The sequence below is a fragment of the Mesoplodon bidens genome (genome assembly GCF_964165515.1).
Source record: "Mesoplodon bidens genome assembly, contig: HAP1_SCAFFOLD_97, whole genome shotgun sequence".
NCBI lineage: Eukaryota > Metazoa > Chordata > Mammalia > Artiodactyla > Ziphiidae > Mesoplodon > Mesoplodon bidens.
In genome coordinates, this window is record NW_027672422.1 from 1,011,309 (window position 1) to 1,155,487 (window position 144,179).

Genomic DNA, 144,179 nt, shown 5'->3' on the forward strand with positions numbered 1-144,179 from the left:
TCTTCTATCTCACGAAGAATGAGAATTTTAGCTAGAGAACTACGTGCTGACTACAATGGGCAGACAAACTCATCACAGAAATGTAACATCCTGTGCCAAGGTGCCTCGTCTAAAAAGGTGCAGGAGTGGAACTTCACCTAACAGAGCTCTGCTTCCCAGGGTCTTGCCCAGGACACTCCAGTTGGTTTAACAGGACTCTGACACAACACATTGACTCACTTCTCTCAGGCCACCTGGACTGTTAAAAATGTCTGTTTGCTACAACAATCTCTGAAAGGAACTGCCCTGCTCCCATCTTTTTTTTTTTTAAATATAAGGTTGGTTCCGTTGAAAATGATTAACATTTTAAGCAGGGGAAAGAAAAGCTGTCTACCAGATTAAATTTTAAAAGGATTCTGTTATTTGCTATACAAATATACATTCCAACTTTTACAGCATCCTCTTAAAATCCTCCAGTCTGACCTTTCCTACAGAAGAACAAGAGATCAACATTTTAAGTCTTCGACTTCGAGGACATTATTACTGATACACAAATGCCTTCTGAAAGCTTTTGCAACTGACAAAATGTACTGAAGATGACCAAGAGGCCCATGTGTTAGGATACATTTTCTGTTTTCCAACAGCACACAAACTCCTTTAAGGAAAAAAATAATAATCTTATCTGGACAGTCCTACTAGCTGGTCATCTGAAATGTGCAGTAATGCTTGTGGCTGACAGTCTAATTTGGCTCCACTATAAAAGCTTCCTCTTCTTCAAGCTACTGTCCTCCTCCTCCAGTCCCCTCTCGTCCCAGCCTGAGTTCCTCTTTGTGTGGTGGCTCAGAGAGCCACGCCTCTCCTGATCCCCCTTGGTGAAGGCCCTGGTCTCCCTCCTGTGGCTGAGTGCCTCCCCTTCCTGGGCACATCTTCTCTCACTCGTGGAAGTATTGGTACTAGCAGCTGGAGGATCACACTGCATATGAGGTCTGTGGTTGTTCACAGCAGCTCCCTTGGCGGGGGCCTGCTGCCTGATACTGGTCAGATCCTGGTGACTTCCGGGGGAGCCTGGCTCTCCAGAGGGTGGCGTTGCTCCAGGATACCGGGGGCTCGAGGGCTGCAGCTCACAGAGGCACTTCCCTTTGGCTTCACAGCCCAAGCCCATCCTCCTAAGCAGTCGTGGGTCCCGAAGCCAGTCCTGAAGGGGTGGCCTTTCAGGGTCCTTTGCAGTAACAGTGACAGTGGCTTCTTTGGACTCAGAGGGTGAGGGGTACAGGGAAGAAGCAAGAGACATCTTGGCAAATTCACTGTCTAGCTTGTTGCTGGGCACTCTGCCCTGGGGTCTGGACACCTCTGGAGTGATAGCAGGAGGGTGAGTCAGACTTCTCTGCAGTATGGGCCTGCGTTTCAGAATCTTCATTGCATCGTGTCTATAGTTTTTGTTGCAAGTCTTAATAATGGCACCACGCTTCTGCGCATCCTGAATCAGGTGGTTCCAATGCTGGTTTTCCTTGAAACAAAGAGAAGGAAGAAAATTACATCCCAAAGAAACACTCATATGCTTGGGAAGCAGAGGTTCCAGCTTTCACTTCTGAACAAATAGTAAGTATACTTTCGTGAACAGATTCTCAAGAATCCATTACTTTTCAGACAAGGCTGAAAGGAAAAATAAGGTCGAATACAAAACTATAAAGCCATGCTGCTAGAACAGAACACTGGGAACCACCTCTAAGAAAGTACTTCCATCATTTTACCACTGATACTCAGGCCACGTGGTGAATTAGCTGTCATGCAAATCTGTACCAACTGCCGGTAGCCTCATGTAGCTCTTTAATCTTCAATTAAATAAAATTAAAAATTCATTTCCTCAGTTGCACCAGCCACATTTCAAGTGCTCAGCAGACACATGTGACTAGGGTTAGTATCCTGGACAACACAGACACAGAAGGGCTCCGTCATCCCACCAAGTTCCCTTTGACACTGCTGACCCTAGAGTCTTGCCTGTCTCCGGCCAAGGCTAACATTCTGGAACAGGAAGGCTTGGTTTCAGAAAGCTCTAACTCTTGAGTGCATGCTGACTGTTCTAGAAAGAGGACCACAGCTTGCATCAAATTCCCAAAGGCTTCCAAAACTCCCAAGGGCTAAACCATCTTAATCTGCTGAGATAACTATTCCAAAGATGTCGTCTCACTGGTGTCTCTTTTCTAGAAGAGCTTAAATTATGAAAAGCACATCTAAACGGAAAAACAAAACAAAAACCCAACTCACGCATCTCTCCTCTCTTCCTTTTAGAGTTTCCTCAGCAATAAATTGCTTCTTTACAACCATCAGAACTTGGGCCTCTTTAGACAGAAGAAAGAGAGAGTATGAGGGAGGAAAAAAAGACAGAGACTGAAGGAAAGAGAAGGAAAGGATAGCTCCCCTCATGGGGGCTCCTGCACTATTCATGAAGGTGGGTAAGGGTATAGCAGTGAAGCTGCATACATAGTACTGACCTGCTGTGTGACCTTGGTCAAATCACTTGACCTCTCTGAGCCTGTTTCCTCACTGTAAGGTATGAATAGTATTTTATTTAAATGACTCTAAAATGTGCGTTGAAATAAAATAAAATAAATAAAATGCACTTTATTTTCACATTTTACCATTTCTGACTTTAGGGTGCCTCTAGGCCAGACAGCAGTTTCCATGTATGTAATCCTGGAGGAATTCATGGCTGGGCGACTACAACTGCTTGACTTTTACTCAACAAACCACTTCTACAAAGAATGAGTCCTGGCTCTTGCCTGAAAAATCTTTCCACAGACATCCTCTGATAAGACAAGAAAGTACCAGCACTACAACTTGGAGAATGGAGATCAGAAGTTGGAAAAAACCCCGGGACCACAGTGGGGCCCTCTCATGACACGCCTCTGACTGCACAGGGAATGGTTCGAGCGTCAGCAAGGGTACATGGGATGGTGAATGGGGACGACCAGAGTGTTAGTCTGAGAGTGAGATGCTTTCAGGGGTATCTTAGTCTACCTATTTTGCTGTTTTTCCTAGGTATGAACAAGAGTGGTATGACACTGGGTTGGCCAAAAAGTTCATTCAGATGCTACAGAAAAAAAAACAAATGAACCTTCTGGCCAACCCAAAAAAATCTGTCTAAAGTCTAAAAGAGTTCTTTCAGTCACTATAAGACAAAAATTCTAAGTGAAAATAAAGTGTCACAGTTCAATAGTGGAGCATAAAATAATGACGCACATTATATAACTATTGGCTTCTTGGATTTGATAAACTATGGTGGCAATGCAGACCTCACAGGGCCTTTTAAAGTAAGTCACGTAAATCAAGTGCACGGTACGGTGACCACATGCATCAGGAAGGTGCATGTAAACAGTACCAGGCTCAGATCTCCCTGACTCAGGAGAGCTCTTGAGAGTCCTACCCTGTGGCTGGAAAGCAGATGTAAAGCAGATGGCCTTGCTGCTATTTCTGCCAATTCTACTGCACCTAAACTTGCTGTTTAATCCAATCCCTAGATCACAAAAACAGTTCTGAGAAGGGGCTATTAGTCTTGATTTCTCAGAGGAAACCGAGTGCCTTAATCACTGATTCTATCTCCATAAGGGAAACTGGGCTGAAAAAAAAAAAAAAAAAAAAAAAAAAAACAGGCTCGGGAAGGGGGAAGCCCAAGGACAAATACGCAAGTTGGATTGCGAAGTCCAAATGATAAACTGGAAGTTTTTCTACTCTGTTCTGTTGGTCTCTTTTTGTCACACTGGCTTCCCAGAGTGAAGATAATAATGTCTATACTGCAGCTAGACGTCAGTGGTCTTCAAATCTGCGTGACGGTGACTCTGGGGCTCACAGAGACTTACTCGGGGGGTTGTGAGCACGTTTTCTGGGAATCAATGTCCAAACCTCAGCTTCCAAACCCCAGTTCCCTATGTCCTCCTGGGGCTTTTCTGCCCTTCCACTCCATCCTTCACAACCACAAGTCTCACCTGTCCCAAATCTGACCACAGGGCACACAGCTAGGGGAGGTAAACATGCCTGGGTGTCAAATAGAGGGGGTGGTAAACAGAGGGGTGCCCATGAAGGCTCCTGCAATCAGGGCATCTAAGAGACACAACTCTATAAACATTTTACTTTTCGGGTTTGAACATTATCAAAATTCAACTGTGTGAAAAGAGTAATTGTTAATATGTTACTCAACTGACAAGATATCATTTGTTAATACTCAGATCCTTATGGTCACAGGAAAAATATATTTTTTTAAAAAACTCTTCGAGGTAACTATACATTCATAGGAAGTTACCAAAACAGTCCAGAGGTTCCACACACCCTTCACACAGTTTCCCCAAATCGTTATGAAAACCAATTCTTTAAATTTTCAAATTTACATGTAAAGTTTTTGTGGCAGAAAAGCCTAATAGTCATATTAACAGAAAGCCTTTTAATTATGAAAATATATAAACTACCCCCACTGAATTTTATCCTAAACAGTATAAATGGCAATTCAATTTTAAAGAGCAGAAAGAATAGCACTGCTCTCTATTCCACTGGATATATTTAAGAGTGGCATAATGGATTTATTTTTAATAGCTTTCTTTTAAAATGTCAAATATTTACAATACATTAGAAACAAAGTCTTTATCAACACTTAACGATGAAACATTTTCAATATAAACTTAAAAGCGGAGGATACACAGCTTTTAAACATTCTTTCAAGGGGGTACACAAACAACAAAGGTTGAAGACCACAAATCTAGGTAAGAGCTGAATGAGAAAGACTGTATTTGGGCGCCCTCTGGTGGAACTAACCAAAACAGGGGAAAATCCTACTGAGTTGGCACCTCTCCTGAGATAAAACAATGACTCTGTTAAATACAGGAATTAGAGAAACTGAGTTATTACACCTAATGAGGCAGGCAAATACATGCTTTATCTAGCTGTGGTTCACCAAATTAAGCTGTACTATTACTATTTGTCGACTACACATGTAAACTAGCCCCTCCTTCTACAGGAGTATCTGTACGCATGGATGAGCTCTGATGCCACTCACCCCTCAAGGGAAACAGCAAGCAGTGCTGCTCTAAGTGCCAAGACAGAAATGAAGATCCAAGCACTTTCCTGCAAATTCCCCCTCTCTCTGGCATTAAGCTAGGCTAATAGCCACATTTACTGAGTGTTTACTAAGTGCTAACCAATCTTCTAGCACTTTACATATATGGGTTTACATGTCTTCTTAACAATTCTACGATGTAGATACAATTTTTTTAAAGCTCATCTTGAGAGTACACTACGGATACCTGGGTCTTGGGCTAAGAAAGGGTGAGCGGTTTAGGCATTATAAAAGCTCCCAGGAAGAAGCTGCTGGAGGACAAAACAACCAGTGGGAAGAGGCTCATTATTGTTTGTAGCCTCAAAATCATTTCCATTTTGATGAAAAATAAAAACAAAACCTCAACCCGGTATCAGTCATCATGAGCAAACTCTGGAGTTCCCCGGTCCTCTAGAATGTACCTACCATCAGGGTCCTCAAATGTCCCAGGATGAAGAGGCTGTACTTGGCTCGTGTGATGGTGACATTCAATCTCTGCAAACTTGCCAGAAACCTAAGCAATAGAAGGAAAAAAAAAGAGTTACTTCTTTCTTCAGAAAGACTCGGCATGTCAGTGTAGGTGAGACACAGGCATTTCAGACAGCTTTTCTTGGGCTCCTGCTTTAAGCTCGTGGTGCAGGACCCGACACAGAAGCAATTCCCATTAAGGACAGCAAACAAACAAGAGGCCCAGTGCTTTCCTTCAAAGTGATGCATCTGTCTGTCGATTTCCTATTTTGACTTGGATGAGATATTGGAAATTTTAATGGTATGATTTTTAAGCCTTCAAAGATCCTAAAAATATGATAGTAGATCAATTATGACACATACCATGGAGAGGAGCATGCCCCTGCAAAATATACTGGATTCAATAATCTGTTTCACTCTTATCAAGTGAAACAACAGATTCACACTGTGACATGGGTTAATACACAAGGTACCAAGAGAAGCAGACCTAACAGTGGATCAACTTCACAACTTAAAAAAGAAACCTTCATGATATTACTCAAGTTTTTATATAAGAAAATAGAGCAAATGATGGTATTCTCTAACAGTGATTAAAAAGATCTAACTCTGGATCATAAACAAGCAAAGAATCAATGATGACAGTTACCCACCCAATTGAGCCTTGCATGGCATTTGCTCTGACACATGTAACAATAATACAGTCTTTCTCACGACCCTGGAAGGCATCCACGGTATCTACTTCTGCTGGCCTATTTACGAAGAGAGAAACATATTTGCTGAAAAAAGATAATTATTAAATATACATATTTATACAGTAGTATTTCTTACTTTTGTAGTGCTATCTTTTATAACTGGAGTAGAATTCACATAACACAGAATTCACCATTTTAAAGCACACCATTTGCTGGTGTTGAGTCCATTCACTACAGTGTGCAGTCATCACAGCTATCTAATTTCATAGCATGTCCATCACCCAGGAGAGAAGCCCTGTGCCTATCAGCCATCAGTCTCTATCTCCCCCTCCCCAGGCCCTGGCAACCACTAATCTACTGTCTGTCTCTATGGACTTTTCTACATGGGAAATTTCATATAAATGGAATCATAAAATATGGGACCTTTTGTGTTGGGCTTCCTTCACCTAGCATAATGTTTTCAAGGTTCATCCGTGTCGTAGACTGGTAACAGTACTTCATTCCTTCCACGACTGACTATTCGCTTGTACAGATACACAATTTACTTCTTACCTAGGTACCATTTTGGGACATTTGGGTTGTTTCCACTTTTTGACTATCATGAATAATGCTGCTACGAACATTCATGTACAAGCTTTTGTGTGAACCCTTTCTCAATTCTTTCAGGTATGTACCTAGGAGTGGAATTGCTGGGTCACGTGGTAATTCTATGTTCAACTTTAGGAGGAACTGCCAAACTGTTTTCTGCAGTTTCTCATCAGCAATGTGTAAGTATTCTAATTTCTCCACATCCCTTCCAAAACTTATTGTTTTTTTTTTTTTTTTGTAATGACAGTCATCTTGGTGGGTGTGAAATGATATCTCCTCACTGTGGTTTTGATCTGCATTTCCCTCATGACAAATGATGTGGAGCAGCTTTTCATGTGCTTGTTGGATTTCTGTTTATCTTCTTTTGAGAAATGCTCTTCACATCCATTGCCCGCTTAAAAAGTTAGATTATCATTTTATTAAGTTGTATGAGTTCTTTATATATGCTGGATATGACTTGTCAGATAAATATTTTGCAAGTATTTTCTCCCACTCTGTGTGTTGTCTTTCACTCTTTTGATAGTGTGTCCTTTGAAACACGTAAGTTTTTAATTTTTATGAAGGCCGATTTACTTCTCCTTTGGTTACTGGTGCCTGGGTATCATATCTAAGAATCTGTTGCCTAATCTGAGGTCATATAAATTTACCTTTGTTTCCTTGTAAGTTTTATAGTTTTGTCTCTTAGACTCAGAGCACTCATTCATTTTGAGTTAATTACTCTATACAGTGTGAGACAGGGGTCTAAATTCATTCTTTTGTGGGTGGATATCCAGTTATTCCAGCACCATTTGTTGAAAAACTATTATTTCCCCAATGAGTAGGCTTGGCACCCTTGTTGAGTATCAACTGGCCATGAATGTATGGACTGATTTCTGGAATCTCACTTCTATTCTATTCGTCTATATATGTCTACCATTATGACAGTACCAGTGTTGATAGCTTTGTAGTAAATTTTGAAAGAGGGAAGTGTGAGCCCTCCAACACTGTTCTCTGTCAAGCTATTTAGGGTCTCTTGCACTTTCATGTGAATTTTAGAATAAGCTTGTCCATTTCTGTAAAAGAAGGTAACTGGAATTTTGACAGAGGTAACAATGAATCTGTAGATCAACCTGGGGAATGGTGCCATCTTAACAATATTAAGTCTTCCGATCCATGGACATGAAATGTCTTTACATTTATCTAGTACTTTAAATTCTTTCAACAACGTTTTGTCCTTCTGTGTATGAGCCCACACTTCTTTGGTTACATTTACTCCGAAGTATTTTGTTCTTTATGATGCTAGTGTAAATGGAATTTTAAGAAATTTTCCTTTTCAGACTTCTCTAGAGTGTAAAGAAATACAACTGATTTTTGTATACTGATCTTGTACCTTACAACTCTGCTGAACTTGTTTATAAGGACCAGTAGTTTGCATAGATTTTTTTAGGTTTTTCTAGATGTAAGAGTATGCCATTTGTTTTTTTTTGTTGTTGTTGTTAGTTTTTTTGTGTTTTTTTTTTTTGGTTTTTGGATTTTTTGTGGCCACACAGCATGCAGGATCTTAGTTCCCTGACCAGGGATCAAACTCATGCCCCCTGCGGTGGAAGCATGGTGTCTTAACCACTGGACCACCAGGCAAGTCCCAGATTATGCCATTTGTTAAGAGACACTTTTACTTCTTCTTTTCCAATATGGATGCCATTTATTTCCTTTTCTTGCTTGATTGCTCTGCATAGAACTTCTAATACAGTGCTGCACAGAAGTAGTGCAAGTAGAGAGAGTAGAGAGTGGCATCCTTCCTCATCATAGGGGGAAAGCTTTCAATCTTAGCATCAAGTATGATGTGTTAGCTGTGGGTTTTTCATAGATGCTCTTTATTAGGTTGAGGAAGTTCCCTTCTCTTCCTAGTTTGTTGAGTATCTTTATCATGAAAGGTTGCTGCATTCAGTCACATGTCTTTTCCACATTTATTCAGATGATCACCATCATGTGGGGTTTCCCCCTTTAATACAGTATATCACACTGACTGATTTTCATATGTTGAACCAACCTTGCATTCCTGAGATAAATTCCACTTGACTGTGGTAAATAATCCTTTTAATATGCTGTTGAGTTCAGCTGCCATTATTTTGTTGAGAACTTCTGCATCCATATTCATAAAGGATATTGGTCCATAGTTTTCTTTTCTGGTGATGTCTCCATGGCTTTGGTATCAGGGTAATAATGGCCCCATAAAATGAGTTAGAAAGTGTTCCCTTCTATTTTTTGGAAGCATTTGCATAGGACTGGTGCTAATTCTTAATGTTGGACAGAATTCACCTGTGAAGCCTGATCCTCTGTTTTTCTCTGTTGGAAAGTGATTACTAACTCACTCTTTTTACATTTAATAGGTCTATCCAAAGTTTCTGGCTTTTCCTAGAGTCAATTTTGGTACTTTGTGTGTTTCTAGGTGCGGAAACTTTTGAGTTAATGGATATCTAATATTTAATTTTTTTTTATTTTACTGTTGAGGCATAAAGGAGACAAAAACATGATCTTCACCCTATACATGAAGGCACTAAAAGGGTTAAATAATTTATTGTAAGTGAAAATGTGAATACATGATTCTCAGTAGAGTTAGAATTCAGATAACAAGTCATCCAACTAAAGGTAAAGGCCTGAAGAATTTCTCAGTCACTTCCATTGTCAAGTGTAACGGTGATGACATTTGAACTGGCAGGAGGCACTCCATCTGCAGGGGCTACACGTGTAACCACACTCCCTCCCAGCACAAGTCTATGGAGCCAGGGTCCTAGTCTCCTTGTTCTATACTACCAGGGTCTAAGACCACTCCCTAGAGTTAAGTTTCCTTTGCTTCTTTCCTTCTATCCCCTCTTTCTTCTTTTTAATTCAACAGAAAAACTCAAAATCTCTGTAAAAATAGAGATGCCTCACCCTTTTCTATCAAACTCTTTGTCCAAATCCTTCTGAATCATCGTCTTCTGAGCCTTGTAATGGGTTATTATGCCAATGTTTCGGAAAGTAACATCCCTTCTTCTGTCTTTCATAAGTTTAATTATTTCCATTACCAGTTTTATTTCTTGAACATTTACATATGAGCTAAATAAGATGAAAACAAAAAATACAACACATCAAAACTAATAGCAGTCCAATTGCTAAGTTAAGTTCCACTTTGTTTTCCACTACAGTAAAGGGTACATAGGTAGGTTTCATCTTTATTCAGTCAGCAGTGATTCAAAGAGGCTGTTATAATGACCATTAATATTGTACATATGAATAAATATAAAAATAACTGCCCAGTGAAACACAAAGTTGTAGGAGAGAAAAGTGGTTCGAGTTACGTGATGTTAAGGCACCAGTTTCTTCACTTATTAAAACAGGGATAGCCACAGTGAGAACGAAAGTATTCATAATAATAATGAAGATATGACTAATGAATAGCTAACATTAAGGATTGACTATCTTCCCAACACTGAGAAAAGTGCTTCAGATGTACTACCTTCCTGCATTCCCCACCACAGGTCATGCAGATCATGCACCACATGACCGAGAGGATGGCAGCCACACGGACTAAATGTGACCCGGCTCCCAGAGATGAACAAACACGGGGCCCTACAGCAGGATCACGTCCTCTGTCCTTGATGGCCTCATCCTGCACTCCCAACTCATCTCCTGAACTACAATGCGTTCCCTCATCACCATACCAAATGCAACATGTGTGCACACTGGGGGATGCCCTGCACGCGCAACTTTATTCCCGAGGCTACCTTATCTGTCTCACTTTAAAGCCTTAAATATTCACTATTCTAATTTCAAGACTTACTATACGGACAAGCCAGTCAGCTAGCTTTCTTTTCCATACCTGAAAGCTTTATTTGGTCACCTCTCAGGCCAACTCTCTTCCCGTGACCATCCATCTCCATAATACTTATGCGGTAAACTCTCAATCCCCTGCTCCATTCCAACAGACCCCACTACAACTTCCACAGTCCCTCTGGAATAGCAAACCCCCAGCCAACTGCTCCGTATTTCTAACTTCTTCACTGAGGGGCCCCTCCTTCCACCACTATTAACTAATATCTTATTCTCATGGAGGACACCACTTGCTTTGCAGCTCTCTCTTGACACAGAGGTGGAATTTCTATTTCTTCATACGTCATGATGCAGGGGTGGCATTTCTATCTGTGCTAACAAATGCAGCCTCCGGGCTCCTCCTCCTTTATTCTCTCACAAGAAGCCCCGGCTCCTCTGAGGTGCTTGCTAATTAGCAACCACTGCTCCTTTTGTGCTGTCATTCACAAACCACCTGATTCACAATCCAACATGCTGGAAGTATTGTCCACCCTCTGCCTCACACCTTGATTCAACTGTATCTGTACTTATCCGTCACAATACTTAACCCAACTGGAACCATTAATCACCACGGTGATGGCCTGGTTAATGTCTGTCTCGCCTGTTGGACCACAGCAGCCTTGCACTGGGGCCACGTCTGTTTTACTCACAGCTGGGATCTCAGCATGGATCTACTGAGGTGCTGACCGCATTTTAGGTAACATAACCCTCATTACCCAGTTAAGAAAAAAAAAATCAAGACTGAAATATATAAAGACATCAGTAATTTATGATTGAAAAGGTGAAGTTATCAACCCAGCTAAAAGAAAATGATTGTGCACTGGCACTAGGCAGAGAGATTTATATGGAAAGTATTTTGAATTTAAATATGAACAGAAACAATACAAAAATTCTGGGACCATCAGTGGGGACTGAAGAAAAAGGAGAACTTACTCATTATCCCGCTTTTCTGAACCATCTTCAACATCAAACACGAGGTAGGGTTGAAATGGCCAGTCAGATGAACACCGAATGGTCTCTGTCATTCTACAAAAGAGCAGCCACCATTTAGAATGCAAGTCAAATTACAAGAGAAAATGTTTTAGAATTATTATTACTATTTGTTCTTTCTGTGGAAGAGAGCAAGGGAAAGTTAAGAGGACAAGAAGGACCTTCTTTTTAAATAAAATTCAATACTTGTAAATAACATATTTTAGTGAGAGGTAGCAGGTGAATTTCATTTCTATTCTAGTACTAGGGAGAATGACCCATGTAAATTAAAATATAACAATCATGATTGGAAAGTTACTCATAATACAGTAAGTGAAAAAAGCATGCTACAGTATACTATGTAGAGCATGGTGTGCTTTTTTCCTCCAAAAAAGGAGAAAAAGTAAAAAAAAAAGATGTGCATAGTACAAGGACTGGAAGTAGATATAACAAAATGTTACCAGTGATTACTTCTGGGTAGTAACAATAGGGGTTGTGTTTATCCCTTTATTTTCATTTATCTGCATTTGCTACAATCAATAGGACTTTTGTAATTAAAATTATTAAACCTTTGTGTTTTTAATAACAAGACCTAAAAGCACAACAAAAGAGCTATTCTTCCTAAGCAGCCAAACCTACAAATAAAACAGGTGAACATGCAATGAACAGAGCTCACCTATTTGTTTTCAAGTTCCTGTTATAAATGTAATTAGAAGGGAAGAGACATATGTCTGGGTGCATCCTGTACTGAATGGTGAGCTGTAAGACAGGCAGCCTGCCAATCACGTTGTGCTCCACCTTCTCTTCCAGAAGGTTGTAGAAGCGGGCCATCATCGACTGGTCATAGCCATACTCCTGGGCCTTCTGAAAGGAGGAAAACAAAACAATAATCTGCAAGAATTCATGTGTACTTTTCCCACTATTAAAAAAAAAACAAAACAATCACTGACCTCTCAAATGTACAAGGTATTACCAACAACCAAAGATTCAGAGAGAGAAGATATTTCCGACTCCAGCCCTAGAAAAGCCATGTAGCTTGACTACAAAAGTTAAGGTATTTTCCCCTTATTTAGAAAACCCACATACTGCTTATGAACGAGATGTGATCTTGTGAATGACCACAACTGTCGCTATTTTGGTGCTAACAGGGGTCACCTGAAAGAATCAATGATAAAAGCAGCAAAGAACTGTAACACAGATTTTAACAATTATTTCTGGGCTATGCTATCACAACTAGAAATAATGAATGCCATTGTAAATAAGCCTCTGAAAGACCACTTTCTTCATCCATCCATCATATACCAAGCAGCTAAAATTTGGGGCGCTGTCAGTCTACAGTGAAGATCAAATGTCACAGAGCTTACATTCTAGTGGAGGACACAGGCAACTAAGTTGATTTCATAAATCCAAGAAAGGGTTACAAACCTGTGATCTGAAACACAGTGACTTAATTGACAAACGAAGAAAACTGTCTTAATGTTATCACGGTCGTGCCTTGGGATATACTTTTCAATGGTAGCATCATATCAAGATTCAAAAAGTATTACGTCTTAAATAATCTAGAAGCAAAAAAAAATGTGCTCTGGAAAACCCACTAGGATGATGCAATCTTTATGAGTGACGTTGACAATATGAGCGTTGAAGATGTATGTGCAAAGTTTTAATAAACCTGTTTCACAAACTATCAGAGTGGAGAAAACAGGCGTTACTTCTTATTTATATTAGTTATATATGTGATTATTTACATATGTGATATTAAATAGGTTTCTATAATTAAAGAGAATATTTTTAGTAGACATTTGGCAATTTCATCTATACCCCCCAAAGTTTATCTATTCATTAGCTAAAAAACCTCATTTATTTCACTCTGTGAAAAAAGAAAGAGGTTTATATGAGGTAACACATCTACTTCCAGAAAAAAAACCTGAGTCCATCCTACAAAATGATGGAGATTTTTATGTTTTGACATGAACATATATCCCTGATCTATTTACTGACTGGAAAAAAAGGTAATTTGGTACAGACTGATTCCTCCACCTTTAAACAAGGTCAAAACCTACATACAGGGCTTCCCTGGTGGCACAGTGGTTGACAGTCTGCCTGCCAATGCAGGACCCAAGGGTTCGAGCCCTGGTGTGGGAAGATCCCACATGCCACGGAGCAGCTGGCCCCATGAGCCACAATTACTGAGCCTGCGCGTCTGGAGCCTGTGCTCCGCAACAAGAGAGGCCGCGATAGTGAAAGGCCCGCGCACCGTGATGTGGAGTGGCCCACACTTGCCACAACTAGAGAAAGCCCTCACACAGAAACGAAGATCCAACACAGCCATAAATTAAAAAAAAAAACCTACATACATATACACAAATTTATACATTCCCTATAGCCATCTGACATTCTGAATCTAGTAACTTATTTACTGTCTGTTACCCACTAGAATGTCAGCTTCATGAGGGAGAGGATTTTTTTTCTCTTTTTGGTATGCGGACCTCTCACTGTTGTGGCCTCTCCCGCTGCGGAGCACAGGCTCCAGACACGCAGCCTCAGCAGTCATGGCTCAGCCGCTCCGTGGCTTGTGGGATCTTCCCGGACTGGGACACGAACCCGTGTCCCCTGCATCGGCAGGCGGACTCTCAACCACTGTGCCACCAGGGAAGCCAGAGGTCAGGGATTTTTGTCAATTTTCGTCACTGTCATGACGCCAGAACTTAAAAACAGTGCTTGAATTAGCCTGGAACTCAATGAACACAGACTGAAAAAAGTCAACACACACATGCCCACAAACTGTTCAAATACTCACTAAACTGTTCATAGTACTTATCCCTAGGGTTAGAAAGGCATGCTGAGAAAATTAACTTTGTAATTATTTTCTGAATCTTCTCAATAAGCCTCTATTATTTTTGCAACAATAAGAAAAGCCCAAATGAATTTTTCTCATTTCTGCTGTTTTTAATCAATCACCAAAGGAGACAGTGAAGTTGAGGCCTATCGACAACCCTTTTCACTAACCACGTGCTAAGGCCCTTCAGGAAGTTAAATCAGTAGGTTTCTGAAATACTGCAACTATTCAAGGAATGCAGGGCAGAGCTGGCTCCTCCTAGGTCTCCACAAGCAGAACCCCCCACAGCAGCTCTGTCCTATGGACAAGCTTTTCACTCAGGGACATGGGCGCTCCTAGGCTACTCCCTTGAACAGTCACGCACGAGTGTTCAGACGTCAAAGAACTGCACTATCATTTTGATGATTCCAAAGTCAAAAACAATACTAACCAAAAAAACCTGCTTTCTTTCCATAACGTAACAGAAATGCTGTGAAAATGGTCTGTTCTCTGGGACAGTTTATGCAGCCACTACTCTATATTTGTACAAATAATCTATGTATCAGTAAAATGCTCAAATTTCATTAAACTTCAAAACCGTCATCTAGACCTATGAAGATTACCCAAAACATCTGAATCCTGATTCTGCTGTGCATTTCTAGGAGCCATCTTTAGTGAGATTTAAGAAACGAAGTGAAGGGAACCACAACTTTGGTGCTCATCTTCCCACAAGCACAGCCCACAACCTCTTTCCTTTCACCACCTTCCCTTTCAGAGGATGTGAGGGACACTGGCATTTTCCTGTGCTATAGGATACAGAATCCTGAAATTGAAAACGTTACTGTAAGAATAATTTCTCTTTATACTGTTTTCCTCAAATTTGCACATATTGAAAGATAAATCAGGAGGTTGGATTCTATTCCCTGCTTTTAAAGTTTTTCATTTATTATTGTTTTGGTGTTTATGTTACTAAAATAAATCAGATACAGCCCTTAGAACAGCTGCACACTGCCTTTCCCAAAGGAACAGCCCACTGCACATGGGACATCCTCCTCCTAAACTTCTGGTCTGTGACACTCACACTGCTCCTGTCACACACACATAAGCACATTATGAACAAAGGAGCATTTCCGGAGACTTTCACTATGAAGGCTCTCAACAGTGGTTCTCTTTTCTCAGCCATTCCCTATTTATCCTTGCAAATAAGAGATGATGATCCAAGAAAGACCGCCCCACCGCCCAAAACAAACAAACAAAAAAACCAAACAAGCCCCTTCCACTTTAAAGCAACACGAATGTGAAAAAACATACCATAGAAATGACTGTGGGAGGGAGCTGCTTAGGATCTCCTACAAGGATGAGCTTGTTGCAACGATGTATGAGTGGAGTAAGAGTTTCAACTTCACAAGACTGTCCGGCCTTGGTAAGAGAGTACAGAATGGAGACATAATCAGAATTATCTCTATTATTTATTTATCCATATACAGTCTATCCAATTCACAAGTGTCCTAACCATTCAGAAACATACACTTTCTCCTTCTGCACCAAAGATCAAAAATAAGAACTTCCTTTGGTTAGAAAACAAAACAACAAAAACATTCTAAACGCCGAAGCGGGGGAAAAAAACCCACACACGTTTTGAAGTCAGCCACCACTCAGGTGCCACTACCACCTGGAAAGCAGCCCATAAGCAAGAAGGGCCATGTCATGTCCCCAGTTTGTCTTCTTTGTCCCTGCTGGGCACATGCCTGGGGGGACTGTGTGTCTGTGTGCCCCACCCCCTCTCTCTTCCTTGCTCCTCAGTAGGCCGCTTCAGTTGCAAGACTCAAGCTTCTTTTCAAATCAATGGCATTTCCTTCAATTATTTCATCACTTCCATCTTTTCTATTCCTTCGTTTTGGTGAATACTGGATCTTGGATCTCCTGGATGGGTTCTCTGTACCTCATTTTCCATCTCTTTTGTCTTCTGGCTCTACATTCTGGCAAACAGTAGGTACCCAATAAATGTTTGCTCAATGAATGAAGTAGAAATAAAGATGTTAGCTGAAAATACGGTGGCTCAGAGCTGTCCAGAGTTATATTAAAAATGCTTCAAAAGGTCACCAGAGGGCTTCCCTGGTGGCGCAGTGGTGGAGAGTCCGCCTGCCGATGCAGGGGACACGGGCTCGTGCCCGGTCCGGGAAGATCCCACATGCCGCGGAGCAGCTGGGCCCATGAGCCATGGCCGCTGAGCCTGTGCGTCCAGAGACTGTGCACCACAACGGGAGAGGCCACAACAGTGAGAGGGCCACGTACCGCAAAAAAAAAAATAAAAAAGGTAACCAGAGATATCCCAAGCAGGAGCTAGAATAATCCTTGGGAGGGATTTTATGAAGAACAATCCGGAATCTCTAAGACTACAGTCCCGATACTGAAAAAGCAATTTTCATCGTGGTGGGTCATTAGCAGCGTATTTCAACATAAGAGAATACATATGTAATGGCAGGTCAAAATCAGATGCAAAGACCACTTTGTCAACATCTCGGCAGCCACTCTTCATCTAAGACTTACTCCTTACTCCTAGCAAAGCTGTATGGCCGACTGCTTACTGACCTCATCAACAATGACACAACTAAAGGGGACATCCCCTTGCCCACGGAAAGCAGCCTCGAGCAGCAAACCACCACTCGTGCTCAGTGTGCAGCAGATGATGTGGGACTCTAAGATGATGATGTTCTGTGTCTTTTGTGGGCATCCTTGAACCTAAGAGAATAAAAGTTCATCAACATTCAGTTGTATATAAATTCTTAACTACACTTATTATGTGGCAGAATAATGTCTAGTAAATGTTAGGTAGGAACCTCAAGCCTAGAAAAGAGAAGAAACATTCAAGATAATCAGAAGCCACCAGAAAGAACACTTTGCAGTGGAGTCTAATCTCAGAACATGAGTTAATAATAAGCACATTAAGAAAAATTTATTCAGGTTTAATTTGGTCGAAGTGGATTACAATTCTTACAGCCTGACGTATGAGGGAAGGTATCAGAATAAGCAAAGATTAAGTAATTCTACTGAGTTGTGAAGCAATTATCTGAGTAAAACCAGGATCAGAAATAAGCCTGAACATACACTTTGCTGTTAGTTTTTAAGTATGTAATATTGTTCTTTTATAAGGGATAGTACCAACAAAAACGCCTGTGAAACTGACAAGCATTCTAGCTCCACAGTGGAATCCAACAACCTTGGTCCAGACTATAATGGAATAAACTGTGATGGAGACTAACAGTATGAATGACACCTCACAATGCATATCATTCAGTGTTCAAATTAATAAACTAGTACTCTCATCATAGATTCAGGTAGCCTATCTCCCCTCCTGAAAAAGCTGTCGTGAATCATCCCTGAACATGTGATAGATTCAACCATGGATGCCAAGGCATGTATGTGAAGAGAGGGTGGCAACTGTGGCCTTCTGGTGCTCACATGTTAACTGTCACATACCTCTCCTCTCAGCTATCTAATGAGTAAAACTGCCAAGGACAGTTAATTTAATGGCCCACAGAACAATGTGATCAGTGGCAAAAACCATAATACTGGTAAACATGGACTTCATCCTTAAATGTGGGAAGATTAATTTTGGGCTCAGCTTAAAGTTTTAATAAAAAGCTTTCCACATAACTTCTGATTTAAATAAACAAACTGCTAGTGGAAATACACATTAAGTTCAATTATATTTATTTAGCCACACAGAGAAGGTCAATAATACATTCAAGAGGAAAACTTCAGCTCAAAAATACAAATACCATTACCGGTTGAGTATTACCCTCTCTTTCCCTGACCACGAATTCATTTCATTAAGGGCTGCATGCTGGTGATGGGGTACACACCTGGCTCATTCTAGCTTTGACCAATATAAATGTTAGTTGATATTTTTATATCCAAAGAAAACTGGGAAAAGTTATACATGTTATAGAAGGATTTTTTGTGATCAGAAACAAGTAAAAGGAGTGTATGCTTTCAGCCAAAAACTGAGAAAAAAGGTGCTTATATTTCTTGGGCCACATCCCAGCCACTGTCACTCTACCTGAATTCAGATGTGTATTTTTTTTCCTGTATCTTCAAATAGTTATTTATTTATTTATTTATTTATTTATTTGGCTACGCTGGGTCTTAGTTGTGGCATGTGGGATCTTCCCGGCAGCGTGTGGGATCTTTTAGTTGCAGCATGAGGGATCTTTTAGTTGTAGCATGCGGGCTCTTAGTTGCAGCACATGGGATCTAGTTCCCTGACCAGGAATCACACCCACACCCCCTGCAATGGAAGCAGAGTCCTAACCACTGGACAGCCAGGGAATTCCCCCAAATTTTTAAATGTAATTGAGAAAAGACCACAGGTTGTCTGAACTATTTCATAATTTTAAAAAAGGAAAAGTAATACCAGTAAAGTGCTACCGGTGAACTACTTACCTCTTTAATTTTAGAAGAAAGCTCCTGCCTTTCTTGTGAAACTTTGGCCATTTTTTCATCTAATTCTTGCCTCTGGAAAAAATCAGAATGCCATCATTAAAATTAAATTAAGGGGTTTCCCTGGTGGTGCAGTGGTTGAGAGTCCGCCTGCCAATGCAGGGGACACGGGTTCGTGCCCCGGTCTGGGAAGATCCCACATGCCACGGAGCGGCTGGGCCCGTGAGCCATGGCCATTGAGCCTGTGCGTCCGGAGCCTGTGCTCCGCAATGGGAGAGGCCACAACAGTGAGAGGCCCACATACCGCAAAAAAAAAAAAAAAAAAAAAAAAAAAAAAAATTAAATTAAGCATTTTAAAATGCTTTCCAATGGACTGCCTCACATTTCAAAAGGGTGAGCCAGTACTTTACCAATGAAAAACTGATTCACCCAGTGTGTTTTCTCTATACCAGTCTTTCTGTATTGCTGTGTGTCAGAGTTTAGCTAAGCTACTCCATGGTACTGATGCCCTGGCATCCATTTTGTTTGGCCAAGCAGCCTGCAGAGACCCCAAACTAACACTAGGCCCCTTCACACACATGCACGCCCTAGATGGCAGCCCGTGGAGTCACCGGCCCACCAGCCATCATAAGCTCTTGTGATCAACAGTCTCCTCTGCCATCCAGTGCCTTCCCCTTATATGCCCTTTAGATAAGAGACCCTCTAAGCTACTTACCAAAACCCTGCTCTTTCAGTTAAAATTGGCCAATCCAGCCCTAGCCTGGGAACCCCAAAGTACTCCACGCATGGACTCTGATAATGACATGTGCGCCAGGGCCTGCCTCTCTCTGTCTGCACTCTCCCTTGACCTGCCTGTCATGCCCCACGAGACATGCCTTATACCTTCCTGAAGACCTGTGAAAATAAACTTCTCTATTTCGCTTTCTCTTGTGGTCTGTTTTTAAACATCAGCTCATTGTCCAGCAACCCGACAACCAGCACCCCATGCTTCAATCAGTAGGTGCTAATTTGATAAATTCTTTTATTTTTTGTGGCCACCCTGTGCAGCATGAGGGATGCTCATGAGGAACTAGGGTTCCCTGAGCAGGGATCGAACCTGAGCTCCCTTCAGTGTAAGTGCAGATTCTTAACCACTGGACCACCAGGGAAGTTCAATAAATTCTTAATAGTGTGTATGATTCAGTTCTGTTCAGAGTACTGCAGGTACTCTTTCTGCTTAAGCAGGCCAACCCTTGGGGCATCACTTACGTGTTATCTACTCTGCCTTCATGCTATTAACAGTGGCGTTCAGTGGCTAAAACAGACTGCACGTGGCCTGCAAAGTCTAAAATATTTACTATCTTGTTCTTTTAAAAAAAGTTTAACCCCTAATGTAAGGCATACCATCTCTGTGTACATTTTTGTACACAAATTATGCTATTCCACAATGAAAGAATGGCATCAAATACTCACCAACTAGTTTATCTATGAGCTTTTAAAAAACACTGATCAAGACATGTTTAGATACCTGTAGTTCCCTTCCACCTCGGCATAAAGCACGCTGGCGAGAAAGTTCATCTAGTTGATGATCTAGAAATTCCTTTCTTCTGTGAATCTCATGAATACGAGAAGGTAAGTCTTTTTCTTTAAAAAAAAGATAAAAAGCTGTTGATTCTAACAAATACATACATATGCATACAGATGAGAAGAAAAACTAGCTTTCAAAACTAGACTACTTCTAGGGTCTCCAAATTACCTTTAATGCCCATGCCATTTTCTACCATACAAAAAGAAACAGAAATCAATTTATATATACCTTTATTCAGTACTTACTCATTCTGTGGTTAACTTGGCTCTCCAAACTGAATTTTAGGACCTCAGTATTAATACACTTTTCTGGACCTAGACGTACTAAATTTATATCTCCACAGTTTCCTGTTGATAGAAGTCACACTTAGAGGTTAATAAGAATGCTGTCAATTTCTGTACATAATAATTATTTCTAAGCAAATATATTAACAATCAGAGAAGGGAGCTAACATGAACTATTAATCAACCAAATACCTGGAACTGCGCTAGAGGTTCCACACACATTCTTTTAGATTTGCTTCATAAGAATCCTATAAGGCAAGGATTTATTTCCACCTAATAAAAGCTACTGAGGTTGCACAAGCAGTACACTGCAGAGTTGAGATTCTATTACACTAATGCTTCTCAAACTATGTTCTATACATCACTCCATGGTAAAATGTATTTGGGAAATGGCGAGTGAAAATAAAACAAATTTCTTGACCATAGGATATTTCGAAGATGAAGACTTTTCTCTATTAATGCAGGTCTGAATTCCCCAAACAGAATCTTACAGGACCATCAAATGCTTTTCTGCAGAATACTGAGAACCACGGTTTTGAAACACTGTTCCACATCACAATGCCACTCCAGGATCTAAGGGACACAAGATGCTGGAAATTCTGGAATATGGTAATTCCAAAAACTGTCAGCATCATTTAACTGGTTTATTAACCACATTTTAATTTTAGGTTAGCACATTTCAGATATTATTTAATCTAAAAGTCTCCCACTGCTTCACTGAACTACTAAACTATAGCAATCATGCAGCGTTTATTAGCACTTATCCCAATCTGACACATCACATACTTGTTTGCTATCTCCTTCCACTGAAGCCAAGTCCCATAAGAACCAGGTTTTGTTTTGGTCACAGCCTAGAACCGCAGCTGGCATGTAAGTACAATAAACATACACTGAATGAATAAATGAACTCATTATACAGCTGTTTACACATATTTTTGTTCCTAGTTCAGCTCATTCTTCTAAAATTTGAAGCCATCTTCTCTGACCAACATTTACTTGAAGGTGTCAAAATTGCTAAGTTGTGTTTCTACCAGAAAGGTGGATGAGATTTATAGCCACTATAAGCATCTAAAAATGCTCCAGAAATTAAAACAGACATCCTTTAAATTGCAGGGTGAGCTCAGAAGGATGTAAGAGAAATTCCTAGGGGCCAAAAACAAAGAGAAAGGTGAAAATCAGAGGTATAAGCCCCTGAGCTGCTGTGGCTTCCCTGGAGGGAACAGGGTGAGGGCTGGTCACTCTCTAGATGCTTAGGTGTTTGTTTTTTCATTTACATACAATCAAATGCAGAGATTTAAAAATCCTTAGTTCTACAGAGTTTGACAAATATCTACATCAGCAAAACTACCATTCCAATCAACATATAGAAATTTTATAATGGGGGCTTGGATTTTAACGTCCACTAGAAAGCAAGAGGGCATGGAAGAGGTGGAAGGATGAAAACGACATGAATCTATCTTGGCCTGGGCTTAGCTGGGAAAAAAAAAACTCTCTTCTAGGACTTTCCAACTATAGGCCCATGCCACATGTGGACTTAGAGCCTAAACACATAATACAGAGAATGACAAAGGTGACCCAACCAAAATACAGTTGAGATTTTAAAAATGAGAATACAGTGAACAATGTTATACCAATATATTTGAAAACCTAAGGTGAAGTGGAGATTTTTCTTGAATAATATGAATTAGCAAAACTCACTCAAATGTAGAAAACTTGAATAAACCAACAATTAAAGACATTCAGCACACAGAAACTTACCCATCTGTCAAAAAACAGACAAAAAACAAACAAACAAGAAGCCCCCCAAAAAACAACACTAAAAACAAATTAACCTTCAAGTAACAGGTAATTCCCTGTCATTTATGAAACATCCCAAATAAATGTCTGTATAAATTCTTTTTTTTTTGTGTGTGTGGTTCACGGGCCTCTTACTGCTCTGGCCTCTCCCATTGTGGAGCACAGGCTCCAGACGCACAGGCTCAGCGGCCATGGCTTACGGGCCCAGCCTCTCTGTGGCACGTGGGATCCTCCCGGACCAGGGCACGAACACATGTCCTCTGCATTGGCAGGCAGACTCTCAACCACTACGGCACCAGGGAAGCCCTGTTTAACTTCATTTTTAAAGTCTGTATAACTTCAATACTAAAACCAAAGATATGACAAAGAAAAATTATAGGCTGCCGTCAGTTAAAAAAATCAATAGCAATCCAGCAATGTGGTAAAAAAATAATAGTACACAACCAAGCAGACCTTATTCTAGGAATCAAAGATATTTTCAAATTAGTAAAGCATTGTAGGGAATTCCCTGGCAGTCCAGTGGTTAGGACTCGGCACTTTCACTGCCATGGGCCTGGTTTCAAACCCTGGTCGGGGAACTCAGATCCCTTAAGCCTCAGGGTATGGAAAGAAAGAAGAAAAGAAAGAAAAGAAAAGGGGCTTCCCTGGTTGCGCAGTGGTTGAGAGTCTGCCTGCCGATGCAGGGGACAGAGGTTCGTGCCCCAGTCCGGGAAGATCCCATATGCCGTGGAGCGGCTAGGCCCGGGAGCCATGGCCACTGAGCCTGCACGTCCAGACCCTGTGCTCCACAACGGGAGAGGCCACTACAGTGAGAGGCCAGCATATCACACACAAAAAAAAAAAAAAAGGAAAGGAAAAGAAAGAAAAGAAAGAATGAAAGAAAGAAAGAAAAGAAAAGCAGAATTCCCTGGTTAGGACTCTGTGCTTGCACTGCCATATGGTGAGGGGGAGGGGCATATGAATGAAAAAAAACTGCATGCAGTAAAATTCAACACCCATTCATTAAAAAACTCTAATTAGGTGGGGACTTTTTTAACCTGATAAAAGCGTATATACCAAACCCCAGGAACAAACATCACACTTAATGGTGAGATGTCCAAGGTATTTCTGTAAAGGACACCCAGGACCACTGGACATAGTGAAAAGAAGCAAAAATGAAAGTACTGAATAAGAAGAAAAAAGCCATCTTTACTGACAAGAGATGTCATTTTCTCTCTAACAAAAATATTAAAAATACAACCTAGACCCTACACTTGTGCCACCTTCGTCCCAGCCTTCTCGTGTTGACAGCCCACACCTGAAAAAGGGCTTATTACCCTCCCTCAGGGAAAGGAAAGTGAAAACCACGCGGGAACTGTTCTCGGTTGTATAATTTGATACAACTACTTTGGAGCAGAACCGGGCACTATCTAGAATCAGCACAAATCCTTCAACCCAGCATTCTCATTTCTAGGTATATATACACTAGACCAGTGTTTTTATAAACTCTTTTGCCCGTGATCTATAGTATGAGGTACACTTCACATTGAAAGCCAGTACACTCATACCTCACCAATAAAACAGGTTTCACAAAACAATACTTTACCCCTCACTACCTACACTCTAATCTTTTCTGTTCTCTTCTGTTCTATCTTATCTTGTGTAAGTATGCTGGTTCTGATCTCCCTAAACTGATTTCACAATCCACTAACTGGTCACAAGCCACAGTGTGAAAGCACTGCCCTAGCAGCCTGTATGAATACTCAGGAGACGTGAGTAAGAACACAGTACTCCAGTGTACTCCCTTCAGCTGCGGTACAGTACAACACAATACAACTCAGTCACTGCAGTAAACGTTTTCATCCTGCACTGGGGAAACAGGCACAAGTACAGGAATTAAGTTTGAAATAACAAAAAAAAAAAAAGGGAAAGAACTTACATCTCTATCAATGGATAACGAATGAACTGTGCACTCATAGATGAGACACCCTACAGCAGTTAACATGAATGACCGTATCCATATACAGCGATACATAAAGTCATAGTTCTCACAAACATAATGGTGAGTAGAAAAGTTGCCGTTCACAATGCATTTTCAGTTTTAAAAGCAAATGACCTCTACATGTAGCTAATACATGTGCAATAAAAGGGGAAATGTGTGTGATCCCTGCGAAGACAGACGACACATCCTGGCTGCTCCTGCAGCTGGTGTGGCCACGGGACTAAGTTCTGGCCAAAAGGAAATAAGCAGAGGTGCTACTGGCAGCACCTCAGAACTTTCCTTAAAGCACAGCTAGTATATCTGTCCCTTTTTCCTTGCACTTGCTAGATGGGACTACTGGTGCTGGAGCAGCTGTTTCTGACCATGAGGTGCACTAAGGAGTGGGGGCGTCCCACGTAGTGCAGCAACAAGGTAGAAAGACCCTAGGTCTCTGAAGACTCGGAAGTAGAGTCATCACGTCAGTATCATCCCTCAGCTGCCCATCTCTGGGCTTCTGAGTACGAAGGAAATAAACTTCTATCATAGTTAAGCCACTGTAGTTGGAGTGTCTATTATTTGAAGCCTAATTGAATCTTAACTGATTTAGGTCACTGCCAGGTAACATCAAGGAAAATAAAATTTGCTTAGGGAAGACGAGATACATGTGCTTAGAAGAGCAGCCCGACCCAGAGCCATAACCATGCCACTCAGGATGGCTGGTGTGAGAGGAGGTGTTAAGGTTAAGTGCACAGAAATGACTTTACACATTCGCTCAAGCATTCCGAATCCTCGGTGGCAATGCTCTTCAATCTGTCAACTGTACTGAAAAGACTTGTCCCTGTGGTATACTTTACATCTCAACTCCTCAGCTTCTCCGCCTATAAAATGTAGATAGGTTATTTATTGCATGGCTCAGAGGATTACTCTGAGTACTGACACATAGTGAGCACTCGGTAACCGTAAGTGATGACTGCTCTAGCTTTTGTGTCACTAAACATCTACTAAGTCCCAACTGAGTGCCAGGCACTGTTCCAGGCACGGGGGTTACTACAATGAACACATTTTTAAAAGCCCTTGCCTTGGTGGACCTCGTTATATTCTAGCTAGACTGAACCATCCACGGTTCTCTGGCTTCTGGTCCTTTTTATGTACAGTAAGTTCCACCAGAGTCCTCTCCCCACTTCACTTCCTCATTGCTCTTCCAAGTTTCATCTTAGATATCATTTCCTCTAAAAGTCTTCCCTAACCCCTACACAACTGAATCAAGGGCTGCTCTAAGGTGTTTCAAACGGCACAGGGCCTGGCACAGAATAAATGCTCCAAAATATTCAGTAAACAAAGCAGTAAGTACACATGGGCCACAGCCTCAAGTAGAAAAAATGACCAGAACTGGCTTTCTCTTTGTCATTCAAAGTTACCACACTAAACACTGAAAACAAAAACAAATGAAAAGCCCACATAAGTATCATACCTAAAGGATTCTTCTTGTCTTTACACTTCTCATTGAATTCAAGCATAATTTTTTTCGTAAGTTCATCAACAGCTGTATTGGAAGGTGCACACACAAGGACACGGTTTTGTTTGATTTTGGCATTGGAGTTCTCATCTGAATGCCCCCTCCTCTGGTTCGACAATTTGCAACAAATAAACAAACAAACAAAAAAACAAACAATACTGATAAGCTCTATTGTGCAGTGTTATAGCTCTTCTCTACTGTCACATATATTTGAAAGTTCCCCTAATAACTAGTTAAAAGTAAATAAAAGCACCTACATCTTACACTGATGTTAAAAAATTACTCTGGCTGGGAACTCCCTGGCCAACGAGTGGTTAGGACGCAGTCCTCTTACTGCCAAGGGCCCAGGTTTGATCCTTGGTCGGGGAACTAAGATCCCACATGCCGCATGGTGTGCCCGAAAAAATAAATTACTCTGGCATAAAATCTAACTTCTCTGAGCCTTACCTTACTATCCACTTATTTTATTCAATGTTCAATCCAAAATGTAACCCAGGAATACATTCAAGATTGTCTCCTGGGATTAGCCGTGACCTATAATAAAGCCCGAAGACCACTATTCTAGCCCTTAGAATTAGTTTCACACAAGATAACATTTTCTGTTCCTTTTATTTCTTATAACCTTCTCTACCTCTGCTACCGCTTTATCTGATATAGTTCCACACAGTATCAAAAAGATACACAGAAGTGAAGGGAAAAACACACTTTAGTACTTATTTACACGGTAAAGTAAAACAACATACTCAATTAAGGGCACAGATGCCCTCGTGCACACTCTACCTCTGTCAGTAGGCGGTACAGGAGGCCCACAATGGTTTTTGATTTTCCTGTCCCGGGTGGTCCATGAATCAGACAGATCTTGGCAACTGCTGGGGAGTGTTTCACCATGGCATATGCAGTTTCTATCGCTTTCTTTTGGTCTTCATTGAAATCTTTTAGGTAGGCAATCTATACAAAAGACACTAGTGAGAACGAGCGGTTCTTCCTGGGATGGCACAGGAGAGCGAGAGAGTGGAAGACATCTGTTTGAACTGCTGCTGACCTTTGTCAGACAGAAGCTTTGGTGGTGATCAGGCAAAACCCCAAAATGACCCTTAATCTAAGAACCACTTTCGCTACTGGAAAGAGCTACTGATGAGTCTACAGGCCTCAGTCCACCTACAACCACAACAACTATATTTTTATTTGTGATTCTTATAAAGATGATCACAATAAACTGTTTTGTACTTTTCTTCTTTTTATTACGTGGTTCTTCCCATTTTAGTCAATCCTCTCTTTAGACAGTAAAAACATTCCAAGACTTCCTTTGCTAACACAAGTGATACAGTCAAAACAACAGGGATTTTGGGTCAGATCTGAGTCTACACCTCAGTTTCACTCAAAAGCTAGGTCTCTATACTCCTAACCTCTCTGGGCTTCAGGCTTTGACAATCATTAAATCTGGGATTCCTTAGAGGGTGAGAACTGACTGAGAAAATGCATATGAAAGTCCTAACACAAGACAGGGGTTCAAATAACATTCCTTTCCTTCCGCCTGTCTCTGTGTTAATTTCCTGGAACTTACACCCAACTCTTACAACAATGAGAAATATGTGTTCACACAAAAATCACAACTTCGTCGTCACACTGACAACAGTACCAGTCAATGCTCCACTGATCATTCAAATGCAAAAGTCATTCCATTAAACCTCCTCTTACTCCTGTATTTAATTACCTAACAAACAGTTAAGTAGGACGTTCACCTCACATTTTAATGCTGCTCTGCAAGCATGTTTTCAATTCCTTTTTGGACTCTACCTTTTTTCCTGAGGTAAGCTGACTAACTTAACACAAAGAACTACTTTGCAATATTAAAGAAAACTAAGCACTAAAAATGTCACTGGGCACACATGGTGACTATGTCTTTGTTGTAGATGACAGGGAATGTGTGACAGATAAAAATAACATGCTTTAACATCTTGACATGAAATGTTCTGACTTTCCCTGTTATCAAATGTCTGTCACTCACAATTCTCTCAGATGCTGTAGTTAGTAAATCTTTTGTACAGAAGTCCATGGGGTTTGGATTCAGAACGGCTCTGGCCAGTTGGTTCCGACCACTCAGCAAAGACATGGCTTTCAACTTCCTCTGTGTAGTCACCAGAGAGCTGATTACAAGACATTTCACGAATTCATTTAAATTGACTGGTAAATTATGTTGAGTCTGGATGGAAAGGGAACACTCAGATTTCCCATTACGCACTATTATCAAGAAGGAGAAAAAGCAATTTCAGTTGCCAGTGAATAACAGTGTCCAGTTAAAAAGGTTATTCAGAACAAGCTGTTTTGTAACATTTTTTTTTTTGTGGTATGCAGCCCTCTCTCAATGTTGTGGTCTCTCCCATTGCAGAGCACAGGCTCCGGACACGCAGGCTCAGCGGCCATGGCTCACGGGCCTAGCCGCTCTGTGGCACGTGGGGTCTTCTCAGACTGGGGCACGAACCCATGTCCCCTGCATCGGCAGGCGGACTCTCAACCGCTGCGCCACCAGGGAAGCCCTGTAACATGTTTTTTATACATCATTGAAATAATTTTCTCAGTAAGTATCTACTGACTGCCTCCTAAGAACCAGGCAACATTCCTGTCCTCTGGAGGCTTATTTTTTAGGAGAAGGGGGCAGATAAGCAAATAAACATGTCAGGTGATGGTAAGTGCTAGGAAGAAAGCCGAGAAGGGGGATGAGGAAGTGATGAGGGTTGTGAGGGAGTGTTGTTGTAGACAGGAGAGTCAGGGGAGGTTTTCCTGATATGATATTTGAGCAGAGCCATGGCATTAAGTGAGTGAGCCATGCCCGTAACCGGGGAAAGTGGGTTACAGGCAGAGAATCAGCAACTGCAAAGACAATGGGGCAGCGAGGTGCCTGGATTATTTTCACAACAGGGAGAAGGCCAGAATGGCTAGAAGGAAAAGCAGGGAGAAGCGAGCTAGAAGACCAAGACGGTAAATGCAGCTATACTTCAGAGGGCTCTGCAGTTAACCACTCTGAACATGACTCTGAGTCAGGTCAAGAGCACAGGACAGCTCCGCGCAGGTAAGTGACACACGCTAAGTCACACAGTAAAAGAATCACTTATCGCGAATGAAGAATAAACTGCAATGGAAAAAGCACAAGAAGACAACTTAAGAGGCTAAAATCTAGGTAAAAGTGAATGGTCACGTGGGCCAGGAGGCAGCAGGAGAGGTGGCACTTGGATGTAGGATATATGGCCAAGGAAGATCCGACAGGACTTCCTGATGCATTAGATGGAGCGTGCGAGGGAAAGCAGGACTCAAGGATGACTCTGAGGTTTTGGGCTGAGCAACTGGAAGAATGGGATGGAGGTCCCACATGCTGAGTTGGGAAAAAACGGAGCAACAGCAGATGTCAGGCAGTAAATCAAGTGCTTCCTTTTGGAGTAGGTTTGAAATGTCTAATAATCTCCAAATGGAGACGTCAGGTAGTTGGATGCATGAGGAGTTCCGGGAAGGAGACAGAAACAATTACTAAATCTTAGCAACAGAACTATGGCAAATGTAACCACTTGTAAGAGTTGAAAGCACAGATGAAGCTAGATATTCCTGGTGCTCAATGCATCTTGCACAAAGAACTGAGCTCTGACCACACAATAGTGGACATGGCACACCAGTTATGATGCGGCACGATGTTAAACTCTACGAGCTTTGTTGCTATTTTTAAGATATGATACAAAAAGGGGAAGGAATAATGATCACATATTATCTGCCCATAACAGAGACTAAGAGAGCAGCAATGTCAAAAAGGCAGCTTGGCATATATCAAGCATGTGGACTTCGTAGTCAAACAAAATTAGGTTTCAATTCTGGACCGAGTGTTTAATAGTAAGGATGCCTTTGGATACGTTACTTAACATCCCTGAACTCTGATTTCCCAATGAGCAGGGAACAAACCATTCTGCTTTGCAGGGCTCTGGGAAAAGATGATAAATGTGTACAGGAAGGACAGGGCACACTGGCTGGCACACAGTCAGTAGTCCTTAAATTCAAGCTAACATTATTTTTGTTATGCTACCTTAGGGAGAGAAGTCCCTACACCACAATGGATGGGAGTGATGAAACAGTAAACCCCTCCAGTTGCCTTACAATTAGTTCTGTGTTTGGTCTGCTCATCAATAATTAGCCCCCAAACCAAGGCTGGAATGTGATTTAACAAACAGATGGTTTGCAAACTGTCGGTTTTATAACAAACACACTGACAGATGAAGGAATTTACTAGAAGGAGAAGACATTAAAAAAGAAAGCTTTAAAATCCTAAGTCTAAAGCAATACGTGCTGGGCCTTTTCCAGCTGAGTCTAGAAAAACTAAAAGAGGACTCTGAATGGTAAGTAATCAACCTAGCAAATACAGTCTGGTAAACATAGAGCAAACATACATCTGGTAAATGGACAGCAAATAGAGGGCTGGTAAATGTATAGCAAATACATGGCTAGTAAAGCCTAATTTAGAGGGAGATGAAAAGATGAGCTGCTGACAGATTTCTCTTCCATGTCTCATTAGGTACTTACTGACTGAAGTGCGGCGGAACGTATGAACATAGCCACAGTAATGTTCACGGGGAACTTGCAGGCGATGTCTCTCTATATCCTTCTTCTCTCCATTTAGTCTTTCAGGAACCAAAAACACCAAATCATTTTCCTTTGGATGAAGCTGTTTAGCTAGTTCACATTCCTCAAGATAAACTATAACACAAGAAGAAGCCAGCATTTATTCTAACAGAATTAGTTTACATGAGATTAAAGGATATTAAACGCTTGTACTAAGTTCAAGCAAGTATACAGCACTAGCGGACTTTGTACATACTTCAAAATGATAGTCTAAGCTAGTCAGCATTGACAAATATTGATCACACAGCATTATAAAAGTCTTCTTAAAACCTGCTACAAAGCCAAAATAGATGAAGTCATAATATTCAAAAGTAGCTAATACATTTCTTTTCCTTGAAGTTTACCTTAGTTTTTAATCAAGGAATTTTCACTTTTGTGCCCTGCTTTCAAAATCCCGAGAGAAAATCTGGAAACAGATCCATGTACACGTAAGAATTTTGAGCCTACTAGTGGCATTTCAAACAAGGGGGAAAGGACAGTAGTAAAATAAATGGGGCTGGGAAAACAGAGCAAGCTCTAAAATTAAAAAAAGTTCAGTACCAACTGCCAAATCCAGCAGCAACATACTGAACCAAAGCACGAAGTACTAGGATTAAGTAGACTGAACTACTAAGTCTAAAAAGAATTTTAAAAATGCATCATGTAAGAAATGTCTATTTGAAGGCATCAGAGAGCAAATACAACAATGAAGAATCACTCTGTTGAGATCCAGAACAAGGTGGAGATCCGTAAGGGTCAGCCCAGTATTTTCCCTAGAAACATCTGAACTCCTCAGGGAGTGGCAGCCAGGAATTTGAGCAGTACCTGGGATAGCCTTGTACAAAAAAAGAGACAAAAACTGGAGTCCAGGGCCTGCATAGATAAAGTAGGCATCCTGGTAGCCCTCAAGCTTCAGGTAGGGACCATGAAGGACTACACCCAACAATGAAGGCAGCTTCAATTCACCTGAGTACTTCAGGAAAGCTCAATCCTTTAAGCCGGATTAAGATGATCCCACATTGCTAGTACTCCCAGAATCCTGGCAGAAGCAAAGAAAAATCCTCTCTGGAAGAGGACATCCTATCATCCTAGGCCCCTGATTATTTTTTAAATAGCTTTCCAAAGACAATGACCAACATATTAGAAATAAGCAAAGCACCAGGAGAGAATACATGAACTACTAGAATCAACAAACAAACAAAAAAGGGCTGCACAAGGCACTACACAGAGTACAGTCCTTGAATTGGTTCTAGGACTCCCGCAGGCACCAAAATCCTCAGATGCTCATGTCCCTTATGTAAAACGGCATAGTATTTGCATATAACCCACGCACATCCTCCAGTACACTTTAAATCATCTCTAGATTACTTATAATACCTAATACAATGCAAACGCTATGGACATAGTTGTAAATCCAACATAAGTGGTATGTAAATAGGTGCTGGTGCAGAGCAAACATGTTTTTCTGGAATTTTTTTCCCTGAATATTTTCAATCCACGCTTGAATCCGATGACGCAAATCCCGCAAATACAGAGGACCAACTGTATGTATAACACAGTTTAAAATATAGAGTTAAAATACGTAACAATAATAATATACAAAGCGGAACAGATAAACAGGGTTAAAGTTTTTTAAGATTTTGCCTTATCTATGGAGACACTTAAAGTATCGATGAAATCTGTAAACTTTGAATCATGTACGCTCTAAGTGTTCACCTAAACTACTAAATGGCAAAAGAGGTACAAGTTGACGTATAATTTCCAAACTAAAAGAAAAGAAAAAATGAATGGTTCAAAGGTCTCACATATATGTAAAGAGTACACTCTAGTTCTATCAGTTTTTTCTTTATATATTTTATTAGTTTTTCAAAATGGTCCTATCTTCTGTTCACTGAACTTGCTATCATTGTGAAATACTCGCTTTTAATCTCAAATAATGCTCTTCTGCCGTAAAGTCTATTTAGTCTGGTATTAACAGAGCAAAACAAGTTTCAATTAGTTGGGTTTGCATGAGTAGCTTTCTCCAATCTTCCTCTTCTAACCTTTCTGTATCCTTATGTTTACATGTATTACTTGAAAACAGCATATAACATGCCAATACTGATCTTGAAATAACTTTTTCTACCCAAAGATACTACGGCTACTTAGAAAATTGAAAGCTCACATACAGGATAAAACATATAGATGGTATCGGTTATATCAGGTAGCAAGAAAGCTCTCAAAGACTAGCCTGTCTAAAGGGCTCAGGAGCCAACTTGAAGAAACCAATTACAAAGACTTGAAACAAGTGTATTTAAGTCCATGTGTTCATAACGAAAAAACATTTTTTTAAAGTTCACTGGTCTACCCAGCACTTGCAGAGAATTAAGTCATTATTTTGAAAACTGGTCAGGAGTCAAGTATCAATACTTATTCTACCCTTCTTTATACTCAGTATACTACTGAGCAATCAAATAAAATGGAGCACTTTTTCTTTACAGAACTACAATAGCAAATAAATGAAGAAATGATCAAATAAAAATATCACCATTTTGTATCCTTTAGTAAAATAATTAATCTAGGCATTAAGGATCAACGGTTATAAGTATTACAAAAAGAGAAATTAGAGATCAAGCACCTCCTGATAAAGGAACACACCAACCTCAGCTATGAACTAGTTTTGCCAAAAATATTAGGTCAAATGAAACTGATCGAGCCTCTAGATCCAACTATCAATTTACAAAAAAGTACAAAGGACTGAAAAACATACTAAACACCACCAGGGGGATGCTATCAGCAAGACCCAGACACAGACCCTGTAATTCTACAGTGTCAACAACACAATTTCTTCAAAAAATAAATTACAAAGCGGGAGGGATCCATGAAGGAGACAATTGTAATTGAAGAAGACATATTAACAATGTCAGTGAGTGGACCTAACTTGGATCTTAATTCAAGCAGGCTGAAATAAATTGTTCTTTATGAGGAAACGGAAAAACTTGAACACTGTCTAGCTATCTAATATTAAGAAATCATGGTTCATACTTTAGCAACAAAATAATGAATTATCAGCAAAAATACTATGTATTTTTAGGTCCATCTCTATTAGAGATAGTCACTTAAATAATTATGACACCAAAAGAAAAAAAAATCTAACCAATGATGATCTGCAAAACCTCTCCCTAGAAAACTGTAAAACATTACTGAAAGTAAACCTAAATAACTGACAGTATGTATCGTATTCAAATCAGTATTAGAATGATGTCAATTCTTAACAAATGTCCACATCATTTTTTTCTCTAAAACTTACATGGTAATGCAAAGGGACAAGAATAGCCAACGTACTCTTAAGGCCAAACAAGGTAAGCAGACTTGCTCATTAATGTTTATAATAAAGCTTAATTAAGTAAAATTAAGCAATGTGATATGGGCAGAAAGGTAGGCAAATGATCCAACAAAGAAGAAAGGAGTCCAGAAAAAGGCGAGTGCATTAAATGGACATTAGATTTGTAACAAATATGACACTGCAGACCATGGAGAAAGGATAATCTTTTCAATAAACACTACTGGGGTAATTACATCTCCATTAGGGAAAAAAAATGAAACATGGCCCCTACATCTTACTCGTGTACAAAATCCATTCCAGGTCGGCAAAACAGCGAAGCCTCTAGAAAAGGGATTGGCAAACTTTCTGTAAAGAGCCAGATTTTTCTTTGCAGGTTACACATGGTGTCTGTTGCATATTCATCATCATCTTTTCTTCAAAAGCTTAAAAAAATGTAAGAACCTTACACTTGGGCAGTATAAAAACAGGATACAGGGTAGATCTGCAAGCTGTGGTTTGCTGACACCTGTTCTAGATGTTAAGATAATATATTTATGACCTGCAGCAGGGAAAGGTTTCTTAAACCTTTGGCACAGACCATTAACCATAAAAAATACACAGATGCATTTGTTATGTTAAAAAATAAAGTCTAAACAAGAATAAAATAAGAATTTTAAAGACATCACTAAGAGAGACATAATGCAAGCCAAAGTGGGAGGATGGTTTATATCCAGATTGCATAAAGAACTTGCTACAAATCAGTAAGGAAAAGACAACTAACAGAAAATGAACAAGAGTCTTTAATAGGTGCTTCCCTAGAGAGGTTACTTGAGCATCTACTAAATATATGAGAAGGTGCTCAATCTCACTGATAGCCAGGATATTACAAAATAAAACCACAAATGGCCATCAATACACACACACTACAATGGCTAAAATGAACAGCACAATCAACACAAATGTGTTGGCAGAGACATGGAGCAACGTGACTTCCATACGCTGGTGGGGTGTGTCATTCTGCATGACTAGCTTGGCATTATCTACTCATGTTAAGCTCATGCATAATACCCTGAGACTCTGAGACCCACTTCAGGAGACAGACTCCACAAAAATGCCCTCGCATAACACGAAGAGACACATGAATGACCATAGTAGCATTATTCATAAAATGCTGTGTGTAGAAGAAGGCCTGAGGCTGCTATCATTAGAAAGGTCTGCTTACAAGGTTGGCCCCCTTGGAATCTGGGAACTTGGTTTTCCAGACAGCCCTCATCATTTGCTGATGACAATGGCTCACTGTACCTTACCTGTTTGCCAAATTTTTTCTCTACAGCTTATGTCAAACACCCACTTTACTTGTGAAAGTCATGAATGTGGGCTAGGCAGAGGGTGTTTTAGGCACTGGGTCTCTAAGCTTCCCTGGTAGATAATGTGTCACATGGGTTGTCGCAGCCCACTACTGGGAAAATTAAGTGTGTCCTGTGTGACTTCGCTGGGAAATGACTCTTGGAAACTTGCTCCTGGTTTCCTTTTTCCCTTTGCTGATTTTGCTTTGTATCCTTTTGCCATAGTAAGTCACAGCCATGAGCAGGAATATAATTCCTGTGAGTCCTCCTAGCGAATCACTGAACTTGGGCATGGACTGGGAGAGCCCTGACACACAGGCCTAAACTGCTGAAAAAATGACCATTAACGGGAGTTCTCTGGCGATCCAGTGGTTAGGACTCGGCGCTTTCACTGCTGTGGCCCGGGTTCAATCCCTGGTCGGGAAACTAAGATCCCACAAGCTGCATGGCACTGACAAAAAAAACTTCTTTAAAATAATAATCATAAAAATGTCCATCAACAGTAAAATTGTGACACAGTCACATATTGAAATACCACCACAGCAATGAAAAAAATACCAAAGATGCACACAAAATTGATGAATTACGAAGACATGTTACGTGAAAGAAGTCAGACACAAGAGTAAATGCTATGTGATTCTATCATACCATCAAGATAAATGGATGATAAATCAGTGATTTAAATATTAGAAAGAAATATAAAACTACTACAAGAAAATATGGAAGTATTTATCTGATTTCTAAAACCAACTGAACAGTAAAGAAATAAATACGGTATTTTTGAACATGTGAAGATAAAAATTGTCTGCCTCAAAAACTGCATGTGAAACTGAACAGCAAATAATGAAACTGAAAAAAATTAACAATGCATACAAGTAAGAAAATAACCTCCCTAAGAGAAAAAAAAGGACAAAAGGCATGAACAGACAATTATCCGCCCCCCCCCCAAGAATATAAAAGACCAATAAAGATTTGAGGACAAAAACTACAACTTCAAATGAGATACATGTTCCATATAAAACTGGGGGATAAGTTTAAACTAGCAAATGAGAAGAGATACATTCTTACATTCTTATGTCAGAAGTGAAAATGGTATTCTTTTTGGTAGACAGAGGCAATATGAACCGAAAGTCTTAAAATGCACACACTGTTTGATCTAGCAAAGGGATTTATTCAGTGTAACAGTAAAAAATCATAAGTAATGTACATGTCTAACTAGAAATTACTGGTTAAACAGAACTATGGAATACACTTACAATGGAATAACTACAAACACTGAACATGCTATTATTATTTATCTCTGAAAAGACATTTATAATAGACTAAATGAAAATAAGTCAAATGTAAGCTTCACGAAGGTGGAATTTTATGTTTTCATCACAGCTACATACCTAGCATCTAGAATCATACACTATCAGGTAGTATAAAGTCAGTAAATATTTGCTGAATAAATACATGAAAAAAGTCACTTAGGTAAAATAACCCTACCCACCCACCCTTCACTCAGATGAATAGGAAGTCTAGCAGTAAGATATACAATACTATGTTCATAAGATGATCTCTGAATGATGGGAACTGTGAGTGATGTTTATTTTACTATTGGCTAATATTATCTGAATAATCTACAGTGAACATATAATACCTTCCCCCCCAAATATATGTACACGCTTTTTTTCTTAAGTGAATCTATGGAGTGGGATGGACTGCAAGGGGGAAGGAGACAGACGGAGAATTTATACTTTTTATTTTAAAGGGTTCTAAATGCTTGGTTTATTTATAACTAAGACATAACTGTGACACATGCTCCAGACAACTCATGAAGTGAGAGCAGAGACGGCAGAGAGATTTACTCAGAATCTGTACGCACGATCATGTCAACACCCCCTCCGCCCCCGCCAATCAAACTCCCTCACTCACCTTCTCTCTCCCTTGCCCAGCATCTAGGGACACTTTGGCCTGTGGTATTCTGCTAGCACAATGGTTAAAACCATGAATTTTATAACTGTCCCAGTAATTATCCTCATTAAGTAAAGACTTTAAACATACTCTTTGTAAGAGCTTACAAATTCACCTCAGGAAACCTATATCCCAGAAAATTCAAGCAATTATTATGTTCCCTCAAATAGCAATCTCCAATTATTATATGATAGAGCCCAAGTTACATAAGAAAGAACTTACCCACAAACTCCCAGTATTTTTTATAATCAGCAGGAAATTTTCGTAAATGCAACTGATGGAATTTCTCTTTGTTTGGAGAGCTGTTCCATTCCTGTGCCACCTACGCAAAGCAAAAAAACCAACTTAAGAAAGCAAAAACATCTGAAAAGCCAATGTTAAACGGCAAAATTTTCCAAAGTAAGCAACCATAAAATCCAGAACCTAGAACTCCTGTGTGACACAAACATTAAAAATTAATTTGGGACTTCTGGTTTCCAGCTTGGCATGTAAGGAACTTAGAAGTCGCCACTCCATCCTAACAAGTAAAAAGAGACAAAAAGGTGGATACAGACAATCACAACTTGCCAGCGCAGAAAACTCTTAAGTAGAAACCTCCATGCCAGGAGGAAATCCTGAACTGGATGCGACAAACTGTTGGAGGCTCAGCATGACCTCTCTTAAAAACTCTAGGGGGACCCAGTCATAAAAGGGACTCCACACTTTGGTGAGTCTTACCTCTAGGAGCTCGAACAGGCCCTCACAGTGAACACTGGAGAAAATTCCCTGTGTGCTTCCAGCGGGGGTGGGGGGTTGGTGGGGACTGGGGTAAAGGAACCATTGTGTAATACACCAGAGCATTCTTGACCTTCTTAACAAGGCCTGATCTATGAGATGCTATTTTACCGGAGTCAAAGTTGCTGGGATTTTATCAGAGCTTAAACTACTTGAGGGAAGAAAACCAGCTCCAGCCCATTCTAACCATCCTGTCTCACCCAAGGAGGTGGGGGGAAACTAAGAAGCATGTGGTGTAAAGTTCTTAGTCCAGAGGCAAAGGCTCACTAAAAGAGTGACACCTTATCATAGGACTATGGAATGGTCTTCCTTCCCCCATACCTCATTTCTATATCACTAAAGGCCTATTTACTGCTGTTCCTTTTATTTAGTAGATTACGTCTGCCTTGCAACAAAAAATTACAAGGCATACTCAAAGGCAAAAAACACAGTTTGCACAGAATAAAGAAGCACTAAAACCTGTCAGATATGGCAGGAATACTGGAATTATCAGACCAGGAATTTTTTTTAAACTATAGTTAATATACTAAGAGTTTAATGAAAAAAGGAGGCCATGAAATAATAGATGGGTAATGTAATGAATGAGATATAAAGTAGAAAGAATCAAATGGTAATGCCAGAGATCAAAAACACTGTAACAGAAATGAAGGATGCCTCTGATGGCCTCATTACTACACTGGACATTGCTGAGGAAACAATCTCTGAGCTTGAGGCTACAGCAATAGAAGCTACCAAAGCTGAAAAGCAAGGAGAAAAAAATGGGTAAAAAAAAAACACACCCCAGAATATCCAAGACTGTGAGATAATGACAAAAGATGCAGCATACACATAATGGAGATACGAGAAGAAGAGAGAGCGAAAAAGAAGCAGTATTTGAGGTATAATGACTCAGAGTTTTCCAAAATTAACATCAGACACCAAACCACAGATCCAGGAAGCTCCAAGACCAAGCAGAATAAATGCCAGAAACTACACCTAGGCATATCATATTCAACCTTCAGGAATATGAAATATCAAAGATAAAGGAAAACAAAAATCATGAAAGAATCCTGTGGGAATAAACACCTTATTTATAGAGTTGGAAGGATAAGAATTACATCTAACTTCTCCTCAGAAACCATGCAAGCAAGGAGAGAGTAGTGAAATATTTAGACTGTTGAAAGAAAAAATCCTACCAATCTAGAATTCGGAATCCTGAAAAATTATCCTTTAAAAGTGAAGGAGAAGGGCTTCTCTGGTGGCACAGTGGTTAAGAATCTGCCTGCCAACACAGGGGACACAGGTTCGATCCCTGGTCCAGGAAGATCTCACATGCCACAGAGCAACTAAGCCCGTGAGCCACAACTACTGAGCCCGCATGCCACAGCCACTGAAGCCCACATGCCTAGAGCCCGTGCTCCATAACAAGAGAAGCCACTGCAATGAGAAGCCCGCACACCGCAAAGAGTAGCCCCTGCTCGCTGCAACTAGAGGAAGCCTGTGCACAGCAATGAAGACCCAATGCAGCCAAAAATAAATAAACTAAGTTTATTTAAAAAAGAAAAAAAAATAACTCAACAGTAAGAAAACAGACAACCTGATGAAAAAGATGTGCAAAAGGCCTGGACAGACACCTCACCAAAGTAGATATACAGACCGTAAATTAGTATATGAAAAAATGCTCCATATCTTATGTCATCAAAGGAATGCAAATTAAAACAACAAGATGCTATTACACACGTATTAGAATGGCCAAAATCTGGAGCACTGACAGGACCAAATGCTGACGGGGATGTGGAACAGTAGGAACTCTCATTTATTGCTCGTGGGAATGTAAAATGGCACCATCACCTTTTTTTTTTTTTCTTTTTTTTTGCTGAGCCACGTGGCTTGTGGGATTTAGTTCCCTGACCGGGGATCAAACCTGTGCCCCCTGCAAGTGGAAGTGCAGAGTCCTAACCACTGGACCACCAGGAAATTCCCAAGATGGTACCACCACTTTGGAAGACTGTTCGGTGGTTTCCTATGAAACTAAACATATTCTTACTGTAGGATCCAGCAATAGTGCCCTCACTATTTATCCAAATGAACTGAAAACTTATATTTACGTTAAAAACCTGCACATGGATATTTATAGCAGCTTTATTCATAACTGCCTAAACTTGGAAGCAACCAAGATGCCCTTCAGTGGGTGAACGGATAAACCAACTATGGTACAACCAGACAATGGAATATTATTTAGTGCTAAAAAGAAATGAGCTATGAAGCCATGAAAAGACACAGAAGGACCTGAAATGCACATTACTAAGTGAAAGAAGCCAATCTGGAAAGGCTACATACTGTGTGATTCCAACTATTTGACATGCTGGAGAAAGCAAACTATGGAGACAGTAAAAGGATGAGTGATTGCCAGGGTTGAGACTGTGGAGGGGTGAACAGGCAGAGCAGAGAGGATTTTTAGGGCAGTGAAAGTACTCTGATATTAAAGGACTGCTACATGTCATTATACGTTTGTCCAAACCCTTAGAATATACAAATCAAGAGTGAACCCTAATGAAAACTATGGACTCTGGGTGGTAATGACGTGTCAATGTAGGTTCATCAGTTGTACAAATGTACTACATTGGTAGGGGATGTTGATAATGGGAGATGCTATGCAGAGTTTCTCTAGCTCGCTGCAACTAGAGAAAGCCTGTGTGCATCAACCAAGACCCAACCCAGCCAAAAATGAATCACATAAATTTCTATATATATTTAAAAAAGACAAGTACTGAGAACTATCTCCAAAATTTACGCCCAATGAATTCACTTCTCTTTATTTCCATAGCTACCACCTAGATCAAGCTACCACCATCTTTCTCCTGGGCTATTATAATAGCCCCCGACAGGTCTACTGCATCTATGCTTACCTTTCTACAGTTATTCTCTAATGAGCAACTAAGAATGTTTTCTTTAAAACAAAAAAGTAAACTATTACATATTGCTACTCCCCCAGCCTAAACACCAACCAACTAAAAATCCTCCAACATCTTCTCACTGTACTGAGAATGAAACCCCAACCTGCACTTACAGGGTTGTATACCATCCAGCTCTTGACTGATTTCTGCAATCTTACTTCATTTCCCTTTACCTCTAAGTTACCTCACTCCAGTCACATCAGCCTAATCTCTTTGCTCACATATTCTCAGTTAGGCCTACTTCAAAGCATTATAGTCTTGACCCTCCCCCCTCCTCTGCACAAAACCCTCCTCTCCTGGCTCTCAGCCCGATCTCAAAAGCAGCCTCCCAATGTCGCTCATCATATCAACCTGTTTTGTTTCCTTCACAGAACAAATTATAACAGGAAATTAGCTAAAAATGGTGCACTCTCCCTATAAGGGGTGTGGGCACTAAGAATCACAGCTGGTACTCCAGAAGGACCCCCTTTCTGCCTGCTCCTTGTCTACACAACCTAAAAAGCAGCTGCCAATTACACTCTGCATACACGTGCATGCACACACAGGTAACCGAAGGGGACTGCAGACAGAGCCAGCAAACCAAAACTTTAAGAAAATAGAGTATTTGCCAAAACTGACCAAAAAAATTGGTCCCTGTCAAAATAGTGCACATTTATCTAATATTTTTGTGTGTTAAACCTAAGGATTAAAAACTAATATATCCTCTATCAGTCACATCAGTACACAAAAGACTCATATTTCTTTTTTTCCCCCCACACACTGTACTTTATTTTTACAAGAGATAAATAAACTGACACCAAGCATTGCAAATGGATGACCACAACAAAAGCAACAATGATTGCAATTACCAAACACGAAACAGACTCATACTATGTCATAATATTGACATTCAGTCCAGGAATCCTCCACTGTAACAGCTCCTTTACTTTGCTGTGAAAATTGACTTGTATACTTTTTGCCTCTGAGTCCTGTGGGATTTTTTTTTTTATTCAAGAGACTCATATTTCTAAAAGTTGAATTTGCTCGTTTGCCCTTTGGGGCAAGGGATAATTCTATGCAATGTCATTGCATTCCACCTGCAATAAGACATAAGAACTGGATAACCAAACACTGCGTTTCATGTCCTAAATAGGATACCAACCACATTTCTGTCAAAGGACTCTAAACACACTTCAGCATTCCATTAACAAACAATATTATGAAGTCAAATTACATCCAAATGAGGATAAGAAGCCTTGGCCCAAGACTGTGGTTGATGCCACAGTCTCTGGCTTATAAGAAAGAATAAACACTAAAAGTAATCAAGGTATCTGAGAATTCTCTGGCAGTTCAGTTGTTAGTGCTTTCACTGCTGAGGGCCCAGGTTCAATCCCTGGTCAGGCAACTAAGATCCCACAAGCCACACGTTACAGTGGGAAAAAAAAAAGGAATCAAGGTATATTAATAATACCATTAATAAATGTTGGCCTATATAAACTAGAAATGCTAAAACAATGCTGTTTCACTACATGGTTAAAGAAAAAGAACATGATTGCAAAAATAAGAAAAAAAGAACAAGATAAAACTTCATGGTAAAGATGACAGATTGAACACAGGCATTTCCTTTCATTCCCCTGAAACCCCACTAAAACACCCAAGGGATTTTTCACAACAGGATTAATTCATTAGGATGAAGAGAACAGAAGACGAGGCAAGAGTATCAAAATCTGGGAAGCTGGTAAGCAGATGGATGTATGGTTAACTAACTCAGCAAGTCCAAGAAGCTGAACTCTAAGAAGGAAGTGTCTGACATACACCTCTAGGAGGAGGAGGGCTGAAGGGAGACTGCCCATCCCTGTTCCTAGCAAAAAGCTAGAGTGGTTTCACTTCTATAAAGTGTGACCGTCTCTGCCTGTGGGGCAGCAGATAGAGAGGGGTTACTGTACTTAAAAAAAAAAAAAAAGGTGGGGGGGGGCATCCCTGGTGGTACAGTGGTTAGGCATCTGCCTGCCAATGCAGGGGCCACGGGTTCTATCCCTGGTCTGGGAAGATCCCACGTGCCGTGGAGCAACTAAGCCCATGCACTACAACTACTGAGCCTGCGCTCTGGAGTCTTTGAGCCACAACTACTGAAGCCCTCGCCACAACTAGGGAAAAGCCCACGTGCAGCAACGAAGACCCAACACAGCCAAAAATAAATAAAATAATTTTAAAAATAAAATAATTTTTAAACAGGGAATTAAGCAAATATTTAGATACTGAATGCCTGGACCTTTCCCTCTGCCCCCACCCTCACCCCACAGTCAGCTCCCCATCAAGCCTATGCTTTCCAGGCAATCGATCTGAAGATTCTTCTTGGGGAAATCTGACCTCACTAAGAGGGGAAAAGAAAAGACTAAAAACAGTGACATGAGGGTGGGGATGAGGCTTCCCAATAAAATGCCAAATGGTCCCTTTCACTCAGAGCTTCTAATCTGTTTTAAAATCTTACATGTAACAAAATATAGATTATAACTATACCTAAGCATGTAATCTTAATATAAAGAATGAAACTAATTTGGATTTCACCATGTGATGGTGTCCTTCAGATCACATTTGACTTCCACAGTGCAAATAATAAAGGACCATTTTAGTAAAAGTATCTCTTTTCCTAAGCATCTCTTTTGACCTGTCATTATTTAAATGCATCCTCTTTTCTTATAGCATTAAAAAGTTGAGATATAGTTCACAATATAAAATTCACCACTTTAAAGTGTGCACACTACAGTGTGTTTTTAGTACATTCACTATTTTGTGTAACCATCACCATTATCTAGTTCCAGAACATTCCCACCATCCCAAAACAAGCCTTATACCTATTAGCAGTCAGTCCTAATTCCCACACCCCTCCCTCACCCATCCCCTGGCGACTACTAATCCACTTTCTGTCTCTACGGATGTGCCTATTCTGGAAAATTCATATAAATGGAATTACACAATGTGTGGCCTTCTGTACCTGGCTTCTTTCACTTAGCATAATATTTGCCAGGCTCATCAAAGAACAGGTAAAAGTACATAGAACGGGTCATTCCTTTTAATAGTAGACTAATATTCCATTGTAGGCATATACCATGTTTTGTTTACCCATTCATCTCCTGATGGACATCTCGGCTGTTTACAACTTTTGGCTATTATGAACAATGCTCCAATCTGCTTGTTAGTATCCTGTTCTTAAATGTGAGTAAACCAACAAAAATCATTAGACATGTGAAGAAAGGAGTTAACATGAAAGGTCTGTAGACACTAAAATGAATAGGAAAAAAGCAACTGGGAAAACAGGGACAATGAAAAGAGAAGAAAACTTTCAACTAACTTTAAACTTATCATTAATTAACTTCAGGTAGTAAAAAAATACTGTGCACATGAAGAAAGCACACAATCCTATAAAAAGGAATAATGAGAGGACAAGAGTACTGTGAAACTAAAAATATGCTCAAAAATGTTTTCAATAGACTTGGACGCTGAGAAAGTCTCCAAGGAAGGAGAATGACGATGACAACAACAAAGACAGAGATGGCAAAATAGAAAGAAATTTTAAGACATGCAAAGTTTCAAAATTTATCTCCTACACATTCTTTTCTCAGGAAGCTTGAAGGATGTGCCTTACTAAAATGAGAGGGTGACAAAAACAGACAACCCTGGGTACAGGAGACAAAGATCCAACACAGGAAAGAAGGAAATGCAAGCCCTAGGATGAGGATGGTGAGCATTTCAGGTTAACCATCCTAAACCAAGAAGATGAAATTTATCAACTATCTGATCTGCCTGATCATACTGAGAGACCTAAACATCCAAGAGACAGCCTGAAGCTAAATTAGTAATAAGTACATAGAAAATTAAGTAAACAATAAATCCAGAGAAAGCAAAGAGTCGGAAACGAAAAGTAGTTACAACTACCACATGACTTAGTCGCGGACACTTTTGTTTTTAATTCAAAGACCTTATTCTCTTTTGTTTAAACTAATTTATTTTTGCTGTGTTGGGTCTTTGTTTCTGTGCGAGGGCTTTCTCTAGTGGCGGCAAGCGGGGGCTACTCTTCATCGCAGTGCGTGGGCCTCTCACTATCGCAGCCTCTCTAGTTGGGGAGCACAGGCTCCAGACACGCAGGCTCAGTACTTGTGGCTCACGGGCATAGCTGCTCCACGGCACGTGGGATCCTCCCAGACCAGGGCTCGAACCTGTGACCCCTGCATTAGCAGGCAGATTCTCAACCACTGCGCCACCAGGGAAGCCCAGTGGACACCTTTTATATCGTCCAAATAATAACAAATACTGACCTAAAAATTACAAGACTACTCCATAGTGAGGATGGGAAAACAGGAGAGGTGTGTGTGAACACAGGGCTGGGAAGAGAGGGTACTTCCTGTAGTGGGTAATTACAGAAAATGTCTAGTACTGAAAACTTAACAAGTCAAAATAGTGGCATGTTATTTAGAAATATGGAAGTAAATAACAAAAGGATCCCTCAAGGATCAAAAATAATTACTTGGGGAGGTGAGAGTGGCTGATTTTTTTTTTTTTTTAATAATGGGCCTTCCACAAGTATTTGACTATCTTAAACTTTGTGTATATACAAACGGAACTTGTGCTCATTCTGTTTTGAAAAGGTTCTGGCTACAGAAATGTCCTGAAGGAAGAAATCTTAAAGATAAACATATAAATACTTCTGAACTAAGGGAAAAATAAAATCACAAATGTGTCCTAAATTTAAGGGCTATGAATGGCCTCTAAGCAATTTAGTGTTTTCTGGAAAGGATAAACGTTCAAGAAAAAAATAAGCTACAAGATGAAGAAAATCTCTGTATATTCCCCAGCTTATTTAACTGTATACACTGTTCACTGAACTAACGATTTTGTAAGGTAAGAAAATCATTCTTGTAATACTATTTCACATTGTTCTTAAGGAGAGAGACTGAAGAGCCTTTATCAGTTAGTTGTTTCTAATGGTTCTGAAATACTAGTAAAATAATTCTTACGACAATGGCTGAAATTTAGGGCATAAATTGACACCAACTTGCCTCTTTGTGCAGTACATCTCCTTTGCCTTTAACAATTCTAAGCTGGATCTTTGCAGTCTCTCTGCCTGCGATATACTTCCTATGGCCAACTCCTTCTGCTCACTCTGGTCTCGGTGTGAATACCATCGCTCACAGAGGCCGTCTCACCTTTCAGTCTCAAGTGCCTGCTCCCTTTTGTTCTAGATCATTCTAGAGCACTCTAGAGCCTTTTGTCCCGATCTGAAATGATCATTCCCAGAAGGCAGAGGCCTTGTCTGTCGTGTTCACCACTTTAGCCCCGCCAGGTCTGTGATAGTACTGAGCAAGTATCAGGCACCCGAGGATCTGCTGACTGAATACGTGGGTATTTACCTCAGTGCTCTTGGTTTTGAAGAGTCTTGTTGCAAACTCACCTTTTGGGTTTTTGTTTTTTAACCAATTTGAAAAAAAGGAAAAATCGACCTGCTGTGAGAACACCAAAAACATCCTTCAAAGTGCAGGTGGATGTTTACACTAAAGAATTACTGTTTTTCTGAGGTTCAAATTTAACTGGGAATCCTATATTTTTCTTGGCAATCCCAGTCAGGCAGTAAGAAAGAGAGAAGAACCAGAATGGGATGTGTTGGGGTAGGGGGGCAGCTAAAGGCTGCTATGAGGCCTAAGAAGTTGGGAAGACAGATGAGAAATTTGGGATTTACTGCTTTGTGCTGACCAGTGTAACTTGCCCTTTGCTACCTCCTCAAGAAAACTTCAGTAAAGGTTTACACTACTTTTCAAAAAAATAAACGCAGATGAGAGACTATGTCCTCTGAGAAGTCTTCCCTTATTTTACACCGAAAAACGTTTCCTCCTCCTGTGCCACCTGTGGACTTGGTAAACTAGCACTCTGAATTGTGTCTGTAAGCTCCAGAAGGGCAGAGTTTAAGGGTTTCCTCTGTATCACCGGCATCTAGAACACTGTGGGGCACAATGTCTGTTCAACATGAAATCTACAAGCTACATCTAAATCAAAATGCGATCAGTTATTTTAGCCGTACTCAGCATGGTAAAGAAACGTAATTTCAAAGTCTGAAGGTATACGATTAGAACATATACTTACAGTTTCAAAAGTATTCAGGATCATCAAAGGGAAAAACACATTAAAATAATCTCTACCATCTTGAAATCTCACAGGCACAGGTCTTGTGATGGACTGACAAAGTGTTGAAGGGGGTCCGCACTGATCAAAGTCCACAAACATTGCGTATTTCCATTTTAAGACCTCTTTAACGAAGGTGTCAGAGATGGACTGTGCTGACAAGAAAATGTTTACCGGAGAGGAAGGTGAAAAAGATCTGTTTTCACAAAATGGAACTTTGTAGCCTTGCCTGTTGGAATTATTTGGAGTATGACACTGGAGAACGTTGCACAAACCCTTCATTTCAGCCACTGGCTTCTGAGACACCACAGAGACTGGCTGTGGTACTTTCAAAGCAGATTGTACCCCACTTGACTTATTTTGCAGAGTTGGTAAGAGCGCTGACGTATTTACCAAAGACTTGTAAAGACCAGCAATTCGTGAAGTACTACTGGAGGTAAATATCTTAGCAGTGAGAGGTCTCGAAGGTTTAGATGAAGAGAGAGGCAAGCCAGGTCTACGAAATGTATCTTCATCTGCTGCTTTAGCTTCAGAGTGTTTGGAACAGTATTCACCCTGGTTTTCCAGTGTTTCCACACAATCTTTGCATTTACATTTTGTGCTACTCCAAGATTCCAACTGAGGCCGACTCACAGAATCTTCTTCTACCTGGACTGTATCTTTTCCATGAACTACTTCAATGAGTTCATCATTCTCTTTCTCCATTTGTGAACATAAATCCATATCTTCTGGATCACATTGTGTTAAAAATATATTATCCTCCTCTATGTCACTGTTGCATTCAGGTTCTCCCTCCTTCAAAGCTGCCTCTGCTGCTTTTTTAATGACCTCTTCAGGTACATAAGCTGGACCATAACCCCAATCATCTGTGATATCCCCTACATGAGTCAAGCACGAATTCTCTTCATTCTCTTGAACTGAATTCTTGTTGTCTGGTCTCTGATCTTGCCGAACTGAAAACACTTCACATGGACTTTCAAACTCAAAAAAATGAGAATCCGATTCCTCAAACCGCAAAAGGGACCTTGTATTTTCTTCCTTTATTACATTCTGTTCCACATTTGTGTTAGCTATTGAAGTATGATGCTCTGGACATCCTTTCTCAATGCATGTCTTACCCTGTTTAATGTGTTTCTTAAAACCCACAATTCTTTCATCATCATCATCATCTTCATCAGATTCTGAAATAATAATGACGTGTCCAGAGCAGGTTTCCCTGACACTATTTTGGTTGGCTGTCAAACATCTTCTATCATCTTTAACTTTTCTTTGTAGCTGGGATAAACTTCTTTGGGTTGAACCTGATGGGAACTTAATAACACTGGCTTGAGCTATTAAAGATAATATGTGGAGGTCTCTGTCTATCTGAGAATCTGTTAAAGGGTCAGACTTAGGACTGATGCTAAGGACCTGTTCTCTTAAATCAGAAGAAAACTCAACAGTACTCTTGCTAATTCCCGTATCTCTTGATTCAAGTCCAGGCACAGGATCTTTAAAGGGAGGTGTTTTCTCCACAAAAATATCGGTCATTTCTGTGAATGAGACCAAATCTTTATTACCAACATGACATTTTAGTATTTGACAACTGATATCAGGGGTGGAGAAAATGCCCAACTCTTCTTCCTGTACCTGTTTCTTTTTCAGCAGTAAACTGTTTTCAGGTTTTTGTTGTCCATTTTTATCATCCAGAACACCACTAGGGCCTAAAGAGAGATTGTGTATGAAGCCATCTCCTTTCTGAGCTCCTGTATCTTTCTGTGAACAGAAACTTTCAATGCTAGATACAGTCAGGTTTTCCTCTAAAGTGGTACTTTTCCTGTCTTGCTTTTTCATTACATGCAATAACTTAGCACAGATTTCATCTTTATGTGCCTTAGTGTTTGCTTTTGAGGTTTTGCCAAGAGCATCATCCTTTAAAGAGAAATCCTCATCTGATGTGGACACTTTTTCCAGAGAGTCATTGCTAGAATCAGTCAACAAACCTGTTGATGTGATTATTCCTCTGTCAAATACCTTTTCTGGACCATTTCTTGAAGTACAATTCTGTGGGGTATATGAGGAATTCTCTTTTACAGACTTATGCTTCCCTGTACTTACTTTAACTTGGCCTCGAGCTCTTTCATTCACAAGCCTTTTACTACTCGGCTTCAAGCACAACTCAGCTGAGAGATGGTCTTTGAGTTTCAAATCTTTTAGATAAGTTTGCTCATTATCCTCTTCTATGGCATTATGTGCCTTGCTGAAAATACTCTCTTTCACTTGACATGCATCAGCTTTCATCGGTTCTTTAGAGAATGTTGGGCTGGAGTTTTCCAGACAGTGCCTTTGTTTTTTAGACTTCTTCCCTGTTTGTTCACTTTCTTCTTTATTGTAAGATGCAGGAGGTGTTTTACATGGAGGAGTCAGATCCACAGAAGTGCTACACTGAGGCACTTTGAATTTTATGTTTCTAATAATTTGCTTTAAACAAGTTTGTAACTCATGGGTTTCCTGACTAGTCAACTGCCAACCTAAAGATATATTTCCTCGTAGGTATAAGTTGAGCTTATCCCAGAATCGCTTACAAAGAGTCTGCTGCCCAAGCTGATAGCCTTCTTTAAGGAGACTTCTGATCAGCTGCACACAAGCAAGTTGTACAGAGTTAGATGGCACTGAATGCAGTGACAGAGATATCATTGTTGTGCCTTTGGAGCAGTTTCCAGATGACTTCTCAGAACTCCGAGCAAACGCGGTGGTGGGAAGCTTGGCACATTTTACGATGGCTTCCACCCACTGCTGGGAACTAACCCACAGCAAATGCAAACACTTTTTATTTCTATGCAGTTCAATCACTGACACCAAAATCAGAAGGAAAAACTCAGTGACTGTGTCACACACGGCGTCCGTCTGGTTGAGGACGTCTTTGACTTCAGAATGCAGATGATGAATAACCTCCACTATATAGGCCACACCCAGATCCTTAAGATCCATGAGGGACTGCACAAAGGGGATGAACCACAGAAACGTGCTGTTATGAACACGCATGTCTTGACCGATATCTGACTGAAGCACATTAGCTAATGTTTCCATTTCTTCATACATGTTAGGACAATAATCTGGGCAAATGGCTGATCTCCACCCTGAATCCTAAAATGAAAGAGATACTGACATTCAGATAAACAAGCACCATTCATGACAGGTTTAACACAAAAGTTGCCAACAAGAAAATACACTGCTCAACTTCCTGTGTTGATGTACATATATGGACCCCCAAGAAATTGAAAACAGTCCAATTTTGAGGTGAAGCTTTCATGAAAAGGTTAAATTTACAAAACCTCCATGTACTCTGGACCTCTTTCCTTCAGTTGGTTTTGATTTCTAGTCATGTGATTTATCTCCCTCATGCCATAAATGTTCTACCCTTCCAAAATGTACTTAAAAATTAATCTCTCAAACTGTGCATGCTCTCATTACAGACCATTTTTCCTCATGAGCTACTGTTCAATCAGAAACTGTTTTATGCAACAGTTGATTCAGAATAGCTACATATCATAAAATCAGCAATGCAACTAACCACGTAAAACACTGACTATACAATATAAAGGCAATACAATATCATCTGAATTCTCAAAATGTTTTATACCTTTTTGGTCTTTTCAGGGTTATAATTGTATACCATCTGGCTGCAAGTCACCATGTCATCTAAATATGACTCCGGTTCTGACTTGGTCCTTAAATATTAAGAACAAATAGAAATTACTGAAATGAAGGGTAAAAAGAAGAGAAAAATCCTACTGCTAAAGTCAATTATAGTAGACTTCCTCATACAGATTGTTGGAAATCCTGACACAGGAACTGAACGAACCTCACAGAGCTGTTCCGTATGTTCTGGATCTCTTTCCTGTAGCTCACATTGTTGATAATGGTTTGAAATGCCTCAATAGGATCAATCAGTTGACCCCAGACCTTAGATCCAAGACGATCCAGAATCACCATGAAACAGTGTAACGCTGGCCAGAAAGGATCCACACTATCATCTGAAACACAATGGAGTAATTTGCCAAATTACAACACAATTAGAGAAAGGGACTAAAATATATTGAGAATTAAGCATTCTTTACCTGGGTAGCAACAAAACTGAAAGCAAAACAGGAAGTAATTTAAAGTAAAGTGTTGTCAACTACAGGTTTTAGAAACCTGGCAAACTTTTAAATAATGTCTGCATTTTTTTTTAAAGCAATACACCTCTGTTAAGAAGTCTTGTTGTATGGAACAAACTGAGATAGTCCAGATAAACTCAACTTTCTCACCCTATTTGCCAACCTGAAAGAATCGTTCCTCCTCTGCTTCTTCCAGACCTTTATACTCCCATCCTTCAATAAATAACAGAGGTAAAGTAGAAAAAAAAAAAGGGAGAGAAAGAAAAACTTGGTATTTTCAGATCTAAACAAAGTCCATGATATGAGAAATGCTGAATTGTGTGTGTCATTCGGTTGGAATAAAGGACTGAACCCCTCATCCACTGGATAAGCAGAGATACATACTCTTTATCCATCCATTCTCAACATGGCTTTGTTGTTATCTCCATTCCATCCAACTGGCAGGAATTCCCATTACTCACACACTCTTATGCCCGGTCCTTCCCCTCTTCTCTACATGCAGGGGCAAAACACTGCCCTGCTCAAAGACCTTCACTTGCTCCTTAATGTCTTCTAAGGAAATTAGAAGCCCTCAGTCAAGCATCTGTAAGATCTTACTCTTTCTTTCCAGATTTATTTTTGACACTCACATAAAGATACACCACCTACAGAAAAAAACAGATAGCTGGCTTTTTCCAAGTGAGAACCAGAATGGCTTCACTGTTAGCACCACCTGTCATCTTCCGCAGTATTCTTAGGAGGCAAGTGCTCTAGCTCACACAATTACTGTCAACCTTAGAACTTTCTGCTTTATTTCCCTCAGGGCTCTTAGAGTCTACTTTTTTTTTTATCATAGTCGTTCGTGTAGAACTGCTCATATACTTTTTTATCCTCTACTGAAGCTGTCTTATGTCTAGGAAGCTCTCAAATAAGGAAGAAAGTCATTAGTTAGGTGAAGACAATTATGGAATGTTTCTTAAAGAGGGGACTTCCCTGGTGGTGAAGTGGTAAAGAATCCGCCTGCCACAACATAGGCAGAACACTCTATGACATAAAAGACCCTTTTTGACCCACCGCCTAGAGACATGGAAATAAAAACAAACAAATGGGACCTAATGAAACTTCAAAGCTTTTGCACAGCAATGGAAAATATAAACAAGATGAAAAGACAACCCTCAGAATGGGAGAAAATATTTGCAAATGAAGCAACAGACAAATGATTAATCTCCAAAATTTACAAGCAGCTCATGCAGCTCAATATCAAAAAAATAAACAACCCCACCCAAAAATGGGCAGAAGCCCTAAACAGACATTTCTCCAAAGAAGATATACAGTTTGCCAACAAACACATGAAAGGATGCTCAACACCACTAATCATTAGAGCAGTGCAAATCAAAACTACAATGAGGTGTCACCTCACACCAGTCAGAATGGCCATCATCAAAAAATCTACAAACAACAAATGCTGGCGACGGTGTGGAGAAAAGGGAGCCCTCTTGCACTATTGGTAGGAATGTAAATTGATACAGCCACTATGGAGAACAGTATGGAGGTTCCTTAAGAAACTAAAAATAGAACTACCATACGACCCAGAAATTCCACTCCTGGGCATATACCCTGAGAAAACCATAATCCAAAAACAGTCATGTACCACAATGTTCACTGCAGCTTTATTTACAAGAGCCAGGACATGGAAGCAACCCAAGTGTCCATCGACAGATGAATAGATAAAGATGTGGCTATACATACAATGGAATATTACTCAGCCATAAAAAAGAAACTAAATCGAGTTATTTGTAGTGAGGTAGGTGGACCTAGAGTCTGTGGTACAGAGTGAAGTAAGTCAGAAAGAGAAAAACAAATACTGTACACTAACACTTACATATGGAATCTAAAAAAAAGGTTCTGAAGAACCTAGGGGCAGGACAGGAATAAAGATGCAGACATAGAGAATGGACGTGAGGACACGGGGAGAGGGAAGGGTAAGCTGGGACGAAGTGAGAGAGTGGCATGGACTACCACATGTAAAATAGCTAGTGGGAAGAAGCCACAGAGCACAGGGAGATCCGCTTGGTGCTCTGTGACCACCTAGATGGGTGGGATGGGGGTGTGGAAGGGAGACGCAAGAGGGAGGGGACATGGGGATATATGTATATGTGTAGCTGATTCACTTTGTTATACAGCAGAAACTAGCACACCACTGTAAAGAAATTATACTCCAATAAAGATGTTAAAGAAGGAATCTGTAGACCCCACTCGCTGCAACTAGAGAAAGCCCATGCACAGCAACAAAGACACAACACAGCCAAAAATTAATTAATTAATTTTTTCAAAAGTAAGTTAACTTCCTTGGGCTTCAGTTTCTTCTTTTATGAAAGTAACGTGCTGAGTTAAACTCTGAAGGTCCTTTCCAATTAAAAATTCTGACTCTGTGACCAAAACCATAAAACGGTCATTCTTTCTTTCCTCCACATCATACACCCAAGTTCTTACCGTGACACTAGTATTTTCAAAGTGCACCATCATCACAATAGTCAGCAAATAAAGTTTATTACCATCTGATTGCCTCTCCATGGCGTGAAGTATTGATTGCATAAAATCATTCTGTTTGTTTGAGCCCAACAACAGTGAATCCATGGTTTGCTCCTCAAGAATGGTCAGCAACATGCAGATACCTGTAAGATCACGTATAGTTTTCTTGAATTGATTAAATAAAACTGTTCTAATGTCTTCTCCAGTTTAGTTGGCAAAAAGAATAACAAGGCAGTAAGATGAAACCAAACAGTATCCAGTGCCTCAGACATTGAAGTCTGAGATATTCATATACAACTCCTCCTCCTAAGAACAGAACTTTAGACTGAATAAAAAGGGAAAATGGCACGAACCTGGTTAGAAAACCATTTCCAAAATGACTACCACACAATTTGCATCTCATAATATCAAAGACCCCTTAAATTTTAAGAGCACTATATTTCAAGTACCAGTCACTGCCAAATATACACATGACTGTAAGACTCTGAATCAATGAAGTAGGACAGAACTACTTTAAGTCAATATACAACTTGATGAAAACCAAAGTTAGTATCGCTTTCTCCCAGGAAATATTTTACAGATGGGAAAAGAGGTATTAAACCTCTGTTTCAAGAGATCAAAACCCTATTAAGTTCAGCTGCTGTGCTAATACGGTAACATCTAATACTGCCTTAAATAAAAGATCTATTTGCCATACTTGAAAATGTACCTCTTACACAGATGATTTCTAGGATAAGAAATGTTTAAAGACAAGATGTTGTAATAGTCAATTTAATGACAGAACAAGAATTGTGAACTATGAAATCCTTTATTTAGCACTTTTGATCAGATTACCAGAAGAGATCCCTTCCCTTGCAGGATAATCATAAGAAATATTGGAAAATACTAATTATATGTGTGTAGGAACAATACTCACCTAACCAATAGTTTTTGTAGTTGGCAGTATCATACATGTGTGAAGGCAGAAGAATCAGTTTACCCTTCTCAAGGACAGAAGAAGTATCAATGTCTGGACTTTCGAAAAGCCCCAACTCAATAACTTTAAAAAGGCAAGTCAAAACCTCCTGTAAGTCATAATAATCATCTCTGTTCACTTTCCCCAAGTTTCTTGCTGTCAGGATAGCCCAACGTGAAACCTAAAAGTGTAACACATTCATTACTTCATTTAACACACAATTGTCTACAGAAAGAATACAGTTAAAATAAGATTCTCTACAGATTACAGAGGAAACAAGATACATCAAATACTTTAAAAAAATCATTGCACCGTATATCTTAAACTTATACAGTGCTGTATGTCAATTATACCTCAATAAAACTGGAAGAAAAAAACTATCATATAGAATAAAGTACTTTAGGAAAAATACATGATTTTCAGACATTTAAAGGAAATAAACCAAAAGGTCCATGATGACAGAAAAAAAAAAGACGGAAGATACTAATTACAATTGAACTTTGAACAACACACAAGGGTTAGGGGCACCTACCCTCTGCGTAGTTGAATACACTAATATAATTCGAATATAACATAGTTGGCAGCCCTCCATATCCTGGTTCTGCATCATGGATTCAACTAACCTCGAACTGTGTAGTACTAAACTACATGCTATTAAAAAGAATCTGTGTATAAGAGGACCCATGCAGTTCAAACCCCTGTTGCTCAAGGGTCAACTGGAATGCGACATGTGAACCTTACTTGATCCTGATTTGATCTAACCCTGATAAAGCATTTTTGAGAGAGTAACTTCCACTCAAATACTGACTAGAAATATATTATTATTATTATTATAAGTGTGTCGAAATAATTGTTCTTTTTAAAGAGCTCTTACCTTTTTGATACACGAACTAAAGTATTTTATGGATGAAATGCTCTGATGTCTAAGATTTGCGGTAACTAAACAGGGGTAGAATATTGACCACATATTGATAACAGATGAAGCACAGTGATGGATATATGGGGGTTCACTACACCAATCTATTTTTGTATGTTTGTAATGTTCCATAATAGAAAGTTAAAAAAGGAAAAATGAAAAGAGAAACCTCAGAAGAAATCAAAGGTCACCTCTACATGGCGATATAGCATAGGGAAGTGATTTTAAATTTATTCTGCACTACAAACTGAATTTAGTGATCACAACCAACCTTAAAAACTAAATAAAATTTAAAAAAAAAGTCAGTGGGCTTCCTTCATAGTAACAGTAAGTACTGTTTTGTGAAATGTTTAGGTCACGTATGTCTATATGTGTGTGAACTCGATGAAGAATATTTTTACTTAGGTTATGGGCAGAAAAGTTTGCAAAACATAGAACTAGTGGTCAAAAGAATGGGCTCTATGCCAACATAATTAAGTAATGGATTTTAAGCTATCGAAAAAAAATACAAAGGAATCAATGAGTCTATAACTTATGATAAACAGATGAATAAATGATGAGCAGGGAAAATGGCTCTTGATTATAGTATAATCAATGTCAAGTGCTGACTGGTAAACGTGTAAAGTGCTGGGGTTGAAACTATTTTGCAATCTTAGAAAAACTGGCTCAGGGAAGAACCATCAGGTAATGCTAAATTTAGGAGAACATTTTGGTGAGGAGTAAGGTATTTATGTGATCTTAGAGTACTTAAGAAATAGACATTGTACAGTGAAGAAACTGGACAACACCTCAACTAGATGATCAAAATTAACATCACCATGAGAGGCCGGATGATATGGCATGCCGTATATCTGACAGCCTGAGAAGGACATAACATCCTTCACTTATGTAGTATTCCAGTTGGAACGTATAACCAAAGCCTAACCATGCGCAAGCATCAGACAAACCCCAAATGAAAAGCATTCTATTTTTTGTAAATGGGAGGGAGGCAGAAATGACTATTCTTCAGAAATGTAATTGTCATAAAAGACAAAGATAGGCTGCGGAAATGTTACAGATTAAGGGAGACTAATGTAACACAACTACATGTAAATCCTGATCCTGGTCTGGATACTGGAGTACAGGGGGAAAATGCTACAAAGTACACTGGATCACACGACACAACTGGAAAACAGACCTTACTGTGTCAATGTTAAAGTCACTGAAGTTTATAATATTGTGAGAATATACTTATTCTTAGGAAATATACACTGAAGTATTTAGGGGCAAAAGGCTATGATACATGCAACCTACTCTCAAATGGTCAGAAAACAAACAGCTTTGTAGTTAACTGAAAGCAAATGATAGAACAAATGGAGTGAAACATTAGTAATTGGTGAATACAGCTAAAGAATATACAGGTGTTTTCTACTTTTTTTATTTTTGAGAATTTTCTGAAAAATTTAAAGTATTTTCAAATAAAAACTTTAAAAAAATCATTAGGGCTCTAGATCAGGCTGCCTATATACAAATCCCAGTCACCATACTAGCCTGTGTAACTGTGGTTAAGTCTCCTGACTCAGTTTCCTCACCTACAAAAACACATATATAATGAAAAATACAGTCATTCCTGGCCCTGCAGACCCAGTCACCCAGTCTACAAGTGCTTGGCCCAGGTCCTGGTTGCTCAGCTGGACCTGCTTCCTCTACTGCTTTGCAGCTTTAAGAAAGCCAGTCCCGGAGAGCAGCTGGCTGTACTTTGTGTCAGTCTTCTTTCACAGGCAGGAAAGCCCCACCCTTATTTTAAGCACAGGCTTCGACTCTGGTTCTACCCTTGCCTGGAGTAGACTTGTAATTCTTATTATCATGCACAAACTCAGTCCCCTGCTACCTACAGCCACCCAGGCCGACATACAGGTTTCCACCATGTATCACTTTGTATTTCTGTTCCATTACTGGTCCAAAGAAACATTTACCCTTTAAAAAGTGGGACTATACCTTTTAGAATTCCACTTTTTGAATTATTTTCTATCATTGTTTGGGTTTGGCACAAAGGAGACAGAAATTCACCACCATTCTGACTGGAAACCCCATTACCGTGTTCTTTCTTCGCCACTTAAAAAAAAAGCCTCTTTACTATCCTTCTATTGGCAGAGCAACCCTTCGTGGCTATTGTCTTAACGTTGTAACTCAGTTCTAGAGGCCAATGTGCACAGGTCCTACTGCACACGCTGCCTCGCCACATGATGTTAAGTCCTCAAACTCGAGCAATCAGCTCAAAGTCAGGTTCCAAGCCTCTGGTGTTGCTCTCTGCTTCTGTCTACCTACTCTTCTGATTCTCATGTTCCTCTTCCTGTTTGGCACCTAAGAACTGAATCTCCTTGTTCTCCCCTCTACCCCATCACCTGTTAAAAATCTCATCTATTAGCAAAATAATTATTTCAAGTGTTTTAACTGGTATTTCCATGTGCTTGGAGCGGGGCAGGCAAGCAAGAAAAGCAAGAGAGAACTCTCCTTCTTCGTTAGTTCAGGTCAAAACACTGAAAGTTCAGATTATTCCCTCATTTGTCTTTTAAACTGAAGCATCACCTGTCAGAACTGTTTCCCTACTCTTTTAACCCTCTTCTTTGAGCCCCCCAGCACCCCCTCCTGAACTACAGTAATGTTACAACAACAAGAGAGTAACTTTGGCAAATATTTTAAACAAAGTACACATCAAAAACCTCTATTATAGTTATCTGTAATATAGGTGCAAAAATAAAATATCCCCTCTTCCACTGCCTAACACTCACACTCACCATTTCATTGGGATGGACCAAAAACAAATAGATCCCTGGATGTTTGTCAAAAACCTGAAAGGAGCAGTTAGCTTGTTCCATCCGGCAAAGTGCTTCAACGCATAATTCATCTAAATAGAAAAAATAAGGCAGTAAACATAAGACATAAATCTTATCAACGTATCAAGATTCCCTAAATTTGGCTCCTTCAGTTGCTCTGTAAGTAAATGAAAAGTTGCTCCTTTTTTTTTTTTTAAACTGAGGCATAAAAATGCTGTAAATGTAGGAATGATATTTAGCTGCTGAAAGACCGGTAGGTTGATCATAGTGTGTGCCTATGAATTGCTCTGACTTTCCTAGTACAAACATCTTTTTTCACACTGGGCATAATTATCTCCAGAGAGCACCTTCTTAGAAGTATGGCTATAGGTCCAATTCCATTAGCATTTTACATTTTGATCCATGAGGACTTTATTTTGTACCACAGTGATAAAATCAGCTTTGCCCCACAAATGGCTATTTTGTCCTACTCTCAGTTACTGAGTAATCCATTTTCTCCACTGGTTTGAAATGCTATCATCAGCAAAGAGTAAATTCCCCAAATATATTCGGTTTACTTCTGGAGTCTCTACACTGCTCCATGAGTCTATCTGTACCAGCACTATCTTAATCCCTGTTGCTTCATGGAAATTTCTTCATCACTCTTTCAAAAGTATACTGAATAGACTCATACGTTTACCATATCAGATGAATCAACTTTATTTTGTCAAGCTTCAAAGAATATTGTAGTGACAGTGGTTAGCTTTGGGAAGGAGGGACAATGACTGGAAAAGTAAGAGGAGAGCTTCTGGTGTGTTGATGATGATTTGATTCTGACCTGGGTGCCAGCTACACAAGTATGTTTAGTTTATGAAAAATCAAGCTTATATAGTTTTCTGGATATGGTATTCTTTAATAAATGTTTGAAAAATGACTTGTTCGAATTTAAAAATCTAGTTATTTTGAATTTATTTAGAAAGAACTGATTTATCTAATAAATCTTTAGATATACTTTTCAATTTACTGAAAATACAGAGGATAGAGAAACAAGTCAAATAACATGACAAGGAAGAAATCAGAAAAGTCCAGGAAGCACATTATTCTTTAGGGCAACCATCTGGTCTCAGCAAGTCAAAGTTATGACAAAAAAAATCTATCTATCTATCTATCCATCTATCTATTTATCTAACTATATCTATAACTGTGCGCACATACGTAAAAGTAAACTATTCTGGATTAAAAGAGATGTAAGAAATATGGAACCAAATGGAACCAAATACACAGTCCCTGATTGGACTCTAATTTAAATAAATCATCCAAAAAACACATTTTGCAACTACTGGGAAAATCTGAATGTGGACTAGATACAGTAGTGGGTGCCTTAAAGGTACTGTTATTTCGTTAGATTTGACAGATCAGGAAAATGTCTTCAAGAGATTCATATTAAGAAATGCAAATATAAATGGCCAAAATCTAGGCAGACATAATATGCTATGCCATTGTGATTACTGAAAACTACTACCGACCAGTGGTTCTCAACCTGGCGATTTTGTCCCCCACTGGCCCTGACCCCCAACTCCCAAGGGACGTTTGGCAATATCTGGAGACATTTTGCTTGTCACAACTAGAGTAATGGGGAGAGCAAGTCACTATCAGCATCTAGTGGAGAGAGGCCAGGGATGCTGCTAAACATCCTACAATAAACAGCATGTCCCTCACGCACCAAGATTTATCCAGTCCAAAATGTCAACAGTGCCAAGTATGAAAAACCCTGCTACAGACAAATTCCAAGAATGAAAATTAATTGAATGGATAGATGAATAAATATGTGATAAAGCAAATACAGCAAGATATCAGCAGCTGTACAATCTATGTGGTGTGTATATGGTATTCACTGTGTAACTCACTTTTCTAGGTTTGGAAATGCTCAAAATAAAATGTTTGGAAAAAAAGTATCCTAAGTATATGTTTAAGAAACAGATTTTCAATATAGATAAACCCAAATTCTTACAGTTCTTAAAATATAAAAATGATACAACTGTGAAACACGCAAGATACTCACTAACACGCTCATGTAAAAGCAAATAAGGATATTTCAGTATTTCAAGAAGAGCAACTCGAAGCTTATTTTCAAAGTCTTGGCCAGTAAGGTCAAACAGCTGTGCCTCTCCATTGTTGTCTACTATATATAACTCGTCATCGTCTCCAATTTCTCCCTTCATGGCCTTTTCAAAGTGATTTATGAGACGTGAGGTTTCTAATTCCCATAAAACCTACAGGAAAAGAAAAACGGGCAGTGTGCTTTATATCTTATTAGCAACAAAATATACTGGATGTGACGATCCTTCTAGAAAGCCTTTTCCTAAGCATAAAAATTCAGAAATTTAAAGAAGTACCAGGGTTTCCCTGGTGGCACAGCGGTTGAGAGTCCGCTTGCCGATGCAGGGGACACGGGTTCATGCCCCGGTCCGGGAAGATGCCACATGCCGCAAAGCTGCAGGGCGCGTGAGCCGTGGCTGCTGAGCCTGCGCGTCCGGAGCCTGTGCTCAGCAACGGGAGAGGCCACAACAGTGAGAGGCCTGCGTACCAAAAAAACAAACAAACAAAAAAAAAAACGACTAAACCTCTTATATTAGATTTAAAGAAAACAGTCACTGAACATAAAAGTGGCTTTTATGATACATGAACATGAGTACATAGAGCATGAGATGTTTACAACATTGCTCTTGAAGAGTTTTGTTATCAACAGCACTGTCAACTATACTCTATTGAAAAGGAAATGAGAAGTTGGAGCTTCTTTACACAAGCTGGGCCTTCTCTGACTTCCCTCCTACGTTCCAGCCATAGGTAATTACCTTGAAACATCAGCTTTAGCATAAAGGCATTGGTTAGCTTCATTGCTAGGCAACTTTGTAAACGTAAAGTTTTCCTCAAAATGTTCATAACTTATCATCCCCTCCTCTCTTCTATATTATTATAGGCAACTCTATGGTCTGTATTCCATTTCTCATCAGATAAATATAATAAGCCAATATTCAAAGCCACATATTTAAAATTATATGTTTCACTTTGGTTCCTGTGAATGAAAAAAATGTTTGTCTTTATTGATTTATAGCACTTAACATTAAAAAATGAAGAGAGGGGAAAAAAAGAACTATTAGCCAATAAAAGAATAACCCAAGCCATTCAGATACCTGGCTGTTAAGAAAGTCAAACACAACGACATTAAAACATGAACCCAAAAAAACCCCATACGTCACTTCAGTTCATGAAACTGTTTCACATCAAAATGTCTAAAAGTGGAGGATTATAAAATTCTGCTTTAGATTTCAATTCAATTCCATCAATCAATAAGCATTTATTCAGCACCTACTATCTACCAGGCTATGAGTTACATACTACACGTATATTAGCATTCACAGTTTAAATCACGTTTTCAGTTCCCTGAATGCTTCCAACAGAGTTTAAATTTATTCTCTTCCTTGTTATCAAGCTCTGAAAAATACTGCCCAATTAATGTAAAGTACCTTATGTAAGAATGGCAATTCATCCCTTGCTTTGTGGTATTCCGCCACACATTCTAAGCAGTAGCAGAGGTCTTCATCAGCTGTTTGAAATTCACTGGAGTGGGTCTTGGATGCATAGCGTTGCAGGAAGTCAATGGTGGAAATACCACCTGGTGTACACCAACAACATGTGCTCATTCTGTACCTGTATCCAGAAAAGAAGACATGGAAAGACTAAAGAAAAAAAAAAAAAACACACAACACTTCAGGCCTATTCTGGTGGAGAATGGGTACATTTCCTACTAATGATCATGTCTTCAACTTACAATGTGCCTCGACCACATCCAGAATATTCTGCTGGCCAGCTTATCAATCACTGGCTAAACTCAATCTGAGCTTACTCGTAAAAACTTTACCTGTGACACATGAAAAATAATGAAATGAAAGCAGTTAGTAATAAACATCATAAGGCAACATACAGCTGTGTTATAAAGCCGGCTCAAAACTATACAGTACTGATGGGAAATTATATACAGAGACATAGAATTATCAATGTTTTCAAAGTACAGATTTTGGAGTGTTCTAATCATGTACTGGAGTCAAGTGAAAAGCTCAGGAAACCTTTCACATTCCCTGAGGCCCTGCTCCCGAAATCCCTGGAAACCTTAGAAATCCTCAAATATTAGTCCATACCAATAACAAAAACTCATATAGAGAAGAATTTTCTCTTGGTTTGGAAGTATATATACACATGAATTTGCACATGTGTGTATGAACTGCTGCCCATAACTCACTGCTCGTCAAGGCAGTATAAACTGTAATGGCTGCAAATATAATAGCTACAAACCTATTCCTACTAAGTTTGAAACTTACAGTTTTCAACTGTCTCCAATTTGGGGTTTTATACTACCATCAGAGCCTCCACCATCCAAACTCAAGTAAAAAGGGTTAAATGAAATTAATTTCAGAGATTGGTTCAAGATGGCGGAGTACAGGATGTGCACAAACTCCCTCTTGCGAGAGCACCGAAACCACAACTAACTGCTGAACAATCATCAACCGGAAGACACTAGAACTCACCAAAAAAGATACCCCACATCCAAAGACAAAGGAGAAGCTGCAATGACGAGGGGCGCAATCACAATAAAATCAAATACCATAATTGCTGGGCTGGTGACTCACAAACTGGAGAACACTTATACCACAAAGTCCACCCACTAGAGTGAAGGTTCTGAGCCCAATGTCAGGCTTCCCAACCTGGGGGTCCGGCAACGGGAGGAAGAATTCCTGAAGAATCAGACTTTGAAGGCTAGCAGGATTTGATTGCAGGAATTTGACAGGACTAGGGGAAACAGAGACTCCACTCTTGCAGGGCACACACAAAGTAGTGTGAGCACTGGGACCCAGGGGAAGGAGCAGTGACCCCATAGGAGACTGAACCAGACCTGCCTGCTAGTGTTGGAGGGTCACCTTCAGAGGCAGGAGGGGAGGTGGCTGTGGCTCACCGTGGGGACAAGGACGCTGGTGGCAGAAGTTCTGGGAAGTACTCCTCGGTGGGAGCCCTTCCAGAGTCCGCCATTAGCCCCACCAAAGAGCCAGGTAGGCTCCAGTGCTAGGTCGCCTAAGGCCAAACAACCAGCAGGGAGGGAACGCAACCCCACCCATCAGCAGATAAGCAGATTAAAGTTTGACTGAGCTCTGCCCACCAGAGCAACACCCAGCTCTACCCACCACCTGTCCCTCCCATGAGGAAGCCTGCACAAGACTCTTAGGTAGCCTCAGCCACCAGAGGGCAGACAGCAGAAGCAAGGAAAACTACAATTCTGCAGCCTGGGGAAGGAAAACCCTATTCACAGAAAGACAGACAAAATGAAAAGGCAGAGAGTGCTTTGTACCAGATGAAGGAACAAAATAAAACCCCAGAAAAACAACTAAATGAAGTGCAGATAGGCAACCTTCCAGAAAAAGAATTCAGGAAAATGACAGTGAAGATGACCCAGGACCTTGGAAAAAGAATGGAGGCAAAGATCGAGAAGATGCAAGAAAGGTTTAACAAAGCCCTACAAGAATTAAAGAAAAAACACCTAGAAGAATTAAAGAACAAACAGAGATGAACAATACAATAACTGAAATGAAAAATACACTAGAAGGAATCAACAGCAGAGTAACTGAGTCAGAAGAACGGATAGGTGATCTGGAAGACAGAACGGTAGAATTCACCTGCTGTGGAACAGAATAAAGAAAAAAAGAATGAAAAGAAATGATGACAGCCTAAGAGACCTCTGGGACAACATTAAACACAACACCATTCACATTATAGGGGTCCCAGAAGGAGAAGAGAGAGAGAAAGGACCCAAGGAAATATTTGAAGAGATGATAGACGAAAACTTCCCTAACATGGGAAAGGAAATAGCCACCCAAGTCCAGGAAGCGCAGAGAATCCCAGGCAGGATAAACCCAAGGACAAACACGCCAAGACACACAGTACTCAAATTGACAAAAAATTAAAGACAAAGAAACATTACTGAAAACAACAAGGGAAAAACGACACGTAACATACAAGGGAAGTCCCATAAGGTTAACAGCTGATTTCTCAGCAGAAACTCTACAAGCCAGAAGGGAGTGGCACGATATATTTAAAGTGATGAAAGGGAAGAACCTACAACCAAGATTACTCTACCTGGCAAGGAGCTCATTCACATTCAACGGAGAAATCAAATGCTTTACATACAAGCAAAAGCAAAGAGAATTCAGAACCACCAAACCAGCTCTACAACAAATGCTAAAGCAACTTCTCTAAGTGGGAAACACAAAAGAAAACGACCTACAAAAACAAACCCATACCCATTAAGAAAATGGTAATAGGAACATACATATCAATAATTACCTTGAACATGAATGGATTAAATGCTCCAACCAAAAGACACAGGCTCGCTGAATGCATACAAAAACAAGACCCATATATATGCTGCCTACAAGAGACCCACTTCAGACCTAGGAACAGTTACAGACTGAAAGTGAGGGGATGGAAAAAGATATTCCAGGCAAATGGAAATCAAAAGAAAGCTGGAGTACCAATACTCATATCAGATAAAATAGACTTTAAAATAAAGAATGTGACAAGAGACAAGGAAGGATGCTACACAATGATCAAGGGATCAACCCAAGAAGAAGATATAACAATTATAAATATATATGCACCCAAAATAGGAGCACCTCAATATGTAAGGCAACTGCTAACAGCTATAAAAGCGGAAATCAACAGTAACACAATAATAGTGGGGGACTTTTTTTAATGTTAATTTATTTATTTTTGGCTGTGTTGGGTCTTCGTTGCTGCGTGCTGGCTTTCTCCAGCTGCAGCAAGCAGAGGCCACTCTTTGTTGTGGCATGTGGGCTTCTCATTGCGGTGGCCTCTCTCGTGGAGTACGGGCTCTAGGTGCGTGGGCCTCAGCAGTTGTGGCATGCGGTCTCAGTAGTTGTGGCTCTCAGGCTCTAGAGTACAGGCTCAGTAGTTGTGGCCTGCAGGCTCTGTAGCGCAGGCTCAGTAGTTTTGGTGCACAGGCCCAGTTGCTCCACAGCATGTGGGATCTTCCAGGACCAGGGCTCGAACCCGTGTCCCCTGCACTGGCAGGCAGACTCTCAACCACTGAGCCACCAGGGAAGCCCGGAACAGAAACAAAGTGCACAAAACACAAAAGGATGGGGGCATGTCAAAGGGACATAATAGACACCAACCTGAAGAGCTCCCAGCGGCCAAAGCTGAAACAATCTGAGTAACAAAATAATGTAATATTGGATTATAACCCACAGTATAAATATACATGAATCCATACTGATACAAATGAATGAATAAACAAATGTGGGGGAAGGAACAAACTTTCCTTATGGAAGAATTGCAAATAATATATACAGATACTCCCCATTCCAGGAAGTGGAGCTTAATCCCACCCTATCTTGAGCGAGGGCTGGACTTGGTGAAACACTTCCAAATAAGAAAGGATGCAAAGTGAAAATCACACTTATGGTGGAGACACCTGGCAAACACAACCTCAAACCAAGTGATCAAGGTTAACATCACCAGTGGTTAAGTCGTGTTGGTAACCCCTGACACAATGTGATGAGGCAGGAACTTCACCTCTGCAGTATGCTTCCCCAAACCCACAACCCCAGTCTATTCATGCGAGAAACATCAGACAAACTCAATGTATTAGCCAAACAGCTATTAGCCAGTCTTTGACAAAAATGGAGAAAACCACACCCAAGGGAAATCAAACCAAGTGTTCTATCGTATGGAAACATTTTATTGGGAATTGGGCCAGGAAATTACCCAACAAAACCGGTCTTGAAAACTTGACCTTCATTATCTAATGAATATATCAGCCTGATGGGAAAAAAGTTACAAACCCAACTGTAAACCCAATGAAGTTCATTGCCTAACTGGATGATCCTAATCCATGCATTCTCATCAGGAGTGACATCATCCTCAAGGAGATGAAAACTGGTTAGTGGAACACATCCTACTCTTTTTACATATAAAGCACAGGTATATGGACATTACGTAAAGAAGTATATAATAGGGCTTCCCTGGTGGCGCAGTGGTTGAGAGTCCGCCTGCCGATGCAGGGGACACGGGTTCGCGCCCCGATCCCGGAAGATCCCACGTGCCGCGGAGCGGCTGGGCCCGCGAGCCATGGCCGCGGAGCCTGTGTGTCCGGAGCCTGTGCTCCGCAACGGGAGAGGCCACAGCAGTGAGAGGCCCGCGTACAGCAAAAAAAAGAAAAAAACAAAAAAAACAAGTATATAATATATATTGGTGGGATTAAAATTCACGGGAAATTCATAGGAAAGAAATGTCTTAAATGTTTCCTTTCGGAGAGGGAGAAGGGACAATAAAAGGTTAAGAAACATGACCCAAGTCATTGAATACTTGGGTACAGAAACTTGACAATGTTACATTTTTGAATGCATTACCACCCAAAAATTCAGAGTGCATAATAAGCTCTGCTAATGGGAAACTGATCACATCTTGACAGTATTTATAGTTTCTGTACAATCAAAAACATGGATTTGTCTTGTGAACTGATTTTTAAAATTTATTAAATATTAACTGTATACTTTCTTCAGGCTTCTGAAAAGAATGCAGGGCAGCTTTCAACATTAAAGTATAAAGAAAAAGACATTTTAGAAGGCAATTTAGAAAGGGAGAGAAATCAAAACTTATGTACAAGAAATTTAATTTCAATAAGGCCTAATTTAGGAGCTTCCTGAAAAGTAGAGCAGAAAAATAGCATGAGTTACACAGTCCTTGTGTGAAAAATTAAAAAAGTAATATGCTAGTTCAGCTGGAGAGTCCTGCCCTTTCCTAACACTAATTCTAATTCAATTACATTTTTTAAGGGTGCTGCAAACTAGGGAATATGAAGTAACAGAATAGACACTATGTTTCTGCAGAATATAAATTTCACTCAAAGAACTTCTCATACTTGAAAAACCAGTAATATAATACCAGGAAGTTAAAAGTCTGCAGAAGCTGTGTTTTTCCAGTGATGTAATCTAATTCAACAAGTTTCACCCTTCTAGACAATGCAAGGACAGAAAATGAAACTCAGGGAAGATTTCTCAAACATCAGTTGTTTCAAGCTTGACTTGAGCAGGAAACAAGACTGCAGTCAACTGCAACTTTGAAAAAATCAAGGTACTGAAGTACAAATAAAATGATGTATACATTTTTTTTTTTTTTTTTTTTTTTGCGGTACACGGGCCTCTCACTGCTGTGACCTCTCTCGTCGCAGAGCACAGGCTCCGGATGCGCAGGCTCAGCGGCCATGGCTCACGGGCCTAGCCGCTCCGTGCAGCATGTGGGATCTTCCAGGACTGGGGCACGAACCAGTGTCCCCTGCGTCGGCAGGTGGACTCTCAACCACTGCGCCTCCGGGGAAGCCCAAAATGTTGTATACTTTAAAATAATTATTAACAGAGAAGTTAGTTAGCAAAATAAACTTTCTAGTAAAAAAAAAATTATGGAGGCTGCTTTTTATTTCACTCACTCAGAGAGCTGGCTTACTTCCACATTCCAGAAAGCAAACTAAATGTTCTCAAAGTAGATAGGAGGTACTGCCACATAACAGATAAGTGCCATGGAATTTAGAAAACAGAGAGAACAGTGCTACAGCAAATCAACAATAGAAACATGTTTCCATAGTTCCTCTCAAAGGCCATAAGTGGGTGTGGTTATGTTCCTAAAACTAAAATCATCATTGGCCTGATAGCTAAGCCCAAAAAATCTGAACAGGGTATACTGAAATTTTTCTTTTAAGGGAAAACTGCTGGTAGATGACTATGAATCTTGCAAATTTTTGTACAATTCAGTTCTTCTGGAGGACAGTTTTGTTAAGTTCATCAGTGTTTTTACTGCTTGGAATCATTACTGAACCACAAATGGGGGAGTCCAGGGAATCCTCAAGCTGCATGACAGAAGTAAGAGCAGCTCCTGTGCATCAGAGAGACAGTATTTTTGCCAATAACATAGGATGCTTCACCAGAGGTATAACTGTAATTTTCTATTGACTTATCCAGGGGATATCATTTATCAATAATAGCTGGCCAGAAACTTCAAATAACAATCACTTTCTTCTATCCTTCCTAGCTAAACTTTTTGAAAATTTATTTATTTTAAACTTCTTCACAATTGCTTTTATTTATTTTTTTCCTCGGCCACGCTGAGCGGCTCGAGGGATCTTAGTTTAGATCTCTGACAAGGGATTGAACCCAGGCCACGGCTGTGAAAGCGCCGAGTCCTAACCACTGGACCACCAGGGAACTCCCCTTGAAAAAATAATTTAGATTCACTTCTTTAGCTCCTTTGCACTCTGGCTTCTACCTTATGTTTCACTGAATGTTTTCACAAAAGTCCCTAATAATCTCTTTAATACCAAATCCAGTAGGTTCTTTAATGGACTCCTCTAAAGCATATGAAACTGCTAAGCATGTATTCCTTAGCTACGACAACACACCATTCTTCTCTCACTTCCTCTACCCAGCCCCCATAATCATCTGTTCCTTTTCCCCCTGCTTCATATCAACATTTCCAAAGGTTTGTCCTCAGGACTCTAACCCTTCATTCAATATCCTCTTTGTGGGTGACAATTCAACCTATTTCTTCAACTACTATTTATAATGAAGCTTCCCCAAAGACTGAGAACGTAGGTAAAACTCAATGCCATGTTTGTGTTTCAGCTACTCAATAAATGATAGCCTAGCCTAGAATTCCACAAAGATATACAGCTGCCCTTCAGTTTCTGCAGGGGATTGGTTCCAGGAGTACCCCCCATGCATACCAAAATCTGCAGATGCTCAAGTCCCTTCCATAAAATAGTGGAGTACAGGGAACACAGTTGGCCCTCTATATCCACACATGGGAAACCCAAAGATATGGAAGGCTGACCGTACTCAATATCCAACTGTACAGTGAATCTATACTCACTTGACAGTTGCCTCAAAGTAAACAGGACCAGAACAGAACAAAGTCCTTCCCGTCAATGTGTTATCTGTCCTGTATTCTCTGTATCCACGGTATTACCATGACTTCACTTTTCAAACCAGTAACCTGTGAATTCTCCTATGCTATCCTCCCTTAGCCCCCATCTCTACAAGTTCTATAGAGTCTACCACCTTGATTACCTCTGTACTTTACTCTCAGTGAGACTGCCATTTCCTTAGTTCAATACATTTTCATTATTTGTCTGGATTACAGAAGAAACCTAAATGATCTGCCTCTTGTTTGATCCACCATCAATTCTTCCTCCAAAGTGCTGCCAAAGGCCAAAGCCAAAACCAGACTCTAAAAGCACAAATGACTCCTCTACCTTTGGCCGATAAAATTAAAATTTCTGACCTCACCACACAAGGCTCTCCATGACCTGGCTTCAGCATCATCTCTTGACATTCCCCCTCACTTGCACATCCTAAAATGCTTCCTGGTGTTTGGCATTACCTGCCTTTATGGAAGCTCTTCCATCTGCCTTGGACACCTACTCTTCATACCTTTGCCTGCTTCTTAACCCTGGATGTGCCTCAGACTCACCAAAGGAACTTGGCAAAAAAAATTAGCAAAGGCACATGGTGAGATACCACTGAGAAAATTCAGATGCGTTCTAAAAAAGACTCCACCAGTACGTCTGATAAAAAGCCAGATTTGGGGGACATCCCTGGTGGTCCAGGGAGTAAGACTCTGCACTCCCAATGCAGTGGGCCGGGGTTCGAGCCCTGGTCTGCGAACTAGATCCCACATGCATGCCGCCACTGAGAGTTCGCAAGCCACAACTAAGACCCAGCACAGCCAAAATAAATAAATAAGTAAATATTTTGGGGGCAGGGGTGGGAGGAGCCAGATTTGAGAACTACCTCTGAGCATCATCATGCCTGGAGGCTTGTCTGACTCATTCCCTCCCTTCCAATCTGTCTTTGATGACTTTTTTCTCTATCCCCTCAGGACTTTGTACATGGTCTCTATCACTGCATTTACCATCTTAGGCTGAGCTGTTTACTTATCTGTCTCCCACCTACAAGCTCCAACCTCAGCAATTCTGCGTGTGTTAGGGGGCAAGGATCCGTTCTGTATTTTTTTTTTCTTTTGTCTTACTTCTCAGTGCTTGGCACATATTAAGTGCCTGAAAAAAAAGTCTTAAATGTCTAATTAACAAATAACTGCAGACACTTCCCTGGTGGCACACTGGTTAAGACTCCGCGCTGCCAATGCAGGGGGCCCAGGTTCGATCCCTGGGTCTGGGAACTAGATCCAACATGCATGCCACAACTAAGAGTTTCATGCCACAACTAAGGAGCCCGCCTGCTGCAACTAAGACCCAATGCAACCATATAAATAATAAAACATGTAAACATTTAAAATTAAAAAAAAAACAAATAATTACCTGGGGTAATGGCCTACAGCGAAGCCATCCTTTCAGTCGAGATTCCTGGGTTTATTTGAGAATGGGTGAGGATCTGCATTCATATATAACCAGACTCTGGCCCCCAACATTTCTGAAAAAGCAAAACAAAACAAAACTGAGGAGGTGGTTTTTAGACTCGCTCTCTCACCTGGGCTTCACATCAATCCTTATAAAGAACCACCAAATATTACCATTTGATGACAGGGCTCAAGCTCCCAGAGGTTAGACAACATGCCTGTGGATCTAACAAGGAATGAAGAAACAGTGCAACTGCCATTCTGACTCCACAGGGGGAGTGGCTCCACGGGGGACCTCGTCCCCACGCTGGGGACAGCGAGGCACTTTGTCATTAAGTCCCGCAATTAGCAGGTGAGTTCAGCCCTACGATCGTCAGTAGCTAACACCTCTGCCGCTTTGACTGACCAGCCAAGGGTTCTTCTTCCTTCGAGCCTCGGGCCCGATTCCTTCTGGGCCACACAGGTCTTGGCACATCGTCGCTCCTGGAAGGTGGGGAGGACGGCAAAGGGCCCTCTGGCTGGCTGTCAGCGCTCCATCGCCTTCAGGTGGGGCAGGGAGGGCTCAGGTGGCCACTCGGGAGGGGCACACTCTCCAAAGGCACGAACCCCAGCAGGAGAAAGCAGGGGGCGCCGAGCGGACAGAGACTTTCTGTAGTGAGACACCCCACTCACTCCCACAGAAACTACGCAGCGCCCAGACTCAGAAGAGCTCACACGGGACGGCACTGCAGACGACGCGAAGGGAGAGGACCGGAGGGCGCCCCAATGGGCGCCGCAACTGTCCTGAGGGACGCGGCCGAGCTCACGCCGCCCCTACCCCACCCTCCCGGGCCTCACACGCTGCGACGGTTACACCGTGCGCACTCCCACGCTCACCGGGCCAGCAGCCGTGAGTTCAATGCTCTCCTCACCCGTCTCGGCCTCCCCCCGGCCGCTAAACAGCCTCCGCCTCCGTGCCTCAACTCAACAGTCGGCCGAGAACGGAAGTGCGGGCCTGCGATCAGTCGCCAACATCCGTAACCGACCACCCAACCGAAGAAGCCCCGAGCGCAGGACCCGCCCTCTGCGTGGCGTCGGCCGTCCGCAGGCCCCGCCCCGGCAGCCGCTTTCTTGTTTTGGTGCTCCGAGGGGCGGGGCGCGGGAAAAGACACGCCCGGGCTCCGCCTGGAGGCCGGGAAGCCCGGCGTGGCGGCACTTCCGGGCTCCCAGGGCCGCCCAATCAGGAGCGTCCGTGAGGGGCGGGGTCTGGGGGAAAGCTTGAGGCCGAGGGTCCACCGCGGCCTTGACCCGGATTTCTCCGGTAGCGGCCGCCCACCGATGCGCCCACCCCGGCGACCTGGACGCTTACCCTGCTGTCTTTTCCGCCCAGTCCTTTTTCTTCCCTTTTAGACGCCTCAGGAGTTTCAGCAGGGGTGTTACGGGTTGCGAAGGAATTGATTTTCTCTTTCGATTTCCTTTAAAGACCTAAAATATATTTTTACCTAAAATATGTAATCAACCCGTACTTTGGGGGAAGTATATACTTTGTATCATAGAAAAGGGATACATTAAGTATTGGAAAGAGGAAAAACAGTACAGAATATAACAGTAAAACCCCCTGGGAAGCCTACCCATTTTTTTTTTCTTTTAACGCTTACTGCTGACTTCGACGATGAGGCGTCACCACTAGCTTATACTCTAATAGAGGAGACAGAAAAACAAATAATTACTAGTTCTGATCAAGGCTCTAAAGGAAAGCAGAGGCTGAGTTAGGCCCGATCCAGACCGGTCAGCCAGTGACGATCTTACTGAGCAGAAAACACTAACCAAAGAATGAGAAGGGGTGAGCCAGGGAAGAAGTGGGCAGGGTCCTGCTGAAGAGCATTCCAGAAAGAGGGCGTGGCTTATCAGAAAGCCCCGATGCCTGTTATGGAAATTTAACAATCCCAGCGGGAGGCAAAGACTGTTATTCTCGTTTCTAGATTTTTCTCTGTCAGGCGGACTGTGTTGGCCAAATTCAAATCCAGTGTTTAAATACGAAAGTTACAAAACTGTGCGGAACTATATTGCACTATAAATTGGGTAGGTATCCTTTTTAAAATAATATTAATACTTTTGTAAAATAGGGATCTGGCTGGCTATTAAAAAAAAAAAAAAAAAACTTTTTCTGAAAGAGAAGATGGAAAAAAAGTCACCGGAATCTCTATTTCCCTGAGATAACCATTTTAATGTGTATCCTTGAAGAATGTATTACATACGTTTTTATTAAAGTAGCCATGAAAGGATATTTATAAAATGCTAAGCTACTCACCACAGTGTAAGAAACGGAATATTACCGTGAATCCTGAACAGAGGGGCTCCTCCATTTTACAGGGTAGCTTGGGCTAGGGACACACAGAAATGTTTTAACTTCTTATAAAATCAGAAAAACAAGTGGAATATTACGTTGAAGAAAATCTTTTAATATTTACCATTTATTTGTCTTTATACCAATACAGTCATAAAATATAAATTTTGGTATTTTTAAGGAGGAGAGTGCCCCTGAAGGCAAAAAGTGCCTAGGGCCACTGAAGCCATAATTTCATCCTGCTTTGGAGCCCGCTGTGGGTCTTTCCTTATAATATTACCACGTTTGTCTTTAATCTGTAAATATTTGAAGCTTAGTGTGTTTTTGAGCTTTATCAAATTAGACTGAATGCATCTTTCCGTGAATTGCTTTTTATACTCAGAGATTCATTGACCCAAGGTATGCTCAGGAGTTGTAGAGCCCAAAGTTTACACAACTTGAGGGGTGTCTTTAATATTTATTTGAAATGAATAGCACAAATTACAAATTTTTTAAATGGACAAACCCCACAAATACTAAAAATTCAGAAAAAAAATATTTAAGCTGCAAACACAACTCTATAAAAGTTATATATTTGGGCTTCATACACTTTTATCTCAGCAATGAGGTTGAAGATCATTTTCTATACAAGGAACACAAATGTAATTCAGTCTCTTTTCTAGTAAGATTGATGAAATTTTATTGTGTTTATGAACATTTCAAATTAATACTTCGTTTGATAATATGCACATTTTAGGATTGTCAAGTTTAAAAAATTTGGATCAAGCCTTTTTTCACAGATAAGCTGTAAGAATTCAGAACACATAAAGTTTCTGGTGTAATGATTGAACCTAAGTACTTGGAATTGATAACACATTACTACTAGGTTGTCATAGATTTTCTCATTTTTAGATACAGATTGTGAGTTTTATATGTCAGTATTTTATGTCAAAATTTCAGTACTTTTTCCAGTTTGATCATTTGACTCATTACTCATCATTATTTGGATCATCAACAATCCAAGAACATGTTACACATTATTTCTATTTGAAATGGATCTGTTCTTAATCAATTACTAAAATATTTGTTATATTATAATTTCTATTGACTTCATCATCATTAACCTTCATTGTAGCCTCTTAGTCCATTATTCTGTCAACTTTATATAATTTATATACAATTATACACAATAAGTACACATTTTAGGTGTATGGTTGAGAGATTTTAACAACTCCATAATTTCATGTAACCATCTCTAATCATGATATAAAACATTTTCTTCCTGGCAGAAAAGTGCCCTTGGGACACTTGGCAGAAAATCTTCTCCCCATTCGCCCAATGGAAACATTGATTTGACTTCTATCAACATATCTATCATCATAGATTAATTTAGACTATTCTAGAACTCTATCAATGGAATTATACACTATGTATTCTTTTGACCATCTGCTTTTGTTCAACAGGAAGTGTATGAAGTCCACAGATGTTACTGTATGTATCAGCAATTCATTTTTATTGCAGAGAAGGGTATCATTCAATGAATACACCACAATTGGGTTTTTTTCTTTTAGTCATCTACTGATGACTATTGGGTGGTTTCAAGTTTTCCACTGTTAATAGATAAAGCTGTTGTGAACACTACTGTACAAGTCTTTTTATGCTCATATGCTTTCATTTAACATGGATAAATATGCAGGAGTGGAATTGCTGGGTTACAGGGTAGGTGTGCCTTTAACATTACAAGAATTTACAAGCCATTTCCAAAGTGATTTTACCATCTTCAATTACCATAAACAAAGTATAAGACGGCCATTTGCTCCACATCCTTGTCAATACTACCCCTATTGTAAGTATTTTAAATTTCAGTCATCCCAATGGGTTAAAATGGTGCCTCATTTGTATTTCCCTAATGAATAATGATGTAGAACATCTTTTCTTTTCTTTTCTTTTGTGGAATGCGGGCCTCTCACTGTTGCGGCCTCTCCTGTTGCGGAGCACAGGCTCCGGAAGCACAGGCTCAACGGCCATGGCTCACGGGCCCAGCTGGTCCGCAGCATCTGGGATCTTCCAGGACTGGGGCACGAACCCGTGTCCCCTGAATCAGCAGAAGGACTCTCAACCACTGCGCCACCGGGGAAGCCCTAGAACATCTATTCATGTGCAGATTGAGAATTAGTGTATCTTCTTTGTGAACTGACTGAGCTTTCAGGCAGAGCACAGAGGATTTTTAGGGCAGTGAAAGTACTCTGATATTAAAGGACTGATACAGGTCAGTATACATTTGTCCAAATCCATAGAATGTACATATCAAGAGTGAACCCTAATGAAAACTATGGACTCTGGGTGATAATGACGTGTCACCGCAGGTTCCTCAGTCGTAACAAATGTACTACACTGGTAGGGAATGTTGATAATGGGGGATACTATGCATATGGCGGGGGGCAGCAGCGGGTATATCAGAAATCTCTGTAGCTTCCTCTGAATTTTGCTGTGAACCTACAACTGCTCTGAGAAACTAAAGTCCTTTTTAACCTTATGGTCAAACAGCTCAGACGTTTGAATGGAAATGGCAGGTAGGTAGATTACTATTTTAGCCTGGAGTTTGGGGGAGAATCTGACCTATAACTACACATTTGGGAGCCATCAGCACATAGATGTTATTTCGAGGCACCGGGAGAATGTGAAGAGTCCAAAAAGTCTCGAGGAACATGAGCATTTAGAAGTTGGGGGCAGTTGGGGGAGTGTAGCAGAAAGTGGTAATTGATTCTACCTGTATAGAATCAAAGATAGCTAATACTGGGCTTCCCTGGTGGCGCAGTGGTTGGGGGTCCGCTTGCCAGTGCAGGGGGTGTGGGTCCGTGCCCCCGTCCGGGAGGATCCCGCATGCCGCGGAGCACCTGGGCCCGTGGGCCATGGCCGCTGGGCCTGCGCGTCCGCAGCCTGTGCTCTGCAGCGGGAGGGTCCGCAGCGTTGAGGGGCCCACCTACCGCAAAAAAAAATAAAATAAAAATAAAAAAGATAGCTAACACCATGGCTTGTTTGTATGGTGATAACAATGCAGAATAGAGATGACAATTGGGAACAATTGTCCACAGGGGTATTTACCCTTTCAGCCATTTAAGGCAGGTTGAGCTAAATCCGAGCTCCAGACATGAGCCCAGATGGGTTGAAGACCATCCTATTTTTTGTGGCTACAGTGATGGCTCAGAGATGGGCACAAGCTCTAATTTGGGCACTGGGAACGAAACCCAGGACTTAAGCAAGAGCTATTGTTCTCTTCTCTGAATGGCATCCTCTATTTAAGTAATAATAAGGATGCGATAACATGGGGCTCTATGAAGGCACCCCTCAGGACCAAGGGGCCCCTTGTGTGGATTGAAGATGAAGTGGACTCTGGAGAAGGGAGAGCTGAGAATCAGCAAGAAAACACATTTTGGGGACTCCGAGTAGCTGGATCCATCCTCTCCCTCTGGATTTTCAGTCTGAGAGTCCCCAGATTCCTTTGAGCTATCTGAGTCTCATTTTCTGGCACTTGCAAGTCAAGACTTCTAACCTATAAACTCACAATCCCACTCCCCGGAGAGAACCACTGTCAACACTTTGGGTTTAATTCCTCCGTTACTCTGTAATGCATCTCTATTTACACATTTTTTTTTTCTTTTTTGGCTGCACCACGCGGCATGTGGGATATTAGTTCCCCCAACAGGGATCGAACCTGTGCCCCCTGAATTGGAAGCAAGGTGTCTTAACCACTGGACCACCAGGAAGTCCCTAATTTTTTTTTACTGTTACAAAATTAAGAAGATAATATGTACACTTCTGAATGAAAAACAGTATATATTTTAGTTGATGATACTGTTTACCTTGTATGTTAAACAAATCTGTCACTATCATTATTTTTTTTTAATTTATCTATTTATTCATGGCTGTGTTGGGTCTTTGTTGTCATGCGTGGGCTTTCTCTAGCTGCTGCGAGCAGAGGCTGCTCTTTGTTGTGGTGCGTGGGCTTCTCATTGCAGTGGCTTCTCTTGTTGTGGAGCACGGGCTCTAGGAGCGTGGGCTTCGGTAGTTGTGACACAGGCTCAGTAGTTGTGGCCTGCGGGCTCTAGAGCGCAGGCTCAGTAGTTGCGGTGCATGGGCTTAGTTGCTCTGTGGCATGTGGGATCTTCCCAGACCGGGGATTGAACCCATGTCCCCTGCATTGGCAGGCAGATTCTTAACCACTGCATCACCCGGGAAGTCCCTCATTATCATTCTTTAATTACTGCCTAATATTCCATTCTAGGAATACACCATCATATATAGTAAATTTCCTATGAAAGAACATTCATTTTTCTAGTTTCCATATTATAAATGTGCCATTCTTTTACACTAATTCTATTATTTCTTTAGGTCCTAGAAGTGAAATTGCTGGACCTCAGAATATGTACATTCTTAAGGCTTTGATGTATTCTACCGGATTGTCCTCCAAAAGGAACATGTAATTTATATTCCCATCAGCCTGAAGATTGGTATGTTTGACAGATAGAAGGAGGTGACTAAAGGCAAGATGCTTATTAAAAAGAAAATATTCATTTGTTCTGGGACTTCCCTGGTGGCGCAGTGGTTAAGAGTCCGCCTGCCAATGCAGGGGACATGGGTTCACCTCCTGGTCCAGGAAGATCCCACATGCTGCGGAGCAGCTAAGCCTGTGCACCACAACTAATGAGCCCATGGGCCACAACTACTGAAGCCCACATACCTATAGCCCGTGCTCCACAACAAGAGAAGCAACCAGAGTGAGAAGCCCGTGCACTGCAATGAAGAGTAGCCCCTGCTCTCCGCAACCAGAGAAAGCCTCTGCAGCAACGGAGACCCAACACAGCCAAAAATAAAGTAATTAATTAACTTTTAAAAAGAAAATACTCATTTGTGCCCTGAATATTTATCGAGTGTCTATTATTTGCACAACACCATGATAGGTGCTGTGGATATACTGGTGAATGAGGACTCCTAAACTTGTTTCTCTCTATTCTTCCTTCTCTGATGACGGCAAGCTTGGAAACATGTCTAGCTTTGTGGATGAATTAACCAACATCACACAGCATGATGCTACACTCAGGAGACAAGGGTGCTGCACCTTGGCCCAGAGGGTGGCCTCACTGTATGGGATATTGCTCACCCACACCTTCCTTTCTATGTTCTCCCCTGTACAGATGAGGCTAGAAGCCTGGGCACTTTATTCCCCTTGCCAGCAAGGGAAGTCTAACAGAGGCAGTTTTTCCAGAAGCAATGGAAGAGACTGCTGGATTCTTTGTTTTTTTCCAGTTAAACACCAGAAGAATTCTGTGACTGGCTTTGAGAGGGCATCTTGTATGAAAAATACTTATCTTTGAACACTAGAATCACACTCGGGAAGATGAGATACGCACACCATGACAGGCACATGGGAACCGAAACCAGCTTCCAGGAACACAAACGTCCCTGTACCACTTACCTAATACGCACACACACTAAAATATACATCTAAACAACTGAAACACAGAAAAAAATGGCATGCATTATTAAAATTGTTAACATTCTCTGTTTTGCTGAATGCACGTATAGTTGAATCCACACCATGAAAATGTTCATTGGGGAATTCCCTGGCGGTCCAGGGGTTAGGACTCTGCGTTCTCACTGCCGAGGGCCTGGGTTCAATCCCCGGTGGGGGAACTAAGATCCCATAAGCTATGTGGCACAGCCATAAAAAAAAAAAAAAAGAAAATGTTCCTTGGACATGACTACCCTCTGCTGCCATTAGAGGGACTTGGGATCCTGTTGTTGTATGAAAACCATTAGTTGTAAGTATTTTCAATATGATAATTTTCAATATAATAGCACAGAAAATATTAAATCAACTCATGTACTCGCCTTTCTTTTCACATTCAGACAAACTTGAATATGAAATGTGAATCAATTTTTAATGTTCCACAGTATGTTATTATTTTCATACCCTTCCTTTGGCTGTTGCACCTTCTTCAGTAAAATCAATAGTGGAAATAGCATTATTGACACGTACATAAACACAACCAGACCTAGAAAAATGGACAAGAGAGTATCAGCCGCTTAACATTGTTCATCTCCGTCTTCTCCCTCACTGTCATCGTCACAACAAAAGATGTCTCGAAACAGGAAGACTGGCTTGGGGGTTGCCAGAGTCTGGATCTCAGTCCCGTTTGTCTCCATCTTCTTCTCTAATTTTTCTTGAAGCAACGGTAGACTAGTCTCATGAAGGTAGTCTATAATCTCTAAAGAAAAGAAACTGAATCTTGAGATGATCTGACAAAGCCTCTTCCCAAGGTCAAAGGACGGACGACACAGATGATGACAATGCATTGTTACTGGCACTACTGTGTGCAAGACCTGGCTCTAACTGCTTTATTCATAGTCACTCATTCAATCCTCTCAAAAATGCTGTGAGGTAGGCACTATTGTTCACCCGTGTTTCAAATGAGGCATAAAGACATGAAGCTCATCCAAAGTCATAGAGTCAGGAGGGCGAAGCCAGGATTCAAACCCAGGAAGTGCTGTCCGCTGAAAGCAAGGAGCATTTTGTCACACACTGCAGGGTGCAGTGTTACCCGAACCAGTGGTTCCCAAACAATGATGCTGGGCAGGCCACTGGCGACTCATCTGTGAGCTTGTTAGAGAAAAATCTAGCCTCTGGACCCAGACTAGAGACTAGGATCGACTGGGTCTGGGATGAGACCCAGGTATGTATCTTTTTTCCCAAGTTCCCCACCTGACTCCGATAGTCCAGGTTTGGGAATTACATATGTAAACCACCTACAAATGGCTGCAGAGAAGAAACTGTACCTCCAGTTTTTTGTGCATCAGTGTGTGTGCAGGCATGTGGTGTGAGCATGTGTGCTGTGCAATCCAGAAGCACTCGCAGCTCCTCACCCAGTGCTTGCTAAACGCCCGGCGGCCTGGTGACCACACTTCTCAAGCTCATTATCTCATTTAGTACTTTTGAAAGTCCTGTCAGGTAGGGGTTATAATTTGCCAATTTTTACCATTTTCCATTTGAAGAATCTGAGGTTCCCAAAAGTCACTACCCAAGGTCACACTACCAGCGTGTGTCCCCATATGCTGCGTTTTTAACTATTCAGATATCGAAAATACTGACCTGGAAAAGTCTTCTTCTGCCAAAACGGAACACAGGAAGCTTTCAGCTTATAAAACTTACTTTGGACATAAGATGGAGGAACACCCCTTTAGAAAGGAAAAGGTGTCAAAAAGTTAGTGGCAGTTTAAAAATTAATCATTTCAGTCCTGTGTACTAAGTGCATTGATTGAGGGGTGGTCTACAGACCTAAGCAGCTTTCTTAATCCTCATGTCTACACATGTGAGAAAAATAAGACACGTATGAAAAGCTATTGTTCATCTGGTTAAACACACACACACAAAAGGAAGAAAAACAGAAGTACAACAACACGGATTCTGTCTAAACTAGAATAATCTAAACTACCAGTTGAGAAGACAAGGTGTAACACTAGCTCACAGGGGCTGATGCTAACATTGTCTTCAGCCCCACCCTGAGGGCTCTCCGCAGAGCAACAAATAACCCTCACGACCACTCTGTGTGGGGCCTCCTATGCTTATCCCTCGTTTTGGAGATGGGGAACCCAAGAGAAGATGCCCAAGATCTTACAGTGAATAGGGGGGAAGGGCTGGGACTTCAATTGGGTCCACTCCAAATTCTACTTTTTTCTTTCTTTTTTTTTGATATCAGTGTTTTTTAATGGAAGTATAGTTAATTTATAATGTGTTAGGTTCAAGGGTACAGCAGAAAGATTCAGTTGTACACATATATATATATATATATATATATATATAATTTTTTCAGATTTTTTTCCATTATAGATTATTACAAGATATTGAGTATAGTTCCCTGTGCTATACAGTAGGTCCTTATTGTTTATGTATTTTACATACTGTAGTGTGTATATGTTAATCCAAGCCTCCTAAGTTATCCCCCTACCTCCCGCCCGCTAACCCTTTGGTAACCATAAGTCTGTTCTCTATGTCTGTGAGTCTATTTGTGTTTTGTAAGTAAGTTCATTTGTATCAGTTTTTTAAAGATTCCACATATAATTGATATCCTATGCTATTTGTCTTTCTCTGTGTGGCTTATTTCACTTAGTATGATCATCTCTAGGTCCATCCGTGTTGCTGCCAATGGCAACATTTCAGAAATCATACACTCTTAACCACTACCTTCAGGCTAACTATATATTTGTCACAATGCAAAAGCAGGGGTCTGGATTTTTTACTTTACAAAGCTAAATAAAGTGGATGCTTACGATATTCTGGTGAGTCAAGTCCACTTTTCATTTACAATAAGTAGGACAGAAACAACCACATCTTAAATATTTCTTTAAAGTGAAAATCACTAACTTCACTTCCTGGGCACTCATTTCCTAAGCCACAAAAGCGTGGCATATTTGTTTCAGTAATTAATTAATCTAGTTGTTATATGATTAGTGGGAATAACTGGATCTGCTAGGTATGTGGAAGTACAAGATGGCTGGGCTCTCTCTGCCTCTTCATGGCAGCAGCTGCCCGCCGGGTGTGCATGGCATGACACGCACTGTCTCCTTGCTGTCGTCCTCATCACGGTGCTGTTACAACGCTGCACAGATGAGGAAACCGTGACGCAGAGGCAAGTGAGGGAATGACCTGCCCAAGGCTGGCTAAATTATGAGCAGAGTCCCAGGACTTGACGCCCGGTCCACCTGACTGCAAAGCCCAAGATCTAGGGCATCTATGCCTTCCCTCTTCCCACAGCACCCCACACACAGGTTGTTCTGCAGATCAAAGCTCAGGCTTCAAGAAGTAACAATAACTGACCTGGACATTTTCAAACGAAGTAGGTGTTACATCTCATTAGGTGGAGATGCTTTCTTTAAAATCCTGCCTAAACAATTCACAAGGGAGGCTTAACGAACCTGAAGAGATCGAACTTCTAATTTAATTATTTTCACTGTTTTAATTCGTTATTAAAACTTTGAGGATGTACTATTTCCAATGGTATTTGACTGGATGCCATGATGTCTGTTTTACAGCTTTGAGATTTCTAAACCTTAACCAGAACAATCAATATTTAAGTATATAATTCTACTTAAAATCATTAAAAACCCATTTTAATTTAAGAAATGTGATCTGTGGCAATGTCACAAGATACACAAACATTTATTGGAAAAGTCAGATTTTTCAAAAGGGGTTTGATATTACAAAGGGAGGGACCTGTCGACATGAATACTTCTTAGGATGGGAGTTGGTGGGGTACACAGCAGGACAGCCTTCCTTCAAAGCCCCTAACACCCTCCCCTCTCAGGGACCCACACCCAAGAGCTGGTGCCCCACCCCTGAGACGAGCTAGAAGAGGAAAGGGTTTGGAACCATGGGCATGTGTCTGTGACTCCCAACAGGGCCTGCCACGAAAAGATTCCAATTCTCCAAGTTAAAAAAAAAGGACTGATTGTTCTTTGTCCATAATCCCAAGGTGTAAATAACTAACCAGCAGAACCAGTTTACACCCTTCCTAATGGATCAGTGACAACCTCACGCCAGCAGCCACGTTTCTGAAAGGCAGCCAGGTTGTGGCAGCCCTGTTCCCCTCAGCACCCTTCCCGAACTAAAGGCCAGACAGTCCCTCAACATCCCCACCTCCCAAAGCCCACCAACCCCTGAGCCCTGTGATGCTCAACAGTTTGCATTGCTTAGAGGGACTGTGCTTTGCCAGCCAGCTCTCTGTTGCTTGGCCAGCAGTGAACTCAGGTCTTCAGAGTGATGGCCTCTCCTCCAGTGGCACGAACTGATTGAAAATGCAAGGACCATAGCAAAGAAGACAGACAGTGACAACCGATGAAATCTCACTCCTCGGAGGATAAATGCAAAGGAACAGCACACCAAAACCACTGAGGCAAATCCGAAGAGGAACAGGAGCTTGATGTGGTCTCAAAATATCTCCCCGTGGCCGTTTCTTTTCACCAAGAGAAAAACTTACTTTTCTACAGTGGGGCAGTGTGGCAGAGGCCTCCAGAGCCAGGGGATCAAAATCAGAACCACATGCCTCATGATGGGATGTGACCTGGTGACACAAACACAGCCTCCCCCGTGACTGATTCCCGTGTAAAATACAAAACCCGAATCTAACAGTGAGGAAGCGTCTGACAAACTCCCCAGCTGAGGCAAGTTCTCCACAATGACTAGCCTGTATTTTCCCACAATTTCAACATCGTAGAAGACAAAGGCATTAACAGATACACACTACTGTATATAGAATAGATAAACAACAAGGACCTAGTGTATAGCACAGGGGACTATATTCAATGTCTTGTAATAACCTATAATGGAGGGACTTCCCTGGTGGTGCAGTGGCTAAGAATCTGCCTGCCACTGCAGGGGACATGGGTTCGAGCCCTGGTCCAGGAAGATCCCACATGCCGCAGAGCAACTAAGCCTGTGCACCACAACTACTGAGCCTGTGCTCTAGAGCCCACGAGCCACAACTACTGAGCCCACGCGCCTAGAACCCGTGCTCCTCAACAAGAGAAGCCACCGTAATGAAAAGCCCGCGAGCCGCAATGAAGAGTAGCCCCTGCTCGCCCCAACTAGAGAAAGCCCACGCGCAGCAATGAAGACCCATCACAGCCAAAATTAAATAAATAAGATAATAAATAAATTTAAAAAAATCTATAACAGAAATCATTTTGCTGTACACCTGAAACATTGTAAATCAACTATACTCCAATAATTTAAAAAAAAAGAAAAGAAAAGGCAGAACAACTCTGCTGTTTAGAAGACTCTAAGGAGACAGATCCTGGACTGGATCTTAAATCAGGGGGAAAGTGTTATAAAGGACAGGACTGGGACGCTGGGTGAAATTTGCATGGGGGCTGTGTTTTAGACAATAGTAGTGCATCAGTGTCAGGTGCCCTCAGTACGATCACTGTGCTGATGCAGAATAACAGCCTTGCTGAGGACATGGCGTCCACCACTAACACTGAAACGGTTAAGGGAAAGAATTCTGTTCCCTTGTAGAAGGGAGCGGGAAAGGGAGGGATGATAAAGTCAATGTGGCAAATGGTAAAAGGCTAATTATGGGCAAAGGGACCATGGGTTCTTCATCCCAGTCATAGCTGGTGTGCTCCATGAAGCTTTTAAGAGACTCTGCACACATTTCATTCACTCTTCTCAGGTGTCTTGGGGTGGAGGTGGTGGTTGGAGCGGAGGGAGGGCTGGTCTTATTTACCTGGTCTGGTACGTAGACAGGGTGTTCCCAATACATACATACACAAATACAATTTATAGATGAGTTCCATAAGCAGCAGGAATTTCAGTCCTGTTCTTCAAATCTGAGAGGCATTTATTAGAACTCCTCTCTGATTTTTTCATTAGATTAATATTAAACAAATGGCCTTACCCTATGGTGCTAGCAAGATCTTCCCAGTCTATTTCATTAACATCTTCCACATTTATTTCATTCAACCTATGAGCAAAAATAAAAATTAAGTTTTCAAGCCAAAAATCAACAGGATCCACATCTTCATGGGCTCACAGAATATTAAGAGCTGGAAGGCCTCAGCGTGTTCACCCCTGCTCCAGCTCCCCTGTTACACAGGCCCAGTGTCACTGGCATGCTAACCCAAGGTCAGCCCAAGGTCTTGGGGTGAGCTACAGACCAAAAAATCACCCTTCCTCCTCCTGAGCCCTTTGCATCTCCCACCAAGCCTAGTAAAAAACACAACTTCACAAGGAACTATATTAAATATGCTGTGATAAACCATAATAGAAAAGAATGAAATATGAAAAAGAATATATATATGTATAACTGAGTCACTTTGCTGTATAGCAAAGGTTAAACACAACATTGTAAATCAACTATACTTCAATTAAAAAAAAAAAAAAAACACAGGGACTTCCCTGGTGGCACAGTGGTTAAGACTCCACACTCCCAATGCAGGGCGCACGGGTTCGATCCCTGGTCAGGGAACTAGATCCCACATGTATGCCACAACTAAGAGTCTGCATGCCACAACTAATGAACCTGCCTGCTGCAACTAAGACACGGCACAACCAAATAAATAAATACAATATTAAAAACCAACCAACCAAACAAACCAAAACACAACTTCACCATTCAATGTAGACACACAAGAGTAGTATACATGTGTACTCAGCACTTACTAAGTGACAAACACTGGGTTAAGACCTTGATACCCACTAATCCATTTACCCTCAACACCACCTGATGAAGCTAGGGGATTATGTCCTTTCCACAGGCCAGGAATCAGGGTTGAGAGCTCGGGTCATTGGCTCAAGGTTTCATGACTCATAGGTGGTACCCACATTGGAACCCAGGCCTGCCTGACGTGAGATGCCCTCCTTGGCTCTGCTAGTCTCTGCTGTCTCTGGTAGAGGAGAAAAACCCCAGCCAGGCCAGCGTGGAGAACGAGGAAGCCCACCAATGAAGGAGAAGCAGGCTTCCTGACAGAGCGCAAGAATAATGAAGCTGGACAGGGCGGCCAGAATCCAAAGGTTTCTTCTGCTCTTTGCTGTTCCTCATTGGACATGAGGCCAGGTCCACTAGACTCGCAGTCTTTGTAAAACAGTTCTGTGTCTCCCTGTCGATCAGGGGAGGGAGGACTCTGCACGGACCAGGAACTCAAAGACAAAACTAAAGACCAAGCAGCAGTGACGCCAACTAATGCATGCTAGAGAGCAGTAGGGCTCGGCCTGAAGTATTTACCTCCATTTTCCAATGGACAGAAGTAAGCAATGTCTATGTGAAAGCCTTAAAGACTCAAAGAGCTATGCTTATTGAGTGCATGCTACGTTTTGCATGCATTATTTCATTTCTTCGGCCAATAACACTAAGAGGCAGATACTGTTATTATCATCCTCATTTAAGATGAACAAACCAAGAACTAGAAAGGCAGGAAACACATCCAAGGTCATGCACGTAGAAAGTGCTGGAACAGGAATATGAACCGTGGTAATCTTACTGCAGATTCTGCTGTTTAACAATTACTCTTTGGCTAGAGAGGAAAATGGGTAAAATATCGTCACTTTCTATTTCTGTACCTTTCAATGAGGTTGATCTTGGCCTGTAGGGCATTAAGTCCCCGGTATACGTCCCGACCATTTGTCCTCTTCTTGGTTAGAATTTCCATCCTACATTGAAAGAAAGAAAAACAGTTTATTTTCGGGGTAAAGTTTCCATTAAAATGTCCTTTGTTTTCCTCATTTAAATTGTCCTTATTCAGAACCACTTTATAACTTTTGCAACTCATCACAGCTAAGATTTACCACCATCAAGAATATACCTTTTTAAAAGTTTTTTAAAGTGGGAGAGGGTAAATAAAGAGATAGAAAGTTGATGGTTATTGAAAATGAGTGATGGATACAAGGAGTTCTAAGTTGGTGTGTGTTACACAATTTCCATAATAAACAGTATAATAAAAGGGAGGAAAAAAAAGAATAAGCCTGCTTGCAGGTGCTAAAGGATGCTGTGTAGACTCAATTTATTTTTGCTTGTTTATCAAACAGAGAGATATTGCTCTTACTACCATTATAGCTGCTGAAACACCAAACTACACAGATTTACTAAAGTGATCAATGACTCCATGATTCCTCTAAGGCCCCAAGTTCAAGGCTGAGGGAAAGGGTTCCCTGAAGTTCCTAATGAGAAAAGCAGCCCAATTAAAAATATTTAAAAAGTGCTTCTCTTGAAGAGTGAAATCTGTCACAATCTGATGGACAGATCATGAGCTGTGACATTTACTTTCTTGAGCAGGGAGGTACATGAGGCACACACAGAGAAACTGAGAGTTTTTACTAATAGCCGCCCATGTTCACTGGTTTGAAATGTACCCGCTGATGCCATTTCAATGTTTCATGAAGTAAACCTATGCTCAGCACTCAAGTTTCCTACTTTTTTCTTCAAATTAAAAAAGAACCCTTGCATGTTATTTAATTATGCTGATTCTGAAGCACGGCTCCCCTTCATCATTTCCTTTTTAAGACACTGACATATCATCTTCCAACCGAGGCTTTATAACCCACTCCTTTTTTAGAAGTAATTAATTAATTAATTAATTATTTTTGGCTGTGTTGGGTCTTCATTGCTGAACGTGGGCTTTCTTTAGTTGTGGCGAGCAGGGGCTACTCTTCATTGCGGTGCATGGGCTTCTCATTGCAGTGGCCTCTCTTGTCGCAGAGCACGGGCTCTAGGCAGGTGGGCTTCAGTAGTTGTGGCACACAGGCTCAGTAGTTATGGCTCACAGGCTCTAGAGTGCAGGCTCAGTAGTTGTGGCACACGGGCTTAGTTGCTCCACGGCATGTGGGATCTTACCAGGCCAGGGATCGAACCCGTGTCCCCTCCATTGGCAGGCGGATTCTTAACCACTGCACCACCAGGGAAGCCCCCACTCTTTTTTTTTTTTTTTTTTTTTTTTTCGGTACGCAGGCCTCTCACTGTTGTGGCCTCTCCCGTTGCAGAGCACAGGTTCTGGATGCACAGGCTCAGCAGCCATGGCTCACAGGCCTAGCCGCTCTGCGGCATGTGGGATCTTCCTGGATCAGGGCACGAACCCATGTCCCCTGCATCGGCAGGCAAACTCTCAACCACTGCACCACCAGAGAAGTCCCCACTCCTTTTTTTAAGCCTAAGATATAGGGGTAGAAAGGGCTCTGGTTCCTCCATATTACACACTTCCCCCCCAAAACATGATCTGTCCTTATTTCCTGAGGGTAGTCTTCTAGTAAGATAAATATTCTACAGCAGAACTGTAAGGTATATAAACAATACTCAGTATAATCTAGCAGTTTGCTTTTAACGTACAACATGCCCACTCTGGATTTCATTCTTCTTTAATGGTCAAGATGACGGAGCCCCCTTTATGCAGGATGATGGAGCCCCATTTATACAGGAGACCTGGGTCGTGGGCTGTAGAACCACTGCTTCAAGCTGTCATGTTGCAGCTGAAAGTTAGCTCGGAATCCCTCCAGGGCTGGGAAAAGCTACGTTGGGCAAAGAACATGCAGCAACATCTGGACCGAAACTACTTCTTCATGATGGATGTACCTAAAGATGTTCTAGGATGAAAGAGTATGACTGCCCTGCTTTGGATGAAGACAGAGGAACTGCTGAATTAGAAAGCACAAGTAAAAAGGTGGAGGTATTACTGATCACTACACTTGTGATTTCCCTCCTAAATATCCAGACGCTAATTTTGTTTTTCTTTCATGCTATAAGTAGGTAACAATCTTGTTTTATGAAGAAAGGGACAGAGTGAAGAAATCAGAAGTCAATATTCAATATTAAAAAGATGCAAGTTCTGTTTACAAAACAGAAACAGACTCACAGATACAGAAAACAAACTTATGGTTACCAAAGGGGAAAGGGGGCAGGAATAAATTTGAAATTGCAGATTAGCAGATACAAACTACTATATATAAAATAGATAAACAGCAAGGTCCTACTGTACAGCACAGGAAACTGTATTCACTATCTTGTAATAAGTTACATTGGAAAAGAATCAAAAAAAAATAATATATATGCACAAAGGAATCACCTAGTACACCAGAAACTAACACAACATTGTAAATCAACTCTACTTCAATTAAATAAATAAATAAATAGAATAAAAAGGTCCAAGTTCTTTATGAAGAAGCCACACAATGAATCAGGGGTGGTTAAATGCTAACTTAAATCAGCTTTCGATATTGAAGTGGTTGGAGCAGCGGATTAGAGAGGATCATTCTTGACCTACTGTAAGGCTTTCCACGTGGTAGTTACAGATATTCTTAGTAACCTCAGCAGTCCACCCCTCTCCGGAAGTTGCTGAGAGAGGGGCAGGGAATGCTTCTTGTTGAAATTTATGTAAGAAGCCTCAAACTTACCACTTACTTTGACACTGCATCCAATTCCTGGTTTCCACTTTTGCCTCCACTTCTACCCAGGATATGCCTTTGTACAGTTTTTCCCAAACAACTGACAGGCGACCTTCAGGATTCTATTGGAGTTTAGAATCCATCTCGTTTAGCTCCTGGGGAGACATTTCCTTTAGAATCACTTCTTCAACAGCCTTGATTAGTTTCTGGGTGTCCGTCTTGCTCCAAGCACCATGAGTTCTTTCTGTTGACATAAAAGGATGGTCTTGAAGTTGCTCATCTATTTGCTTTCAAACACAATATTAACAACAAAATGATGATGAGGGGTATCTGTCATTTGACATCTCTCCAAACCCACAGAAGCTACAACACCAAGAGTGAACCCTAATGTGGACTGTGGACTCTGGGGGGTTAAGATGTGTCAAGGTAGCTTCACGGATTGTAACAAATGGACCACTCTGCTGGGGGGTGTTGAGAATGGGGGTGTGCCGTGCATGTGTAGGGCAGGAGATAAGTAGGAAGTCTTTGTACCTTCCTCTCACTTTACCTGTGAACCCAAAACTGCTCTAGAAAAATAGTCTTTTTTTCCCTTAATTTATTTATTTTCTTTATTTGTTTGGCTGTGTTGGGTCTTAGTTGCGGCACATGAGATCTTTGTTGAAGCACGTGGGATCTTTTGTTGCAGCGCAGGCTCTTTGTTATGGTGCACGGACTTCTCTTTAGTTGTGGCGTGTGAATTTTCTCCCTCTAGTTGTGGTGCATGGCCCCTGTAGTTTGTGGCATATGGGCTACAGGGTGCGTGAGCTCAGCAGCTGTGGAACACGGGCTTAGCTGCCCCGCGGTATGTGGGATCTTAGTTCCCCGACCAGCGTCCCCTGCATCTGAAGGAGGATTCTTTACCACTGGACCACCAGGGAAGTCCCAAAATAAAGCCTTTATAAACAAAAAGGTAAATCAGACACTTTTCAGAAGACAATGGGCAACATCTCAATTACACAAACATAAAACTATCAGTTATGCACTTCCCTGGTGGTGCAGTGGTTAAGAATCCGCCTGCCAGTTCAGGGGACACAGGTTCGAGCCCTGGTCCAGGAGGTTCCCACATGCCGGGGAGCAACTAAGCCCACGCGCCACAACTATTAAGTCTGTGCTCTAGAGTCCGTGTGTCAGAACTACTGAGCCCTATGCCACAACTACTGAAGCCTGCGCACCTAGAGCCCGTGCTCTGCAACAAGAGAAGCCACGGCAATGAGAAGTCTGTACGCCACAACAAAGAGTAACTCCCGCTCGCCACAACTAGAACAAGCTCGCGCGCAGCAATGAAGCCCCAACGCAGCCAAACAAAACAAAACAAAACCAAAAAAACTATCAGTTACATGCAAATCAAAATGAAACTACGAAAGTGGCCATAGATTCCTTTTAAGGACCAATCACACTCACACACACATACACACACACACACATACACAACCAACTGCAAAGAAAAAAAATCCTTTCTTAATGCAATCTTGTTTTTATCTTCGAGAAAGCTGTTCTTCCTGTTTCTAAGAGTAATACCTACTGCAAGAAATTGTGAGGTTCCCAAACATTTAGTGGAAAGAGAATAACCAAACGACTTTCATGTTATATAAATAACTCTCCCCAAGAGTTTCTGGAGTGAAATTAACAGCTACAATGGCGTCACCACAGTACTTGATGAAGGCACCTGTGAATTTCTTTTTTTCTTTCTTTTTTTTACATATTGCACTCATTAAGCTATTTTTTTTTAATTAAAAAAAATATTTGGCTGTGTTCGGCCTTAGCTGCAGCACGTAGGACCTTCGTTGTGGCACACAGGTTTCTCTCTAGATGCAGAGTGTGGGCTTAGTTGCTCTGCAGCATGTGGGATCCTAGTTCCCTGACCAGGGATCAAACTCATGCCCTCTGAAGTGGAAAAGTGGATTCTTAACCACTGCACCACCAGGGAAGTCCCAGCACCTGTAAATTCCTAAAGCCAGTCCTTGGTGCAGGGCATCAAAAGCTTCTATGATTCGCTCTTCTTGTCTACATGCTCACAGTCATGCTAAGGAAGAGGCCGCAAGCTGGAAGGCTACAGATATCTTCGATCTGGCCTACAGAATGTTATTGTTACTATTTCCCCAATAACAATTTGGATGAATATTTAAAAATCAAGAGAATCCCAAGAGGGTTTTCCCTGGTAGGGCAGTGGTTAAGAATCCGCCTGCCAACGCAGGGGACACGGGCTCAATCCCTGGTCTGGGAAGATCCCACATGCCATGGAGCAACTAAGCCCATTCACCACAACTACTGAGCCTGCGCTCTAGAGCCCACGAGCCACAACTACTGAGCCCATGTGCCACATCTACTGAGCTTGCACTCTAGAGTCTGTGCGCCACAACTACTGAAGCCAGCGCACCTAGAGCCCATGCTCCACAGCAAGAGAAGCCACCACACTGAGAAGCCCGCACACTGCAACAAAGAGTAGCCCCTGCTCACCACAACTAGAGAAAGCCTGCTCACAGCAACGAAGACCCAAGACAGCCATAAATAAATAAATAAATAAATTTATTTATTTTAAAAAAGAGAGTCCCAAGAAAAAAAAGATCTTGATTTCACACACACATGCAAATCCAGATGTTTGCTTTACTTCTTGGAAACTGGCAGAATTGGCTGTGCTGAGTCTTCGCGTGGCACCGGTGGCCAGAGTTGGTGGCACAAAAGGCGTGGTCTCCACCACCTCAGAGTTTACCACGTGCGGACATGCAGACGCCTTGCTGGGACCTGCTGCACGGCTCTGCCTGCAGGGCCGGAGCATGTGAGCCTCTGGGCTGAAGCTAACACCCACTAAGGACTGTCTTCTGAAAGCAACTGGGGACTTTTTAAGGTGAAGAATATAACCAAGGAAGCTTTTTATGAAAGAAGAGAACAGACAAGAGACGACTGACACTGGCTTTGGGAAACGTCCCTGACTAACAGGCCCTCCCTTTGCTGGTTTCCCTGGTCACCTGGGGGAAAGGACCTTGGTGGCCCAGGTTCTCCTGCCCACCGGCTGAGTGGGTTTCAGTTTACCTGGCAGTTGGAGTCACACTGAAAGCTACTGACATAACGTGTGGCAGACATCAGTCTGGTGAATAAAGGCTGCATCAATATGCATGAAGAAATAAATGAATCAGTAAGAGAATGGCTGAAAGAGTGATGACTCTCTCAGAAGAAAGGCCTGCAGTGATGCCTGGGCCCTGGGCCACTGTGGGCTGATTTGTTCACCAAAGTGGGCTCTAGAGAACACGACTTACAACTGCTGATCTGGGAGAACTTCAGGGCCACAGAAAGGCTACTTCCAGACATCATCTCGCCAATCTTTCTCCAGTCGTTTCCATGGAGGGACTGGTATATCTTTAGCTTCTTGGTATCTCCTTTGCTATACCTTAGAGGAAGGGAAAACAGATCACAGCTAAGCGTTAACCACAAGCTTAAAACCACTATTCTCACTGCAGCATGCTGCGACGCTGGGAGAAGCCGTATAGGGCGGGCTGTCAGGAAACCTGCTCAGCGCAGTCCTACCAAGGTCCTGAGCCCAGATACTTCCTGTCTCGGCATCGCAACCATGAGCACCCTGTAAGTCAGTCACCGCAGTCCCTGGCTCACTTACACAGAGGCCAGGGCAAATAATCTGATCATGCTATTCCCCAGCCAAATCCATAAAGGCTTCACACAATAAAACCCAAACTTCTGACTGTGCCTGCAAAGCTCGGTGCTCCCTAAGTTCAACCCTATTGGCCTTATCGGCCTTTCTCACCTCGAAGCCTCTGGACCTGTGTTGGGAATGGCCTCCCTCCACCGCTGGAAAGCTCCTGCAAGCTCTTCAGAAGCAGCTTAAATGGTGCATCTTCAGAGCGGGCTTCCCTGACCACCTGGTTGGAGGTGTCCTGCTGTCCTCTCCCACAGGACACTCTGCTGCTCTCTCACTGACCCCGTCACCACTGGCAACTGTACGCTCGTGGCTTCCCTGGTTTATCTGACCCTTCGTCTAGGCCACCACTGGCCAATGGGAATATGAGCCACAGATGTCATTTAGAATTTTCTAGTGGTCAGGTGAAAATTAATTTTATTAATTTTTTTAAAGATAATTTATTGGCTCAGGCAATTGAAAAGTCCAGATACAAGTGGGCCCTAGGGTGAGCTTAATCCAGGAGCTCAGTCAAATCACCAAGGACCACTTTCCACCATTCCACTCTGCCTTCCATGTGTTTGGGGGTTTTATTTAGCGGCAGCATGCGGCATGTGGGATCTTAGTTCCCCAACCAAGGATCAAACCCACACCCCCTGCAGTGGAAGCATGGAGTCTTAACCACTGGACAACCAAGGAAGTCCCTAATTTTATTTAGTTTTAATGAATTAATAACATATCTTGTTTAACTCAATATACTAAAAATGCAGCCATTTCAACATGTAATCCGAACCTAAAAGTATGAATGAGATACTTTACACTCTCTTCTCCACACCAAGCCTTCTAAGTCCATTGTATACTTCACTCTTCAGCGCATCTCAGCTTGGACTAACCACAGTTCAAGTGCTCCATGGCCACATGAGGCTGGTGGTCACATGGATGGACAGCACAGCTCTGGAGGTGAAGTCCTCGGAGGGTGGGGACCCTGTCAGTTTTCTACACTTTGGAACCCGGTAATGCTTGACAGACAACAGGTGCTCAATAAAGATGAGACAGGGACTTCCCTGGTGGCGCGGTGGTTAAGAACCTGCCTGCAAATGCAGGGGACATGGGTTCGATCCCTGGTCTGGGAAAATCCCACATGCTGTGGAGCAACTAAGCCTGTGCGCCACAACTACTGAGCCTGAGAGCCACAACTACTGAAGCCCGTGCGCCTAGATCCCATGCTCCACAACAAGAGAAGCCACCGCCATGACAAGCCCACAAACTGCAACGAAGAGTAGGCCCTGCTAGCCACCACTAGAAAAAGCCCGTGTGCAACAACAAAGACCGAACACAGACAAAAATAAAAGATGTGACAGATGCCTTAGCACAAATCGGTCACAGTTTAAGGAAGTTAAGAGGCAGCAATCCCACATAAAAGCAAATACATTAAAAGAAAAGAACTAAAGTGCACTATAATATATGCAGATTTTGAGATTAAACATCTTAAATGTTTAAGGGAAAAAAAGCCATCATTATGACATTTTATAATTCCTTTTTGGTGGGAAGGAAGAGGGGTCAGAAGTGGTAGTTTATGTTATTACACATAAGCAGCCCTAATAAAATACTAACCATTTCTAATGAGGATGATCCACAACTACCGGGGGACAGTAAGATCCTAGCATTCTCAGAAATGGATCTAAAATGCAGAGCATGGTGAACAGAGATGCGAAATCCTTCACCATTAAGAATCAAGCTTTTTAGCAGTTTCCTTTATAAGGCAAGCAGGGTCTTCCTGAGATTTAAAACAAGACTTAAAAGTACCCTTGAAGCAACAAAAAAGAGGACATGAGAGAAAAACAGAGTGTACGAAAATGAGGAAACAGGTGTACTGACCTCCATGGCCCCTTGGAGCCTTACAATTCTTTGATTTTTGACTTTCTATAGTTTTTTCACTTAAGAGTTCCTTAAGTTGGAAACATACTTTAAGGGTAAATGGTCAGCACAACACAAGTAATATGGTACCAGTGAATGAACTTTATTATCAGAATGACAGACCTTCATTATTTGAAAAATGCCATTTCCCACAGTGATGTAACAGGTAGAAAAACAGGTTACCTCATTCATTTACCAAAAGCATCATTTTGGTCCCACTTAAAATGTCACCCTTAGTGAATTTCCTTAAAGTACATGGCGGGGGCTTGGGAAAAAGAGAGGGCAGGTTTCAGTCTGTGTGGAGGCGCCTTTCCTCTACTTCCGGTTTATTTCTTTTGGTAAAAATTTTTAAAAAGAAGCCGAGGTCATATCAATGTTACATTCTGAATAGTACCTATGTCCTGATTCAAGATCACGGCACTCAGTAGGACCCAACTGGCCGTGACAGATTCACTCCATCTGCCTCCTGGAAGTGAGATCAGTAGTTGAGCCCTAGGTGGCTGTCTGGGCCCTCAAGGGTAGGAGCTGATGCTTTCTCCCTCATCCCTTTGTCCTTAAGCAGAGTGCTTACCCACCACTGACGCTCAGTCTACATTTGATTTATTTGGAATGTTGGAAACAGAACATAATTGGGTATTTTATTTAGGAAAAAAGGGAGGACAGAAAGGCTACCGCCACATGAAGCTCTGCATTGATGTTACCGAATCACACTTAAATGACCTCACACAAATGCTCACCCCCACCTTCAAATGTTTATTGAAAACCCAAAGCACTGGGCTCAGTGCTGAAGGGCACACATCACACTGAGAAGGAACGTCTGGGCTCGCAAGGAGCTTACAACTTAGGAGACTGCCGAGAAAACTGCACGGGTGACGCTAAGAGGCAGCGCGTGGAGAATGCTACAATTGACAGCATAAAGTAAAAGCCAGGGATTTAGAAAGGGGAAGATGACAGAAGATTTATTCAAGAGGTGGAAACTGAAAGGGTCTTTGGAGACATACACCTGACGGCACATCTGGTTTCACACACGAAACTCTTCACGATTTTGTTGTGTACGTTTTGATTTACAGTATCAGCAAAGACTAGAGAAATGTTCTGCTCAAGTTTTTTCTTACCTGCCTTTGTAATTGTTGACATCAAACATCTTCTTTGCTCGACAGTATATGAGTTTCCAGGGCCAGGCAATGCCCTTACCTAAAGTCGGAAGAGAGGTGGTCAGAGGGACAACCGGAGCGTGGCATGAAACACAGTCACAATTATAAAAGAAACCCAGAAGGGCCCCTTTTTACAGCACACGCTATCCTAGACCCCAGGTGGAGGGTGCGGTTTCCTATGTCCTGCAGAAAGCCGTCTTGGGGAGCAGATATACAAAATCCCCAGTTTCCGTGGCCATCTCTGGAAACTAGATGCTTAGTATGTAGGGGCTCTAGCTTCTGTTCTGCTAAATTCACGGAAAAGACCCTTATTAGGCAAAGAGCTTTTACCGTAATCTGGAGGTGGAGGACACACTCCAGCAGCTCCCCATAAGATAAACAAAAAAACTTTGCAATTGAATAAGCTTCTTCCTGCTTTGCCACTCTAAAGATGAAAGGATCCCCCAGCAGGGGCTCACTGTTCTGTTTTCCTTTGTGCATTTCACCTAAGAAATTATCCTCTTTAAATTCAAGAGAGATTTTTTTTTCCAGTCCAAACCTACATTGCTTCATGACCTTCTAACTTCCCCAGGATACCTCCAAGAGGAGGGTTCCAGCTCAAAGCGCAAAAATGGCTCTACTTAAAAAAACGTCTGAGACTCTGGTGTATACCAGAGTACTTTGTGCAGTGTATGCAAAAAATACACAATAGAGGTCAAGAAGAGAAACCAAAACCGTAATTGTTACCAAGTAGGAAAGCTGGAAGCTGATCATCTAATTTGTTAGAAAATCTGTAAAAGCACTATCCTTGGGAGACGTGAACACATTCCAAATCCCTGAACGTATAGGCTGGCAATAAAAATACTATTAACGTAGCAGCGGCTAACATGCACTGCATGTACTGGACGGGCCAGGCATTGTGTTCAATACTCACCATGGTTATCTGTGCAAGGCTGGAAGGCTACAGATGGTCAAAGAGGCCACAGTTCTAAACTTACCAACGTGCAATCTAAACGAGTACTTTCTTTTTAAGTCGGTGATTAGAGATTTCTCCTCTGGGTATCTGTCTGTGTACAGCAGCTTGTCTGCATTCTCGATTCCTGTCAGAGACAGAAATTCTCGCACATTTTTCTCTAACTGCTTATTTTCCTTCACGGAAATCTTGCCAAATTTAATAGCGACACCTAGGATTTGGGGAAGGAGAAAAAGGTACACAACTGTCAACAATGAATGAAAGCGAACCACCATTTTGTCTTTAGCAATCACAACAGCACCCGTCAGCTCCTCCCCACCTATCGGGGAGCAGCCCCTGCTTGTGCCCTTGACATTGGCTCTCCTGCAGAGTTCGGCCAAAGCCACACTGTCCTCCCAAAGTCTTCCCTGGCCATCCTACTCCAATGTGACCTTTCTTGTGTCATCAATTCCTTTTTACACAGTTATTTAAGAAATAAATTAACAGTAATAGATATTCATTAAAAATTCAAACAGTGTTGAAATAAAAGTTTAAAAGAAGCGCCCCCCCCCACTTCACTATCCTCTGCCCCTCCTCCCCCCAAGGCAGTGCTGGGAACTGGGTGGCACAAACATGAACATGTATATTCTCTACGAATATATGTTGGGGGGAGGTGGGGACAATGTCACTGCAATTTACGTTCTATTCCTCGTCATAACTCAAAGCACTCAAGTCTCATTATTATTGACTGCATTACACAGTACATTTTCCTAATCTTAAACTTATTTTAAAAACCTTTTATCACTTGCAGTACACAACCTTACATTTGTAGTTCATTCTGAAACCCAATAAGCTTTCTGGGAGGTTCTTGTAACACAGTGAAATCAAGAAGGAGACCAAGCTGGGTGTTGCCTGAAGCCATGCCCACTACAACCAGCTCACCCTCAAATTAATATCCTTGAAATTACACCTCATCAAAGCTGATGATGTTGATATGTGTGTTTTAATTTGATTTCACTTGTGCCCCCCTCCCAGTGTCTCAACCACTTAACCTCCTCCCCCTCTTCTTCCGGGCTTGATCTTCTAGTCTGTGGATCACCCGTTTTTCCTCGCCTCCCCTACAGAGGAGGAAAACTAGTGCACTTCAGTTTGGTAATTTTACAGTGCAGATAATGATTCTGGAAGGAGATAAAGCTGAAAGTAGCTAAGGGATGCTCTTTGTGAATCTATAAATATGAACCACTCACAAAAGAAAGTCAGGGCTAGTTACGCATATAGAAAAGTTCAACAAATATTCAAGTCCCACAAGCTTACCCTGGGCTTTAAATTCTTTAAAGCGTCCCAAGTCATCCCCATATATTCACTTAATTGTAGTGGCAGCCCTCTCCTTGATATCAGGGAGGAACTCCTGGAGCTGCCTCACAGTGGAATCCAAATCCACGTCTGAATTATCTGAATCTCTCGAATCTTCAGATAAATATTTCGTTTCAGGATCTTTAGCCGACTCCAAATTGCTTTCTTCTTCATTTGTGGGTTCTAATCTAAGGAGAAAAACTGGATTGATTAACACTGACAGGTCACGTGCCCTAATGGCTTTCAGATTCTTTCCTTACAGTGACTCTCCCTTTGACTACGACAGCATTAAAGCTGGAAGGGATCTTGGAGTTGATTCCGTCTGTGATGTCTGAACTCTTTAATGTAGCTTTACTAACTTGGATACACCTCAGAGGCTGCCTGGAAGGTAAACATGTCGCCTTAAGCCCTATTTCCACCAGGCATTGCTTATGTTACTATTTCTCAACTGTGTTGTTTCAGATATTGACTTCCTCATAAGCTCAGCCCTCTTCTACACCCATGGATACTCAAGACACCTCCCCCCCACCAATGAGTTGTTTTATAATAATGGTTACTAATTAGTTAAGTCAATATTCAGGGTTTACATCGTTACAATTGCTTCCTTGCAGTTAACAATGGCCACATATTTTCCCCTTGGCAGTATAAAGAAAACATAGTCTTCTATGTATCTATCACTAATTCATTCCCACAGACTTTCTGCCAGATGTGCAAAGGTGTTCTTAGCCAAGGGCATCAGCTAACCACCCAGACAGGAAACTGAAACAAAACAAAAACAAAACTGTACGCATTTGTCTGAGCAAAGGGTCAACAGCTTTCACAGGTCCACAGCCCCATACAAGTTAAGAACCACAGGCCGAGAACATTCCTGCATCATTATCAGTGATCTAAAAATGTCCCCAAAGAGAGGGCACAGAGAATGATGTGAGTTGGGCCCTCTGCCATTTAACTTCTATGTGAAACTATTTTAAGCCAGGACAATCTAGAACGTCACAGAGTAGAAAAGGGGAGAAAACCTGTCCTAACTCCCAGGAACTGAAATAAAGTGCTTCAAAAAAATTCCTGCATCTATTCATCAGCCAGTATACTTAAATGATAATTGTATAAAGAACGACATCTAAGTTTCTTTTATTAGGGAGAACCCTAAGTCTAGTTTTTTTCCTGTTCTGTAGCATTCTAAGTTCTCTGATCCTTTCTCCTCTCTCTGTACATATAGACAAGGTAATTGTGGGGTCTTAAAATTCTTTTTAAACTTATACATAGGATTTCGGGGCTGGAATAATTCTTAGTGAAAACAGACTGTAACTGCCTTATTTTGTACATGAAGAACGCAAGGTACCTGCCAAGTTACTCAGTTAAATGTGCACGACATCCTATACATTCGATGGTCTATCTCTTTATGATTTCTGCCACTTCCTATGGCCGTGCTGAACAAAGAGGTAACGGGCAGACTTCACACCCAAGACGCACACCATCAGAAGGCTCTACACCCACACGTTACCTCTGCACCTCTTCCGAACAGGCCTGGGGTTTCTCCTCTTGTGGCCTGGGTTTCACACTTTCTTCAATCAAGGTACCAGTACCTTCCACTGAATCAAAGCGCGTGTCCTCAGAGCTCGTCCTGAGCACTGAAAACTCACCAGCAGGTGCCACGGCAGTATCAACAGAAGATCTTCTCTTCCTTTTCTTAGACTTTTTCTTAAGGCCACTGGACTCCTGATTGCCCCCTGCAGTCCCGACCTCACCAATCACTTGAGATCCCTCTGAGTATATGTTCTCAGCGCTCTCAGGCGCAGGCAAGGCCTCGAATTCCTGGTCACTTGGACGCTTCCTCTTTCTTGTCTTAGACTTGCTTTGATCTGCAGACACTGGTAGTTGTGCGATTTCACCTTCTTGGCCCATGGGAGGCTGGGGTTCCTGCTCTTGGGATTCTGATCTGGGCAGGGTGATGCTTGCACCCAGACTCTCCTGGACAGCATCACAGGACCTGACTTTCCTCCGATGTTTTTTTATGCTTTTTCCCCCGAACTTTATCATGCAGTTCTGACTCATTTTCACGTGACTTAGTAACTAAATGTGCTTCAGGCCCTTTTGTTGACTTTTGCTGCTTGCTTACATCAATGTAAATGACATCGACATGCTTTCTAAAATTCTTGGGTGTGTTCACAATGTTTTCTTTTTTTTTAATTCTGTCTCAATTATCCTTTATTTGTAGTTTACCTTGAATTACTCTGGTAACCTATTGAGGTTTTTTTTTTTTTTTTCTCCAATTCGCGCTGTCTCGGCGCACGTACGTGTCACCAGCTCTTTTTTTTTTTTTAATGTATGGCTGTGTTGGGTTGGGTCTTCGTTTCTGTGAGAGGGCTTTCTCCAGTTGTGGCAAGTGGGGGCCACTCCTCATCGTGGTGCGCGGGCCTCTCACTATCGCGGCCTCTCCCGTTGCGGAGCACAGGCTCCAGACACGCAGGCTCAGCAATTGTGGCTCACGAGGCCAGCCGCTCCGCGGCATGTGGGATCCTCCCAGACCAGGGCTCGAACCCATGTGTCCGGCATTGGCAGGCGGACGCTCAACCACTGCGCCACCAGGGAAGCCCCCACAATGTTTTCTTTATCCACCAGGATGTACACAATACCTGTTTCCTTATAGACTCCCAAAGCACCTTTTCTTCTCTTTTTATTCTTTTTCGGTATAGAAGTGGTCTTTTCAGGCTCATCACACATTTCTGATTGTTTCAAAGCAGAAGAAACAAGATGCTGGGCATCCTTTCTCTTTTTTTTTTACCCTTAGTTATGTCAGCCGGTTCCTTTGCCAGGGAGGAGTCTCTGAATCTTTCATGGGGATGCCTCCCATGTCTCTCCTTATGTACAGAATGCTTGATCTTTTTCTAGACGAAAACTGGAGTGTGGATTTCCAATCTGCTTGATCCTCCTTCCATTTTACTCCTATAGGGAAACAGAACCACATGGTTTATTTTTGCAGAGCATTTTAAACATTAGCCTCAGGAGGAAAAAAAAAAATCACACAAAAACGAAACTGCAGGACAAATGGCAAGCCTGGAGTCATGATTATAAGTTTTCCATTATTCTAAATGTGTAGCAAGCTCACTGTAATTCACTTGTCTGGTTCCATTGCCTTTATGATATGGAAAAAATATAGTTAATTGAGAACAGTGCTCTGCCATGATCGGGCCCTTGTTCCCCCACGGCCTCATCTTCTACCTCTCCTCTCAAACTCTGTTGCTCCAGCTACACGGGACTATTTTTTTTTTTTCGGTTCCCCAAACATGCTCCAATCCTTTCCCTGGCTTGAGGTCTTATAAATCACGACTCCCTCACTCTGGGCCGCTCTCCGCTGTCTCCTACCCCTCCCTGCCTCCTTTCATCCTTCAGAGCTTGGTTTGAGCATCGCTTCTTCCAGAAAGCTTTAAAAGAATATAAACATTATGATACCATGCATCCTGAGTTAAGACAATATAAATGTTATGATGACGTGTATATTGAGTTAAGAGAATACATACATTATGATGCCATGTATGTTACATTCAAAACACAAAATCGTTTCATGTATCTTTTCTGAATGGATACATATGTAGTAAAACTATGAATAGAGCATGGGGAATATAACTGGTAAATTCAGGGATTAGGGACAAGTAGAGAGCCAGTTACTCTTATATCTTCAATCTTTTATTTCTTAACTGGAGTAATGAGTACAGGGGTATTTGCTATATTTTTGTCTACTCTTATTTGTCTACTCTTTTAAAGTGAACTGAAAAAGTTCACTTTCTAAAAAGCAAGGGGCAGAAAAAGAATACAGACTCCTTTCACTGAAAAATAAGCGTTAAGGACTTCCCTGGTGGCGCAGTGGTTAAGAATCCACCTGCCAGTGCAGGGGACACGGTTTCGAGCCCTAGTCCAGGAAGATGCCACATGCCACAGAGCAACTAAGCCCTTGCACTACAACTACTGAGCCTCTGCTTTAGAGCCCATGCTCCACAACAAAGAGTAACCCCCCGCTCGCTGCAACTAGAGAAAGCCTGCGGGCAGCAACGTCGACCCCACACAGCCATAAATGGATCAATAAATTTATTTTTAAAAAATACAAGCGTAAAAACAAGCAACTGAAGGATGTAAACATACTGTTTCAAGTATTTACCAAAAAGAGAGAGAGAGAGAGAAAAGAAAGAAACCTTTCCTGACCCTTTGAGCTTGGTCCATTCCCCAAATGCTATACTTTCATAGCAAACTATTTTTCTTTTGTAGCATTTAGCCCAGCTGTGGTTCAGAGCGGGACCATCAAGTATCCACTGACCTCAAACTAGTAGATCGCATCTTTGAGAAAGAGGCTGAATGGGCCTTGTTAGTGTCCAACAAAATGTCCAAGTTCTGCAATAAGTTGGAATGAAGTTTAATAAGGCTCCAATGTCAATTCTTATACAGAGCACGTGCATCCTGGAGTTTAAGTACAGGAATAGAAATGTACTTCACAAAAGACATGGTTAAAAATATAATTTTACAAACACATCTTACAACTCTCCTTGCTCCGTATTGCTTCTGGGTTTCAATTTTTAAGATTTTATTTCTCTGCGACTAAAAGTAATACTAAAGGTAATACGTTTACATGGTTCAAACATCAAAATAATCTGTCCTTATTTTCCCTCCTTTCTCACAGAGAAGGCAGCATCTGTATATTCTGATCTGCATTTTGCTATTTTCACTTAACAACAGATCCTGGAGACCTCTCTGTGTCAGTGGTCTTTCAAGTCTGAATGCTTAAGCACCTTTTCTACCAGAAGGTACCTACTTTCTCCTCGGTAGTCAAGAAGCTATAAGAATTGTCTAGCTGGAAGGATGGGGAATAACAAACATATGGACTGATACCTATAAGCCAAAACTACCAGCCTCAGGATCTCACCTCCAACGGAGGCAACAGGAGCTTTGGTTAAGGCCTTCCTCCCTGGTGTCACCCAGAGATGCACAGAAACCCCTTCTTAACCCACTTCTTTGCAGCTTCCATCTCCAAGACACGCCCCCTGAGACTGCTCCAGTTAGAGTGCCTATGACCTTAGAGCCACTAAATTCAAGAGATACTTTCCTGGCCCATCTTTCAGGATTCTCTCTCTCTCTCTCTCTCTCTTTGGCTGCACCACGTGGCTTGGCGGAATCTTAGTTCCCTGACCAGGGATCGAACCCGTGCCCCCTGCAGTGGAAGCACAGAGTCCTAACCAATGGACCACCAGGGAATTCCCTCAGGATCTCTCAATAACAATGAACAGAGCAGATAATTCCTTTTAGTATTTTTACCTTCCATTAGTTTCTTTCTTTCTTTTTGTAAATACCTTCTATGCTTCTCCTTCTGGTCTCTTGAACTCAGCACCACGTTTTAAATATATAGTCACGTCCCACTAAAACCTTCTTATGGCTTCTCCATTATTCTTTGTAAGTTTATTTATTTTATTTTATTTATTTTTGGCTGTGCTGGGGCTTCGTTGCTGTCTGTGGGCTTTCTCTAGTTGCCGCGAGCGGGGGCTACTCTTCATTGTGGTGTGCAGGCTTCTCATTGCCATGGCTTCTCCTGTGGCAGAGCACGGGCTCTAGGAGCGCAGGCTTCAGTAGTTGTGGTGCACAGGCTTAGCTGTTCTGAGGCATGTGGGATCTTCCCGGGCCAGGGCTCGGACCCGTGTCCCCTACACCGGCAGGTGGATTCTTAACCATTGCACCACCAGGGAAGTCCCTCCATTATTCTTAAAATAAAGTTCCAAATCCTTACAGACCTACCATGCCCTTCATGAGCTAGTCTAGTCCATGCCTACCCCTCCACCGCTCATTTCTCCCTGGGTTTCAGACATCCTGTCTTCTTTCCGTTCCCAGAATACACCGTGATCCTTCTCGTTATCAGGGACTTTACAAAAGCATCTCATTTCCCCAGGAATGCCTTTCCTCCGTTACCTTTCTGCGCTATAACTGGTCTAAGTTTGAAACTCACTTTCTCTCATCACTTCTGGGTCCCGCCTTCTCGTTACAATGTTTCTCAACAATCCAGCTGCTTGCCTACTGCACTTCGCTCCGTTGGGACAGAACCGGCCTCCTAAGGGCTGGGATCTTCTCGTCCGTCTGGCTCCCAAATGATTCCCCGGCATTCGATATGTATGGATATACATTTACTCACACTTATTCGGAACATACCACTTCCCGCCTTTCAGGGACGTGCCCAAGCCTGGTCCCGATCCCCTCCCCACTTTGGGGTGCCCTGGAGACCCTGCTCTGCCCCGAGGTGGGCGTTCCGGGGCTGAGAGGGAGGAACGAACGAGAGGTTCCCGAGTGGAGGGGCCTGGAGCGGCTGCGGAGAAAACAGGCGCCACCCTCATCCCTGGGGACCTGGGCCAAAGGCGGGCCTCCGGGGAGGTGAAGACAGCAGCCACACACCTCTCGGCTCAGACACGCCAACTGGGAAAAAAGCCGGAGCAACTATAAGGCGCTTTCACTTACCTTCCGAACGCGTGGCCACCTGCCTTCCAATCCGGAAGTGCTGGTGTGGCGAAAGCGGAAGTGGGTGTGTCACTTCCGGCCCGCCCCCTTCGGCATCGCCCTGCCGTAGCAGCTCGCTGGCTGTGGGGCTGTGACTCGCGTCGTTTTCTGCCCAATTTGCTCCCGGGCTTGTTGCGAGTGGGGTGGGACAGGGTAGAGCGGGATCCTAAAACTAAGAAAGTGGGACAGAGCCCTTCCGCCGACTTGCTTATTCGTGCATGCATGCCATTTATTCAACAGTTTTTTTTGCTGAGGTCCGTCTGCAGTCTAGGAGTGAACAAGATGCTGAGGGCTAACCTGAGGAAGACAGAAAACAAACTAATCAACCAAGATAATTTCAGATTATCCTCTAAGGAAAATAGATCAGAGTAATGTGATAGGGAGCGACTAGGGACAGTGAGAGCTAGGTTAGATAGTAAGGAAGGCCCTTGGACGAGTGACAGTTGAGTTCTAAATGAAAAGGGTGAACAAAAATCGATGGAAGAGTGTTCCAGGCTGGGAGCAAATCTAGGGGCCCTGAACTTGGTTGCTGCAGGAACTGAAAGAAGGCCAGGGTAGCGGGAGAACCGTGAGTGACGGGGACAGAGGTAAGGGGTGAAGTCAGGGGATGGCAGGGGGTCAGCGGTGTGGAGTCTAATGCATATTGAACTTAGGTGGAGGTTAGAGGTAGAAGAAACCTTGAAGATCTATTCCGATTCTCCCATTTCCACTGAGTCCTGAAGAAACTTAGCTTATGATTAAAAGTAAAGCTTTAAGCAGGCCATCAAGTCGAGGCCAGTATACATGCCACCCAAACTTTTAGTCTTACTGCATAGTGAAGACAATCACACCAGCAAAGAGATTTCTCATGGAATCCTATAACAACCCCCTGTTTTAGGAAATCTTTATTAGGTAATATCAGCCTTACTTTGTGGATGAGAAAACTAGGGCTTCATGTAACTTGTCACTGGGGAACTTATGTGGCCCCAGCTAGGATTCAAACCTGTGATCTTCCTACTACTGCAGTATCCTGCGCCTTGCTGCACCACCTGACTTCCTCTGTGTGAGCTGCCAAGCAGCTTTGATTAAAAAGTGCACAACACGCACTTATGTGAAAGTCTGAAAGTGAAGCAGACTATAGAAACCATAAAGCGTACATCATACACCTGTCACCACCCAAGGGCCTCTTCAGGCCTTGGATGGACAGTCAGAAGTCTGTCTGATTTGCTCTGGAAAGGCAGTGCTGGTGTTGTCCACTGTTGCTGTGCAAGGCCATGCAGTGAAGGTTTGTTGTCTGTGCAACTTCTCTGTGGTGAACCCTTTACCCAGAGCCTTGTGGATATTTGCACATTTAATGAAGATGATAATGATGGGTGAATGACGGCACTAAAGGCTGGAACTAGAAGGCAGACTAGGGATCATCCAGGCTAGTGGTTCCCAAAACACTGCACCAATCACTCGGGAAGCTCTTAAAAGTGCAGATTTCCCACTTTGCATACAGACTGCATACCAGGCACCATTATTGTGACATTGAAATCCATAGACATAATAGCATTGTAGTTCTGTGTGAGACTGTCCTTGTTCTTGGCAGGTACATGTATTTAGGGCCAGATATGATGCTGTCTGCAGATCTTTTCAAAATGGTTTAGCAGTGTGTGTGTGTGCATGTTCACACACACACACAGAAAGTAAACGTGGCAAATACTAAGGACCAGTCAATCTAGGTGAAGTCTATATGGGTTTTCCTTGTACTCTTCTTTCAAAGTTTCCATAGCTTTGAACTTAAAAAAAAAAAATCCAAAGGGGAAGAAGGATTAAAATACAGATTCTCAGATCCCATTTCCAGATATTCTGATTCAGTGAAGCTGTATTTTTCAACTTCCCTTTTTTCTGTTGCACAAAGTTGGGTACCATTGATTTCATTCAACTCTAGACTTTCCCCCCCTACACATGTCACAGAAGAAAATACCGAGGACCCAAAAGGTGACTAATTTGAGATCACACAGTGGTTTAGCAGTAACATCAGGCTTGGCATGCGGATTTCTATTTCATTCTGAAACACGTAATGCTCCGCCCCGGGCTGTGTGTGTGTGTGTGTGTGTGTGTGTGTGTGTGTGTGTGTGTCGCTGGGAGAAGTGGGAAGGGGCGGCGAGAGGGGTCGTGGTGAGTGGGGGGGTGTATGTGTCTTTGACTTGGAAGTCAAGTGTAGCTGGCCTTCTAGAACTCCGTCGCTTTTAACACAGCCCAGTGGTGATTCTTGGGTTTTTCTCAGGTCTACTTAAGAAAACTCAAAACACGTCCACTTAGGTGGCCGCCAAAAAGTTTCCTGAAAATAAATCGACCAGCCCTGTTCCAGTGCCATTGGTCTCCTGTCACCATGGAAACGGACGGTTCCATTCTTCCTCAAGGGGTGGTCGTGATTTTCTCTCCTTTTCGAATCCACAGCGCAGAGCCCAGAAGGCGCTCTCAGGAGCCAGAGGGGCTTTTGTAGGTCTTAGTGCTCCTTGCAACGAGGGGGCGGCGCGAGGTGGGCGTGCCTCGCTCCGGAGGGAGCCCGGCGTCTGGTGTCCACCCCGGCGTCCGGGTGGTATGTCCCGGGACCGGCGGAGGGCCCCTCCGAGTTCCGCACCAGCCCCCCACCTGGGAAGGCCGCTCGATCCAGCCGGCTGGTCGACTCGCCACGATCCCCAGGATGCCAGAGGCCAGGACCTCCTGCCACGACCTCACGCGACGGAAGAAGAAGCAGCCGGTGCGCCACACCGTCAGCCAGATCTGCCTGCCCCCGCGGCGGCCCCTGACCGTGGCCGACATCCAACCGGCCATGGAGAATGAGAGGCTGGGGGTCGTGCGGGATTCCATGTTTCAGAACCCGCTCGCTCATCGTCAAGGTGAGCCGCCCCCACGCCCTTCACCCTCTTGCACTCGTCCCCTCACTGGGCACCCACGCGGCCGGGGGTTTCCACCCATCCTGCCCCAGCCCCACCGCCCCGCTCCAAGCCTGGCACTGGGAGCTCCAGCTGTGGTCCAGACAGACCTGGACCCCCAGGCGGTCATGGGCAGGCCGCATCACCTCGCTGAGCCTCAGTTTCCTCATCCTCAAAGTGGGAGGATAATGGCACTCATTAAAGGGAGTGACTGGGAAGATTGTATAAGGTAATCCCTGCGAGATCCCTGACACGTGGTAAGTGCTCCACGTTGGCGGCTATTTGCATATGTATTCACGCAGGGTGAACCCCCAGGGTGACAGACAGGTAGCAGCACCCTTACCACCAGCTTCCTTACCACCAGCCAGCCCTCGCAGGGTGCAGGCCGCCTGTCCCGATTCCCCTGCATGCCTGGGCTGCTGTTATGTAGCCAGTGTTCTGTACGTCCCTTGCAAGCATCACATCACACGCTAATTTCCACCCAATCATACTCTTAACCAGAATTACGACCCTAAGAGACAAAAAGCGCGAATCTCTGCCCCAGGGGTCCCACAGACACAAACGAGCGAGGGAGCCGCCGTTTCCAACTAGGTCGCCGCCTCTTTGATCGCACGCTCCCTTACATTAGTCACGTTTCGGGAATGGTGATCACCCAACGCTGGCGTGGCATCAACGCCCCTTTCCGGGGCCTCAGGGAAGGTCAAGTTGAAGTTTGGCGCTTGGGAAGCTGGTCATGGAGCAATTTTACCTTGCGCCACTGGAGGGCAGTGTGCCTTTAAAAATGTGCGCAGTTCCCCAGACTCCGGGCGTGGACGGCGCAGGTGATAACCGTGGATTCAGTAACAATTATTTATCTGAACGCCAGGAGCTGTTTAGAGCCCAGAGGTTTTGGTTGTTGTTAGTTTTTTGTTTGTTTCGTACAGGGAACCTGGGCTTTCTTAACATCGTGGTAGAATTAGCTGAGTTAACTGGCTCCTGTGAAAACATGGATTCTCTGCTCTTGCCCTACCCAAACTGTTTCCTGGACCAGCAGCTGGGAGAAGCTGGCTTATCACACTAGGCACCCTTCCATCTAACACCTCCCCTTCCTAGGCCTCCCAAAGTGGAGCAAAATCCTTCACTTATTTATAGGTGAGAAGAGCCATTCTCAGAGGACAGATGGCACAGACAGATGGGGTTCACCACTCTGGGATCAAGGGGAGAATCAGTTTCCTCACCTCTGATCATTGCTTTTACTCAAGCAGTTACTGGGGGACCAACACCTTCCTAGTTAAATACAAAATGGACAGTGTAATGGAGTTATTCTCCATGGTGAATTAAGTGTGATGCACACCCCAAGCTATAACATAGCGATAGAGACACATACATACATATAGGTATATGCATAGATATATACACCTTGTATATACACATATGTATGCACACATACACACATGTGTATGTACAATATACATGTGTTTAACATGTATAACATACATCTCTAAGTAAACATTTCCCCTCCCATTTTTCCTTTTGCTCGTGCTGCATATCAAGAAAGACAGTATTTGGCCTCTGGATGGCACTAGCTGAACAGCTTCCAGATGAATTCAGTCCTAATTCCTGAACTTGAACTTTGGGTTGGAAAACGTGCGGGAGACACTGACCCACCACCGAGGGTTCTGTCTTCAGAGCATGTGACACAGAGCAGGGCTGCCCCGTCAGCGGTGACTCGGCTCAAGCAGCAGGGGGCGCCCTGGTGATCGTGCCCAGCTTGTCTCCTGTCAGGAAAGCAGGTGTTTCCTTCTTACTTTTCTCCCTCCAGTTCTTGATGGGCCGTAAGGTAGTTTCAGTAGCAGTGAAGGTTATGTCCACATTTCAATACTGACCACCACCACCAGATTTTTCTACTAAAATCTGGCCTAAGTAAAAGCTGCAGAAACATTGAGAGCAAGGAGTAACCTTGATTATTACCTTCTTCAGACCCCTCCTTACACTGGGGACGCTGAGGAGGTCTGTGGTGGGTTCTTTGTGCCAGGTTCTGGCAGAGCCAGGGGTATAAGCTTCGTTCACTGGCTCCCAGCCCAGCTTTACTTTTACCACTCCTAAAAGCTTCCTCTATTTTAAAGGAAATTTAAATTATGAAAAAAAACTTTGAGGTTTTCAGCTCTCAAGAAAAGAAGATTGAAAGTATCCAAGATGGTGGAGCCTTTAAAAAATCTTTTTAAACAATAATGTATTGCTGAAATTTCTGTTGAGGCATGGCTTGTGGATTTCTTGACTGTAGCATGTCAGTTTCACAATCCCAGATTTTCAAACCCTTGTTTCTGTGCGAGTTCTCATTGTGTGCAGCAGAGGTGGGAGTGCCCTCTGCCTGGGGTGCCTGCAGGAGAATGATTGGAACTGAAGTATATTTTGGTTTTGTCTCCATCTGAATCTGAACGTTGCATCTGTATTGGGGGAACATAGCACCTGAGAAAGAGTCATTGACTCCCCCATGTTGGGAGGTTGGTGCTCAGATTGTTTTCTCCAGTGAATAGGATTGCAATTTTCTTTTTCATTTAAAATGCAGACACACTGCCTGAACGAACACAACACTGCTGTTTCACACCCATGGAATTTACCGGGACGTACACACATCAGTTATTCAAGAACATGTCTGCCAGATGTCACCGTAACCAAGTGAAAAGTGAAAACCTCAGACATCCAAGCAGATATTTTATCAGCAAGAGCTCAACAACTCTTTGCCTCATTTAAAACCAAGCCAGCTGGCTATTGAGTGGGGCTGATTGAAACAACTGCATGTTTTAATGTGGCCACAAGAAGATGCATGTGTTTTCCATTAGAAAGGGCATCTATTCTATTGTATAAAGTGACGTGTGGTTAGCCAGTTTTCCTTCAAATGTGACTCTCTGGGAAGAATAAAATTAAATAGAGAGAGAGCCAGGCTTCTCCCTGCTTGATTCTCATTTCCCCAGAACTCTGTGACTCAACTGAGGATCCTGCGACAATAGCCTTCAAGGCTCCTTTACAGAACCTGTCAGGGTGCACCCTTCCTGCCATCAGAACTCGACTGATATCCTGTCAATACAATTGTGGGGGAGACTGTTTGGTTTGCTCCACTGACAGCCTTGAATCTTCTGTTGCCCTGGAGAGGCAGGCTAGGTACAGGGGTGGAATTTATTGAATTGAGCATCCTTAGAGTGTGCAAATGATCACGGCACCCGATGTTTTTCATAATTTCTCACCGACTCTGTTTTTCGGTGGGGCTTTGTGTCACAAACAAGAAGCGTGTACATTTGTAGATAGAGCTATAGAATCACGTCATTCTGGTCCATCTAGTCCAATTCCTTTTTTGAGGCTATTAAGACCCAGAGAGGGGAAGAGACTCACCCAAGGCACTACCCTGACCTGGTCACAGAAGTGGGGTGAGATTTATGTCACCTGACTTCCAGACCCATGCTCTTTGGCCGCGATACACAATTAGTTAATGAATGACAAGCGAGATTGGTTATATCTCTACATCAGGCAGTCAAAAAAATGTTCATTGCTGAATCCGGTTCCATTATTGTTTCACTCAACATTCCTTCCAGAGTGAACTCTGCTAATTTCTTGGGATTGGTTGACAGCCAAGAAATATTTATTGAATGTTTACTGAGTACTCTGCACCAACCTAAGCTCTCTTGGGGGCATAGAACCAAGTTCAGAACTTAGCTCTTTCCCATAAGGAATTAATTATCTAGCTGGGGAGACAGAATATCTATCTATATCATTATATATATGTATTTCATATGTATGACATATATATTGCTTTGCATAGCCCCTGCATCAAAGAAAGCTCTCAGGAAACATTAGCTCTTACTCTTGTGCATGCGCGTACACACACACACACACACACACACACAAAGATAAGACAAACAATGTCATGGGTCACCCCCCTGTAAGTTTCAAGTTTCTACACTACCCAGAAAGGTTCAGATTTGTGGGGAGGAAACCCTGAGCACGACTCAGGAGGCTTTATAAAGGAACAGTCCTGAAACTGGACCTTGAAGGGTGAAAATGTAGACTCTGATCAGGAATGGAGATTGGGAGAAACTCAGCCCTCTGGGGCCAGATGACTCGCCCCTCCTTAGATCCTAAGGTTTCATAGACTTTCACCCCAACCCGAGTTCTATTTCCTAAGACTCAGCACCGCTGCTGGGATTCTTATCATCGTCTTCACGGGGAAGAATTTATTTAGAGCCAGTGTGTCCAAATTGGATGCTCTACAAAATTAGGCAACCACACTCAACCACACTAAGAGCCTAACATCTCTAATAAATATTGAGGCTGGTGAACATTGGCACATAGGTAGAGACAAATGCAAAGAAGGTGGGCAGACAAACACACAGTCGGGCAAACAATCCATCGTAGGTCAGTAATTTTTTTTTTTTTTTGGCTGTACATGGGCCTCTCACCGTTGTGGCTTCTCCCGTTGCGGAGCACAGGGTCCGGACACGCAGGCTCAGTGGCCATGGCTCACGGGCCTAGCTGCTCTGTGGCACGTGGGATCTTCCCAGACCGGGGCATGAACCCGCGTCACCTCCATCGGTAGGCAGGCGAACACTCAACCACTGCGCCACCAGGGAAGCCTCCGTTGGTCAGTATTTTTATCATGTTTGAATGAAATGGGAAAACGTTATATTCCGCTATGTATTGCAGAGAATATGCCTTTGATTGCTCAGATCCTTTTATGTTCAATTTACAATGTAACTGGAGATGGTAAAACACAAGGAAGGGGGGCTGAAACTGAGCTACCCACCTTAACGACCCAGTCTTGGCAGGCTGGTGGGCAGTTTTCATTTTTCTAGGGAAAGCTATGTGGTTGTCGATCCCTGCAACTCTTTCTCTCTCGGTCCATTTTTTTTTCTTTTTTCTTCTTTTTAAATGAAAGCTTCCAGCTTCCTGGCGCCCAGGCACATCCTTCGGTGAGCAAGGGTGAGCAAGCATGGGCTGCAGCAGTGCCCAGCCCTGTGGTCGGTTCATAAAGGAGACCTGCTCCCTCCCATGCTTTTTACCACTGGCCCGGGTTGGGGGGTGGGAAAGATCTGCTGGAGGAGGGGCCCACCTTCCTCTTTGTTTCTCTAAAAAAGGGGGGCTTTGGCTTTGCAACGTTAATGAAGACCTCAGAATGTGGGTTCCTGGGGGATGAGCTCAGCCCCCTTTTGAACACTCCTCACAGATCAGTGGTGGGAAGGCCGTTCCTCCAGGAAGAATTGTGAGTCCTGGATGAACAAGTCGGCAGTGGCTTCCAGACCTTCCAGAATCTTCCAGGCTCAAGTGCTGCTCATAGTAGAATTTAGGCCCCTTTTCCTGTATTTGAAAGACAAAGTTTTCTTGCTTTATGACTGGGCCTGCGGACAAAATTTCAACCCCCTAGTTCTTTCTCTTTTAAAAGAAAGTATTTATTTATTTATTTTTGGCTGCATTGGGTCTGTGTTGCCGCGTGCGGGCTTTCTCTAGTTGTGGCGAGCCAGGGCTACTCTTTGTTGCTGCGCACGCGCTTCTCATTGTGGTGGCTTCTCTTATTGCAGAACACGGTCATGCCGTGTTATAGGCATGCTGGCTTCCACAGTTGTGGCACACGGGCTCTAGAATGCAGGCTCAGTAGTTGTGGCATGTGTGCTCAGTAGTTGTGGCTCACAGGCTCTAGAGCACAGCCTCAGTAGTTGTGGAGCACAGGCTTAGTTGCTCCACGGCATGTGGGGTTTCCCTGGAGCAGGGCTCAAACCCGTGTGTCCCCTGCATTGGCAGGTGGACTGCTAACAACTGCACCATCAGGGAAGTCCTTGATATTATCTTTAAAGCGATGAGGAGTTTCGTGGAAGGGGTGTCATGACAGAATTTGTGTTTACAAGACACTCTGGCCACAGTGTGGAAGACAGAGTCAAGGGGACTGGAGTAGAGAGGAGGAGCCAGTTGGGAGGCAGTTGGAGTAGTGCAGGTGGGAGGTGATGGCTATTTGGAGTACGGTGTGTTGGTGGAGAGAGGGGGCAGTGAAAGGATTTGAGAGCCACGGGGATGGGTTGACAAGGAAGAGAGGACGAGGGGTCAAGGATAAGCTTTGGTTTCTAATTATGCAGCTGGATGCATAATGGCCCATTTACGAGTCAGGGAACAAAGAACCAACAAGAAAATCATGGCTTTAATTTTGGACTTACTGACTTTGACATATTATTGACAAACAGGCAAGGAGAGAAGTGGCTTGAGATACACATTCCTGTGTCACCTGCATTGAGGTGGTAATGACGGTGCTGAGGGAGAAAGCGGAGGGTGGCAAGAGGAGAGGGGCTAGCCTTGAGCTTAGTGATTCTCGAAAGCTTAAAGGCCTTGTAGAGGAGGGTGAACCTGCAAAGGAGGTGGAGGGGCAGGAGGAAAACCAGGACGATGCTGTATATCACGAAAGGGAAGAGAGCGCTTTCAGATGAAGGGACTGTTCAAGAGCATCAGATGCCGTTGAGCGGCCAAGCGAGGCGTGACTGAAAACTGCTCATTGTGTTGAGCAGCGTGAAGGTCATTGGTAATGTGAGAGAGCTGCTTTGTGGAGTGGAGGGATTGGAAGGCAGATGGTGGAGGAGGGTAAGAATAAGTGGGCAGTGGGGCTTCCCTTCTGGCACAGTGGTTAAGAATCCGCCTGCCAATGCAGGGCACACGGGTTCGAGCCCTGGTCCGGCAAGATCCCACATGCCACGGAGCAATTAAGCCCGTGTGCCACAACTACTGAGCCTGCGCTCTAGAGCCCACGAGCCACCACTACTGAAGCCCATGTGCCACAACTACTGAGCCCACGTGCCTAGAACCCGTGCTCCACAAGAAGAGCCCATGCTCCTCAACAAGAGCCCGTGCTCTGCAATGAGAGGCCCACTCACCACAATGAAGTGTAGTCCCTGCTCGCCACAACTAGAGAAAGCCCACGCACAATAACAAAGACCCAACACATCCAAAAATAAATAAAATAAATGAATTTATATAAAAAAAGAGTAAGTGGGCAGTGACCATGTAAAGACAGAAGGATGGATAACTCCTTTGGGAATTTTGGCTGTGAAGGGCAGGGGAGAGACAGCAATGGGTAGAAGAAGGAGGACTGAATAAAGTGATTTAGTTTTGCTGTTGTTTTAATGGGAAAGACTTGAGCATGGTTCAGAGTCAATGGAGAGCCTCCAGTCAGCACTGAATGCACAGAAGAGAGGACGAAACTGTATTGTTTAGATCCCGGGAAGGGCCGAATGGAAGTGTTCCTAATAGAGGTGGACAGAACAGCCATTGACAGGAGGAGAAACACCACATCTGGCCCTTCGGGGGAGGGCGTGGATAAGACATGTGCCTATGGAGGAAGTTTTGTACTTGGTGTCAGGAGGGCGGGGGAGTGTAAGTGGATGACTTGAGATGTTATCAGTAACTTATAAAACAAGAGTGCCTAGTGAGAGTGAGGTTTGAGGGCAGCACTGAGATTTGGAGAGGCCTGAAGGAGCTTTGAAATAGTCATTGTGAATCATGAGAGCGAGAAAACTGTTGGAGACTACTAAGGGGATCCCAGGCAATTTGGGAGTAGGTCATCATGAGTTTAGAGTTAAGCCACAAAAGCTGTTTTGTGATTTTCTCCAGTTACACTTGATTACCACCTAAAATATGGGGTCAGCCACTTCAGTTTGCTAGGGCTGCTGTAACACAGTACCACAGATTGAGTGGCTTAAACAACAGAAATTTGTTTTCTCTCATTCTGGAGGCTGGAAGTCCAAGATCAAGGTGTCAGTGGGGTCGGTTCCTTCTGAGTTCTGTGAGGGAGGGAGGTGTTCCAGGCCTCTCCCCTTGGCTTCTAGATGGCTGACTTCTCCCTGTGTCTATACGTCTTCCCTCTGTATGTGTCTGTGACAAATTTCCTGTTCTTACAAGGACACCCGTCATATTGGATTAGGGCCCACCCTAGTCATCTAATTGTAACCTAATCACCTCTGTAAAGACACTATCTCCATATATGGTTCCATTCTGTGGTACTGGGGGTGTAGGATTTAGCATATGAATTTCTCTGCAGGGGGGGTTCAATTCAGCCCATAATATACACACGTACACTCAAGTTTTCAGCTAAGAATATAAAAAGTAAAATTGTACCGGTGTTAATAAAGGGAAGGAAGCTGAGAAAGGGAGTCAGTTTATGAGGGAAAGGTGAAAGGAAAGAAGGGAATCAACTGTTTATGTCCAGGATGAGATGTCCAAATGACCTATTTGTTGACTGGCTACTAATACTGCAGATTTGGAAGAAGATAATGCCATGGGAAACACACCACACTTACAATGATAGAATAGCCAGGAAACTCTATCCTGAACTTTATGGTGACATGATTTATCATGGTCTCCAGTCTTTATTGTATGAGGAAGATCAGAGAGAGACGCAGACAGAGACAGACTGACACACACCAACAGCAGTGTGGCCACACTTAGAACCCAATGGGCCAATTTTTACCCAATGCCGCTTCACTTTACCTTCGGTTTTACTTCTCTTTCAGTAGGCCTGGGACACAAATGAAGAATATCTCTTCAAAGTGATGGTGTCTTTCTCCATGAGAAGAGTTCCCAACAGAGAAGCAACTGAGTAAGTAAGCAATGAAAAGTCTAAATTGACTGTTTGCAGCATTATTTGAGACAGAACGTTCATTGAAAACTCAATCTTGAAAATAATGTATACCTCAAATTATTAGGGACACACTTTTTAATTTAACATTAAAAAGAACCTTTATAATCTAGCTCAGCTTATAGCTTATATCATGTTCAAACAATGCTCTTCATTCAATAGGCACTATGAAGATAAATACAAAAATTTGTAGTTACATGTCATAAGCTTTCTACATTTATATATGTGTGTGTGTGTGTGTGTGTATTATATATATATATATATATATATGTATTATATATATATATATATATATATATATATATATATATATATAATATATATATATATATATATATATTTCTTGCAGATAGATAGATAGATAGATAGATAGATAGATAGATAGATAAAGATAGAAAGAAAAGAGTTTGCTTCTCATTGTATTGGTCTGCTCTGGCTGCCATAACCAAATACCACAGACTGGGAGGCTTATACAACAGAAATTTATCACAACAGAAATTTATTTCTCACAGTTCTGGAGGCTGGGAACTTGAAGATTAAGATGCTGACAAGGTAGGTTTCATTCTGGGGCCTCTTCTTTCAGCTTGTAGGCAACACCAAATCTTTGTATGCTCACATGATCTCTCCTTTGTTGAGGGGGAAGTGGCAGGGGAGAGAGTGAGCATTCTGGTGCCTTTCTGGATGAGGGTGATAATCCTCTCTATCATGGCTCCACCATTATGACCTCATTTAACTGTAATTATCTCCTTATAGGCCCTATCTCTAAATATTAATACATTCACATTTGGGGTTAAGACTTCAACATGTGAACTTGGGGGCAAGGCGATAAGTGCACAGCACTCCTTTTGAAAATAACTTACATATGTATTGGTTCACCGCACTGTTGGTATCTGTCACAGCACCTTGTTTATTTTCTTCAGAGCCTTAGTCCAACTTTTAATAGTTTTACATTTGAATCTGTTCTTCCGAAGGAATCTTCCCTATTTGTGATGTTTCCGTCCATCTCCATTTGTGATTAGGGTAACACTCCTGGTTTCTCTCTACTCCCTTACTTCACTCTTCCCTTGAGAGGTGAAATGACTGATTTGATTGGTGGGCTGGAAGGATAAACGGGGCATGGGTTCCCTTCTCATGAGGAGCCGGCCTGCCCTCTGCACACATTTTTCTGTGCTGCTCCCCACACTAAGTACAGAATCAAGCCCTGCCTGGGCAAGCTCACACACCCACATGGTTGTCCGTGCTGTCTGTAGCTGTAGACTGTTTAGATTGGTAGGGGCCAGATCCTAAGGTGTTAAATATCTTGCATATTACACCAGAATATCGTGATACCTGCCTCGGTTCAGCTCTGCCTGGGTCAGTATAGATGAATTTATCTCATCACAGGATATTTTTAAAATTAAGAAGGAAACTTGCCCCCTGATAAAAGTCATATCCTCCCACGCAGCCTTTTATTGTGGTCTCCTGTCTGCTTCATTCTTTTGTCTTAATTTTATTGAGAACTTGACAAAGAGGGTTTCTATTTATTGTCTTCCTCAGACTCAAAATGTATCATGCATGGACTGTGAATATAAGGGATAAAAGAGAAGAGTAACATTTGGGGGAGCAATATAAACATATGATATGTGGATTTGTGTGTACACAAACACACACATATATACACAGCACATGTATGTATTTTAAGATATGTAACATGCTCACATGATTCAAAAAATTAAAAGAAGGAGGTGTAAGGTAAAAAAACAAATGATGCCCTACGTGAACTTTACTCCTGTTTTATAGATTTTTAGAAAAGATATATTTGCCTTTATCTTATGCTTTAAACAGAAGCATTCTTTCCAAAACAATTTATAATAACCTTTTAAAAATAAAAAATGAGAAGGTTGCCTTCCAAGAAATGAAAAAGGGAAAATAATAGGAGAAGAGGGAACCCATGTACACCATTGGTGGGGACGTAAATTGTACAGCCTGTGTGGAAAACAGTATGGAGGTTTCTCAGAAAACTAAACATAGAACTACCATATGACCCCGCAATTCCATTCCTGGGTATATATCAGAAAAAAAGAAAATCCCTCACTCAAAAAGATACATGCACCCCAATGTACACAGCGGTGTTATTTACAATAGCCAAGACACGGAAGCCACCTAAGTGTCTATCAACAGAAGGATGGATAAAGATTATGTGGTGTACACACACACACACACACACACACACACACAGAGACACACATACACATACAAATACAATGGAATACTACTCAACCGAAAAAAAAAAGAATGAAAACTTGCCATTTGCAATAACGTGGATGGACTTGGGAGGCTATTACGCTTAGTGAAATAATAAGACAAGTACTGTATGTTATCACTTATATGTGGAATCTAAAAAGTAAAGTAGTGAGTATAAGAAAAAGAAACACACTCAGATATAGAGAACAACCCAGTGGTTCCCACTGGGGAGAGGGAAGGGGGAGGGGCAAGATAGGGTTAGGGGGTTAAGAGGTACAAGCTACTATATATAAAATAAGTAAGCTACAAGGATATATCATACAGCAGAGAGAATAGAGCCAGTATTTTATAATAGCTATAAATGGAGTTATAGCCTTTAAAACTGTAAATCACTGTGTTGTACACCTGCAACTTATATAGTATTGTACATAAACCTATACCTCAATTTTAAAAGATGCAAAAAAAAGAGAAGAATATAAGGAAGAAAGCCTCTGGTCATCTCACAATGCTAGCCCCTCAGCTAGTCTCTTTTTATCTTATTGTCATGTTTGATCAACAGATTTTATACATTGCTGTGTTCATTGTATTATTACTTCCTCTTAGTACCTAAATTACACCTTGCAACTGACTGTGTTATATCACATTTCCATCCTTAGTAAAAGTTAATTTAAATATGTAACATTACAGATTAGTTTTGAGGAATTGACTTTGGGAATTTCATTTTTCGGAACCCAGACATTGTAGGAGTCTGTGCATATGTAATCCGGTTTATTTGCACAAGTGTTTTAATTGGAACTGGGTGCATAGGCTATATAGAGGCTTTTGTTGCCAGTGTCAGTTGAAAAATTGAAAAGTGCAAACCTAGATTGGGGTCAACAAATTGTTTTCCTGCGAACGCTCAGGCAGCTAGAGTCCCAGCAGCACTGCGCTCAGGGGGCTGGGGGCTGAGGGCTGAGGGCTGCCTCATGAATCAGGATGTGTTTAAGATGCAGTACACGTGCTGCCCCCCAATAGTGGCTGCTCCTTTACATGAGCAGGTTTCCTCTATGGGAAAGGGCACCACAGGATGCAAGATGAATTGGAAACAGCTTCCCAGACAGGCTGGCTCTCCCGAGTGTGGTGGGTAATAGAAAGACACCACTAGCTTGGCAAATGGATCAGATTTTAAACGTGCTTTTCAGAGGTCTTTTGGTGCCAGTGTGAGGCAGAGTGGATTCTACAGGGTGGGAAGAATGCCTGTTAGGATGGCTTTAGACATTCAAATCTTGAACATTGGCCGTTTTTTTACATCTATTTTTTCCTATCCTGTCACTGCTTATTCTATGGATACTGCAGAAAACTCAGACCTACTGAGATGCGCTGGGTGGAAGATGTAAAGAGTAACTCACCAAAGATAGTCAAATAATGAACAGAGTAATGAAGACTCTCCGTCCCACCTTTCACCCAGTCCTAACTATGGTATCTCCTATCGAGCGTGATGACGTCCAGTGACACAGGGCTCAGTGTCTCCTCTGCATATTTGGGAACCTACCGCCAGCCTACCCTTGACCCAATATAAGCTGGATTGACTCTGCAAGAGGGTGTTGTTTCTAAAGCGAGGTCCTGGCCACATCCATGACGGACTTGCAGGGGAGCTGAACGGGTGCAGTCACCATGACCCCAAGCGGGTAGTGGAAGAGAATGTCGATGGTCCGAGAAGCAGAGGGCGAGGCCCTGCAGAGAGGGTGTGGTGTGTCCACGGCCTTCCCCACAGGACAGGGGCGGGGATGGGCCCCAGTGTGGGTGCACCACGCAGCCGGCTGGGAGCTGACAGCTGGGTCCATATGATGAGTTAGCGCCCAGGCCACACTAGTGGACCCCTTGCGTGTTCTCCTGCCCACCTCAGGTCAGGCAGCGCTGCTAGTAGAGAGAGGAGCCGTCTGTGAGAGGAGAGAGGGGCACATCACTCCCCAGCTTGCAGACGTTCCCAGGGCCACTTCCAGCTGATGCCACCAGAGTAGCAGCACCTGGAGCGCGAGCCACCGTGATGGTGTCCCCAGCCACTGAGACTATCCCGTGGGTGGAACAGAAACTGGCGCCTAGCTCTTAGCTGGAGAGGTCTGAGGGCAAAGGCTGGCTTGAGGCTCCGTGGCTGGGTGAGAGAGGGCGGCTTTTCCAACAGCCTGCACTCGGATGGCTGCCCGGGGACAAGCAGAGGCCTCCGGAGGGAGCTGCACGAGTCGCTGCCTGTGGGGCCCGAGAGCCAAGTGAAGGGCCGAAGGAAGGCGGCAGAGCGGGCAGGGAGGGGCGAGATGGAAGCCTTCGGCCAGACTGTGTCGTCCTTTTCAGGGGCAGGGGCAGTGCGCAGGCCCCCAGACCTGTCTCCTGAGGCCCCCCGGGTGCACTCTGGGTGGAGAACGCAATGACCCGCCCCGACAGGAGCCACCAGCGGCCAGCGGGCAGCACAAGGAGCCTGGCTTGGGAAAATGAAGCTTGGCTTTTTCTCTCCTGTCGGATCCCCGCCCTCTCCCACCTCCCTTTTCCATCGCCCAGTGAGCAGGACTGCGGGGAGGTAAGGGGCGAAGCGCAGGAGGGGTGGAGCCAGGAGAGTCAAGGAACAGAGCACGCCGCTGAGGCCAGCACGGCCGGGGGAGGGAAGCTGTGTGTTAAGGGCGGGAAGACAGTGCGTCTAGGTTTCGATCAGACTGGCCCGAGCTCTTTAAGGGCCAGAAATGACAGGCAAGCTCCATCGCGCCTCCTCGCGGTGCTGTCAGGGAGTGAGGGAGAGAAAGAGCTGACAGAGCGCCCAAGGCAGTGGTGTGAGAAGCAGAAGCCTCTTCCTCATGGCGCTCTCCTGAGGCCGCCTGTGGGCTGCACTGCTGGATGGGGGCCAGAGAATTAAGTAACCTGTGTTGGAAGCCTGCTGTGTAGGCTGCTAGGTAGGCCCTGAGATTTAAATGATGGGTAAATCCAGGTCCCACACAGCACGGGCCCACACGCAAGAAGCCGGCCCTGGGGGTCATGGAAGACGGACGAAATGTGACAGAAACAAGACAGTTCCTTTGAAAGCATTACTTACAAATCTTGATATCAAGTGGTTTTCTTGCTCTTCCCTGGATTTTCGTCAAAGTACAATGGAAGAGGGAAGGACAAGTTTAAGTGGTAGAAAGTTCTGGTTTCATTAGATCAGATTACTCGAAGGTTTCTTGGGACTTTGACTGAAGATGGTAAACAGGTGTTTTCAAGTTTTTACAAGAAGGTTTAGGCCAGATTTTCTAAAATCCTTTCATAGGAATTTTTCAATGTTGGAAGTAGCATTATCTCAGGAAAATATGATTAAGTTTAAACTTCAGTCTATTTTCCAGGTGAACTGAGAAATCGAATTGCCTAGTTTACTCCAATATTGGTTTTGTAGAATAATTTTAGCAGGAGAGGCAGAAGAGTAACTCAGGCATAGTGTTCTCTTTCTGAGTAAAATGATGTAGGGCACGGAGTGGATGTCTTCCTCTGCCTAATTAGTCAGGGATAAGCCTTGTGATCTAAGAACGAACAACATGCTCTTGTATCCACCATAAGGGGATGAACGGTCTCGTGCCTGTTAAACAGCAGCACAGCTCCTATTTAGTCCTTTGATTTCCAGAAACAAGAGCCCGATTCTTCCCATTCTTCCCACCCTAGTTGGCCCTGTCTGGCGCCACTGATGAGAAGTGGCAGTGGAGCCAGTTCTTAGACAGTTACCTTCAGACCAGGGCTTCCCACCCTCAAGGAATGGGAGGGGACATTTCTACCCTGTTAGTTTTTGCTGACAGGAGTAATTGTATATGAATAAATATTACAGCTTTGTGAAACAGTTGGACAAAATTGTTATTCCAGTGAATACAAAGGATTCCATCAGACCCATCTATATTTACAAATCTTGAAAGTGTAGGTTTGCTGTTTAGCTGTGCTAATGCCATTTCAGGCATTTATTTATTTATCTATCTATCTATCTATTTATTTATTTATTTTTATTGAGGTATGATTGACAGACCACATTATATTAGTTGCGGGTATACGACATAATGATTTGATATTTGTGCGTATTGTGAAATGATCACCTCAGTAAATCTAGTTAACATCTGTCACCGTGCATTGTATTATAATTTTTTTTTTATTGTGATGAGAAGTTTGTAAGATGTAGGCACTTCAGTTTATTTATTACATCAAAACATACTTTAAAAGACATGTTTAGTTCAGTCAGTGCTGTTGGCTGATTAATATTTCATTTTGTGCAAATCTTAGAGGACATTCTGTGATGACAAGTATTAAGGATCATTGTGATCACACGTGTTTGGAGCATTGTGATGACAGAGATCATGGATCATTTTGAGTTCAAGGAGCATGAGCATTGTGATGAGAAGAGTAGGAAGAAATGTGATCCCAAGGTTAATGGAGGACTGTGATAACAAGCGCATGGAGCATTGTGATGACAAGGTCATGTAGTATTTTGTTGACACAGGCATGGAGCATTGTGATGACAAGGGTCATGGATCACTGTGATAACATGCATCAAGGATCATTGTGCTTACAGGGTTCATGGAACTTTGGGATGACCAGGTCATGGATCATTGTGATGACAAGCTCATGGAGAATTTTGATGACAAGATTCCCAGATCATTGTGTTGTCAGGTGTCATGGAGCGTTGTGATGACAGTGGTCATGGAGCATTGTGATGACAGGGGTCATTGAGCATGATGAAGAGAAAGTCATGGATCATTGGGCTGAAACTGTTCCTGTAGTATTGTGATGACAGTGGTCCTGGTGCATTGTGATGGCAAGGGAATGGAGCATTTTTCAGACAAGTTCCTGAAGCATTGTGATGAGAAGACCATGGAGCCTTGTGATGAAAAGTCTCATGGAACATTCTTATGAAAAGGGGCATGGAGAATATTGATTACAGGGGTCTGGGAGCACTCTGATGACAAGTGTATGGAGCATTGTGATGAGAAGGCCATGGAGCTTTCTGATGACATGTATCATGGAGCTTTGTGATGACAAGGACATGGAGCATTGTGATTACAGGGTTCCTGGAGCATTGTGATGAAAAGGGCATGGAGGCTTGTCATGACAGTGTTCAAGGAGCATACTGACGACAAGTGTCAGGGACCATTGTGATGACAAGTGTATTGAGCATTGTGATGACAAAGATCATGAAGCATAGTGATGAGAAGACAATGAATAATTGTGATGATGAGCGTCATGGGGCATTGTCATGACAAGTGTTATGGAACATTGAGATCACAAACGTTTGGAACATTCTGATGAGAGAGGTCATGGAGCATTTTGATTTCATTTTGATGAAAATAGCCTGAAGCATTAAGATGATGGGTATGGTGCATCATGATGACAGTTTTCGTGGAGCATTGAGATGAAAAGGAGCATGTAGCATTGTGATAACAGGGATTTTGGAGAATGTTGATGACAAGAACATGTAGCATTGTGATGAGAAGGCCATGGAGCATTCTGGTGACATGCGTCATGGAGCGTTGTGACAACCAGGGAATGGAGCATTGTGATGGCAAGACCGTGGAGCATTTTGATGAGAAGACCATGGATAATTTTGATGACGAGTGTCTTGGAGTACTGTAATGACAAGGGACAGCATTGTGAGAAAATGTGTCATGGAGCTTTGTGATGACAAGTTTCATGGAGCATTGTGATGAAAAAGGTCATGGAACTTTCTGCTGACAAGCCTTTGGAGTATTGTGATGACAATGGCATGGAGCATTGTGATGAAAAGGGCATGGATCATTGTGATGAAAAAGGCATGGATACTTTTCATGACAGGGCTCAAGGAGCATTCTCAAGACAAGTGTCAGGGTGCATTGTGATGACAAGTGTATTCAGCATTGTGATGAAAAATGTCATGCAGCATTGTGATGACAAGGGCATGGAGTATTGTGATGACAGGCATCATGGAGGATTGTGATGACAAGTGTTATGGAACATTGTGATGACAAGGGATTGGAGCATTGTGATGACAGAGGTCATGGATCATTTTGATTTCAAGAGAAATGGAGCATTGTGATGACAAAGGTATGAGGCAATAGGATCCCAAGGTTCATGGAGGATTGTGATGACAAGCGCATCTAGCATTGTGATGACAAGGTCATGTAGCATTTTGCTGACAAAGTCATCGAACATTGTGATGACAAGGGTCATGGAGCATTGTAATGACATGTGTCAAGGAGCATTTTGTTTACAATGTTCATGGAGCATTGTGATGACAAGGGCATGGATCATTGGGATGACAAATTTCATGGAGCCTTTTGATGACAAGAGTCCCGGATCATTGTGTTGTCAGGGGTCATTGAGCGTTGTGATGACAGTGCTGATGGAGCATTGTGATGGGAAGGTCATGGAGCATTGGGCTGAAAATATTCATGGAGTATTGTGATGACAGGGGTCATGGAGCATTGTGATGGCAAGGAAATGGAGCATTGTTATTAGAAAGGAATGGAGCATTGTGATGAGAAGTCCATGGAGCTTTGTGTAGACAAGTGTCATGGAATATTCTGATGAAAAGGGACATGGAGCATTGTGATTACAGGGGTCTTGGAGCATTGTGATGACAAAGGGATGGAGTGTTGTGATGAGAAAGCCATGGAACATTCTGATCACATGCGTCATGGAGATTTGTGAATGACAAGGGCATGAAGAATTGTTATTACAGGGGTCTTGGAACATTGTGGTAACAATGGTCATGGAGCCTTCTGATGACAAGGCCGGGGAACATTGTGATGACTGGGGTCACGGAGCATTGTTATGACATTGATAAAGGAGCATTGTGATGAAAAGGGTATGGAGCAGTGGTGTGAAATATTTCATGGATTATTGTGATGAGTGGGCATGGAGCATTGTGAAGACATGGGAACGGAACACTGTGATAAATGGGTCATGGAAGATTGTAATGACAAGGGCATGGAGCATTGTGATGAGAAGGGCATCGAGCATTTTGATGAAAAGTGTCATGCAACTTTGTGATGACAAGGACATCGAGCAATGTGATGAGCGGGTTCATGGAGCATTGTGATGACAATGGCATGGAGCATTGTGATTACAAGTTTCATGGAGCATTGGGATGACAAGGGAATGGATCATTGGGATGACATGTGTCATGGAGAATTTTGATGACAAGAGTCCCGGATCATTGTGTTTTCAGGGGGCATGGAGCGTTGTGATGTCAGTGCTCATGGAGCATTGTGATGAGAGGGGTCATGGAGCATTGTGATGAGAAGGTCATGGAGCATTGGACTGAAAATGTTCATGGAGTATTGTGATGACAGGTGTCATGGAGCACTGTGATGTCAAGGGAATGGAACATTGTGATGAGAAGGGAATGGAGAATTGTGATGAGAAGACCATGGAACTTTGTGTTGACAAGTGTCATGGAACATTCTAATGAAAAGAGGCATGGAGCATTGGGATTACAGGGGTCTTGGAGCTTTGTGACGACAATTGCATGGAGCATTGTGATTACAAGTTTCTTGGAGACTTGTGATGAAAAGGGCATGGACCATTGTGATGAAAAATGCATGGGGCATTGTCATGACAATGTTCAAGGAACATACTGACGACAAGTGTCAGGGAGCATGGTGATGACAAGTGTATTGAGCATTGTGATGACGAAGGTCATGGAGCATTGTGATGAGAAGACCATGTATAATTGTGATGACGAGCATCATGGGGCGTTGTGATAACAAGTGATATGGATCATTGTGATCACAAGTGTTTGGAGCATTGTGATGACAGAGGTCATGGAGCAGTTTGATTTCATTGTGATGACAATAGCATGAAGCATTATGATGATGGGCAAGGTGCATTGTGACGACAGGGTTCATGGAGCATTGAGAGGAAAAGGGGCACGGACCATTGTAATTACAGGGGTCTTGGAGCATTGTGATGACAAGGGGATGGAGCATTGTGATGAGAAGGCTATGGAGCATTCTGATGACATGCATCTTTGAGATTTGTGAATGACAAGGGCATGAAGCATTCTGATTACAGGGGTCTTGGAGCATTTTGATGAAAAGGGCATGGATCATTGTGATAACAAAGGCATGGAGCCTTGTCATGACAGGGTTCAAGGGGCATACTGATGACAAATGTCAGGGAGCATTGTGATGAAAAGTGTATTGAGCTTTGTGATGACAAAGGTCATGGAGCATTGTGATGAGAAGACCATGGATAATTGTGATGACGAGCGTCATGGGGCTTTGTGATGACAAGTATATGGAAGATTGTGATCACAAGGGTTTGGAGCATTGTGATGACAGAGGTCATGGAGCATTTTGATTTCATTGTGATGACAATAGCATGAAGCATTACGAAGAAGGGCATGGTGCATTTTGATGATAGGGTTCATGGAGCACTGAGATGAAAAGTGTCATGGAGCATTGTTATGACAGCCGTCTTGGAGCATTGTGATGACAAGGGCATGGAGCATTGTGATGCGAAGGCCAAATAGAATTCTGAGGACATGTGTCATGGAGATTTGTGATGACAAGAGCATGGAGTTTGTGATGACTGGGGATTTGGAGCATTGAGATGAAAAGTGGTATGAAGCATTGTGATTACTGGGGTAATGGAGCATTGTGATTACAAGGGAATGGAGCATTGTGATGAAATAGGCATGGAGCCTTTTCATGACAGGTTTCAAGGAGCATTCTGATGACAAGTGTCAGGGAGCATTATGATGACAACTGTATTGAACATTGTGATGACAAAACTCATGGAGCACTGTGATGACAGGGGTCATGGAGCATTGTGATGAGAAGGTCATGGAGCATTGTGCTGAAAATGTTCATGGAGTCTTGTGATGACAGGGGTCAGGGAGTATTGTGATGACAAGGGAATAGAGCATTGAGATGACAAGACCCTGGAGCATTGTGATGAGAAGTCCATGGAGCCTTCAGATGACAATTTTCATGGAGCATTCTGATGAAAAGGGGCATGGAGCATTGTGATTACAGGGTTCTTGGAGCATTGTGATGACAAGGGCATGGAGCATTGTGATGACAAGGTGGTGGAATATTTTGATGGCAGGGGTCATGGACCATTGTTATGACAGTGGTAATGGACCATTGTGATGACAAGGGCATGGAGCATTATCTATAATGTTTCATGTATTACTGTGATGAGAGTGGGTATGGAGCAATGTGATGACAAGGGCTCGGAACACTGTGATACATGGGTCATGTTGGATTTTAGTGACAATGGCATGGAGCATATTGATGAGAAAGGCATCAAGCATTGTGATGACAAGCGTCATGGAGCTTTGAGATGACACGTTCATGGAGCAATGTGATGAGAGTGTTCATGGAGCATTGTGATGACAATGGCGTGGAGCATTGTGATGCCAAAGGTCATGGAGTTTTGTGATGACAAAGGTCATGGAACATTTTGATGACAAGGGCGTGGTGCAATGTGATGAGAAGGGCAGAGAGCATTGTGATGACAGGGTCATGGAGCAATTTGATGAAAAGGGTCATGGAACATTTTGATGACAGGGGTTATGGAATATTGTGATGTCAAGGGTCATGGAGCATTGTGATGAAAAGGGTCATGGAGCATTTTGATGACAGGGTTTATGGATCATTTTGATGTCAGGCATCATGGAGCATTGTGATGATCAAGGCATGTAGCATTGTGATGACAGGGGCCATGGGAAATTGTGATGACATGGGTGAGGTAGTATTGTGATGACTAGTGATGGAACATTGTGATATCAGAGGTGAGAGAGCATTTTGATGAGAAGTGCTTGGAGAATTGTGATTACAATGTTTATGGAGCATTGTGATGACAAGTTTGTTGAGCATTGTGATGAGAAGCGCATGGCATATTGTGATGACATGTGTCATTCAGCATTGTGCTGACAAGCACATGGAGCATTGTGCTGACAAGGGTCATGGAGCATTGTGCTGACAAAGGCATGGGGTATTGTGATGACATTTGTCACAGAGTATTGTGATGAAAATTTCATGGATCATTGTGGTGACAAAGGTCACAGAGCCTTTTGATGACGAGGGCATGGACCATTGTGATGAGAAAGGTCACGAAACATTGTGATGACAGGTGTCACAGAGCATTGTGATGACAGGGGTCATGGAGCCTTGTGATGATAAGGGCATGGAGCATTGTGATGACAGAGACATGAAGAATTGGTCTGACATGTTTCATGGATTACTGTGATGACAGTGGGTATGGTGAATTGTGATGACAAGGGCATGGAGCATTGTGAAGACAAGGCCATGGGGTATTGTGAAGACAGATGTCACGGAGCATTGTGATGACAATTGTCTTGGTCCATTGTGATGACAATGAAATGGAGCATTGTGATGCCAAGTGTCATGGTGGATTGTGATGACAAGTGTAATGGAGCATTGTGATGACAAGTGCCATGGAGCATTGTGATGTCAAGTGCATGGAGAATGGTGATGATATGGGCCATTCAGAATTTAGATGACAAATTCATGAAGCGTTGTGATGACAAGTGCATGGAACTTGCTATGACACGGGTCATGGAGCATTGCGTTGACAAGTGCATGGAGAATTCTGATTACAAGAGCATGTAACATTGTGATGAGAAGTGTCATGGAGCATTGTGATGGCAAGGGTCATGGAACATTGTGCTGACAAAGGCATGCAGCATTGTGATGACAAGGGTCACAGAGCATTGTGATGAAAAGTTTATGGAGCATTGTGGTGACAAATGTCACAGAGCCTTGTGATGACGAGGGCATGGACCATTGTGAGGTGTGATGACAAAGGTCATGAAACATTTTGATGACTGGAGTCACGGAACAATGTGATGACAGGGGTCATGGAGTATTGTGATGACAGGGGCATGGAGCATTGGTCTGACAATTTTCATGGATTATTGTGATGACAGTGGGCATGGCTCATTGTGATGACAAGGGCATGGAGCATTGTGATGACAAGGTTATGGAGTATTGTGAAGACAGTTGTCAGGGAACATTGTGATGACATATGTCATTGTTCATTGTGATGACAATTGCATGGAGCATTGTGATGCCAAGTGTCATGGAGGATTGTGATGACAAAGGTAATGGAGCATTGGGCTTCCCTAGTGGTGCAGTGGTTGAGAGTCCGCCTGCCGATTCAGGGGACACGGGTTCAGGCCCCAATGTGGAAAGATCCCACATGCCGCGGAGCGGCTGTTCCCGTGAGCCATGGCCGCTGAGCCTGAGCGTCCGAAGCCTGTGCTCTGCAATGGGAGAGGCCACAACAGTGAGAGGCCAGTGTACCACAGAAAAAAAAAGGTAATGGATCATTGTTATGACAAGGGCTTGGGGCATTTTGATGACAAAGGTCATTGAAAATTTTGATGACAAGATCGTGAAGCATTGTGATGAGAAGCGCATGGAGCTTGCCATGACAGAGGTCATGGAGGATTGCAATGACAAGTGCATGGAGAATTGTGATGACAAGAACATATAGCATTGTGATGAGATGTGTCAAGGAGCATTGTGATGACAAGGACATGCAGAATTGTGATGACAAGGGACATGGAGCATTGTGATGAGCAGGGCATGGAGCATTGTGATGGCAAGACCGTGGAGCATTGTGATGAGAAGACCATGGATAATTGTGATGACGATTGTCATGGAGCACTGTAATGACAAAGGGCATGGAGCATTGTGAGGACAATTATCATGGAGTATTGTGATGATGGGGCTATGGAGCATTGTGATGACAAGGGACATAGAGTTTTGTGATGACAATGGTAATTTAGGATTGTGATGAAAAGCGCATGGAGCATTGTGATGACATGGTCATGTAGCATTTTCTGAAAAAGGCTAGGAGCAGTGAGATGACAAGGGTCATGGAGCACTGTGATGAAAAGTGTCATGGAGCATTGTGATTGCATTGGTCATGGAGCATAGGGATGACAAGTGCATGGATCATTGTGATGACAAGTGTCATGGAATATTTTTATGACAAGAGTCCCGGATCATTGTGTAGTCATGGTTCATGGAGCGTTGTGATGACAGTGGTCATGGAGCATTTTGATGTCAAGGGTCATGGAGCATTGTGATGAGAAGATCATGAAGCATTGGGCTGAAAATGTTCATGGAGTTTTGTAATGACAGGGGTCATGTAGCATTGTGATGACAAGAGAATGGAGCAATGTGACTACAGGGTTCTTGGAGCATTGTGATGAAAAGGGCATGGATCATTGTGGTGAACAATGCATGGATCCTTGTCATGACAGGGTTCAAGGGGCATACTGATGACAAGTGTCAGGGAGCATTGCGATGACAAGTGTATTGAGCATTGTGAAGACAATGGTCATGGAGCACTGTGAGAAGAAGACCATGGATAATTGTGATGACGAGCATCATGGGGATTTGTGATGACAAAAGTTATCGAACATTGTGATCACAAGGTTTGGAATATTGTGATGACAGAGGTCTTGGAGCATTTTGATTTCATTGTGATGGCAATAGCATGAAGCATTATGATGAAGGGCATGATGCATTGTCATGACAGGGTTCATGGGGCATTGAGATTAAATGGGGCATGGAGCATTGTGATTACATGGGTATTGGAGCATTGTGATGACGAGGGAATGAAGCATTGTGATGAGAAGGCCATGGACAATTCTGATGACATGCGTCATGGAGCTTTGTGATGACAAGGGCATGGAGCATTTGATTACAGACCAATGCTCTATGCCCCTGTCATCACAATGCTCCATATCCTTTTCATCACAATGATCCACGACCCCTGTCATCACAATTCTCAGTGACTCCAGTCATTACAATGCTTCATGACCTCTGTCATCACAATGGTCCATGCCCTCATCATCACAAGGTTCTGTGATCTTTGTCACCACAGTGCTCCATTAGCTTTTTATCACAATGCTCTGTGACTGTTGTCATAACAATGCTCCATGCCTTTGTCAGCACAATGCTCCATGACCCTTGTCATCACAATGCTCCATGCGCTTGTCAGCACAATGATCCATGACACATGTCATCGCAGTGCGCCATGCGCTTGTCATCACAATGCTACACAACCTTGTCATCACAATTCTCCATGCACTTCTCATCAAAATGCTCTCTCACCACTGATATCACAATGTTCCATCACTAGTCATCACAATACTCCCTCACCCTTATCATCACAATGTTCCATGACACCTATCATCACATTGCTACACGCACTTATCATCACAATGCTCCATGAACCCTGACATCACAATGTTCCATAACCCCTGTCATCAAAATGATCCATGACCCTTGTCATCAAATTGCTCCATAAGCCTGTCATCACAATGCACCCAGCCTTTCTCATCAAAATGCACTACACACTTCTCATGAAAGTGCTCCATGACTTTTGTCATCACAATGCTCCATGTCCCTTTGGATCACAATGCTCCATGCCATTGTTATCAAATTGCTCCGTGAAACCTCTCATCACATTGCTTCATGCCATTCTCATCACAATGCTCCATGCTCTCGTCATTAGAATTCTCCATGACCCATGTATCACAGTGTTCCATGACCTTGTCATCACAATGCTCCAAGACCCGTGTCATAAAAATGCTCCATGACACCAGCCATCACTATATTCCACGGCCTTGTCATCACAAGGCTCCATGACCCTTGCAATCACAATGTTCCACGACCACTGTAATCACAATGGTCCATGCCTTTGTCATCTCGAAGCTCCATAACGCATGTCATCAGAATGCTCCATGGCCTTCTCATCACAATGCTCCATGCCCTTGTCATTACAATGCTCCTAGTCTCCTGTAGTCAAAATGTTCCATGCCCCTTTTCATCTCAATGCTCCATCAACCCTGTCATCACAATGCACCATGCCCATCATCATAATGCTTCATGCTATTGTCATCACAATGAAATCAAAATGCTCCATGACCTCTGTCATCACAATGATCCAAACCCTTGTGATCACAATGTTCCATAACACTTGTCATCACAACGCCCAATGGACCTCGTCATCACAATTTTCCATGGACTTCTCATTACAATGCTCCATTAACTTTGTCATCTCAATGCTCCCTGACACTTCTCATGAGTATGCTCCTTGAACCCTGTCATGACAAGGCTCCATGCCTTTTTCATCACAATGATCAATGCCCATTTCATCACAATGCTCCAAGAACCCTGTAATCACAATGCTCCATGCCCTTGTCATCACAAAGCTCCATGATATAAGTCATCAGAATGCTCCATTGACTTCTCATCACAATGCTCCATGCCCTTGTCATCACAATGCTCCAAGAACCCTGTAATCACAGTGCTCCAGGACCCTTTTCATCAGAATGCTCCATGAGAATTTTCATCACCAGGCTCCATGGTCTTCTCATCACAATGCTCCATGACCTATTAATCACAATGCTCCATGACCCCTGTCATCACAATGCTCCATGACCACTGTCATCACAACGCTTGATGACCCCTGACAACACAATGATCCGGGACTCTTGTCACCAAATGCTCTATGACACTTCTCACCACAATGATCCATTCCCTAGTCATCCCAATGGTCTATGATGCCTGTCATCACAATATTCCATGCCCTTGTCATCACATTGCTCTATGACATGTGTCATCACAATGCGCAAAACACTTGTCATCCCAATGCTCCCTGACACTTGTCAGAAGGCTCCTTGAACTCTGTTATGAAATAGCTCCATGCCTTTTTCACCACAATGCTCCATTCCCTTATCATCTAAATGCTCCATGCCATTGTCATCACAATGCTCCATGACCGTTGTCATCAGAATGCTCCAATCCCTTGACATCACAATGATCCATTACATTTGTCATCACAATCTCCATGACTGTTGACATCACAATACTACATGCCATTGTCATCACAATGGACCATGACATATGTCATCACAATGCTCCCTGACAACTATCTTCACAAAACTCCCTGACCTTGTCATAACAATGCTCCATGCCCTTGTGTTCAAAATGCTCCATGCCCTTGTCATCACAATGCTCCATGACCCCTTTTATGAAAATTCTCCTTGAATCCCTTCATCACAATGCTTCATGACATTTGTCATCACAATTTTCCATGCCCTCGTCATCAAAAGACTCTGTGACTTTTGTCACCACAACGCTCCAAGCACTTCTCATCAAAATGCTCTCTCACCACTGATATCAGAGTGTTCCATCACTAGTCATCACTATACTCACTCACCAATTGTCATCACAATGTTCCATGACCCCTGTCATCGCAATGCTACATGACCTTATCATCAAAATGCTCCATGACCCCTGACATCACAATGTTCCATAACCCCTGTCATCAAAATGCTCCATGACTCTTTTCATCACAATGCCCCATGAACCCTGTCATCACAATGCACCATGCCCATCATCATAATGCTTCATGCTATTGTCATCACATTGAAATCAAAATTCTCCAAACCTCTGTCATCAAAATGCTCCAAACCTTTGTGATCACAATGTTCCATAACACTTGTCATCACAAAGCCCCATGACACTCGTCATAACAATTTTCCATGTATTCTCATCACAATGCTCTATGAACTTTGTCACCACAATGTTCAATATACTTGTCATCACAATGCTCCCCGACACTTCTCGTCACTATGCTCCTGGAACCCGTTCATGATAAGGCTCTATGTCTTTTTCATCACAATGATCCATGCCGTTTTCATCAAATTGCTCCATGACCACTGTAATCACAATGCTCCATGACCCTTTTCATCAGAATTCTCCATGAGACTTGTCATCACAAGGCTCCATGGATTTCTCATCACAATGCTCCAGGAACTTGTCATCACAAGGCTCCATTCACTTGTCATAACAATGCTCCATGACCCTGTCATCACAATACTCCATGAACATTTTCAGCCCAATGCTCCATGACATTCTCATCACAATGCTCCATGACGCCTGTCATCAAAATGCTCCATTACCCTTGCCATCACAATAATCCATGCCCTTGTCATCCCAATGCTCCATGACCACTGTAATCACAATGCTCCATGACGCTTGTCATCACAGTGCTCCATGACTCTTTTCATCACAATACTCCATTCCCATTGTGACCACAATCCTCCATGAAACTTGGGATCACATTGCTTTCTACCCTTGTCATCACAATGCTCCATGCTCCTTGAAATCAAAATGATCCATGACTTCTGTCATCACAATGCTCCAAAGTGTTGTGATCACAATGTTCCATAACACTGGTCAGCACGGGGCTCCATGATGCCTGTCATCACAGTATTCCATGACCTTGTCATCACAATGCTCCATGACTTTTGTCATCACAATGCTCAATACACTTGTCATCACAATGATCACTGACACTTGTCAGAAGGTTCCTTGAGGTCTGTCGTGAAATAGCTGCATGGCTTTTTCATCACAATGCTCCATGCCATTGTCATCACAATGCTCCATGACCCTTGTCATCACAAAGATCCATGATGCCTGTCATCACAATATTCCATGCCCTTGTCATCACAATGCTCTATAACATGTGTCATCACCATGCTCAAAACACTTGTCATCCCAGTGCTCCCTGTCACTTGTCAGAAGGCCCCTTGAACTCTGTCATAAAATAGCTCCATGCCTTTTTCATCACAATGCTCCATTCCCTTATCATCAAAATGCTCCATGCCATTGTCATCACAATGCTCCATGACCCTTGTCATCACAATGCTCCAATCCCTTGTCATCACAATGCTCCATTACCTTTGTCTTCACAATCCTCCATGACACTTAGCACCAGAATGTTCCATGCCATTGTCATCACAATGCATCTTGAAATATGGTATCACAGTGCTCCCTGACAACTCTCTTCAAAAAACTCCATGACCTTGTCATCACAATGCTCCATGCACTTGTCATCACAATACTCCATTCCCATTGTGACCACAATCCTCCATGAAACTTGGGATCACATTGCTTTCTACCCTTGTCATCACAATGCTCCATGCTCCTTGAAATCAAAATGATCCATGACTTCTGTCATCACAATGCTCCAAACCGTTGTGATCACAATGTTCCATAACACAGGTCATCACAGAGCTCCATGATGCCTGTCATCACAATATTCCATGCCCTTGTCATCACAATGCTCCATGACGTTTGTCATCACAATGCTCAAAACACTTGTCATCACAATGATCGCTGACACTTGTCAGAAGGCTCCTTGAAGTCTGTCGTGAAATAGCTGCATGGAGTTTTCATCACAATGCTCCATGCCATTGTCATCACAATGCTCCATGACACTAGTCATCACAACACTCCATGATGCCGGTCATCGCAATATTCCATGCCCTTGTCATCATAATGCTCTATGACATGTGTCATCACAATGCTCAAAACACTTGTCATCCCAATGCTCCCTGACACTTGTCAGAAGGCTCCTTGAACTCTGTCATAAAATAGCTCCATGCTTTTTCACGACAATGCTCCATTCTCTTATCATCTAAATGCTCCATGCCATTGTCATCACAATGCTCCATGACCCTTGTCATCACAATGCTCCAATCCCTTGTCATCACAATGCTCCATTAACTTTGTAATCACAATCCTCCATTACACTTGGCATCACAATGCTCCATGCCATTGTCATCCCAATGGACCATGACATATGTCATCACAATGCTCCCTGATAACTGTCTTCACAAAACTCCATGACATTGTCATCACAATGCTCCATGTGCTTGTCATCACAATATTCCACAAGCTTGTCATCCGAATGCTCCATGACACTTGTCATCAAAATGCGCCATGACCCCTATCATCACAAGGCTCCATGAGAACTGTCCTCACGATGCTCCATGCCCCTTGTCATTACAGTGCTCCATGATGCTCTTCATCACAATTATCCATGGTTTTCTCATCACAATGCTCCATGCCCTTGTCATCACAATGCTCCATGATCCTTGTCATCACAATGCTCCAAGCCCTTGTCATCACAATGCACCATTACCTTTAGCATCACAATTCTCCATGACACTTGGCATCACAATGCTCTATGACATTGTCATCACAATGGACCATGACATATGTCATCAAAATGCTCCCTGACAACTGTCTTCACTATAGTCCATGACCCTGTCAACATAATGCTCAATGCTCTTGCCATCATAATGTGCCATGCCCACTGTCATCACAATAATCCATGAAACTTGTCAGACCAATGCTCCATGACCCTGTCATTACAAGGCTCCATGCCCTTGTCATCATAATACTCCAAGCCCTTGTCATCACAATGCTCCATTACTTTTGTCATCACATTCCTCCATGACACTTGGCATCAAAATGCTCCATGCCATTGCCATCACAATGGACCCGACATATGCCATCACAAGGCTCCATGATGCATGTTATCAGAATGCTCCAGGGCATTCTCAACACAATGCTCCATGCCATTGTCATCACAATGTTCCATGACCCTTGTCATCACAACGCTGCCTGATGCCTGCCATCACAATATTCCATGCTGTTGTCATCACAATGCTCCATTACCATTGTCATCACAATGCTCCATTACATTTGTCATCATAAACCTCCATGACACTTGGCATCACAATGCTCAATGCCATTGTCTTCACAATGGACCGGATATATGTCATCACAAAGTTCCATGACACATGTCATCAGAATGCTCCAGGGAATTCACAACACAGTGCTCCATGCCATTGTCTTCACAATGTTCCATGACCCTTGTCATCACACCGCTGCATGATGCCTGTCATCACAATATCCCGTGCCCTTGTCATCACAATGCTCCAAGACCATTGTCATCACAATGTTCCATGACCCTTGTCATCACAACGCTCCATGATGCCTGTCATCGTAATATTCCATGCCCTTATCATCGCAATGCTTCATGAAAATTGTCATCGCAGTGCTCAATAAACTTGTCATCACAGTGCTCCCTGACACTTGTCAGAAGGCTCCTTTAATTCTGTCAAAAAATATCTCCATGCCTTTTTCATCCCAATGCTCCATGCATTTATCATCACAATGCTCCATGCCATTGTCATCACAATGCTCCATGACCCTTGTCATCACAATGCTCCAAGCCCTTATTATCACAATGCTCCATTACCTTTGTCATCACAATCCTCCATGACCCTTGGCATCACAGTGCTCCATGCCATTGTCATAACAATGGACTGTGACATATGTCATCCAAATGCTCCCTGACAACTGTCTTCACAAAACACCATGACCTTGTCATCACCATGTTCCATGACACTTCTCATCACAATGATACAGGCTCTTGTCATCACAATTTTCCATGCCCTTGTCATCCTAATGCTCCATGATCCCTTTCATAGCAAGCTCCATGCGCTTTGTCATCACAATGCTTCACGACGTTGTCATTAAAATTTTTAATGGCCCTTGTCATCACAATGTTCCATGCCCTTGTAATCACATTCCTCCATGACTCTTGTCATCACAATACTCCAAGCCCTTGTCATCACAATGCTCCATTACCTTTGTCATCACAATGCTCCCTGACACCTGTCTTCACAATAGTCCATGACTTTGTCATCACTATGCTCCATGCCCTTGCCATCAAAATGTGCCATGCCCACTGTCATCACAATAATCCATGAAACTTGTCAGACCAGTGCTCCATGACCCTCTCATTACAATGCTCCATGCCCTTGTCATCACAATGCTCCACGCCCTTGTCATCACAATGCTCCATTACCTTTGTCATCACAATCCTCCATGACCCTTTGCATCACAATGCTCCATGCCATTGTCATCACAATGGACCATGATATATGTCATCACAATTCTCCCTGACAACTCTCTACTCAATACTTCATTACCTTGTCATCACAGTGCTCCATTCCCTAGTCATCACACTGCGCCATGCCCACTCTCATCACAATAATCCATGAAACTTTTCAGGCCAATGCTCCATGCCCCTGTCATCACAATGCTCTATGCCCTAGACATCACAATGCTGAAGCCCTTGTCATCACAATGCTCCATTACCTTTGTCATCACAATCCTCCATGTCACTTGGCATCAAAATGCTCCATGCCATTGTCATCACAATGGACCATGATATATCTCCTCACAATTCTCCCTGACACCTCTCTACACAATACTCCCTGACCTTGTCATCACTGTGCTCCATGCCCTTGTCATCACAATGCTCCATGCCCCTGTCATCACAATACTCCATGCCCTTGTCATCACAATGCTCCATGACCTCTTTTATGAAAATTCCCCTTGACTCCAGTCATCACAATGCTTCATGACATTTGCCATCACAATGTTCCATGTCCTCGTCATCACAAGGCTCTGTGACTTTTGTCACCACAATGCTCCATGTACTTCTCATCTCAATGCTCTCTGATCCTTGTCATAACAATGCTCCATGACTTTGTCAGCTCAATGATCCATGACCCTTGTCATCACAATGGTCTATGCACTTCTCAAAACAATGCTCCATGACCCATGTCATCAAAATGTGCCATGTGTTTGTCATCATAATGCTGAACAACCTTGTCATCACAATGCTCCCTGTCCTTCTCATCACAATGCACCATGCCCTTGTCATCAAAATGCTCCGACATTTGCAATCCCAAAGCTCCATGACACTTGGCATCACAATGGTCCATGGGATTGTCATCACAATGCTCCATGACGCTTGTCATCACAATTCTCGATGCCCTTCTCATCACACTGATTCATGCCCTTGTCACTACAATCCTCCACTACCCATGTATCACAGTGTTCCGTGCCTTTGTTCTCACAATACTCCAGGCCCACTCTCTTCACAATAATCAATGAAAATTTTCAGACCAGTGCTGCATGCCCAGGTCATCACAATGCTCCATTAACCCTGTCATAACAATGCTCCATGACCCCTGCCATCACAATGTTCCACGGCCTTGTCATTACAAGGCTCAATGACCCATATCGTCAAAATGCTCCATGACCCCTGTAATCACAATGCTCCATGTGCTTCTCATCACAATGCACCATGATGCATGTCATCAGAATGTTCCATGTCTTTCTCATCACAATGCTCCATGCCTTTGTCATCACAATGCTCCAAGACCTAGTCATCACAATGCTCCATTACCTTTGTCATCACAATCCTTCATGACACTTGGCATCACAATGCTCCATGCCACTCTCATCACAATGGACCATGACATATGTCATCACAATGCTCCCTGACACCTGTCTTCACAATACTCCATGACCTTGTGATCACAATGCTCCAAACTCTTGTGATCACAATGTTCCATAAACCTTGTCATCACAGCGCCCCATGACGATCATCATCACAATTATCCATGGTCTTCTCATCACAATGCTCCATGACTTTTGTCATCACAATGCTCAATAGAGTTGTCATCACAATGCTCCCTGATACTTGTCGTCATTAAGCTCCTTGAAACCAGTCATGACAATGCTCCATGCCTTTTTCATCACAATGATCCATGCCCTTTTCCTCTCAATGCTCCAAGAACCCTGCAATCACAATGCTCCATGCCCTTGTCATCACAAAGCTCCATGACGCATGCCATCAGAATGATCCATGGCATTCTCAACACAATGCTCCATGCCCTTGTCATCACAATGCTACAACCCCTGTAATCACAATGCTCCATGCTCCTTTTCATCAAAGAGCTCCATGAAACTTGTCATCACAAGGCACAATGGTCTTCTCATCCCCATGCTCCATTCCCTTGTCATCACAATGCTCCATTCCCTTGTCATCACAATGCTCCATGACACTTCTCATTACACTGTTACAGGCTCTTTTCATCACAATTCTCCATGCACTTGTAATCGCAATGCTCGATAACACCTGTCATAGCAAGCTCCATGGGCTTTGTCATCACAATGCCACTCGAAGTTGTCATTAAAATTTTAAATGGCCCTTGTCATCAAAATGCTCCAAGCCCTTCTCATCACAATGTTCCATAACCTTTGTCATCACAATCCCTCATAACACTTGGCATCACAAGGCTCCATGCCATTGTCATCACAATGGACCATGACATAAGTCATCACAATGCTCCCTGACAACTGTCTTCACAATACTCCATGACCTTGTCATCACAGGGCTCCAGGCCCATGTCATCACAATGCTCCATACCATGGTCATCACAATACTCCACAAACTTGTCATCAGAATGCTCCATGACCCTTGGCATCACAATGCTCCATGACCCCTGTCCTCACAATGCTCCATGCCCCTTGTCATTACAGTGCTCCATGACGCTCGTCATCACAATTATCCGTGGCCTTCTCATCACAGTGCTCCACGGTCTTGCAATCAAAATGCTCCATCCTCTGGTCATCACATTGCTCCATGTACCTTGTCATCAGAATTCTCCACGTCCTTGTTATCACAATGCTCCATGACTCTTCTCATCTCAATGATACAGACTCTTGTCATCACAATTTTCAATGCCCTTTTAATCCTGTTTCTCCATGACCCCTGTCATAGCAAGCGCCATGCACTTTGTCATCACAATGCTTCACGACGTTGTCATTAAAATTTTCAATGGCCCTTGTCATCACAATGCTCCATGCTCTTGCCATCAAAATGCATCATGCCCTCTGTCATCACAATAATCCATGAAACTTCTCACACCAATGCTCCATGACCCTGTCATCACAATGCTCCACGCCCTTGTCACCACAATGCTCCATTACCTTTATCATCACATTCCTCCATGACCCTTGTCATCACAATGCTCCATGCCATTGTCATCACAATGGACCATGATATATGTCATCACAATTATCCCTGACAACTCTCTACTCAATACTTCATGACATTGTCATCACAGTGCTCCATGCCCTAGTCATCACAATGCGCCATGCGCACTGTCATCACAATAATCCATAAAACTTGTCAGGCCAATGCTCCATGCCCCTGCCATCACAATGCTTTATGCCCTTGACATCAAAACGCTCCAAGCCCTTGTCATCACAATGCTCCATGACCTCTTTTTTGAAAATTCTCCTTGACTCCAGTCATCACAATGCTTCATGACATTTTCCATCACAATTGTCCATGCCCTCGTCATCACAAGGCTCTGTGACTTCTGTCACCACAATGCTCCATGTACTTCTCATCTCAATGCTCTCTGATCGTTGTCATAACAATGTCCCATGACTTTGTCAGCTCAATGATCCATGACCCTTGTCATCACAGTGGTCTATGCACTTGTCAGCACCATGCTCCATGACCCATGTCATCAAAATATGTCATGTGCTTGTCATCATAATGCTGAACAACCTTGTCATCACAATGCTCCATTAACCTTGTCTTCACAATGCTCCCTGTCCTTCTCATCACAATGCACCTTGCCCTTGTCATCTAAATGCTCCAACATTTGCATTCACAAAGCTCCATGACACTTGGCATCACAATGGTCCATGGGATTGTCATCACAATGCTCCATGACTCTTGTCATCACAATGTTCGATGCCCTTCTCATCACACTGATCCATGCCCTTGTCATTACAATCCTCCATGACCCATGTATCACAATGGTCCATGGGATTGTCATCACAATGCTCCATGACTCTTGTCATCACAATGTTCGATGCCCTTCTCATCACACTGATCCATGCCCTTGTCATTACAATCCTCCATGACCCATGTATCACAGTGTTCCTTGCCTTTGTCATCACAATACTCCAGGCCCACTCTCTTCACAATAATTATTGAAAAATTTCAGACAAGTGCTGCATGCCCAGGTCATAACAAGGCTCCATTACCCCTTTCATAACAATGCTCCATGAACCCTGCCATCACAATGTTCCACGGCTTTGTCATTACAAGGCTCGATGACCCATAACATCAAAATGCTCCAAGAACCCTGTAATCACAATGCTCCATGTGCTTGCCATCACAATGCACCATGATGCATGTCATCAGAATGCTCCATGTCTTTCTCATCAAAATGCTCCATGCTCTTGTCATCACAATGCTCCAAGACCTTGTCATCACAATGCTCCATTACCTTTGTCATCACAGTCCTCCATGACACTTGGCATCACAATGCTCCATGCCACTGTCATCACAATTGCCCATGACTTATGTCATCACAATGCTCCCTGACACCTGTCTTCACAATACTCCATGACCTTGTCATCACAATGCTCCAAACCCTTGTGATCTCAATGTTCCATAACAGTTGTCATCAAAACGCCCCATGACGCTCATCATCACAATTATCCATGGTCTTCTCATCACAATGCTCCATGACTTTTGTCATCACAATGCTCAATAGAGTTGTCATCACAATGGTCCCTGACACTTGTCACCATTAAGCTCCTTGAGACCAATCATGACAAGGCTCCATGCCTTTTTCATCACAATGATCTATGCCCTTTTCATCACAATGTTCCAACCCCTGTAATTGCAATGCTCCATGCCCCTTTTCATGAAAGAGCTCCATGAGATTTGTCATCACAAGGATCAATGGTTTTCTCATCACGATGCTCCAAGACATTGTCATCACAATGCTCCATTCCCTTGTCATCACAATGCTCCAGGCCAACTCTCATCAAAATAATCCATGAAAATTTTCAAACCAATGCTGCAGGCCCTGGTCATCACAATGCTCCATTACCCCTGTCATAACAATGCTCCATGACCCCTGCAATCACAATGTTCCACGGCCTTGTCATCACAAGACTCAATGATCTAAGTCATCACAATGCTCCAAGACCCCTGTAATCACAATGCTCCATGCACTTGTCATTACAAAGATCCATGATGCATGTCAGCAGAATGCTACATGTCCTTCTCATCACAATGCTCCATGTCATTGTCATCACAATGATCCATGCCCTTTTCATCACCAGGTTCCCAGACCCCTGTAATTACAATGCTCCATGCCCTTGTCATCACAAATCTCCATGTCGCATGTCATCAGAATGCTCAATGGCATGTTCAACACTATGCTCAATGTCATTGTCATCACAATGCTCTACCCTTGTCATCACAGCGCTCCATGATGCCTGTCATCACAATATTCCATGCTCTTGTCATCACAATGGTCCATGATCTGTGTCATCACAATGCTCAATACACTTATCATCAAAATGCCTCCTGACAATTGTCAGAAGTCTCATTGAACTCTGTCATGAAATAGCTCCATTCCTTTTTCATCACAGTGCTCCATGCCATTGTCATCAAAATGCTTGTTGACCCTTGTCATCAAAATTATCCAATCCCTTGGCATCACAATGCTCCATGCCATTGTCATCACAATGAACCGGACATATGTCATCACAATGATCTATGACGCATATCATCAGAAGGCTCCATGGCGTTCTCAAGACAATGCTGCATTCCATTGTCATCACAATGCTCCATGACACTTGTCATCACAATGCTCCATGATGCATGTCATCACAATATCGCAGGCCCGTGTCATCACAATGCTCTATGATCTTTGTCATCACAATGCTCAATACACTTGTCATCACCATGCTCCCTGACACTTCTCAGAAGTCTCTTTGAAATCTGTCATCACATTACTCCACAAGCTTGTGATCAGAATGCTTGATGACGCTTGGCATCACAATGCTCCATGACCCCTGTCATCACAATGCTCCATGACACCTGTCCTCACAATTCTCAATGCCCCTTGTCATTACAGTGCTCCATGACGCTCCTCATCACAATTATCCATGGTCTTCTCATCACAATGCTCCACGGTCC

The 144,179-nt window shown here is 42.5% G+C and overlaps 1 protein-coding gene and 1 pseudogene across 2 annotated transcripts; both read right to left on the reverse strand.

Annotated features, from left to right (window-relative positions):
• Positions 1–659: 659 nt before the first annotated feature.
• Positions 660–62,433, reverse strand: LOC308610217 (putative helicase senataxin). The gene is made up of 24 exons (XM_081259441.1): positions 61,943–62,433; positions 60,478–60,688; positions 58,398–58,507; positions 54,666–54,885; positions 53,773–53,892; positions 50,944–51,115; positions 50,722–50,809; positions 47,061–50,225; positions 37,459–37,558; positions 30,553–30,726; positions 28,001–28,233; positions 26,773–26,940; positions 25,948–26,098; positions 20,681–20,782; positions 20,376–20,491; positions 18,872–18,943; positions 17,018–17,167; positions 15,737–15,844; positions 12,287–12,474; positions 11,575–11,667; positions 9,724–9,888; positions 6,181–6,279; positions 5,489–5,576; positions 660–1,486 (listed from the first exon to the last, which is right to left on the reverse strand). The coding sequence occupies exons 1-24, from the start codon at positions 62,117–62,119 to the stop codon at positions 734–736; spliced, it is 7,023 nt and encodes a 2,340-aa protein (XP_081115567.1). The 5' UTR covers positions 62,120–62,433; the 3' UTR covers positions 660–733.
• A 16,687-nt stretch (positions 62,434–79,120) lies between these two features.
• On the reverse strand, positions 79,121–101,080 carry LOC308610219 (transcription termination factor 1-like; annotated as a pseudogene). Its single transcript has 11 exons — positions 100,743–101,080; positions 99,646–100,311; positions 98,106–98,332; positions 96,838–97,023; positions 95,822–95,900; positions 92,416–92,546; positions 89,132–89,366; positions 86,312–86,401; positions 84,651–84,716; positions 80,348–80,433; positions 79,121–79,466 (listed from the first exon to the last, which is right to left on the reverse strand). The product of its transcript is annotated as a transcription termination factor 1-like (transcript).
• Between the last annotated feature and the right edge of the window lie 43,099 nt (positions 101,081–144,179).

Bases quoted from the DNA above. Each gene is read 5' to 3' on its own strand.
- LOC308610217 (XM_081259441.1), bottom strand. From the start codon at position 62,119: ATGAGCACATGTTGTTGGTGTACACCAGGTGGTATTTCCACCATTGAC. The intron at 51,116-53,772 runs GTAATAAACTTT...ATTGTGTTTCAG, and splicing joins CATGGAGAGGCAATCAGATG to ATGATAGTGTGGATCCTTTC. The intron at 1,487-5,488 runs GTAGGTACATTC...CTTTGTTTCAAG, and splicing joins GACATTTGAGGACCCTGATG to GAAAACCAGCATTGGAACCA.